Source organism: Sturnira hondurensis, unplaced genomic scaffold, assembly GCF_014824575.4.
Source record: "Sturnira hondurensis isolate 20B ecotype Veracruz unplaced genomic scaffold, ASM1482457v3 Scaffold0004136, whole genome shotgun sequence".
Classification (NCBI taxonomy): domain Eukaryota; kingdom Metazoa; phylum Chordata; class Mammalia; order Chiroptera; family Phyllostomidae; genus Sturnira; species Sturnira hondurensis.
Window position 1 is genome coordinate 45,682,023 of NW_028076767.1, and position 120,916 is coordinate 45,802,938.

General features: G+C 39.1%; 2 protein-coding genes and 1 pseudogene across 4 annotated transcripts; 2 read left to right on the forward strand and 1 right to left on the reverse strand.

The window, feature by feature from the left end:
* The first annotated feature begins 1,628 nt into the window (after positions 1–1,628).
* ABCB11 (ATP binding cassette subfamily B member 11) lies at positions 1,629–98,629 on the forward strand. 3 transcript variants are annotated; one of them, XM_037044529.1, is made up of 28 exons: positions 1,631–1,809; positions 15,205–15,300; positions 17,011–17,032; positions 20,379–20,430; positions 21,206–21,444; positions 31,618–31,705; positions 32,801–32,934; positions 34,568–34,739; positions 38,437–38,561; positions 41,003–41,177; positions 47,967–48,080; positions 50,178–50,288; positions 52,215–52,340; positions 54,324–54,527; positions 56,418–56,588; positions 57,041–57,242; positions 58,148–58,223; positions 62,583–62,685; positions 72,486–72,650; positions 77,780–77,884; positions 77,972–78,133; positions 85,759–85,962; positions 87,307–87,548; positions 89,902–90,058; positions 91,225–91,422; positions 94,559–94,765; positions 96,964–97,110; positions 97,930–98,629. In XM_037044529.1, exons 2-28 carry the CDS (start codon positions 15,225–15,227, stop codon positions 98,128–98,130), a joined length of 3,978 nt encoding a protein of 1,325 aa, XP_036900424.1. In that variant the 5' UTR covers positions 1,631–1,809; positions 15,205–15,224; the 3' UTR covers positions 98,131–98,629. The 3 variants fall into 3 exon arrangements, with proteins under 3 accessions (XP_036900425.1, XP_036900426.1, XP_036900424.1); XM_037044530.1 differs by lacking the exons at positions 89,902–90,058; positions 91,225–91,422; positions 94,559–94,765; positions 96,964–97,110; positions 97,930–98,629 and adding an exon at positions 89,725–89,895 and having other exon boundaries at positions 1,629–1,809; XM_037044531.1 differs by lacking the exons at positions 89,902–90,058; positions 91,225–91,422; positions 94,559–94,765; positions 96,964–97,110; positions 97,930–98,629 and having other exon boundaries at positions 1,629–1,809; positions 85,892–85,962; positions 87,307–87,393.
* A 48-nt stretch (positions 98,630–98,677) lies between these two features.
* LOC118986087 (uncharacterized) lies at positions 98,678–98,775 on the forward strand (annotated as a pseudogene).
* An 8,788-nt stretch (positions 98,776–107,563) lies between these two features.
* Positions 107,564–114,756, reverse strand: G6PC2 (glucose-6-phosphatase catalytic subunit 2). Its single transcript, XM_037044532.1, has 5 exons — positions 114,463–114,756; positions 113,751–113,860; positions 111,993–112,104; positions 109,649–109,764; positions 107,564–108,922 (listed from the first exon to the last, which is right to left on the reverse strand). The coding sequence occupies exons 1-5, from the start codon at positions 114,678–114,680 to the stop codon at positions 108,411–108,413; spliced, it is 1,068 nt and encodes a 355-aa protein (XP_036900427.1). The 5' UTR covers positions 114,681–114,756; the 3' UTR covers positions 107,564–108,410.
* Between the last annotated feature and the right edge of the window lie 6,160 nt (positions 114,757–120,916).

Here is a 120,916-nt window from a genome sequence, read left to right on the forward strand (position 1 = left end):
GACCTACTGTATCTGCAGTGTTTGCAGCTCTGAAACTCTGCGTTTTTGCTCCCCCCAGGTTGACACAACACACAGAGGGAAATCTCAGGCCACGGGGGCCAGTGAGCAACTCTGCTCTGGTCCCGAGGTGACAGTTTTCTCCTTGGCATTTTCGCCCTTTGGGTGTTGTCAAGAATTTTGACAACTGGAGGTAGCAAAATTCTATAGCGAATTTTCTCCCAACCAAAGCTACAACCCCATAGCTGTGCCGCCTTTGTGGTTTTGTGTAAAGTAGAGTTCTTGCTTCTGGGTTCTAGCTGGTGTCAAACAGAGTATTGTTACATTTGTGTCATGTCACATGTCATCCTGTCCTGGGACTTTCAGGTAGGGGGACAGCTAGACATGTTTCTTTTCTTTGCTGACCTTGATGTTTTGAGATTTTAAAATATAAATATAATAATAATGATGTGAAGAATTTAGTGCTAAATCATAAACCACCATATATCTAGCTTCTAGTAGAGACAAACAGTAGTGGATGCCAGATTAAAAAAAAAAGAATGAGAACCTGCATGCTTTTTTAAATTTTTTTATTTATTTATTTTTAGAGGGGAAAGGAAGTAGAGAAGGAGAGAAATATCAATGTATGGTTGCTTCTCGTGAGTTTCCTGCTGGGAACTGGCCCACAACCCAGGCATGCACCCTGACTGGGAATCAAACCACGATTGTGTGGTTTGCAGGCCCATGCTCAATCCACTGAGTTACACCAGCCAGGGCTGAGAACCTGCATTCTTACTGTTTAATTCAACCTTATTCTGCAAACTGAGAAACACTGGCCCCCTGCCTGTGAGAGGGGGTTGGCAGGAAGCGGGCATTCAGTTTCCTCAGTGAAGGCGATAGTGCCCACCTTCTAGGGTTATCGAGAAGCCAAATAAGGTAGTGCAGATGAAACTCTTCAGCTGAGCCAGGCACCCAACAAGGGCTTGACCAACGTTGGCTGTTACTCCGCACAAGGCCACAGTAAGTAAGGCATGCTTAGGTAAGGGTTAGCCCAGACAGGGAGAGAAACAACAACAACAAAAAGAACATTTTGAGAAAGTGAAAGGATTAACAAAGAGGAAGAGGAATAGATATGGACAACACAAAAACCACCGGAGAAGCTATATGTGTTTGGCTAAGATTTCTGTTAATTTGAACCTTAAAAAAAATCATTACTCTGCCAGTACACAGGGCTGCATCTGGTAAGTAGAGCTCGAGGTTGTTGACTCTTCAGGCCAGGGTGCAAGAGCCTTCGGAGCAGAAGGCCGTTTCAGGTGTTCTTTTAGGCTATCTGTCTCCAGGGAACTCTGGGGACCCGTGACCTAAGGATTTTCCAGGACTTATCTTTCAAACCGAGGGGGGGAACTTAAAGGGTTTTTGTTTGCTTGCTTTGTTCTGCTTTGTTATATTTTTAAGTAACTCTTCAAAAATAAGGGCCTATAAAAAGAAGAGTCGGACACTGCCAGAATCACAGTTCCCTTGCCCCAGTCCCTCTTGCCTGTGACTCACCCCTCTTTCCACGACAGATCAGCACTTTCTACAGCCTGGTGACCCCTCAGAGGGTTTCCGCAGCACACTGTGTTTGGGGTCATTACTTCGAGCATGTTCAATCTTTTCTCAGGTGTCACTGAACTGTGCTTGGGCTGGCCTTTAGGACATTGACCCTTAAACAAATAGAGAATGTTCTCAAAAAAGCTTGAATTTCATTCAGTGCTTTATAATGGTGAACACTGAAGTCAGAAAAGGCAGTGGAGTTCCTTGTTTCTCCTGGCTTCCTCAAGTTCACTGTCACAGGTAAGTGAGTTATACTGTCTACAGCATTTGAGGGCTATGTTCTGCCACTCTGTTTCCTCTAAAGGTCACATTGTGGGCCACTGTGTTTCTGACTTAGACGGGTGGCCTCTTGTCATGTAATAAGTAATACAACAGTGCTTGGATAGAAACTTGCAGAACACATGAGCGATTTCATAATATTATATACAATGCGGATGCTCTCAGTTGCTGTCTTACTCACAGTGGTGCTATTTTCTGCACCGGTGCCTTTGAGAGTCTGTGGTACTCGGAAATGTGTTGTGCAAATGTGTGAACAGATTGAATAACCTGCCAAAAGTAAAAATGCCAGTGAAGTTTCTTAACTCGGCTTTATGAAAGCTTAATTCTGTTTGCACTGGTAACCGCAAATCCTTCCCCAGAAAACTGCTGCTGCTTTCATAAACTATACCGACTTACTTTTCTTCAGACGCATGCTCGTTTCTTCATTCTCCCAGTTTTTGATTATCTAGACACTAAGAAATATGAGCTCTGGATGCCTGGCTAGAGGGGGGAAAGTTGGCTTCTGCAATCCAGTTTCAGTTTTTAGGTTTCCCTAGCTGGCAGAAATCACATGTTGCTGATGAATTGAATGCACAGATCAGATATCTCACGCCTTCAAGACTGGGAATGCAGTGCCGTATTTCTAAATGTTCCGAGGGGGAACAACTTCTTAGGCATTTTAGAAACACAGCGTAACGATTGTACCTACTACTCAATACTGGGATCTAAGAGTGGTTCTTATTAAGCTTTTAAAGTGTTGACTTATTTTTAGGCTCTTGTTTAATAGAGGTTCTTTCTGTGCTGCGTCCACCCCCAGGTTCTCCCCACTGCTCCGGACTTAGTTAAGTCCAGAGAACCTGGTGCTCTGCTCTGAGGCCCCCATTTCCCTGCTGAGAGAAACTGTTCACACGCCCCTCCCACGCTTGACGATAAGCCCCTTGAGTCATTTGTGTGTCCTACTACTATGAGTAATGGCGACAAATATTTGCTGATGAATGCTGGAAGTGAATTAGGAGTAATTTAGGGGGAAAATTTGCCCACTCTGGTTTTAAAAAACACTGAAATTGCTTTAAAGAAAAAACCTGAGTTCCAGCTCAGGAATCAAGTGTTAGAATTATGTGTTGCTTTGTGAAGATGAAAGAGCTATGCATGGAGAGAGAAAGAAGGGCTGGGAGTAAATTTAGTTTAAATTCTGTTTTCTTCAAGAAGCTGTTCCTTAGTCCTCCACCTCAACTCTGGCTCTGTGAAGAAAATAATTGTTATGTTCCATGAGGATTCCTGTGTATTTCTTTTCCCTTGGGGCTAAAAGGGCCCCATTTTCAATCCTTTCTCTGGACAATGAAGTTAATATTTCTTCTTTCCTCTAATGATCCGTGGGAGAAAGAAATTATTCGCTAGCTTTGATGATAACAAAGGGACCTTACAACCATTCCCAAATGTCAGCAGTGTAAGACATTTTAGAAGTTTTTAGAAAAACTGGTGGCTTGGAAAATGACTTCCAAATTCAAGAGGAGCAAGAGCAGTACTGCTTCTCTCTCTCAGCAGCTCAGGGAAGGGGAGTGTGTGGAGCCGGCAGCCTCAGAAGGTTTTACAGAGGAGATGGCTGCATAAGAGTGAAGTGAAGGAGAGGTTCACAGTGTGAGGTGGGGTGCAGGTAAGGGCCACTCCACTCGTGAGCCTGGCTCCTCAGTGGGCTCCTGCAAGGGGCTCCTCCTGACCATTTTGGTCTGAATGTGCAGAAACCTCAGCCTCTTCCTCCTGAATTCAGTCTAGGCAAGACCACCATGTTTAAAAATAGTATTTGGGAGAAAATAAAATGGCAAGCTGAATAAATCTCTCCCTGCCCACAAAATTCACAACTGTGAGTAGTCAAGGAGCCAACTCCTAAAGTAACAAGAGCCAGGTTGCCGCTGGCTTGGCTGTGTCATGTCACACAGTTTCCTTTGGCGACCTAGGGTGTATCTGCCTGGAGTGATTTGAACTACATATGCTCCTGACCTTGGTAAACAAGGGTGAGCTGCTGCTTGATCTGGGAGGATTTCTGAATTTCCCAACATAATTTCCTAGTCTCTCTCTTTATCTCTAGATGTGGGCTGCCAAGTCTTAAGCCTTATCAGAGTATTGCTTTTTTAGAAAATATATGAATGTGATCATATTCTTCTTTTGCCTTTATTCGTTCCCATTGCCTTTGGAATAGGGCCCAAGTCCTCAACATTAAGAATTACCTCATCCCAAGGAATCAATCAGCCTCAGCCTCCAAGGTGGCCTCACCCACATCCCCAGACTCACTGGATCTTTTTCAGTCCTTAAACCAACTGTCTCTTGGGTCTGGGCCTTTGCATGTGCTCTCCCCTGCCTGGAATTCTTTCTCCTCTTCCCTTGGCTAACTTCCTTTCCTCTTCAAGGTCTCACCTAAAAGCAATGGTTCCAGAGCCTTCCTTAACTCCCTAGACAAAGGCAGGGCTTCTACTTGGGGGTCTAGGAGATGCATGTACTTCCCCTTTATTCTTAGTCATTTGGTTTGTAATTTCTTATTTGTTGTCTGTATTCCTTGCCATACTATAAGCTCTATAAGGATAAAGCTGGTTGGGGGTGACTGAGCATTACACAATTTTTCGTTGAGTAAATCAGGTCCTTGAAGATTTCTCCCTAGGCTTCCGGCTATCCTGAGCCGATCTCAAGATGCAGAGGTCAGCAAGCATTTTCTGCAAAGGGCTAAAAAGTGTATTTTTAGCCCTGGTTGGCATAGCTCAGTGGATTGAGCGTGGGCCTGCAAACCAAAGAGTTGCTGGTTTGATTCCCAGTCAGGGCACATGCCTGGGTTGCGGGCCTGGTTCCCAGGAGGGAGTGAGTGAGAGGCAACCACACATTGATGTTTCTCTCCCTGTCTTTCTCCTTCCCTTCCCTTCTCTCTAAAAATAAATAAGTAAAATCTTTTTAAAAAGTGTATTTTTAAGCACTGGGAGCTGGGTTGGGGAATGTGGGTATAGTCTCTGTCACAGCCACTCAACTCTTCCATTGTAGCCAAAGACAAAATGAAAACAAGTGGGCACAAATGGGTTCCAATAAAACTTTACTTACAAAAACAAGTTGTGGGCTAAATGCTCCTCACGTAGTTGTCTCCCTTGGCATGAAGGTATTACAGCTCCTGGGAAATACCGAGCAGTCTCACATTCATGTGCAGATAAACTAGGTGAAACTGGGGAACGAGACAGACCGGGCAACCCAGGGTCCCAGCGCCAGGAAATAAAACCTCAAAATACCGATTGAAAACACCTGTGGGAGTTGAGGTGCCTAGAGAAACTCCCAGCCTTACAGGAGAGTTCACTGGGGAGACCCACAGGGTCCTAGAATGTACACGAACCCATCCACATGGGAATCAGCACCAGAAGGGCCCAATTTGCTTGTGGGAAGTGGCAGAGGGGACCGAAATCTGGCAGAGAGTGGAGCAAGTGCCATTGTTCCCTGTCTGACCCCTTCCCCACATACAGCATCACAACCCAGCAACTGCATTGTCCTGCCCTACTGAACACCTAAGGCTCTGCCCCTCATACATAACAGGCACACCAAGACAAAAAAAAATGGCCCAATTGAAAGAACAGATGAAAGTTCCAGAAAAAAATACAACTAAGTAACGAAGAGACAGCCAAGCTATCAGATGCACAGTTCAAAGCACTGGTAATCAGGATGTTCATAGAACTGGTTGAATTTGGTCACAAATTATATGGAAAAATGAAGGCTACACTAAGTGAAATAAAGGAAAATATACAGGGAACCAATAGTGATGAGAAGAAAACTGGAACTCAAATCAATGGAGTAGACCAGAAGGAAGAAAGAAACATCCAATCAGAAAAGAATGAAGAAACAAGAATTCAAAAAAAAATGAGGAGAGGCTTACAAACCTTCAGGACATCTTTAAATGTTTCAACATCCGAATTATAGGGGTGCCAGAAGGGGAAGAGGAAGAGCAACAAATGGAAAATTTATTTGAACAAATAATAAAGGAGAACTTCCCCATTCTGGCAAAGGATATAGACTTCCAGGAAGTCTAGGAAGCTCAGAGAGTCCCAAAGAAGGTGGACCCAAGGAGGAACACACCAAGGCACATCATAATCACATTACCCAAGATTAAAGAGGAGAGAATCTTAAAAGCTGCACAAGAAAAGGAGATAGTTACCTACAAAGGAGTTCCCATCAGACTGTCAGCTGATTTCTCAAAAGAGACCTTACAGGCAAGACGGGACTGGAAAGAAGTATTCCAAGTCATGAAATGCAAGGAACTACATCCAATATTGTTCTACCCAGCAAAGCTTTCATTTAGAATGGAAGGTCAGATAAAGTTCTTCTCAGATAAGGTCAAGTTCAAGGAGTTCATCATCATCAAGCCGTTATCATATGAAATGTTAAAGGGACCTATCGAAGAAAAAGAAGATAAAAAGCATATACAGTAAAATTATGGCAAGCTCACAATTATTAACAACGACACCTAAAACAAAAACAAAAACAAACTAAACAACTAGAACAGGAACAGAACCACAGAAATTGAGATCACATGGAGGGATAGAAACAGGGGAGTGGGAGGAGGAGAGAGGGAGGAAAAGGTACAGAGAATAAGTAGCATAGATGGTAGGTAGAAAATAGACAGGGGGAGGGTAAGAATAGTAGGGGGAATGTAGAAACTAAAGAACTTATGACACATGGACATGAACCAAAGGAGGGGAATGTGGGTGGGAGGGGAGTGAAGGGGGGAAAATGGGACAACTGTAATAGCATAATCAATATAATATATTTTTAAATAAAAATAATTCTCGGGGGGTTCCATGATTAAGTAGCCAAAGGCTGCCAGTTAGTGCTTAGAAATCTTGATACCCTAGTTTTAACTCTTAGGTTCTCAAGTTTATTAAAAGATAAGTCTTTCTGAAAGACTGGGAATTTGTTTGCAGAGATTTTTTTGGAGATTAAAATAATTTACTACATCAAAATTCAGAGTGAAAAGAAAATAGCATGGTACCTTAATTTTAATTCTGAGTTTTTTTGTGTTGGTTAAAGTAAAGTTTTGTTATCATAAATTGTTAAGAAATCTTAATTAAAGCTTCTTGCAATGTCTGATACTCAAGGACCTCTGACATGCTTCAGGAAACTCAGAACAAATTGTTAGCTTAGGTGCTGAAAGAGTAGGATTTGGTGATATTACATCTGCTTGATTTAATGGGAAAGACTAAGGTGACAAAATACAGCACTCTTAAATCAGAGTGCACAAGTGAGGAGGAGACACTCTCATCCCTCTGTGAAACAAATCTGTTTACCCCTGAAAGCCAGACCTCCACTGTGTTTTCAGGGTTTTACAGATTAGCAGAGATATTTTCCGGCATCTCTAAATGACCTTCCCAGAAACTTGTCTTATAAAAAGGGAGTTAACCAGTGAGAGGAAACATGGTCTAATGATATATCAGAGCTTCACTGCACACTTATAACAATATGAAGCAATTCATGTGACATCTAGTTCTGGGAACATTGCCTTTTCTGGGAAATAGCACAAGCAAGGCCTTGTCTATTCTTTCTAGGAATTTTGGTATCTCATTGCACTTTTCCAAATTTAGTGCCATAAAATCGCTGCTGTCTCTGTGCATGCACACAAGCAATTAATGTTTTCAACACAATGGCCTTCAAAAGTCATCACTGCCATTTCTAGAGTGGCCAGAGATATGGCAACTAGCCTCCATTTCTGACTGAGCAACAGCCAGATGCTACACAATGCATGCCTTGTAGCACTGAGAGTACCTCTAATGGAAAGACTATACATCTTTTGAAGTATAGCTCCTTGGTATGTCAGAAGAGAACAATAGGTTTCCAAATTTTAGAGGTATGCATTGCTTAGAGAGAAAACAAATGAAAGAATTAGCCCCAGGTATTCAGTAGCTGGCCTGGAATTCACACCTAAACCATGTTATGCTCTTTTAGAAATAAACAATCTCACAGAATGTCAATTGTATTATTCAAGGTTCTCCAGAGAAACAGAACCAATAAGATATATAGAAAAAGATTTATTATAAGGGATTGATTCATGTGATTATGGAGGCTGACAAGTCCCCCAGTCTGTAAGCTGGAGGCTCAGGGACACTGGGGAACCAAAGGCCTGGGCACCAGGGGAGCCAGTGGTGTGTGTAAGTCCCAGTCTGAGGCTGGAGGCCTGAGAACCAGGAGCTCTGATGTCTGAGAGCAGGAAAAGATGGATGTCCTAGCTAAAGCAAAAGAGCAAACACACCCTCCTTCAGCTTAAAATAATTACTTAAGTTTTTATTGAGATATAATTGACATACAACATTGTGTAAATTTAATACAACGTATTGAATTGATATATTGCAATGTGACTACCACCATAGCTTTAGCTAACACCTCTTTCAAGTCCCAAAATTATCACTTCATTTTTTGTGGTGAGAACATTTAATATCTAGTCTCAGCAGTTTTGAAGTATACAACATAGTATTCTTGACTATAATCACTATGCTGTGTATTAGATCTCCAAAATTTACTCACCTTCTAGTTGCAAGTCTCTACCTTTAACATCTCCCCAACTCCATAGCCCACCAGCCTCAGCTAATGCCCATTCTGTTCTCTGTTTCTATGAGCTCACATTTTAAAAAAAATTATATTTTATTGATAATACTATTACAGTTTTCCTGATTTAGCCCCCTTTGTTCCTCTCCACCCAGCACCCCTCATACCCCCAGACCATCCCCGAATCTTGTTCATGCCCATAGGTCATGTGTATAAGTTCTTTGACTACTCTTTTTCCTATATTGTACATTACGTCCCCATGGCTAATCTACAACTACCAATTTGTATTTCTTAATCCCCTCACATCTCACCTGTTCTCCCACAACCCTCCGCTCCTGCATCTCTTGATCTTTAACCTTTGGCATTTTAATTATGATGTGTCTTAAAGTGGGCCTCTTTGCAACCATCTTGTTTGGGACTCTCTGTGCTTTCTAGACTTACATGCCTATTTTCTAGGGAAGTTTTCTCTTGTTATATTTTTCAAATGGATTTTCAGCTTCTTCCTCTTTCTCTTCTCCATCTGGCATCCCTATGAAGTGAATGTTGGATTGCTTAAAGTTGTCCTACAGGCTGCCTACACTATCCTTGATTTTTGGAGTCTCTTTTCTTCTTCTTGTTCTGATTGGTTGTTTTTCTCTTCCTTATGTTCCATATAATTGAATTGAGTCCTAGCGTCATCTAGTCTATTGTTCTTTCCCTATAAATTGTCCTTTATTCAATTAGTGTATTCTTCATTTCTGACTGAATCTTTTTTATGCTATTGCAGTTCTCATTAAGTTCCTTGAGCATTCTTGTAACCAGTGTTTTGAACTCTGCACCTGATAGCTTGCTTCTCTCCATTATGTTTAGCTCTTTTTCTGGAGTTTTGATCTGTTCTTTCATTTAGGCCATGTTTTTTCATTTAGGCCATTTTGTGTATTGGGTAGAGCTACTTTGACTCTATGTCTTGGTAGTGTGGCCTATTGTAGTAGGTGTCTTGTAGGGTCCAGGGGCACAGCCTCCCCTATCATCTAAGCTGGGTATTTGAAGCATACCCTTTGTGTGGGCTTAGTATACCCTCCTCTTGTAGTTGAGCCTTGGTTGCTTTGGCAGACCAAAGGAGCACATTTACCCAGGCCAGTCAGCTGCAAGGACTGACTATGACCACTGATCACCAACCTCCACCTTCTGTGGAGGATCAGCTCTGCAGGGGCAAGGTAGTGGTGCTCCAATATGGTCTATAGCTGTCCACTTTGTGCACTGGCCCTGGGGTTTCCTAGGTGGTGCAGGCCAAGGTCAGCCCCCAACTCTGTTTTGCCCAGGACCACCCTGACTGAGTTATAAAGCAATCTGAGATGGCTGCTGCTTACGCTGGGCTTGGGGATTCCCAGGCAAAGCCAATCTGTGAATCTAGGCGGCTAGTTCTGAGTCTGGAGCTCACTGAGGCCAGCTGCTGCTTGTTTGTTCATGTGGAAAAGCAGCTTGGGTGGGCTTATAAGTTGAGTCGGGAAGAGTGTCTGGGGGTCTTCAAGGTGGGTCAAACAGTGTTAGCCAGGTAGACAGAATCTTAGATATGACACCAGTCTGCCAACTCTGTGAGGGGAAGGTCCAAAAATGGGACAATGGCCTCTGCTCACTTTGATGTCTAACACGTCAACCTCCCCCTGCATACCACTGGTGCATCTCAAGCCACCTCCCTGGTGCCGGAGCCCAGAGGGAGTGAGTCTGTGTAGGTGAGTCCATGTGTGGGTTCTTTAAGAGGTACTGCTTGGGGCTCCAGAAGTTCCTTCCACTGACTCAATTCCCACTGGTGTTTGCAGCCAGAACTTTTGAGGACTTATCTTCTTGGCACTGGAACCCTGGACTGGGGGCCCGATGTGGGAACTTCTTGCCCCAAGATATCCCTTCCAAATTTTCATCCATCACATGTGGACCTGGGACAAGCCCATTCCACACCTGTGTTTCTCCTAGCAGTCTGGATGGATGTGGTTACTTTAATTCTATTGCTGTCAGACTTCCATTCAACTCAATGTCTGTCAGTTCTGAATGATGGGTGTTCTATATTTTAGTTATAATTGTGTTGTGGTTGTGCAAAGAAGCAAGCTGTGTCTGCCTATGTGGCCTTCTTGACTGGAAATCAGTGAGTTCACCTTTTTTAGATTCCACATATAAGTGATATAACACAATATTTGTCCTTCTTTGTCTGGCTTATCTCGCTAAGCATTAGGCCTTCAAGATTCACCCATACTATCATAAATGGCAGTATTTTACTCTTTCTCACGGCTGAATGTATTCCATGGTTTATATACATATTCACCACATCTTCTTTAACCATTTATCCATTGACAGACACTTAGGTGATTTCTATATCTTGACTATTATTAATAATTAGGAGTATATTGTTAATATACTTCTAATACTTGGGAGCATAGGTATCTTTTTGATATCCTGTTTTAATTTCCTTTGGCTATATACACAGAAAATAGATTTCTGGATCATATGGTATTTGTATTTTTAGTTTTTTGAGGGACCTCCATACTGTTTATCATACTGTTTATCATACTGTTTATTCGCACGCTGTAACCTAACCCAACCCCCAGTGTGGTGGTGTTAAGAGGTGGGGCTTTGGGGGGTGACTGTACCAATTCACATGCCCAACTCACAACAGTGTACAGGAGTGCCCTTTCTCTACATCCTTACCAATACTTATCTTGCCTTCTTGATGGTAGCCATTCTAACAGATGTGAGGTGATGTCTCATTATGGTTTTGATTTGCCTTTCCTTAGTGATGAATGTTGAGTATTTTTCCATTTACCTGTTGGCCACTTGGATGTCTTCTTTGGAAAAATACCTATTTGGTTTCTCCACCCTCAATTTCTCTGCCTTTTTGTTCTGTTCAATCCTTCAGAGGATTGAATGAATGATGCCCATCTACACCAGTGAGGGAGATGTCCTACTGATTCAAATGATAATATCTCTTGGAAACATCCTCACAGACACACCCAGCAATAATGTTTCACCAGTTATCTGGTAGTGGCTTAGCCCACTTGAATTGACATGTGAAACAAACCATCCCACCAACCTCAGACAAGATCACTCTGAGACCAGGATAAAATGAGAAAAAGCAGCCCATTTCATCATGTTGAAAGGACAAAATAAGATCACCGTGCAACCCACAAACAACCAAACATCTCTCTCTCCTGTTAAATGAATGACTACTATTTCTTTACCCAATCATAAAACTACTCTGATTTTCTGATAGCATCGAATCTGGAGCAACCTCTACTTCATTGGACCTTCTCCCAAATCACCTAACTAAAGCCCATGTCCTATAATTGGTTCTTCCTAATAATGTTGTAGACAGCTCTGTCTGGTTTTAGGAATTGTATCTGTACTCCTTGTGGCTAAGGGCGAGGGACAACCTTTGGAATGTGAGCTGCAGGAGACAAAGCTTGTCTCTGGTAGCAAATGCTGCCTCAGTTTCCTCTCTCTGCCCCTAAAGCTTGGTTGGAAGTCTCACAGTGGGGGGGGGGGGGCAACCTAAGCCAGACTGGATCACTTGGGAGGCCTTCATGGAAGGACTTGGGGGACTGCAACAAAGAGCAAGACTGTCGCCCCCCAGCTTTGAGATAGCCCCAGTCCCCATGTTCTCTGGGAGAAGCGCTTCCTGGCTCTAATCCCCTTAATCCTGAAAACCTGTCGGGAGAGGTACAGCTCCTTGTCTAGCCTAGAGTGTGTCCTGGGGAAAAATCTGGCATCACAAAGACTTGCTGATAAACCTGTGAAATCTGCTCTGCTAAGAGTGCTTTTGTTCGTATGATAAGAGTCTGAGAGGAAATGAGTGTGTCTCCCAAAGTTTCTGCAACTCTCTTCCTGACAGACATTGACTAAGCCCTCAGGTTTCTTTGAAATGTTATCTAGTGTTTGATCCTTGCCGCCCTGTATGCCTGTGTATTACAACCCAAGGAAAGACTATGGAGGTGGGGGCTTGAGGCCTTTTTCTCCTTGGAGAAACTGGCCGCTGCTGGCCTTTGTCTCCCCAGAGAAACTGGCCATGGCTCACTTTTCCTCCCCAAACAGATCTCATAATGTCTCAGCCGTATTTATTCATTTTCATTCATGGCCCCCGGGGGCGCTCGTGAGAGAGGTCGCCCCCACATAATACCCTTTTGCTGAGCTACCTATAGCTCCCCGCAGTGTGTTCTCCCTCACTGTAATAAGAAATCCAGATCGTTCAACCACGGATGTATTCCTGGTGGTCCCCAGCTGAAGGGCATGATGATGTTCATGTGGATAAAAATCCACCCTGGGCATAAATTTTTGTGTGAGAATATTACTTTTTAATAGTAAAATAGAGATCACAAAAATCACTGCACTAAGAAAGAAAGAAAATGTAAGGAAACCTAATGCAAAACCGAATGTACAGAATTTCTGAAGGCACAAAAGAGGGAAAGTGAGGAGAGTAGGTTGGTAGATCAGCATTCTCTTCCTTAAAAAAGACTGCAGTTACTACTAATGACATCAGAAGGGAGGGGCAGGAGGTATGCATTGGGGGTACAGGGGAACCCAGTCACTGAGCTTGGAGGGCAAAGGGAACATTAGCTGCATTCTCCATTTGTGCTAGCTGATGTGCGAACACAGATTCGTTTCATTTTCACATCAGTCCTGCCAGGCAGATTTTACCATTACCACCACTCCCTGACTTGAAAGATGAAGAAATCTAGGCCTGAAGAGAAGTTGAAAAGACATAACAGAATGAGAGAAATAGAACAACTGTAATGGCATAATCAATAAAATAAATATTTTTTAAAAAATAATAAATTAATAAATGCAACTCTAGAAAAGACAAAAAAAAACAAAACAAAACAGAGTGAAGCCACAGTCAGTACCAAGATCTGTGAGACTCTGATGTTCATAGGCAAGACAGTACACCAATGGCCTCTAAAAACTACCAAATATTTACACACCAGTAGAAAGAAACCTTTTTAAATGAAGAGCTAGGCCAGGAAAAATATAATTGGAGACTAAATTTTTTTTAATTTCTTATTTTGAAGTCAGGTGATGCAATATTACAACTATCATTAAAGTTGTTTTATAATTTTCTCATTGTCAAATAGTTTTTATTTTTGCTTTTTGAAAAATTTCTTTTGGGTTAAAATTTCAAAATCAATAGAACCAGCAAACATAGCAGTCTCTGAATGTAATACTGTTATACTGAACAAATTTTGTTGTTGAATAAAATAATTTTGAATCTTGTTCATTTAGTATTTTTTTTAGATTTGTACTGACCTCATAAGCTACTTAATTAAGTAATGTTGGTAGTACCTTTGATACGATGCATTGAGAAGGGTATTTTACCTCTCTGGTCTTCCTCTGCAAAATATACAACTTCTGTCTAATCACGAGATAAATAAATATCACATAAATACTATTTTAAGGGACATTCCACAAAATAACTTCTCAATATTACTCAAAACTGTCGAAGTCATCAAAACAAGAAAAATATGAAACATTGTCACAGCCAAGAGGAGTGTAAGGAAATATGGCAACTTAATGTAATGTCATTCTTTTACATCTTCATAACACTTTGCACTACTAGATATTTACTCTTTGCCACTATTTCATTTAACGGTTTTAATACTCATTGCTGATCATTTTTCAAAAATTACTCATTGGGGTGCAAAATAATAATTTTTCTAATTTTGTAAGGTTTTAAAAATCACACAGGCTGGCGTGGCTCAGTGGATTGAGTGTCTGCCTGGGAACGGCCACTGGTTCAATTCCCAGTCAGAGCACATGCCTGGGTTGCGGACCAGGTCCCCATTTGGGAGCACAGGAGAGGCAACCAATTGATGTATCTCTCACACATCAATGTTTCCCTCCCTCTCTTTCTCCCTCTCTTCCCCTTTCTCTAAAAATAAATAAATTAAAAAAAAATCAAGAATGGAGTTTTATTTTTATTGAATACTTTTCTGCTTATATCAAAATGATCAAAATAATTTTACATTGAACAATCACTGCTTTTTGGGGATTAACATTGCTCATTATATGTTTTCATATAATGAAAATTTTGGAATGATACTCAGCGTATCTTATTTAATGATTTTAAACCTATTTTGAAAGTATTTATGATTTTTATAACACTTTTGTCTGTTTTGATGTCAAGATTATATTTGTTTTCTAAAACAAGTTGGATAGCAGTTCTGGTACACACTGGCCTTGCTGCATCCCAGAACTAGGCACTTTATTTACAAAAGAGCTCTGAAGGCTGCCCGCTGGTATTTGAGTGTCATTGGTCAGATGTTGACCCCCAAATTTTGCCAATTGGTTGTGCACTTCTAGTGTATTTTTAAATTTTTTTCTGTTATTGATTCCAGAGAGGGAAAGGAGGAGATGGAGAGAAATACTGATCAGTTGCCTGTTGCATGTGTCCTAACTGGGGACTGAACCCACAACTCAGGCATGTGTCCTGACTGGGAATTGAACTGGTGACCTTTTGGCTTACAGGGTAATGCCCAAGCAACCAAGCCACACTGGTCAGGGCATAGTTATTTTTCTTTTTACTTATAGAAAGAAAGGAAGGAAGGAAAAAAAGGCAGATAAGCTGAAAGAACGGATAACTAAAAAAGCATCCATTCATCAGCCTGAGAAATCTATAATCAGTGGTTTGGGTTTATCTTTCCTAATCATTATTCTCTTTCATGGGGTTATTAATCACTTAAACAATCTTTTTATGAGATTGTTAGTAAAGGTGTTTTTCTTGAACCAAATCGTTCTTAAGTTTTGCTGCTTTGGTTAAAGAAGGGATAATTGTAATCATTCTTTTATTTTATCTTATAGGGTTACTGGCTGCAATCACCATGTCCAACTCGGTAATTCTTCGCAGCGTGAGGAAATTAGGAGAGGAGAATCATGGTTTTGAGTCAGATGGGTCATGTAAGTGCCCTTTTCCCCTCACTTTTGGTTGTAAAAAAACAGCTTAGAACAAAAGTGGAACAAGCCAGTAAGGTTTCAAGGGGCAGAGAAAATCGTCAACAGTATTTAGAACTATTACCAAACATATTTCTCACACATGAATGGGTGCTGCTCCCCAGAATCTATGTAATGGAATGTCTAAAAATATTATGGTAAAAATGCACAAAATATGAGAGAGCAAATTATCTAATCTATAAATAATCTCTTTCCTAGGCAGTGCAAAGTTTTTCCAACATAGGCTACTATTACTACCTTTACTCATACATTGTAATAATTAATTAGAGTAGTCATTGGTCAGCAAGCACTGCTCCCTGAGAGGAACTGTACCAGGACCATGCTGGCAGAACGGAAGGGGGCTAGGACCTAGCATGTAGTCAGCACAGATGATTCTAGGCTAATCTTATTTTTTAAACAAATCTTATGATTTTATGAAACTGAGACTTGGATAAATTTTTTCAAAATTTGGCAAAGATCACATGACTAGTAATGGAGCCACAATCCTAATCCAGTTTTCTCTGATTCCCAAACCTACATTAATCTCTATCTATACGATGATGGTTCTTTATTCTTACTTACTTAAATTAAAATGCCGGGAGTATTAGGACGTGCTATTCTATGGTAACGGTTGACATTGGCAACTTGGGCTCCTTTCCCTGTAGCTTCTCTACCCCAGGCCCTTTTACTTCCCACACTCCACCTGCTCTGACTTATGCTGGGGAAAATCATATGCAGCTCAATCCTATGGCTTCTACTAGTATGTAAATATCAATGGCATCACACTGCATAGTTATTTTGTGCTCTAAATTTTAAATAGATAAATTCTGATGTTTCTAAAGAAACAAATAACAAACAAATATTCATTTTACTTGGGATTAGGGTGGTTGGGGATGCAGGCAGTGTGAGAATTCACAAAGACAAAAAAATTCAGAGAGCAAAGTTTTTACTCACTTGCCAAGAGTGGAAGGGGACAGGGTATGAAAAGATATACCAGCTCTGGTGTATCTCTTTAGAGATAGTAAATCTCTTTAGATTTACTATTGAGGGGTGGGAGCTTTGAGCTTTTATTGGGTTATAATTGTGCTATAAAAGTATGGGGGATTGCTGCCGTGTGGACCACAGGCTGTTGGGAGCATTGCAACAAAGGAGGTTTTGGGTGGTTTTGCATAAGCTGCAGTTTGCTCCAACGTTGTCTTCTGCCTGTAGCTGTGGGGAGTGGTTAGTGATGTCCTGTTCTTGCTTTACAGTAATTTCCAGTCTTGGAGACACAAGCACAGAAGAGTAAAATGGCAGCCATGTTTAATAAGGTCATAGGCCTGCTCAGCAAATGGTGCCATAATAGCAAATGGAGCTGGTTTTGATGCGGCAGCTCAAAAAATTATATCTTCTTCAGATCATTTAGAAATGTTGGTCTCCAGCTGATATTCAGAAGATATACTTCATATCCTAGAGAAAAGTCCAGAAATGTACTCAAGCTAGCAGTCTTAATTCTGAAAGAATACCTCCTTAATATATATGTAAAGAGAGAATAAGAGAAAGGAGAAAAAGCAAATAACCATTTTGCTATGTTTCATGAACAAAAATAATTTATATAATTTTTTCCCAGAGCAAAATTGTTAGCGATTATGCATTTTGTCATTATTAATGCCTTATGCATTGTTTTTTTCCTGACAGATAACAATGATAAGAATTCACGGTAAGTGACTATTTCAACAATGTATCTTTTCTAGAATTAACTCTACAATTTTCCTATAAAAGGCACAAAATAAAATATAGATATTTTTAAAGATTTTATTCATTTATTTTTGGACAGAGGGGAAGGGAGGGAGAGAGAGTGGAGAGAAACATCAATGTGTAGTTGCCTCTTGTGCCCCCCTACTGGGGACCTGGACCACAACCCAGGCATGTGCTCTGATTGGGAATTGAACTGGTGACCCTTTGGCTCACAGGCCCACACTCAATTCACTGAGCCACACCAGCCAGGGCAGAAAAAATTTTTACGTATGTTGTACTTCCTATAAAGTGGTATAGATAATCCATTATTTTTCTCTTTAGATTTACTATAATATAATTTGATTTCAAAAATCTTTTGGAATACTCCTTCTAGTCTAGGTCCAAATCTCCCCTGTGTACCCAGGAACAGTCCAGGATTCTGACCTAAACAGTAGAAGAAATGTTGGACAATTATGATTTCATGGTACAGGGGAGGTACCTAAGGCCCAGATTCTTCCCACAAGCGAATAGGAGAAAACTAAAATGAAATTAATTAATATTCCTCTTTAGTTTAAGAGTTTAAGTTCTCATATAAAATAAATATCAGTTAGTTATACTCTGACAAGAGAGCAAGAATACATGGGGTCTAATTTAGAAGACAGAAGGGAGGAGCCAAGCAAGTTGCTATAATAGAAGTGGTGGAAAGGAAGAAGTTGAAGGTATTTAAGCAATTCTAAGTAACTCACAGCAGAGGGAGGGGTTGGGTGTGGCAACATTAGTTTGGACTAGGAGTGGTAGGACCAGCTAGGCCTAGAAGAATTATACTGGGTGGGAAAGATATGAAAATATGTGTCAGTGTAGATGAAAGGTGATGAGACTCTGAGCAGGACATTTAAGTAAGTTCTTTGGTTTTTAGAGGAGAGATGAATCTATCTCCTAAAAGGTGTGATAATATAGAAAGAAAAGACAAGAGTGAAAGTTTGATAAAGTTGCTGAGGGGAAGGGAACCATCTCTAGAAGGAAGAAGCCCAGAGTTTGGATTGAGCTAAGGCTGGAGACCATACTCGTTCATTCATTTATTCATTCATTATTTCACAATCAGTATTTCACAAATATTAATTGAGTGGTGCACTAGGTGTCGGATACCAAAATTAGTGATGAGGTACAGAAAAGAACAAATTAGGCAAAACTCTCTCTCCTTGCATTATATTAAGAGCTTGCATTATACTGAGGAAGACATAATAATCACCATAAATAAATAAAACATATAGCATGGTAAATAGTGATAATTGATCAATTTTTTTCTACAAAGGGAAAAGTAAATATGGAATGGAGTTATGAAATGATGTGGGGGAAAATTGACATTTTAATGACTTTGATTAGGGAAGGCCTCATTGAGAAGGTGACTTTTGAGGGGGAAGGTCTGAAGAAGGTGAGGGAATTGGCCATATACACATCTGGAGAGAGAGCATTGTGGCAAGAGGAAATGGCAAGTGCAAATGCCAAGGGGTGGAAATAAATTTGGCATGGACAAAGTCAGCAAAGAGGCCTGGTGGCTCAGATGGTGAGAACTGGAATGCAGTAAGAGGAGACAAGGTGAGAGATCCAGTTGACCAGACCATGGAGGACCTTGAATGTTTCTCCAGGACTTAGGTTTCTATAACACAAACTCAGGGCAAGTGAATGTGAAAGACGGCATGTGTTTAGCATTTGACTGGAGAGGTTGTCTGTAGTTGGCCTAGTAGCCTGTTTCAGGAGAAGGGGGCAAACATGCTGCATGAATGCAAAGATGGAGTTTCCACGGAAGAGTTTGGGGAAAACGATTGAGGGTGATATTGAGAGTGTGGTTCACTTGGCAGACAGTGGGATCTGGAATTCATTGGGAAGGAAGCAAAATTTTGATGAGACTTAGCAATTATAAGGAAGTGAAGGGCTTAAAGGACTGCATGTCTCAAGTGAGATGACAAATAGCTGTGGAAGGGGGAAGGAAGCAAGAAAACAAAATGCCTGAACTGTCCCTGCATGCGATGGAGCAGAGTAGTTCCTGGTGAAATCAAGGTCCAGGGTGTATCCATGAATGGATGACTCAGCTGAAGTAGAGATTCCTGGAGTTGAGAAGGTCAAAGATGGGTTAAGTATAACTTTATGAGAAAAAAAAATAAGAGATACTAAGAAAATATAATTTTATGGAAAGTTTGGAAGTTTAAGGGAAACTTTTTATCATATCAATATTACTTAATGTAGTTGTAAAATTTTTTAAACACTAGAAGGAAGTTTTAAATCAGCTAATCCAACCACTTCAATTTATCCCCAAGGAAATGTGTGTAGAAATAGGTGAAGTCGAGACTGAACTCCAATAGTTATTTTTTTATTGATTATGCTATCATAATCCCCCCAATTTTTACTCCTTTGCCTCATCCACCCAGTACCTCCACACCTTCTGGTGATTCTCCCCTCTTTAGTTCACGTCCATGGGTCATGCATATAGGTTCTTTAGCTACCCAATTTCCCATACTTGCTCTTAACATCCCCCTTTCTATTATGTACCTACCAATTTGTACTTCTTAATCCCTTCACTTTGCCCTCCATTCCACCACACCCCACCTCCCCACTGGCCACCTTCCCAATGTTCTCCAAATTAATAATTCTGTTTCTTTTCTGCTTGTTTGCTTAGTTCATGCTAAAGTATTTCATCATCACCAAACCATTATTATGTGAAATGTTAAAGAGACTTATTTAAGAAAAAGATCAAAACTATGAACCTTAATATGGCAATAAATACATAACTATCAACAATTGAATCCAATGGTTATTTATTAGTATAATTGAGCATACAGACTACTTTTTATTTTCTTTCAGTTCCTTTAGAAAAACCTCAGTGAACTTCCACTGAACATGACACATAGTTATACTGAATTCTCTTTACATATAGTATACAGAAGAGATAAATCCGAAGAATAAAATCTTGTTTTTAAGGTACCATGTTTGGCAAGAATTTCTCAGCCAGAAGGGGGCTTTTGTTTCTTACTGAGGATGACTCTTAGCTCTGGACCGCAGCTCAGTTGGTTAGAGCACTGTCCTGATACACCGAGGTTGCAGGTTTGATGCCCTGTCATGGCACATCCAAGAATCAAGCAATGAATGCATCAATAAGTGGAATGATAGATTGATGTTTCTCTCTCTCCTTTCCTCGCTCGCTAAAATCAATAAACATATCCTCAGGTGAAGAGTGAAGAAAAGAGAAGGAATGGCTCATAAAATCACCACCTAAGGAGAATTTCTCATTGTTTGGAAATGGTAGTCTGTAAATTCCTGTTTTTTCTCCTCAGGTTACAAAATGAGAAGAAAGGTCACAGCAGTCAAGTTGGCTTCTTTCAATTGGTAATAAAACTGTGCCAATATAGGATGTAGTTTTGCAACTTTGAATTGCTCAGAGTATGGAGGAAATGCTAAACCACTAGTCATATTGGCAGGTTTTTAAATATAGTGATCGCTTTTTTGGTCATAAGCTTTGTCTATGTGATAACATAGCTGACTAACAACTAGAAATATAGAGCTGATTAAACACATCAGATAGATCAGAAAAGTGTCCTGGAAAATAATTAACTAAGTTTATAATTATTTTTGTAAGGAGAATCATCACAGTAATCACATCACGTATATGTATTCTTATGACAAGGCTTTAGAAATTCCATAGTACAAGTATTTCCTCCAAAGCTGTTTCAAGTGGAGCCACTTTTAGACACAAGTGGGCACTGTTCATTGTCAGTATCAGTTCTGGGAGACAATTCATGCTCTTGCTGAACGCCCCACACAGCAGATACACGTGGCAAGGGCGTCCGTGCTGGAGACTGTTTCTCCCTTAAGTTGTGGACAAATAACTAAGAGCTAACGTCAGCTCTTGAGATTAAAAAGAAAAAAAGTAAATTCAGAAACCAGGAAAGAAGTAACATGGGCAGACAATGTAGGAGTCTAGTGTTCTAGACAATGGCTCCACCATTTATTTTGATAAATTAGGGAGAATTCTGTTCATTACGAGGATCCCACACAGTTTAGTGTTGAATACTACTTATCAGAATGGAGTAACTAACATGAAGTAGCCCTGCCTCTCCTGCTTTGCACTCATAGATGGTCTCTGAATCCTTTGTCTTTCAAGTTTCGATTTGCTTCAGCGACGGACATTTGGCTGATGTGTGTAGGAGGTATATGTGCTTTTCTCCATGGACTAGCTCAACCAGGCGTGCTACTCATTTTTGGCACCATGACAGATGTTTTTATTGACTATGAAAATGAACTACAAGAGCTCCAGATTCCTGGAAAAGCATGTGTCAATAACACCATAGTGTGGACCAACAGCTCCCTTAACCAGAATGTGACAAATGGAACGCGTTGTGGGTAGGCTGTGATTTTGTATTTTCTACTTCTTTTGTTCACATTCTAAGTTGTAATTCAAAAATGTGTAAAGGGGACTTATTGATTAAGCTGGAATGCTATCTAAGATAGAGCTAACATTACCCATGTTTCTACAAATTACTCTGCCCTGTGGTTCTCCTATCCTTCCACATTTTTAAATCCTAACAAAAAACGTAACTGGAAATTGTCCATTAAATACAACACCCAAATTAAACCACTTTTTAGACTATAGACTTGAGGATGGACTACCAATACTTAATGCCAAAGAAGATGACCCGTGAATTTTACTTGAGTCCTATGTCATGTCCCGTATCCTAGACTTTTTTTGGGGGTGGGTGGGTAACTCTCTTCTGTTCCCTATCTTCTGTGGCCATGACTAGTGATCCGCTAGACCCCAAGCCTTTTCTCTACAATGGGAATTTCATTTGTACGCCTCAGGACTTGGAATAGGGGCTACTGGTCTCAGTTAGTAGCTGAGTTTCTTTCAAGAGTGCTGTGGGGTAGGGAACAGGAAGAAGCCATGGAGAATTAGCCAAAGCTCAGTGTGCTCTTAGTGATAAGCCCAACGGGCTAACTTGTAGTCAGTGAGTTCATAGAGTACACAGGTTGACTCACTGTTATGGCATGGACTTTTCAGCCTGCCTCATGCTACCTCAGGGTCATAACAAGCTCATTTGCATGTGTGAATGCATACACTCAGGTTTGAGAACCAAGGGCAGGGCACATCCTGGCTAGAAAGGCACTCTGAATGACTTCCCAAATGAATTTATATTTTTTACCTTCATTTAAAAATTTTCTACAGGCTTAATTCCAAGTTATGTAAAATCCTTCTAAAGCACTGACTCTTTTCCATAATATTGTCTAATATTCAGGGTATTCTATTTATTTACTCATTCAACCAAAACTTTAAAACACCAACTATGTATCAGAAAGTTGTGTGTCAAGGATACAGTGGTTATCTTAAGAGTCATAGTTCTCATCTCTGACACCATCATTAAATCAATGACTGTTCAAATAACTATATAGTTGCAATTCTGGTTACTGCTACATAGAAAAGCATAGGACAACATAAAATACGCAGAATTGCCCTTTGAAAACTGCTAAGCCTACTCATTAGAAATACATTTTCTAATACCTATATATGTATGTTTTTTCTAAATTTAGAAGTAAGATTCAGAACAGTTTGTGTAAAAGAGAGACTATCTCCTGTGACAGTTTTTTAAGTCATATATGGTGGAGAACAGAGATGAACTGCTTTTTACAGAATGAAATGACTACAAAATGCAAAGTTAATCACTTCCCCCTTTGAAAAAAGTGCATTCAGACTTCTATGCAATGTAAATAGACCCAAATTTTTAAAATGGTCATGAAGATAAATTTTTTCAAGGAAAAATTCCTGAAAGTCTATCCTGCTATGTTTTAAAATTTGGAAATAACTGTTAGGGAGGCCAAAATTGGAGACCAAGGGCTTATAACTATCTATTAGATAAATTAAAGAATAAATCTACCTTTAATTCTGCATCATCAGCATCCATTAGGAAGGAATTCACTGTGGCTACTCATTACTCACACTTTACTCGCCCTTAGTGGGTCGTATACTCTAAGGGGAGCAAATAGTGCAAAGTAAATAGGGGCTTTTAGCCCCTAAATTCACTGGCTTTAGCTGAATCCGCATGATACCAAACATGTAGATGAATATTTATCCTTAAAAATATTCTATATGATAAATGAAATTGTGTAGACCATATCTTTGTTAGGTCATTCCTTAACCAGGAACTCCTTTGAGGAGTTAAATACTTTAATTGTGAGTTATTATGGCCACAGCTCTGAATTAATGCATTTGTTTAGCTTTTATGTAGTGTGATTACTGCAAAAATGGAGTTGGGTGGAACAGAGGAGAAGGGAGGACATTTTCCTATCTATAAGTAGTTAATATGCCTCCCAAATCACCCAACTCTTTGCAACTTGTTTTCTTGAGAAACAAAGCATATAATTAAAAGTATAATTTCTCCACCTGTTATAATGGGTGTATTACTCTTGTTATGCACAAGCCAACTCATTATTTTATCACTTCAGCATGCATGTGTAATGGTAGGAGCTAGTTTTCCTCTTTCATTATATTGGTTTCCAAATATCAATTGTAATCTATCGGATGGAATTAATAGGCTAAAGCCTTTTAAATGGCTTTTAGTGAGTAGTGCTGAAAAGAATTACGGAACATTAGGGTCCTGATTAGTTTATCAGAATTTAGTTGCTCAGAATAGTCCAACAATGAGGTTAAAGAATGAAAAAGATGAGGACTTCCAGCCAAGATGGAGGAGTAAATAGATACACTTTGCCTCCTTGCATAACCAAAAGAAGGACAACAAATTTAAAAACAAAAAAACAACCAGAACTGCCAGAAAATTGAACTGTATAGAAGTCTTACAACCAAGAAAATAAAGAAGAAACATTCATCCAGACTAGTAGGAGGGATAGAGATGGGCATGTGGAGAGGACGTGCGGCAAGGCTGTGGCTGGCAGTCCCACAATTGAGTGCATTTAAGTGGGGAGAAACAACTGGGGAGTGAGACAGACCATGCAACTCAGAGTTCCAGCATGGGGAAATAAAGCCACAAAATATCTGGCTGTAGAAACCAGTGGGAATTGAGGCAGCAGAAAAAACTCCCGGCCTCACAGGAGAGCTTGTTTGAGAGACCCACAGGGTCCTAGAACTCACTTACCTGGGAATCAGCCCCAGAAGGGCCCAATTTGCTTGTGGGTGGCAGAGGAAGTGAATGAAAGCTGGCTGAGAGCCAAGCAAGTGGTATTGTTCTCTCCTGGAGTCCTGCCCCACATATAGCACCACAACACAGCCACGTGAGTTGCTTCATCCTGGTGAGTACCTTCATCCTGGTGAGTACCTAAGGTTCTACCCCTTACAATGTAACAGATACACCAAGACAAAGAAATATGGCTCAAATGAAAGGACAGATCAAAACTCCAAAAATAGAAGTAAGCAATGAAGAGCTAGCTAACTTAGGAGATTCAGAATTCAAAACACTTGTAATCAGGATGCTCACAGAAATGGTTGAGTATGGCCACAAAATAGAGAAAAAAATGAAGGCTATGAAAAGTGAAATAAAAAAAAATATACAGGGAACCAACTATGAAGGGAAAGAAATCGGGACTCAAGTCAATGCTTTGGACCAGAAAGAAGAAATAAACATTTAACTAGAACAGAATGAAGAAACAAGAATTCAAAAAAATGAGGACCAGTTTAGGAACCTCTGAGACAACTTTAAATGTTTCAACATTCAAATCATAGGGGTGCCAGAAGGAGAAGAGTAAGGCAAAGAAATTGAAATCTTATTTGAACAAATAATAAAGGAACCCCCTCTCCCCCATCCAATCTGGCAAAGGAAATAGACTTCCAGAAAGTCCAGGAGGCTCTGAGAGCCCCAAAGAAATTGGACCCAAGGAAGCACACACCAAGTCACATCTGTGCTGTCTTTGTCTGCTTTTGGTATCAGGTAGTACTGACCTCGGAGAATGAATTTGGAAAAGTTTGTGAAGAGATGGTATTAATTCTTTAAATATTTGGTAGAATTTATCATGAAACCTAATCTTGGGTTTTTCTTTTTTGAACAGTTTTTAAAGTATTGATTCAATCTCTTTACCTGTTATAGATCTAGTCTGATGTCTTATTTCTTTTTGTATCAGTTTCCATAACTTTGTGCTTTCTAAGAATTTTTGTTTTTCATCCAAACTATGTAACTTGTTGACATATAGTTGTTTCAACTATTTGCTTATAATTCTTTTAATACTGTAATGTCAATAGTAATGTCCTTATTTCATTTCTGATTTTAATTATTAGAATCTTCTCTATTTTTTCTTGGTCCATCTATCTAAAGGTTTATTAATTTGGTTTATCTTTGTGAAGGTAACAGCTGGAAGATGAGAAAATATAAGAGAGATAAAAAACAAAAAAACAATATAGGAAATCAATATATCAAAGAGCTGATCCTTTAAAAAGACCAATGAAATTGACAGACCTTTAGCAAGGCTGGCAAAGAAAAAAGGGAGAAGACACAATTACCAATATTAGGGATGAAAGATGAGATCACAGCTAAAGAATAATAAGGGGCTACTATAAACAAATACATACACTTAAATTTGACAACTTGAAGAAATGAAGTCATTGCTTGAAAACACAAACTACCACAGTTCATCCAATATGGTAAAAGTAGCTCAAACAGTCCTAACTATTGAGGAATTTAAACCCACCCCCCAAAGGAATCTCCAGGCCTTTTCACTGTAGAATTCTATCTATATTTAAAGAATAACACAATTTTATACATCATTTTCTAGATAATGGGAGGGAACACATTCCAATTCATTTTATGAAGCTAATATTACCCTGATACCAAAATCAGACAAAGATGTTACAAAAAAGAAAATACAGATTACTATGCCCTCAAGAATGTAGATGCAAAATCTTAACAAAATAATACCAAATAGAATTCAGCAATATATAAAAAGAATTATATGCCATAACCAAGTGAGCTACATTCTAGAGAAATGAAGCAGGTTCAGTATTTGAAAAAAGTCAATGGTATCTACTATGTTAACAAGCTAATAAAGAAAACCACATGGTTATCTCCATAAATAGAGAAAAAACATTTGAAAATTCAATATCTCTTCATGATAAAAATCTTCAGTTTAAAAAGGAGCATCTACAAAAATCCAGTATCTAACATAATACTAAAAGATTGAATGCCCTCCCCTTAAAATTGGAAACAAGGTAAGGATGTATGGTCTCGCTTCTGTTATTTAACATGGTGCTCAAAGTTCTAGCCTGTGCAATAAGGAAGAAAACAGGTAAAAAAATACTGACATAATACTTAACACTACCGAACTGTATGCTTAACAATGGTTAAGGTAGAAAAAATTGTTACGTGTTTTTTTTTATACAATTAAAAAATTCAAAGATGTAAAGGAAGAAATACAACCATTTTTTATTGGTAGATGACATGATTTTCAACACAGAAAATCCCAAAGAATCTACAAAAATCTCCTAGAACCAATAAGTGAGTTCAGCAAAGTCATAGAATATCAGATAAACACACAAAATCCAATAATATTTTTATATACTACAACAAACAAATGGGCACCAAAATTCAAAACACAATGCCATTTACAGCTGCTTAAAATTTTTTACTTTGGTATAATTCTAGCAAGATGTGTACAGGATTTGTGTGCTGAAAATAGCAAAACACTGATGAGGGAATTCAAAGAAGACCGAAATAAATGAGAAACATACTATGTTAGTCAACTGGACGGTTCAATACAGTAGAGATGTCAGTTCCCCAAACTGATGTACAGGTTTAATACAATGTTTTTCAAAATCTCAAGATTTTTTATAGACATAGACAGGATCACTCTAAAATTTACATGAGTGTGAAAAGAACTAGAATATCTAAAAAGACTTTTCAAAAGGAAGAATCGGTGTGAGGAAACTATACACCCAGTTTTAAGAATATTCCATGGCCATAGCAACCAGGGCAGCGTGGGATGGACAAAGGAGCAGAGCAGAGGCCTCAGACCCACGCAGAGGCAGCTCTTTGTGGACAGAAGTGAACACAAAGCAGTTCAATGAGGAAAGGATAAAGTTTTCGTCAAATGGTGCAGAAGTAAGTACAACCAAAACGGGCCTATACAGCAATTAGCTCAAGGTGGATTATAAACTTAAATGCAAAAAAAACCCCCCCCACAAAAAACCACTGTGAAATTTTAGAAAAACATAGGAGATCATTTTTAGGTCTATGGCTAGAGAAGGAGTTCTTAAACTTGAAACCAAAAATAATACTTAAAAGGAAAAGTTGATACTTTGGACTTCATCAAAATTAAAAGCCTTGGCCTGCAAAAGGCCTTGTTCAGAGGATAAAAAGACAAACTACAGATTGGGAGAACATATTTGCAAATTATATATCTAACAAAGGGTTAGGGTCTAGAAGAGCTAAACAATTCTCAAAACAATTGTTAAAATAAATCCAGAATATAAGGAAAGACGTGAACAGACATTTCACTAAGGATATAAAGATGGCAAATAAGAACATGAAAAGACATTCAGCAACATTAGTAGGGGGTTAGGAAATGCAAATTAAAAGAAAAATGAGATATTAGTATACAAGATCTGTCCAGAAAGTATCCATTCACATACTGTGAAAATGGAGACATTTACTGAATGAAGAAGATACAAGATACAAGAAACACTGTACACAGGACAATGATGCCTCAGTCCCCTTCAAAGTAGGTACCTTGGGACTTAACACAGGTCTCCCAATTGCCATCAGCTGCCCTGTCATATTTTCCCAAATTTCATCAATGGTCTGCAATCTCTTCCCTTTTAAAGGTGACTTTAGTTTTGGGAAAACCAGAAGTCACAGGGCACCAAAGCAGGGCTGCAGTGGGGCTAAGTCACCTGGGTGATTTAATGTTTCATCAAAAAGCTGTACATTGAGTGGGCGTGTTGTTGTGATGAAGCTGCCAATCACCAGTTGCCCACAGCTGCAGCCTTCTGAATCATCCAAATAGTTTCTGCAGAGGAATGTTCAAGCTTAATGCAAAATTTTATGCATATTTATTGCTCAACTCACTCAGTCATTTTCAATGTGACAGCCACACAGTACACACGCTCACTCAATGGCGTCTACCACCCTTACTGACTAGTACAGTGAAGTTGTTATTATTCACACATGTGCATTCCCGTTTACTCGCCTTGGCTTCCAGGTTACACCTATGTTGCCAAAACTGTTCTCATTATACTAACGATGGTTGTCTTTTTCTGGACCAACCTTGTACATCTATCAGAATGACTAAAAAAATAGTCCTCAACTGCTGGTGAGGACGCAGAGGAACTGTATCACTGATACCTTGGTGGGGGTGGAAAATGCAGTTTTCCAAAGTGCAGCCACTTTGGAAAATAGTTTGGCAATGTTTTAGGAGCTAGACTTGCAACTATTATATGACCCAGCAATTCTACTCTTGGGAATTTATTCCAGAAAAATGAACTTACATGTAAAAAATAGAAGCTTTATAAACTATTTCTAATAGACAGAAAATGGAAACACCCCAGACATCTTTCAGTAGGTGAATTAATTAACTCATCTACAGATGTATAAACTGATACATCTATACCATGGAATACTACTTAATGATAAAAAGGAATGAGATATTTATGACACTTGAAAGCATTATGTTGACTGAAAAAAAGCCAATCCCCAAAGGTTACATTCTGTGTAATTCTATTCAACATTTTTCAAATGACCAAACTACAGTGAGAACAGATTAATGGTAGCCAGTGGGTGAGGGGGGGTGGGGCCAGATAAAAGCATGTGTGGAAATAAAAGGGCAACATGAGAAATCCTTGTGCTGATGAGAATATTCTGATCTTGATTAGCAAGTCTCCACATCCTGCCTGTGACATTGTCCTATAGTTTCCCAAGATGTTACCACTGGGAGAAAACTGGGAAAAGGGCATATGTAATCTCTCTATATTAGTTATAATTGCTTGTGAATCTATCCTTATCTCAAAGTAAAACATTTGATTAAAAATAAACAAAACTAGCTCCTTAGGTAAAAACAATTATTGTGGATTCTCTGAAATTAACATCTAGCTATTCTAGAAATATGCTACCCTACTGTATGGGTGTTCTGGCAACTTCAGCCCGTGACAAGCCACTTATCCATAGGTCAGTGTCCCTTGCATTAAAGCGATGTAGAGCCTCCCGCACCCTGAAACTAGGACATGAACACACTTCTGCCAGCTTGTGATGCTCAGCTTAGAGCTGACACTGATGTTCACTCTAATGTGTCAGTGCTGTGCCTACAGCGCATGGAACTGCCCAAACAAAAACTCCTTATCAAGCAATGCAACTTGTTGTGATGACCTCCTAGGAATTTTAAATGAAAAACCTATGGTTTTAGTAAATCTGAAACCTTGGGGTGTAAGTTGAGTGATTCAATCTTATAATGCATTTATTTTGTTAGGAAAAGCAAGGTAAGAATTCTTACCTATTAATAATTTGTAAAATATCTCTTTCCTTTCCTTCTAATTGTCATCTCTCTCCCCTGTCTCTCTTCAACAAATGAGTCAGAAGAATCTTAATTTATTCAAGTAGATGCAAGTTAATTTTGCTGTTAAAAAAGTGCCTATTCTGGGGTCCAAATCACCTGCACAATTATATAATCCTTTCCAGGATTTCATCATCACAAGAGCTTCCCACCAGGCAGATGTTGAAGAGTTTGATGTGTAGTCAAAGGAACAAAGCCAGCCCACTCTTTTCCTTCTTGTTAGTTTTTCCAATACGTTTGTCCTGTTGTTCCAGAAATATTCTCAAGTAGTCTCTAAAACAGATAACTTTTTCTTCCCAAGTATAAAACAGAGATGAGTTAACCATTTATCACTGGGGTGTCTCAGGAGTGAAAAGAATCATGAACTACACATGTCCTTATTCACACCACTTGGCAGTGACATGATTCCCCTGAACTTCGCCCCAGTAATTCCTGGGGCTGGCTCAGGGCTCAGTTCCCTAAGTCCGCATAGGTTTGTTTAGATCTGGCAGCGGTGTTTTTCCTGGCAGGCACTTTATCACCTCTGCTTGGAGTGTCTATAGAATGAAGGCACTGCAGGAAGTCTAAGTAAACCTTTTTGACAAATGCTCATAGGTTTCTGTTTTGGGAAAGCCAAACTTCATTTCACAAACCGAAAACTAAAGTGTGGACTCCTTTATACATTAGAAGGTTTTACTCATGATATTACATGATAGCTCTATACAGAGATAGTTAAGCCTCTGACTGTGGACACTTATGTACAAGTTTATGTTTTTCTAGATCTTGTTCATTTGGGGGGTTCACCTAAATCATCATGAAAAACTGGGAGTGTGGTGAACACAGACATATTAGCAGGTTTGGAGATTGTCAGAGGTTGACCAGGAGAATTATTCCCTTCCTCATTAATATTTCAAAAGTCAAAGCAAAGTCAAGAGACATTTATTGTCTACCTACAATGTGGAAGATATTGTACCAGGCTTCAGGCAGTAGGAGCAAGCAGCTTAAACCCGTATTTTAAAATGTATTTAATAAAGATATTGAATACTAGTGCAAAGTGGCATAAAATCCATCATGAATAATAGTTTGCTGTGAATAAAATGAAATTTACTTCGATACTTGGTTTGAGTTGAGTAGAGGGAGAGAACATTCAAGCTTGGTCACAGAAGGAAGTCCTGAGAGAATGCAGAGCATGTAGTGTGAGAGCATCTATGACGAAGACGCTGTCATCTAATTTTCTCAAGAAATGGACTCTGTATCATTTAGCCTGTCACTGAAGATCAGGATTGTCAACCAATATGTTAATTTTTCTAATTATAAAATCCCTTATTTCCTGAAAGCAGTCACAGAATAATCATTTCCTCCCGTCCCCGCTCCTTCCCTTGCCAATCCCAAACCCTGTGCCGCAGCATGACAGTTGTGCTGGAAAATGCTGCAGAGCTTTCTTGCTATTTCCCACAAGTTCTTTGGCTTCCACCTTGGAAATTGCCCTGGAGAGTGAAGCTTGCTGGGCTGTGGTTGGCAGAAGCACTGTGTTAGTGGGGTGTTTTTCTGTCTCTGTGGCAAGATGACACACACTTTCCTCACAGTGTCACTCTGAGATGGTGGACCTGAAAAGCTGGCTTTGATTCCTAAGACAGGAAGAGTAAGCCTCCTGATTTACAGCACACAGCTCTCTGCTGGGGTCCTTTCGGATACTTGCCTAGCATTTGAAAAAGGTTCTGCAGCTATGATTTCTCTATTGCTGCACAAGGAGCCTGAGTGAACGGGGCCTCAGTGGACAGAGCACTGGGCTGCCATGTGGGGTCCCCGGGCTCCTAACAACTGCACATTGATTACTTCACACCCCCAGTATCTCTGCCTATAAAAACAAAGGGGGTAGGCATCTTGGCTATGATTGGTACCATGAGATCTATTCAGGGATTTTGTTGGATTCATCCTAATTGTACCTAGATAAAATGCAGATATTTAATGGAGGATATTAAATTCCTCTGCACCCACAAGTGTAATCTTTGGTAGCTTGATCCTGCTTGTGAGTCTTAACATTTTCTCTCTTTTTTGGAGGTTGCTGGACATTGAAAGTGAAATGATCAAATTTTCCATTTACTATGCTGGAATTGCTGTCGCGGTACTTATCACAGGATATATTCAAGTGAGTGGAGCCTCTATTTTACTTCTTGATCAACATCTGGGTCCAAAGACATTACAATGAAATATACAGTATAGTCTTCAACTTTTAAGTTATTCAGAAGCCCTAAGGACTACAGTTTTATTTCCAGGGGACAACTGCAGGATTCTTCCCTCAGCTGGAGAGGAGGGTGTAAGCAGTTGTCTAGGGAGATGGAGAACGGGCCTGTGCTTTCAGTGTCCTGTCCTCCTTTGCCCCTCCTACCTCACCCTCTCTTCTAAACTCAGAAACAGACAGGATGGAGGTGTTTGTGGATGGAGAGTCAGTGGTCGAGAGAAAGCAGGGCCCAAGATTTGGAGGAAAGCAAACTTCACTTCCTTTTTCTCCTTCATTTGCTAAAGTCTCACCAGAACAGCATTTCAACTCAAATTCTATAAACTGAATTTAGAGCAAATTCTAGATTTAAGCCATGGAAAGGCCTGGACTTACTTAATCCTTATTAAAGAAAAAGGTATTTCATCTCTTGCTACCTTCTGTAAAAGAAAAATAAATGTCTCCAACCTCCATTCACTCAAGAATTCCAGGAAGTTAGTGTTAGTTGAAGAGAGAAATGCATAAGTTTTTCCATTGTGGCACCGGGCGTTTTAATGACAAGCTTATTTTGCTTGGTGTGGGGAAACTTAGCAGATTCCCTGCTATGCCCTAATGTTGTCTTACTTTCTCTGAAAATCATTGTCCTACAGCCTGAAAACTATGTACAAATGCCTCTCAGGGGAAAAGTTCATGAAGAAATGGCATGCAAGACTAATGAGTTAAAAGCAATAATTATTTTTGGCACTGTGAGTCAAAAAATAAGCTCAATAATTTTACATCTAAAAGTGGCAGAGCTGGATTCAAACCCGGAGCTCCTGGCTTTCCTGTTCACAGTTGCTCTGCTCACTTCCATTTCTAGGAGCAGATGCCAGCATTCACACTTTGATTCCCCAAATGAGGCATTTTGTGAAATACTTTCCTTCTTTTCTCACTTGTTATATTGGAAGTATTTTCTTTGGAAAAAAAGGAGGAATTAATGAATATTTTTAACATCACAATGCTAAATATTCCTTACTCCATTTCCAGATATGCTTTTGGGTAATTGCTTCAGCTCGTCAGATACAGAAAATGAGAAAATTTTACTTTAGGAAAATAATGAGAATGGAAATAGGATGGTTTGACTGCAATTCAGTGGGGGAGCTGAATACGAGATTTTCTGAGTAAGTAGCTGGTGGAACATTTTAATGTATCTATGACTTTTTGATAATAAAACTGTTATTTCTAAATGAGATAAAAATTGGAAACCTTCTCAGTTATTTTTGGTATGTTTTGTCTCTAAGTTGGACTTTCATAAGTAGCATGGCTTTTCATAGATAATGTCTTATCAAATATGGTCATTATAGCTTGAAAGCCCGGATGCTACAACATGGCTTATAGGCCCTTAAATAACTACTAGAAATGAAGTATTACAAGAGAGAGTTAGGAGAAGTAGGGTCATTTGGCCTCAAAGGAGAAATTGAGGGACTTCACAATCTAGGCATCTGTAAGGAAAAACACAATACATTTTTTTTTGCTTTGACTGTTAAAGTAATTTATAGAAACACACAAAAACAAACAAAAAAATCCATAGTAGTTTGAGAAAGATTCAAACTAAAAAACTGGTTGTAAATCTAGTTTACACTTGAATACTAGTTTGGGTCATTAATAGCCCTCTCAGTAATTCTGAGCGAGCCCTGAGTAATTAGAACCAGTTGAACACTGAGTAATTAGTACCTGTTCAAAGGAATTAAGCTTTGAAACCTCAAGAAAGATAGTGTGTAGTGCAGTGAAGATAAATGTAGACTGCATGTTGGATTCCAGCCTCACTCTGTCTCTCACTGTGACCTTGGGTAGATGTATAACCTTGTTATAATACAATTGCTTAATCTCTAGGTAATGTTGTAGGTCCTTTTCTGCTATCAAGTCCTAAACTTTGTTTGCTCTATCTAGACAGGGGATTATGGGAAAGTTCCCAGGAATATCAATTTAACATAACTATACTCAACTAACATTCTGGAGCACTCATTCTACGCAAGGCATAAAAATAACCACAGAACTCCTAATCTCAAGGAATTTATAGCCTACTGGGAGGACAAAATGTGCTAGGAAAGAATTATAGCAAACACATAGTGATTGCTTATTATATCCTAGGCACTGTGGTACATGATTTATTGCACATATGTTAGCTAACCCTCATTATTACACACTGAGGTAGGGTATGCCATTCTCCCCATTTTACAGATGAGAAAACTGAGGCACAGAAAGCTTAAGTAACTTGCCCAAGAAGAGCTTGTGTTTAAATTCAGTGTCTGGCTCTAGAGTCTCTCCTCTTAACCCCTATTCTATACTCTCTATAAGCAGAATGCAATAATTATATACATACACATACATGTATATAGGTTAGTTACACAACTATGTGAATGCAGGGAGGAAGATGTTACTTCTTTCTGGGGAATTATGGTGTATGAGAACCTTGAGACTAAAAGGACTTAGCAGATATAAAGGAGGGAAAAAGGGCTTTTCAGGGCAGACCAAACATATTAGCTATAAAAAAGAGACAAATAAGATGGTTTCCAAAAGCCTTTGCCAATGTGTCATGGACACCAGTTGGGAAAACTGGGTTAAAGACCAATTTACTTGGCTGTGAGGGGAGAGGCTAGATGACCTTCCAAACTGCAGCAAATTTTCCAAGATGTGAGAGTCTGTTATGTTTCCCAAGGGCAATGGGGTATGGAGAAGAGGACTGTGATTTCTCACTAAGACGTTTGAATTGACCAAATCTATTTTAGTGATCAAAGCCTCTCTTGTTTCTAGTGATATTAATAAAATCAATGATGCCATTGCTGACCAAATGGCCATTTTCATTCAGCGCATGACCACGAGCATCTGTGGGTTCTTGCTTGGATTTTTGCAGGGCTGGAAGCTGACCTTGGTTATCATCTCTGTCAGCCCTCTCATTGGGATTGGAGCAGCCGTCATTGGTCTGGTGAGAATGTCTTCTCATTTCTCTCCATGGGAACGCACTGGCTCTGAGACCTAGCCAGAAATATAAGCTTGAGTCCCTTCTCCTGTGTATCATTGGTCACCATCTTTATCATTATTTTGATTGATTAATCCTCAGTATCAAATAACATTCCATAGATTAGGGATTAATAATATTTAAATTACAGAAACATCGATATGTTAATATCAATAATATTATTTATAATACATTTATCAAGCATTTACTATTGTGCCAGGCACTATGGGGAACTTTATATACATTACCTATAATCTGTATGACAATCTTATCAAGTATTAATGCCACTTTAAATATAAGGAGTGGAAACACAGAGAGGTAAAGGGACTTGTCTGGGACTGCACAGCTAGTGAGTGACAGAACAGAATTCAAATTCCAGGGAGACAGAGGCACATTTCCACCCACTCTCCAAAATGCCTATTGCTTCTCTGGTCTTTCAAGCTCAAATGAGCCCTGTCAAAAAGGCCCAATAAATATACCCATGTCTGTGACAAGCACCTAAGAGATTTCTGCAGTCATGACTGTGTTCTCCGTTCCATCTGATCGGTTTCAGAGAGATTATCTGGTTCATTCTGAGCAGTTCCCCAGCCACAGACTTCACTCCCTGGGTATGCAGACCAAAAAACGATGTAGAAATAAAAATTTGGGGTTATTTTAGTTAAAACACATTCCCAAAGATTGAGACACTATGAGAGCTTACTTTTAGAGCAGCCACAATTAGACATGTGCATGTTCCCAGCATGTCCTGGGAACAGGGACACTAATAATTTGCTATAAATGAGAGTAGAATTCAAGTGAAAAGCTCACATTATTGAGCAACAAGAACCAATCTCCATGATGATATTTTTCTAACAAAATATTGGGTTGGCCAAAAACCACATGGTTTTTTTTCCATAAAATTAAAGACACACTTTTCATTTTCACCAATAACTTTATTGATTTGGATATTCTGAACATGCCGGCTATCTCCCACCTGGTGTAATGTTGATTTTTCTCAATTAATGTTTTGATTTGATTTCTATCAACTTCAATTGGTCTACTGGACTGTGGAGTATTTTCCAGTGAGAAATCTCCAGCATGAAACTTAGCAAACCAATTTTGACACATTCACCAGTCACAGTACCTTCTTCAAACACTGCACAAATCTTTTGCCGTGTTTCAGTTGCATTTTATGTTTCATGAAATAATAAAGCATAATATGCCAAAATGTTGCATATTTTATTCTATCTTCAATATTAAAATGGCTAGGCAGAAATTCACCAATTTTGATAATTTTTTTAAATGCACACTGATGTGACAGCTGTCACAATATAATCTAACAAAATTGTTTTGAATGAAGTTGAAGATGACTATGCACTACTTATTGAGCCCTCTTATGGAAAAAAATGAACTTTTTGGCCAACCCAATATTCTCCACAATCCACTGGTGCTATTATCCAAATGTTTCCCAGATAATACAAAGTGACAACGGCAAAAACTCACTCCACTGAACTGGGTCACCACCTGGATCTTTCACCTGGCTTAAGAAACGTGTGTTTAACTCATCCAAACTTCAGTTTCCTCATCTTAAAAACAAGGATAATAACTCCCAAAGTCATTGTGATGATTTAAAACATAATCCATGTTGTACATTTAGCCCAGCAGCAAGACAGAATTAATTGCTAAAAAAATAATAGCTTTAATGTATTTCTAATCCACCATATCAGGCAGGATTTATAAAATGCTTTTCTGCCTAATGCTTTCCAGATGTCCTCTTAAAAAGCCCCGGTTTCTGTGGAGGGTCTTCAGAGATTCTGTGAACATTTGATTCAGCTTTTTTCCCCACCAAATACATTTAATCTCTTTCTTTAACCCATGATAAATTAATATTCACACTTTAATGAATCACAGTAAGCCTGAATCATATGTTAAAATATTTTAATATGTCAGAGACCAACACGTGGCCTGGTTTCCATGGCTCAGGCTTAGAGCGCAGTTTCTCTTGTCTCAGGGCCCACACTTCAACTTCCTGCAAGTGCGTCACCGATCCGCAATGTGGTGGCTCTGCACTGGTTTCTTCTTGAATTCAAGTCTGTGCATGTTTGTGTAAAATGATACAAGCAACTTCACTGGGCTCAATTAAAAAGCAAAACCAGAAAAGAGGCGGAGGGGCAATGTAGGAGGTATTAGAGGTTCTGGGTTATGTTTGCTTAGACTTTTATACTTACAATAAATACCATATGATCTCACCTTTAACAGGAACTTAAACAACAAAACAAGGAAGCAAAATATGACCAAAGACACCGAAATAGAGAACAGGCTGACAGGGACCAGAGGGGAGAGGGGAGAGAATTTCAGGGGAAAAGGGGAAGGATTCACAGAAACTAGTACAAAGGACACATGGAGAACAACTAAGGGGGGTGGAAATGGGAGGGAGGTGGGGAGCACTGGGGGGGTGGGCTGAGATGGGAGTGGAAGACAGAAAACTGTACTTGAACAATAATTAAATTAAAAAACATTTAAAAAAAGAAGCATGAGCCCTTGTTAGATACTTCCCAATCTACATTTTTGAAGCTCCTGTATCCATTGAATTGAAATATCCCGAGAATATTTAATGTGCCATTACAACAAAAACTGATAACAGCCATAGATACTTAATTACATACTGATGAAATAAATTAGACAAGGGCTGGTGAAAACTGCATGTCATCCGTAACACCCACATTTTAGTGTTGGTGAAAATAGCCTCACTTTTTACTTTTCTCCTTGTTGCCTTTTCAATTCACTAAAGTTTTATAAAACGTGCATTTGTGAAATAAATATATTATAATAAAATACTTTTACTTATTGTATATCAGAATTGGGATTAAGATTTTGTTCGCTAAGGGTTTTGCTGCTGAAAGTTTGGAAAAACTTGGAAGATAAACCCTCTTAGTGTGGGTACAATATATTTTTTTAGATTTCTGAATAAGTTGATTTTTTACAATATTTGCATTTTTCCCCTTGTTTCTTCATCTGTGCCAGAAATTTCTTTGGTGGTTAATTCTAACGAGGACTCAATCTAAGTCCTGTTGTAGAGAAAGTAACTTGTTTAATATTAAGTGCAATGTCTTTTTTTTTTTGTAAACGGCAAAGGTGGTTGAGCCCCTATAGCTGAGTGAAAATAGCGTGATACTCACCCAAAGTGTTCTCCTATGGAGTTCCCTCTGCCTCATTGCACCTTTGCATGCTCGCTACCTCTCTTGTCATTCCATATTCTGTCCAGTAGGATTCCTGCACTGACCTCTGGCCTCTGCCCCTGCTGTTTGCCTGGGAATTGTGCAATGGTCTCTGGCCCAGTGGCAGCGAAATATGACATGATTTGACTTGAAAACTTCATTACTCCAATGACTGAGTGTGAGACACTGCAGTCTCACAGAATGCCCTACGGGGGGCTTAACTCTGTATGACAATTTTTGAGACCGGCTTTTAATGCAGTCATTTTGATAGGTCAACAACTGAACACCTGTGGATGAGGCTTAGCATGGATCATGGACCAACGTCTTCCTCAGTGAATGCTATTACAGTGAGAATCTAGTCTTGTATTAACCCATGACACCGGTTTGCTCACCTAAATGAATCATTGAGTGACGGACTGACCTGATTACCTGGCCTTTACATTTTATTTTCTTCTTTTGGATTTTAGAGTGTGTCCAAGTTTACTGACCATGAATTGAAGGCCTATGCCAAAGCAGGGTCAGTGGCGGACGAAGTCATTTCATCCATTCGAACAGTGGCTGCTTTTGGTGGTGAGAAAAGAGAGGTTGAAAGGTTGGTTAATTGAAATGTCGGCCAGAGGTGGGCTGGAGGTGAAAGAGGGATAAATGGTAATGAAAAAAATACAATGAAAGAAAAATTTTAAAAATGTCTGCCACTTTTCTGAATTTTTTTTTTATCCCTGAGCTTCCTTTTTTTTTTTTTTTGTACAAAGTGGCAGTTTCACCTTGGGCTATGCTACCCCAAGGGAGCTTTCATTCAAAAGGGAGTTTTTGTTCAAGTGGCAGAATAATGAGATTGATCAAAGCACCAGAAGGGCTCCTAAGTTAGGTATGTGTTCTGAAGAAGTGAAGGTTGGTAATTTTTAGGAAGCTGTCTTAGGTTCGATATTCACTTCAATCTCTGGTGGGGCGTGTGCACATACTGTGCCGCATACCAGTCCGCCACACTGTCTGCTGCTGTTAAGGAAAAGCCTCCATGGTCTAAAGTGCAATTTCACACATTTTTACTGAACATAATGTGTTTTACTCAGCTGCTCTACTACACGCTCCTTGTAAAGTCTCAGATTTCAATTTAATCAAACATAACTTAGCACTGGTGTATTATAGACCATAATTCTAGGAGATTAATTCTTTTTTTTTTTTTTAAGATTTTATTTATTTATTTTTAGAGGGGAAGGAGAGAGGGAGAGAAACATCAATGTATGGTTGCCTTTTGTGCATCCCCTGCTGGTAGTTAGCCTGCAAGGAACCAGTTTGCAACCCAGGCATGTGCCCTGACTGGGAATCGAACCTCGATCCTCTGGTTCGCAGGCCCACGCTCAATCCACTGAGCTACGCCAGCCAGGGTTTGGAGATTAATTCTTAATGAAAATAAAAACCTGATTGACCAACACAACATAGTTGCCAAACAGTTGTTTTTACTTATTCTTCCATTTATTTGGTATTTTTCGAGTGCTTACATGTGCCAGGTGCTGATTTTATAAAATAACTGGCAACTTAATTAAACTCTTATTTCATCTGTCATAGATTTAGTATGATGGTGTCATTCTCAATTGCTAGCAACTTTACCAAATAAAAAAGAGAACAGGATTTATTATCTTTAATTATCCTTTCTTTTTATTTGCTTCATTTTGTCTTTATTTTTATTGGTGACACTATTATAGATGCCCCCATTTTCTCTCTTTTTGCTCCCTGCCTCCCAGCCCCCACTCCACCTTTCTCTGGCCATCCCCACACTCTTGTCTGTGTCCATGGATCATTTGCTTCTTTTGGCTTGTGGAATGAAGTTATCTTATTTCCTCATAAAATTCTCAGTAGCATATTTCCTCCACTATGAAATGTATTATCTTCTTTTTTAAAAAAAGCTTTTATTTATTTGTTTTAGACAGAGGGGAAGGGAGAAAGAAAGGGAGAGAAACATCAATGTATGGTTGCCTCTCATGTGCTCCCTACTGGGGACCTGACCTGGACCTCAACCCAGGCATGTGCCCTGACTGGGAATCAAACCAGCAACCCTTTGGTTCACAGGTGGGCACTCAATCCACTGAGCCATACCAGCCAAAAGAAAGGTATTACCTTCTACTGCTAATAAAATAAGCATGTAAATGTTTTAAAAATGTAACAAAAATAGGCTTCCCTTTTGTCCCATGAATTGTTCAAAATTTTCCATTAATTTATTTTCTTAGAGGTAGGAAGGCAGCTACAGAATGCCTGAGCTTTAAGACAATGCCCATTATTGATGACCAGATGATAGAATTACTGAAGCTAGGTACCTGGACTGAAATTCCACACAGTTAGCCATGTCCCACGGTGTGAATCTGACCTGCCGTGTCACAACAAAGCATTCTTGGTCACAGGGCAGATGGGCGAGTGCATGTGATGCAAACAGTAGTTTCAAATCTGGGAGGGAAACAGTTGCATCATTTTCTGATAGGAAGCATGTCATGTGATTTAATAAAACAATTTAGCCCTGACTGGTGTAGCTCAGTGGATTGAGCGCGGGCTGCGAACCAAAGGGTTGCAGGTTTGATTCCCAGTCAGGGCACATGCCTGGGTTGCGGGCCAAGTCCCCAGTGGAGGCTATGTGAGAGGCAACCACACACTGATGTTTCTATCTCTTTCTCCTTCCCTTCCCATCTCTAAAAATAAATAAATAAAATAAAATAAACAATTTAAGCGCAAATAGTACTAGATTTCTTATATCCAAACATTTGTGCTGAAAAATTCTTTTCTCTTGAGGGTGAAGCTTACCCCACTGCACTCATCCAGGAAGTAATCCACTATGAGGCTATGTTAGGCATCATCCCTTGAACTTATTTCATTGCCAGGTTTAAACAAACTACAGAAGTTGCTGTTTTCTTTTCTTACAGCAGCTCTGTGTTTGGCGCTTTTGTAATCATTGAAGAAAGCCACTGCATTGTGGTCTGTTTGAAACACTCTAACTTGAGCTGCTACTTCTGCTGATGAAATAGACTCACATGTTTCTCTTCACAGGTATGAGAAAAATCTCGTGTTTGCCCAGCGTTGGGGAATTAGAAAAGGGATAGTGATGGGATTCTTTACTGGATTCATGTGGTGTCTCATCTTCCTGTGTTATGCACTGGCCTTCTGGTACGGCTCCAAACTTGTCCTGGACGATAGAGAATATACAGCAGGAACCCTTGTCCAGGTACCTTGGTTTTGATGACCCTCATGTAGCATTTCCTGCTGGCATCTCAGAAAAGCCCTCAGTTAAGACATTTCATTTATTCCTTTAGTGTCTGAAGAAGGAAAGTGTCAGTGATTTGATGGAGCCCCTCTGCAGAAACAAGCAGCACATACGCATTTTAATAGTAAAGGGATGCTGAGCATTTGAACTGATGAGCCAGCGGTTTAATGATTTCCAATTAAATGAAGGTTTTATAGCTGTAAAACAATGATTTTTCTGACTGAGTTTAAAAGATAATGTGCCAAGAAAACTGAAAGTCAGTGATCTCTCAGTTAAAAATTAACTGCTCATATAGTTGAACCTAATAATAGCACAAGATATGTGCTAATGGACATATTTGTGGAAACATAATGAGTTACTAAAATGTCAAGCTAATAAAATCCACAACTGAACAGATCATACAAACATATTGTATTGGTCACTTGTGCTATAGCCATACTACAACTAATACCATAAATACTTTAATTGTCCGTGTCCTTTCAGTTGCTCTTTCAAGAATTACTGAAGGCCTACTATATGCCAACCCCCACCCCCCCCAAAAGTGCAGGAGGTTCAATAGTGAGCAAAAGAAATGTGATCTTTGCCCTGGTGGAATGCAGAGCTTAACAGGGAAGATAAGCAATACATAAATAATTACATAAACCACATAATGGCAAATGCTAACATGCGTCATAAAGTAGGGGACGGGGAACCTTTAGAGTTCCTCGCAGGATACCCAGGCGTGGTGGGTCAGGGAAGACTGTGCCTCCCACTCACTTTCCCAGGGCTGTTCCTCCTTAGCTCAGGTCCCCTCTTGTTGCAGCTGAACTATTGTCACTGCTGGTATTCTCGCCCCAATGGCGGTATTCCAGCCAGGCTTCCATGCTCATCCACTCTGTGTGTGTGTGTGTGTGTGTGTGTGTGCACGTGTGTGTTTACTGTTTTTTTTTATTTTTTAAATTTTTATTTATTTTTAATTGTTGTTCAAATACAGTTTTCTGACTTTGCCCCCCAGACCTTCCCACCTCCCTCCCGTTTCCATGCCGCCATGTTATTGTCCATGGGTCCTTTTTAATTTTTCCTGCAAACCCTTCACCCTTTTCCCCTGAAATTCCCTCCTTTCTCATCTACTCTTTTATTCTCGTGTATGGCTTGCTGAACTTTTCCTTCAGAGCACTTGAATGATACTGAATATTCGAATTTATTTCTATTTGCTCCCATGCCTTCCCACCCTCACACAATAAATATATGTTTAATTTGGCCTATTAATCATTTAATTAGGTGTGTTAACTTAAGCATTTAATTCTTCTCTAAAATATTTTTGTTCCAGGTTCTAGGTAGAGAGAGCACCAATTAAACAATAAACACACACACACACACAAAATCTTGTATATCAGAAATTTGCTAACTAAGAGCCTGATATCTGAGATTTACTGCTTTAATAGAAATACATTTCTAGAGAAAGTTAAATGGAGATTTTATTTGCAAATAGAAAAGGTTACCAGTGGTCAAAACATAGCCATCCTATTCCATGGACTTTATTTCATTAGAGCATAATATACTAAGAACGAGTTTTAAAATTCAGCTGTTCTTTGCAAGATGAACAGCTGGCATCACTTGAATGTTGTTTAAAAAATTAAATATGATAATACATGTTAAGCTGTTTTGTAAACTTTAAAGAGATGGTATAGATGGAAAGTGTTATCATTATCATAATTTAACCACATTCTCAACCTTGATATAGCTTTGCACATTTGAAAAGCCAGTGGAAACATTGCAGGTCTGAAATCTGAGTGTAAAGTCTTTTTTCTTTATTGATCTAATGAATCTTCAGAACTTTCAGCATTTACCAAACTAGAAATACCAGTAGTTGATTTTAGTCCCAGCTGCTTGTACCTGCTCATTCTGCAGAAGTACGTACACGGAGAAAAGACATCCTTCCTTTTGTTCCATGCCTGCAAGAAGAGGACAGATTTTGGAAAATTCTTATTTTCCAAATAAGAATTGAGGGGGAAAACAAATTGGCAAATTGGTAATTAAACAATATACAATTCTATTTGGAAACACTGAATTCAAAAAAATCCTCAAAAATTCTCTCTAGCAAGAATCCACCTTTGTGGTTCTGTTAAAAGAAAAATGGAGGCACATTCAAACTTTTAGGAGTTTATTTGAGCAAAAATAATACTGTTGTGGGAGAAACTCAGTTCTTCTTGCCAAAACAGTAAATAATTACAGATCAGCAAGCCTATTAGTATGCAAGCAAAGTGTATGAGTGCTAACTTCTAATGGAAGAGCAAAAGCTAGGATGGCAAGAGCACAGTTGCCAAAGGCTGGGTGGCCACAGCACCTGGGTGGCCAAAAAAAAAGAGATGGTCAGAGGTCAGGTGGCCAGGGCTCCCCAACCCTCCACATGTGGCAAGAGAGCCAAGAGAATGAGTCCCTTGTCCTGAGTACTTATATAATTGGTGGGATGGGGGTGAGGGAGTTACATTTTGATTGACGGGTAAGGGTGGTACCTGATTTCCCCTGAGAAGACGTAACTACTCAGATCTATGTATGTGTGGGGGTCTGTTAGTCTGAATCCTTATCTTGCTCCAGACTCTATTTGTTCATTTTTTAAAGATTTTATTTATTTATCTTTAGAGGGGAAGGGAAGGAGAGAAGGAGAGAAATATCAATGTATGGTTGCCTCTCATGAGTCCCCTACTGGGCACTGGCCTGCAACCCAGGCATGTGCCCTGGCTGGAAATTGAACTGCGATCATGTGGTTTGTAGGCCAATCCACTGAGCTACACCAGCCAGGGCTATTTGTTCATTTTGTATGTGTGATAGGAGGCAAGCAATCAACCAAAGTTTTTCCATGGGCTTTTTTCAGGCACTGTGGACCCCCTCCCCTTCCCTTTCTAGGCTTTGGGATAAATACACAGTCTCAAGCTTTTCCTTTTTCCAGGTAGTGGGAGGGAAATTTTCAAGGCCCTCCTCTTCTATACTATCATAGTTTTGTTTGTGTTGTTCAGAATGCCTGGCAGTCTTATCAGATCAGGCTCAGGACTATTGGGTCAATGGCTGAGATGTGTCTTCCTTTGCTTCTAGCCTCCTGTAGTAAGTTCTTTGTTAGATTGTAATGGTGAGGACCCTGCCTTTATTTCCCCTCTGGCCCCTCATTCCTGGCTGCTATCTAACAACACCAATCAGGCAGTGCCAAAACAGAAGTCTTTGGAAGGACTTCACTGATGGAGGTGAGGGGAAAGACTTACAGAGAAGAGGCTGAAGCAAAGCGAGGAAATTATTTGTTTGTAACTTAAATAGTTGCCATATTTGAAGACGCCTAATTGGCTATTTCTGATTGGTGTCCTTAGGCTTTGATTCCTCAACCTTGAGGAATTTCAGGCTTAGGGTTTTTTTGCTTATATAGGCTACTAAGGCATTAAAGCCAACTCAGTCTAATTACTTCCTTGTTTGATTAACAGTTCTCACCTTCAAGTTTCTTGCCAGTTGGATTGTGAGCTATGCTATAACTTCTGTAAATAATTCATTCTCTCAATTGATATTTTTGAGTATTCACTATTTGCAGACATGGGATACTACATGCCTCTAACATTTTAGTCATCAATTTTTCCTCAGTTTTTTTAAATTTTATTTTTCAGCCCTAGCTGGTGTAGCTCAGTGGATTGAGCACCAGCCTGTGAACCAAACAACTGTAGTTCGATTCCCAACCCAGGGCACATGCCTGGGTTGCAGGCCAGTTCCCAGCGGGGGACACACGAGAGGCAACCATACATTGATATTTCTCTCCCTTTCTCCTTCCCTTCCCCTCTAAAGATAGAGAAATAAAATCTAAAAAAAATGTATTTTTCAATTATAATGGACATTCAACATTATTTTGTATTGGTGTATAGGTGTACAGCACAATGGTCAATCATAAACTTTACAAAGTGCTTCTTTCAATATTTCCAGTGTCCACCTGGCACCATATGTAGTCATTATAATGTTATCGACTATATTTCCTATATTAGTCATCAATTATTAACTCACATTTTACTTCTAACCTCTTCCTGCAAGCCTCCTCTTATACTTCAAAAAATTTTTCTTTGGGAAGGCGAGAGACATCCTCTGACAGTAAAAGCATTGACCGTTCTCCCTCCCCTCACCCCTCTTCGTCCTCTTCCCCCTTTCCTCTCTGCCTTTCACTCATGCATGCACGCATGCTTTTGGCTGTCCTTCTGAGCCACAAACTATGAAGACTGAGTATGCATGAGTTGAGTGTTTCAGCCACTAACCTAATTAACAATTAGGTTAATCTGATGCATTTTGTGATGTACAAAGCCATTATTGGCTGCTTGGTAATTGGGCATAAATGCTAAGTAGTTCACATAAATGGCTGTAATTAGTACCACTTGTACTGCACAAAAGTCATGCTCTGTGATTTATCAGAAAAAAAAATGAAAGGGAACTGAATGATGCAGAGACTGCTCTTTCACCCCCCTCTTAATTTTCAGGGCTCAACCATAAAAAATAATAGCAGTAATAGAGGGCAACATTATTCAGTGTATACAAGGTGTGAAGCACTGAATGACATACTTAATAAAATTACTATACGTAATACAACTTCATTGTGTAATTGATGTCATTATACGACCATTTAAAAATGAAATGAAGCAATGAAGATGAGAAATATGTGCTGAGTATTATGGAGTAGAATTTGAACTCAGGTCTCTGTGATTCCAGGGCCTGACCCACTAACCGATGTTTTCCTGCCTCTGGATCTGTCTTCCAAGGGGCCACAGGTCCCCCTACTTCAGCACAACACCCCCATGGGTAGGCTGTCTGCCAGTGGTCCTTCCTGCCTTCCCTTTTCTTACGTGTCCGCAGGGCTAATGAGTGGTATCTGGAGTGAGAAATGATGGTCTGTTGGGATGTGTGCTCACTATTATCAGGTACTAGGTACTTGCCCCAGACCTGTTTCACTCACTTTTCTCCTAAGAACCCTGAGAGGGACCTCTGCTTGAGGTAATGCAAAGCCTGGCTGAGCAAGGACTTGACCCCAAACCTCAGTTTAGGGCCCTTGTGAGTCAGTCTTGAATCTAGTCTGACTCACGTGTCAGCAAACTATGGTCAGCAAGCTAAAGTCAGTCTGGTTTCTGTCTTTATAAATAAAGTTTTATTGGAACACAGCCACAGCCATTTGCTTAATATTGTCTATGGCTATTTTTGTACTAGATGGCACAGTTGAGCAATTGCTTCAGAGCCCATGTGGCCTGAAAAACCTAAAATGTCTATGCTCTGGCTGTTCACAGAAAATGTTTACTGGCCCCTGGTCATTATGGAAGTGTTCCATAACACATATGAAAGGCTTCCTTTGCTCAGGTGGGAAGATGTTGGATGAAGTGGTTTTAATCCAAATTACACCACTATTACCATTCTGTCTGTTCATCTTAACACTTCCTGAGTATGGAATCTTGCTTACTTCATCATCACCACCATCACTATTATTTCTGTGGCTGAACTGGATCACTCCTCTTTACATGCATTATCTCGTTTAATGTTCATAACAATCCCATGAGATATATACTCTCATTATCCCTATGATACAGGTAAAGAAACTGGGGCTGGAAAGATAATGTAATCTATCCATGGAAGGAACTGCCTGCCAAAGACAAGGAAAAGAAACAAGAAGGAGAGATGAGGAGAAAGTCTGTCCCCAAGCATTGAGTGGGGAATTCAGGGAGAAGTCAGAAGGAGGCTGGCCTACGTAATCCTGATGGGTGGAATGGAGAGGTTGCTGAAGAGGGAGGGAGATGGTGGCGGGAGGCTCTGAGAAGTCCCGTGATCCAGCCATAAGGAAGAGAGAGGGTGGAGAGGGACTTTGGGAAGAATCCAGCTCATAGAAACCACCACAGACTAGGATCAGTTGATTACCCGAAAAAGACAGCATTCATGCAGAAGGCAACCTTTAGCTCAGCAGATAACTGTAGTTCCTGATAGATGGTGGCCATTGAAACAACCTGCATGTGATTCATGAGACTAGCAAGCATCTGTGGTTGAAAAGGTGGAGAGAACGGGTCCTGTGCTCTTCCTAGAGGCTAATGCGAGGAGTTACCACGTTGCCTCTTTCTTTATACACAGTACTGATAAAAAACAGAGTGCTGCTTGGTAGGAACATCTAGCCATCACCAGGTAACCTTTACCTAACCTAGTGAGATGGCTGGGCTGGTGAGTCAAGGACAGCTCCCCCAGCTCTGCACAGGAACCTCTCCACTCCACCTGCATGCAATCTCCAGCACATGAGCCTGGAAGGTAAACTGAATGTCAGTCATGAGTCTGGGTTTAGATATTGCTCTGCCACCCAATATATGTTGTAACCTCCACACTCAGCTCTTTCCATACACATCTTTTACAAGGACTAAATGAAGTAGTACAGGTGACGCACTCAGAAACATGCCTTATTATTGTTGTTATTATTTTTGGTAGTAGTAGGATAGTACTAGTAGTAGTGGCAGTAGTTATCCTAGTAACTAGTGTACTAGGCAGTAGTGTAGCAACAGCAGTAGTAGCAAATCTATATGGCACATACCAGTCTCTAGGACAACCAAGGTAATCACAGTGTCTTTATTGTTTCAAGGACCCTTTAACCAGAGAAACCATTATAAGGCTACTTATATAATAAATTATTGTATCACTATTCTAACCCACTTTGTGTTGATTGAAATTTCCAAGTTCACATGGATAGCCCCCAAACACGTGAAAACTATGTTTATCTCTTCTCATCAGATTTTCCTCAGTGTTATAGTGGGAGCTTTAAATTTTGGCAATGTATCTTCTTGTTTGGAAGCCTTTGCAACTGGCCGTGCAGCAGCCACCGACATTTTTGAGACAATAGACCAGGTATGTCAAAGCTAAAAGTAAAGGCCATTCACAGGTTGGTGTGGGAAGAGAAATGAACTCTCCAGGAATTTACCCTCAGTGTGAAAGGCTATGAGGAACTATCACGATGCCCTTCATTCAGGGGTACTTAATAAATGGGGTACTTAATAAATGTTGTCATGAGTCAGACCCTATTGTGAATTGGGCATGCAAGAGTGAAACAGAACCAATAAAGATCTTGCTGTCACATCATCATATTGTAACTGGGAAGCAGGCAATAAAGAAGTAAGCACATTCAAAGCTAAGATAACATTGAACAGGACACTGAAAGAAATAAAATAGGGCACTGTGAGTGCAATTAGGGGTGGGAAGGAGTCTTTAAGTTGAGTAGTGGTGATTGCCTCCTCTCTGAGGAGGAAGTATTTGAGCTGAGCACCAAAGGAGTAGAGTTGACCACGCAAAGGGAGACTGCGGGTGGGGTGGGGTGGTGCATGGGAGGTAAGAGGGGGAAGAGTATTTGTGGAAGAAAGGCTTCCAGTTGGAAAAGGGCTTGGTGAAAGTGAGGGACTAAAACAAGGTCAGTGTAATGGAGCAGAGTAAGCAAAGGACAGAGGCTGGAGGAGTGGGAAGAGACTAGATCATGTAGGACTTGAAGGCCAAGTTCATGAGACTGGATTATCTTCTAAATGTGACAGAAAGTCTATACAAGCTTGAAAAGGACTCTGGTAGTATGGCTAGGATTTTTCTGGTTAATCTCTTGAATCAAGCTAGAGAGTAAAAAGTCCAAGAACAGAAAGGGAAAATGATGGCAATGCGTTTTTCTTCCTCTCTGAAAAAATGCCCTGGGCTAAGAGAAGCCCTGTAAATCCAGAGGTGCTTTGTGGGTTCTCTAAGTCATCACTGTGTATGAGGCATGTAACCTGCCAGAGAAAATTTCTCATCACTTTATCTGTTTTATATCTTGGGGTTTTATGGATCTGAGATACGGAGAGATTGTTGAAAAATCACATAGCCCTGTTGAACAATCCAAATTCCACCTCAGTCTTGGGTTGTTATATGCTCAACTAAGATGATGAGTCTAAAAGGCCCCTGAAATTCTTTCCAAAAAATGAAGGCATTTAAAAATTATTTTATTATTTTTACTAAAGACCCAAGAAGAAAGCAGGCTATACTATAGCTTCAAATAGAGGTATGATCATGGATTTCTCTCACTGGTGTGGAAGAGAAAAGAAGCTGACCTGGGAGTGTCTGGCAGCAGGACCGGACCCTCGCTCTCACCTGGTTAAGTTCTAGGTTAGACTCACTACTAACACCAGCAGAGGCGAAACTCAGCACATCAGTTGAAAGTCTGTAGGGTTTGAGGACCCCACCTGAGCACATTCAGTTGGTTTTCATCACCCTTTGCAATAGATACTCAAATGTTAGACCCCAGTTTGGTTGGCGAGTTGTGTGGTCTTAGGCAAGATGCTTGACCTCTCTGAGATTCCTCCATTTCCTAAAGTGAAAAAAATGGACATATCATCCATCTTGTTAGGTTACAGTGGTAATTATTTACATGAAAAAAGGATACGAAAACACCTTGTACATTGTCTGCTATGGTATCTTAATAATATAATAATACTTGATAATCTTAATATATACTAATATATTAATTATACATCAGTATATAATAATATATCATAGTAGTTTATCAATAATTAAATTAACTAATGTGATATTATATATAATTTTAATTAATTGACAACATTTTATATTTCCTATAGTCATTTATATAATATATAATATATAATATATAGTCATTTATATTATATTATATATAAATGACTATATATTATAGATAATATATTTACATATAATACATAAGCATATATGTATTAATATATGTGCAATATAACATAATACTATTAATATGTAGTAGAGTAATATTCCATTAATATTTCAATAAATGGTACTGAGTATTATTACTATGATTAATAGTTATTTAATGTGGAAACAACTTATCTTTAGTGTATCTCTGCAATATTTTACCTGGCTATTATTACTCCTTTATGAGTAAGTTTGATTGAAATGGACAGTAAATGCGTGTTGTTGCTGTATCCCTTTTATATTCCACTCCAGAAACCTGTTATTGACTGCATGTCAGAAGATGGTTACAAGTTAGACCGAATCAAAGGTGAAGTTGAATTCCGTAATGTGACCTTCCACTACCCTTCCAGGCCAGAGGTGAAGGTAAGCGCCGACCTCTTCCCCAGGAACAACAGCATTTTCTTTGTTGATGATTCATTTTCAGAGCCACACATTGCTTGTTTCTCTGAAGCATGACTCAGTTTCCAGCAACATGGGGAAGGAGCACATTTCTCTGGAAGTGCCCTTGGGTGTCGTGTCATGTCTCAGGCACCAAACCACATTCCTTTGTGACACAATGATGTGCAAGTTCCTCTGGTGGGGACAGTCTGGCAGCACATTCCAGTGCAGTGCACTTTGTGACACTCTGCAGAAATGAGTGTGCTGGGTCCTGTCGTCACAACCACAGGCTCCGTAAACTGCAAGGCAGTCGGAGCAATGAAGGAGTGCAGCTGTGCCCGGCCACCTCCTTAGCGACAGCAGAAGGCAGCACGCTCTGGGTGGACAGGGGACCAAGTGGCAGAGGAGAGCTGCTGTCTCTGCAGTTGTTTACTTCTTATCTGTGATTTCACAGGGCGGCTGGATCAGTCCTCTGTGCAAAGGTGATCTTGCAATGTGCTCACATGTGGCCCATGGTGAAGAAAATTCAGTTTTCCTGTACCTACTGAGCAAATGTCTTTAAAGGAAATTTACTCTATAGGAAAATTGAGATCTACTTCCCCTGAATGAACTGGCTTTGAAATGACACCTATTCCTCATTTTGAACAGAGTATCTCTAGCCAACCTTTCTTAATATTTCTGTTATCCCCACAGAACTAGATTTCATGCAACTTAATTTTGATACCGTATACCTGTAATGCACACACATGCATCCATCCATCATATGTATGTGTAAAGCATAAGTACATATGTTATTATTATATTTATGAAGTAAATTAATGTTATGTATTACATATATATATGTATATATACACATTAGCTGTCATAACATACGTGAAAGTACTTTGTGAAATACAAACCACGAAGTTGTATTCACTCAGTAAAGATCTTTGAAGGGATGGCTAAAAAGTTCCTTTATAATGTTTGTTCAGAAGCAGCTCAGAATAGCTATTCAAGAAATACTAGTTAAACTGAAACACAGTTATTTCATTTCTGCTTTACCTTCTAGTCCCAATGTCAAGAGTTTGTTTTAATACATATCTTCTTACTTAGATCTTTAAATATTCTTCACTCACACCCGCGTATGCATTTAGCCTTGCTGGGCACCACAGTGTCCTGAGACTGCAGTGACTAAAAACTAAGAAGCAGAGCAGCACTCTCAACGCCTGCCTGCAGGGGGCGGGGGCAGGTTCCAGTCCCGTAAAGGAAACTTTGTAAGCCTCAGCCTCCGGTCACACAGAGGACTCCAAACCAGCTCTACATAATAAGTACAAAAAATCACCACTGAACTGGTGAAAATATCCGACAGATGGTTTTGAATTCCTTTTTGTGCTTCCCTTTCTAGACTTCGCAGCATTCAGTCTCTACCTGGAACAGAGCTTTGCACCTAGCAAACCGCAGCCACTCAAATAATATGCCACACACAATGCAAGCGTATGACAACTTAACCTTGCACACTGGTCTATTATTAATATGTGCTCAGTAAATTAGTATTATATTTCTAACTTGCTTAAAGTTAGAAATGTCCCTTAACTAATTGGGACAGTTTTCTTGGGGTATCCAAGTATGTCAGAAATGTTTCAAATTAAATCCTGGAACATTTAAAAGTTAGGCCTGGTTGATTTACTCGAACTTCGAGGGTTACTACATACCATTTTATTTGTTGGCCACAGCTATCGACCAGATCATCAGTAACATGCTAAACGCTAAAACCTCATCCTAGGCACTGTTCACCAGTTTGCTGCTTATCCATGGTGCCCGTGCACACTGCTGACAGCGCACAACTAAACAAACACAGTGTCCTCACAAAGCATCCTAACTTGTAGCCTTAACTGCTGACAATTTGAACATTGTTCTTTTCTTTTCCCTCAGATTTTGAATAGCCTCAGCATGGTCATCAAGTCAGGGGAGGTGACGGCTATGGTAGGACCCAGTGGGTCTGGGAAGAGCACCGCCCTGCAGCTCATTCAGCGGTTCTACGACCCCACTGAAGGCATGGTGTGTGTCTTCCAGAAACTTCTCAATACAGGGGATGGGAGAGTGCACACGGTGATAACGTAGACAAACACAAAGGCCTAGCACACACCGAGGCCATCCTGACACACGCATAGTTGACTCAATGTTTTCACTCGCTGCACTAATTCCCAGCATGACCGCGTTCACTGAAGAACCAGTCCACTTGCTCAGTGATGGGACTGACTGTGCAGGTGCATTCAAAGCAGTACTGCTGCCTCTTCAGTGAGCCAAGGTTTTCCTTTATTTCTTTGTATTATTATTGTTCTCCTGAAGTTCTTCAAATGCTAAGGCTAAGAAAGCTTGTACAGCCAGAATTAACAGAGAACAACTCTTCTTTTTTAGCATATTTTATTGATTGTGCCATTACAGTTGTCCCAGATTTTCTCCCCTCTGTTCCCCCTTCACCCAGCACCCTGCTTCTCCAGCATCCCCTCCTCCCTCGCCCCCTTAGTTCATGTCCATGAGTTGCACATATAAGCTCTTTGGCTTCTCCATTTCCTATACTATTCTTAACCTCCCCCTGTCTATTTTGTATCTACCAACTATGCTACTTATTCCCTGTACCTTCTCCCACATCTCCGCCCCCCTCCCTATTGATAACCCTCCATGTGATCTCCATTTCTGTGATTCTGTTCCTGTTCTAGTTGTTTGCTTAGTTTTTGGTTTTGGTTTTTAGGTTCAGTTGTTGATACTTGTGAATTTGTTGTCATTTTACTGTTCATAGTTTCTGATCCTCTATTTCTTAGATAAGTCCCTTTGACATTTCATATAATAAGAGCTTGGAAGGGAATAAAAGGCAGAAAAACTGTACTTGAACAATAATTAAGAAAAATAACCCTTTACCTTATTGATTACTGCTTTGAGAAGTTAGGTTTAAAAAAACATACAATTTCAGAAGCTACTTAGTCTTTTTTTCTGTATGTTTGTTTGATTATAAGCATAGAATGAAACTAAGAAAATAAACATTAATAATTTCTATTTATCACACATTATAATTTAAGTACCTAATAAAATGATCACTTACTTTCACAACAATTGCAAAAGGTAAATATCATTTTACAAATGTGGAAAAAGAGTCAAAGGAGATTGAGACTTGCCCCTGATTTGAATCCAGGTTTGCCAGATGCCAAAGGCTTTCGCTCTCTAAATCACTCTTGTCAACGTGTCCTTAATACTTTGGCATGGAGTCATTGGGGTACGTAGTAAAGACTTGAGTGTAACGCATTCTCTATAGTGCATGTGCCACTACACTAGCGTTGTAAAGAAATCAGAATTTTCCTTTGTCACAGATATTTTATTCTCTGATTGGATTTTTTTGCCACATATCTGCATAACTATACTCTCAATATATACACATCATGGCTTCTTGATGTAAGATTTTTATATTTTTGCTAATAATTTAAATTTAATATTCTCATCCCACTTGACAGGTTCAATTGCTGTTGAACAACAAAGTGGTAATTGGTGAATCTGACCAGAAAATAAGATTTACTGTAAAATATATATACAAACAATATCAATATATTTGAACAAAAATAAAATAAAATATATATACAAGATAGGGATCATAGGGATATACAGGGATAGGGATCATCGCTTATTTTCATTGTGTCTTTTGAAGTCCATTTTAGGTCATGAGTCAAACCATGGTAAAAATATTAAAAGTACAGCGAGTAGTTGATTCTATTCTTTCCTGAAAAGCTAAAACCCTTCACCAGTCTTATTAAATTAAGTGACCTTTCACATTATTTGTGTGTCTGCAATGAACTGTCGTACAACTCTATTTGATTTCAGTTATATACTGTCAATCATTCTTATATAAGCAACCGCATTCTAAGAGGAACTGTCTCTGTTACAGTCCTGTTGGTCTCTCTCTTTTCTCCCCACGGGCTAAGTAGACGTAGCCTCATGTTTCAGAACCCCAAGGGAACCCGAGACAGGTGATGTTGTGCTCGCGCTCTCTAGGTGACTTTGGACGGCCATGACATCCGCTCCCTTAACATTCAGTGGCTCAGAGCTCAGATTGGAGTCGTGGAGCAGGAGCCCGTGCTCTTCTCCACCACCATCGCGGAGAACATCCGCTACGGCCGAGAAGACGCCACGATGGAAGACATAGTCCGAGCAGCTAAGGCGGCTAATGCCTACAACTTCATCATGGCGCTGCCGCAGGTAACCCTCATGTCCATTCTCGGGGGGAAATGCACGGCAGGGAAAAATACTTTTCTTTTCATTTGAATCCTAAATTATCAAGGACATATTGCAGTTTAGTGCCTGGAAATGTACCATGAGTTTTTCCCTTTGTTTGAAACTGGATTGTTTATTAAAAGTCTACGAAATTGGGAAACTTTTTTTTTTTTTAAAGTTCACTTTAACATAGATACAATTTCCTTATTCTTTCCATTAAGCCCTGTCTAAGCAGATGATAAATTTATGTGGCAATAACTTGCACAATCTTCTTTTGATATCTCCCATTGTCATTTAATTTTCCCGTGCATAGGCAGCTAATAGATGTCCTCAGTAATGTACCAACATATTCAAAAATTCCTCCTTTATCTTCATGTTAAGCAACAATGCCAACAGAACCAATCCTGTATTATTATATGGATTTTCCACCTAAGGGCTAGCTAAATCAAAGAAGGGTTATTACTAGTTAAAACATATACAGTGCTTACTACAAACTAGGCATTGTTCTAAGCACTTTGCATCTATTTAGCCCTCACAACCCTCCTTGCAGGCAGCTACTATCATTCTCCTAAACACAGATGGAGAACTGAGGTTCTGAGAGCTCAAATAACCTGCTCAGGGCAGGAGAGATCAGGTTCACACCAGGGATCTGGCTCCAGAGTCTGTGCTCTAGAGCCCTTTCTTTTTTTGTTATTGTTTCCTTCCTCCCTCCCTCCCTCCCTCCCTTTATTTTCTTTTTTCTAAGCCAGCACTATTTTATTTACTTTTGTTGTTGTTGTTGAAACTATTATAGATGTCCCCCATTCCCACCCCTGCTCTGCCCCCCTCTAAAACACTTTCTAGTCAACCTTCTAAATTTCCTGTGTGGATAAGACCCCAGCTATAAGTATAACATAGTGTAGTGGTTAAAGTGTATAAAGCTTTACCATCAGAATGCTTGCATACAAATGCTAGCTTCTCCACCTACAAGCTTTATAAACTTGGGGAAGTTACTTGACCCCCTTATACCCTAACGTTTCCTTATCCATCAACTGAGGAGAATAGCAGTACTTATCTCATGGGACATCTGTGAAGACTAAATAAGAAAATGTGTAAAGCTCAGCTCTCTGCTTTCTTTTTAAGATTTTTATTTATTTATTTATTTTTAGAGAGGGGAAGGAAGGGAGAAAGAAAGAAAGAAATATCAATGTGTGGTTGCCTCTCACATGGCCCCCACTGAGGACCTGGCCCACAACTCAGGCATGTGCCCTGACTGGGAATCGAACCAGGAACCCTTTGGTTTGCAGTTTGCGCTCAATCCACTGAGCTACACTAGTCAGGCTCTGATTTCTTTACATGTGGTGGGTGCTCATCTCATGTTGACTACTAATATGCAAGAGAAGAGTCTGACATCAATGCTTTGTTGTTCCAATATAATGCTACATGTGCAAGATATTCAGTAACCCTTTGCTGTCAATGGTAATGATTATAAACATAGTTTGGTCGTTTATTCACAATATAAAAACAGATTTAGCATTGTGTTTTCTCTGTTGTTTAGCTAGAGAAAAGAGACAAGATTCGATACGTGCTTTAATCCTCTAATGGATTTTCAAGACACTAATCAACTTTTACTTTGGTGGAAACATCTTATTTGAGGTTGAGCTAAACAGAAATATTTATATAGACAGTGAATCTTGAAATGAAAGGATAAATCAATTTGTATATCTTACCCACAAATATTGATGCGACAACCTGTTTCAGGAAAGGACATTTCAGTAAAAGCTGGATCTATGTGGATTCATGCTTGGGGAGGAAGCCAGAGAGGACCTCATGATGGAATACTGTCAGGAATTATCGAATTCTTCCTTGTTGTTACTAGTATCACTTTCTTCCCAGAAATTTGACACTCTTGTTGGAGAAGGAGGAAGCCAGATGAGTGGTGGCCAGAAACAAAGAGTAGCCATTGCCAGAGCCCTTGTCCGAAACCCTAAGATTCTGCTTTTTGACATGGCTACCTCGGCACTGGACAACGAGAGTGAAGCTATGGTGCAAGAGGCACTGAGTGAGGTTTGTTGAAAGTCTGAGTTTATTTTACACGTGGACGTGTTTGTGCTGCTTTAGAAGAGGCTGCTATTTGAGAGGAGAGAGAGATGTGGCGTGGGTCAGTGTATCCAGTCTGACAGTTTAGAAAACATTGGCTGACTACAATGTTGCTCACAGTTGAACAGAAGACACAGGATTTGCTTCCAAAAGTCACATATATCAAATTTAAAATCTGGTTAAGTCTAACTTAAAACATGTGACTTTTAAATTTCTTTTTTTGTTGTTTTTAGCAGTCGATTAATAGCAGCAAGGGAACAGCAATGTGAGAAAGTGTACCGGCCATTTCTAAAGCTTATTTAACAGATTTTTCCCAGGGACCGATGTTCTGACTTACTTGTGGATTCGGAGATGATCCAGAGGTCAATGTCAGCTCTGTCTTACAGTCTCCTTTGTCGGTGCACTGTCCATTGTTACAGATTCAGCAAGGGCGTACGATCATTTCAGTCACGCATCGCCTATCCACGGTTAGAGCTGCAGATGTCATTATTGGTTTTGAACATGGCACAGCAGTAGAAAGAGGCACCCATGAAGAACTGTTGGACAGAAAAGGGGTTTACTTCACCCTAGTGACTCTGCAAAGTCAAGGAGATCAAACCCTTAATGGAGAGGGCGTAAAGGGCAAGTGCCTTTTTCATTGTGCATATACGTTATGTTAAATAGTTAATGTGTGTAGTGCTTTATGTGTTTCCATGTACTTTAACATAGACTGTCTTATTTGTTCTTCCCAAAGCCCTTGGATGCATTATATAAATGATAAAGGAAAGAACAGGAGCTCAGTAGGTTCAGTTAGTTCATGAAACAGAGCTAGAACCCAGGTCTTCTGTGGAAAAATGTTCAACTCCATCCTCCTTCCTTTCCCCCAAACTTTGCCAATAAGAGAGGTTTCCTATAGTGTCCTGCACACAGTAGGAGTGTTATTCTCATTGGCTGAGTTAATTAATCAATGACTAAAATAGTTTGTGCTTATTTTTACTAATGTAAATACATACTTCAGGCACCAGTGCACCTTCTGAATTTCTCAACCTAAATTTTTAGATTTGGTAGTTTATCCCAACCTGTATCAGTCAACCATTCCATACTTCCTATACCATACCACATTTCAATTTTTGAACTCTACTGGGTATCACTGTATAGTTTAACTGTATATAACAGTGTGCATTTAACACGTGTTATTTATTCTAAATGAGTTTTTTTTAAATTTGGTGAGTCTATTATTTTTTCCGTACTTCTAGTGATCTTCCTTTAAGTTTTTTATGATTGATGCTATAATGTGTCTATTTCTGTGGTGATAACACATTGGCTATTTTATATAGATGCAGTTCAAAAGAGTCAATGTTGCTGAGTATTTTGAAATGTTTTTTGTTAGAGGGTGCCAGACAAGTGCTGCTTATTGCAGTAGAGTTAACAGAATGTTTTAGCATTAGACAAAGTAATCATACGTGAGACAGGCAGAGTAAATAATTTTATTTTCATATAGTTTGGTTATGGCACGCACTAAGGAATCCCTCACGCTGTGTTAACAGGAAAAGATGACGCCAAAGGTGCTTTACTTGAGAGCAAACAGAGCTTTAGTAGAGGGAGCTACCGGGACAGTTTAAGGTAAGTTCAAACCATGGGGCAGATTTTAAGGTTTTCAAATATTCTTAGGAGCCTTCCGCAGCAATGATCCTCAGGCAGTGTCTCAGGTGCTCCCAGCAGAGCCCTGAGCACAGCCCCCGGGGCAATAGCAACGACCCTTGGTGGCTGTACTGACACTCCTGTTTCTAATTCGTGCAGATTTTTGTGTTTAACTTTATCTTCTCATTGTATTAAGGGTAGGGTCATGGTAGAGATGCTCTATAGTTAAAATGTTGTTTATTGACATTAGAAAGGGGATTTTTTAAAAAATCTGTGTTTAGTCTTTTCCCCCCAAGCTAACTGTGAGATGAATTACCATCTTACATGGAGGTCAAATTCATTTCTTTAGCTCTACTCTTTAACCTACTGAACTGCAACTGAATTCAAATATTTCTTCTTCCAGAGTAACCCATCCAAAACCATGTTATGCTTTAATTAGATGAAGTAAAAAATGTATTTTCTAATGTTTAGAGAGAATTTTCCTGAACACCAGCTGTTTCTTTTTTTTTTATTAATTTAACTATTTTTCTATGGATGACTATATGTGTATTCACTCTCAAAATATTTTTTGGAGTATGATTATTAGCAAGACTGTAAATTTTAGTCTTTCATCCTGGTTTAAAAGTTTTAATAAAATTGGTATTTTAATATTAAAAGACTTTGAATTAAGAATTCTGCTCAGGAATATGTCTATATTCATGAAAATGTCATTGAAGTTTTTTTCTTAAGTTAGAACACTGTAGTAGTCAACGAGCTGACAGCATATTTCTCTACCATTTTCTTAGCATTGCTATATTATTTAATTCAGGCAATGCTCTGAGCAAAAGCTGTTACAGGACTTGTTCAATTCAAGATAGCGAGGTAATCATTTATTGCAAAAAAATGGTTAAAGAGGTTAAAACAAAATATTCAGGTAACAACTTCAAGTAGTTCAAATACAAATTTATTTATTCTTAATATTCAAAGGAGAGTCCACTAAGTTTATGCTTAGAATTTTGTATTTTTCCTTTTGAGAACAAAACTATACAGAAAAATTTTATAAAATGCTATTTTTATTGAATTTATTGAATTCAGAAAATAATAAAATGATAACTTCAAGGTACTCTAGAAAGCAAAAACTGTAAAATTGCCAAAGTCATCTGTTAGTTTTTATAGACATCTGGCGTTATGTCTATTCATGCTTTTCTGAAACCAGGTAAGAGCAGGCGCACGTGTCCAGTTTGGCCGTATACTAGTCATGCTTTTCTGATTAGAAGAAAAAATTAAATTATAAGGATTATTAGAATCATGACCTGAATATAAACTAACTTCTTAAACACAGAAAATGACTAGGCATCTCTTTTGATCATTAGGTGAAAGGTTGCAAAGAATTGTATGTCATGTCGACAAGAAAATGGATATTTTCTTAACTTTCCAAATGAACCAAATCTGTTCTAAGTAGTTTATTTACAGTTTATTATTAGGACCAAATAAACATTTTAATACATGCAAATATTTTCTATCTGACAATTTGTTCTCACAAGTTACACATTTTGCTGACGAGGATGAGAAATCCAGACATACAGTCCATACATAGAAAATAACAATTAACCTTCTGTAGAGAAAAATTTGTAAGTTTGAGAGAGAAGGTTGGTTAAAAATACCTCACTGTGTATGCTGCCAGATTTTATTTTGCTAAAAGATGACTAAGTGGACTGTTCATTTGTATCATATTTCCTTGCCTACAGTCTTTCTGAAGGCTATCTCTCTTTAGTCATATATTTTAGGTTCAAGAACAATTTAATGGATAATAGCAATTAATTTCCTAACTAATAATGTTGAGAGAGAACAAGCATCTATTCCCCAAATTTGCTGTTTTTCTTTGCAGTAGGAAGTGGTGATGCAGCTTCTGAGAAAGGGAGTGGTGGATGTAGGTTTCTGGCAAGAGGTGAGAGAGAATTATAACTCTGGCCTTTATGGTAGATTGGGAGGGGAACTGGATGACAGATGGAGTGCCTGGTGAGCTGTCTCATTGGGATGGACAGCCTATGACAGACATGTGGAATGATATGGGGGATGGGAAGAGAGACTTAAGACATGTAAGATTAAAGAGTAGAAGTCTGAGGGGACAAGGATAGAGATCTTCCCATGCTCAGAACTGGGAGGCAGTCAACTGGATTTTTATACCTTCCTCTCTCCAAATACTCCTCCCATTGGGTTCTGATGCTTTCAGTTTTATTTTAGCCCCATGACCTCAAGTCTCAGCCTTATCATGCACTCATCCTTCTCCAGGTGACACCTGTCTGTTCCTTACACCTTCTGGAGAAGACAGCTCCACCTTAGTTACCTAACTCAAAGGAATGACTCTGTTGCTATAGAGCTTCAGGTCAGGTGGGAGGGAAATGCGATGTCCCAGAAGAAGCCAGTTTGGTAGCAGGCAGTAGGGCTGAGGAGAAGTTTCATGCTTGTTCATAATGAGGTTTGGAAGGCTTTGAATATGCAAGAGTGAGGAAGAGGGAGGACTTGAGATAAATGAATGCACCTTGGTTGTTGAACCTGGATGACTAAGAATGGAGGCACCATTAGCGAACGTGGTAACAACTTAGAGTAATTAGGTTGATGAGGAACTGCCCTTCTCAAAAAGGCTAGATGGCACATATAATAGGCACCGCCCTGATTTTTGTTTTAGTCTAATTTCCCCTGGATAGAAATGATAAAGACTCGTGATTGAAATAGAGACTTGTAAATGGTTCTATCTGGATTGCATTAAGCAGTTGAGGTAGTTCTCTTCATCTCTGACTTCTCTCTCTTGACACCATATTAGTTCCAATTAAATGCTTTGATAAGGAAGCTTCCCTCCTCTCAAGTCTTCAGGATTGCCTTATCATTGAAAACTGCAAAAGAGCCCTGGCTGGCGTAGCTCAGTGGATTGAGCGCGGGCCTGCGAACCAGATGATCTCGGTTCGATTCCCAGTCAGGGCACATGCCTGGGTTGCAGGCCAGTTCCTTGCAGGCTAACTACCAGCAGGGGATGCACAAAAGGCAACCATACATTGATGTTTCTCTCCCTCTCTCCTTCCCCTCTAAAGGTAAATTAAAGAAATAAAATCTTAAAAAAAAAACTGCAAAAGAATGAAAACCTAACCCAACCTGGTTTAACCTCCAAAGAGAGAGAATCGGTTGACAGAACTAAGTAGTCCTTGAAGGATGCTTTGGATCCAGGCAAGGCTGAGGCTTCAAAGAGTTGTCTAAATCTCTCTCCACTTCTCAGTTCTACTATTTTTTTCACTATTGGTTTTATTTGTCAGGAGCCTTCTTTCCTTAAGAGTTTTGACATAATTACCAGCAGCTCTCAATGCTACGTATTTTCAAGTTCAACCTAGAGGAGAGTAGGAGTCTCCTTCCCAGAAATTTCAGGAAAACAAAACAAAACAACCTGAACTAATTATTGCCTACATCTCTCCTGTACCAAGAATACATAATGAATATTCCTGTTCTCTCCTCTCTTCATGCTTCCATTTACATTACTCTCTCATTCAGAAATGCTTTTCCTTCTAGCCTACAAAACCCCAAATCCTTCATTAGTCATCTCTTCCAAGAAACCTTTCATGGTAATACTGGCCATACATTTCTTTTTCCTTTAAATTTCCATATTCTTCATTCAAATGTTCTTTACAGCACTTAGCACATTCTTCCTAAGATTTAAGCTCCTTGAGGGAGAAGTCTGTGATTGACCAGATCCCACGACACCTGAAACTGGTTTGCACATTGCAGTTGCCCAATAAACATCTGTTGAATGAATGAACGAAGACATCAAGCTAAATTAGACTTTGTTAAGATATTTGTTGATAAAATGCATCCTTAAGAGGTGAGATATAGCATGGAGAAAATCTCACCAGGGGTTCTTTTCCCTTCCACAAGCTCATTTGTATCCAGCTGGCATTACTTTAAAGTAAACACATGGTGGGGGCAGGGTGGGGAGAGAGAGGCCAAAACTATAACTCAAAACCAGAAGGGAAGTAAAGGCAACAGACCATTGCCATTAATGTGATTAGCAGAACCATGTGGGTTTGGAACAGGTTTGAGTCTTACACAGTTTTCTGGTAAACTAGTAGGTCAACTTTACACCCTTCTCTTTCTCCGCGCTGGATTAAGGTCTAGCTTGGGGCTCAGAGAAACCCCACCGATTAATTCTACCCTAAGAATAGTTCTATCAGGTCTAACCAGAAAGCTCTCTTATCTGGTTAGAGCGTGACCTGGCAAACATTTCTGCATTTGACATGTGTTGTAAACTTGGATACTAGTTGAGTCCTGTTCCAACCTGCCTACAATCTACAGAGTCTTTCATCTTTTTATTTACAGAGCTTCCATCCGGCAACGCTCCAAATCTCAGCTTTCTTACTTGGCACACGAACCTCCGTTAGCTGTTGTAGGTCACAAATCTCCTTATGAAGAAGACAGAAAGGTCAGTAACCGCACACTCATGAGGGAATGATCTCCCCTGGGGACTGCTGTGTGCCCTTAAGACCTAGAATGTGAGTTTTCAAGGACTATGTCTAGTAATATTTCATGAAGTCAAACTAACTGGAAGAACACATTAGGACCTGACGGAAACTCTAAATCTTATACAATCTTTTTAAAGAAACAAAGATTAATTAATTACTTTTATGTGATAACTAAAACTGGACTATTAAGGGTTAGTTAATAGTCCTTAACTATACCATTCTAATAAACATAGGCAAATTGCATGTACTTAGCAGATACTTGATTATACCGATATCCTTTAAGAGTTTTTAAGATTATCTGAAACCCTTTTCCCAAAATTTTAAAATCTGTTTCTTGAATTGCAATAACCTTGGCAAAAGTGTTTGATCAACAAAGATATTTGATAAGGCTAGCCTTAACAAGTAACCACAATTTTTTAAATTAACAAATAATTGACATACAACATGCTATTTGTTTCAGATGTACATCATATAGTGATTTGATAGTCATACATCTTACAAAATGACCCCCTGCAATAAGTCTGGTTACCATCTGAGGTAACTAATCCATACTACTAATTTTAACATAATTCAAAACAACACAAACATGAAAGAGATAGGAGAGGAATAACACATATAGCAATATAGAGCCTTCTTCATCAGGACACACATATCCAAAGTTGTTGTGGGCACTGACTTTCACACAAAGTGACCATCCTCCTCCCTAAAGCCTTTCTTAATTATCACACTTTATTCTTCAGCCCTGACACTCTTACTTTTGATCCCCCATCACTCTTCATTTGACTCTTCATGGCAATGTTATTATTGAACTTTATGTGAGGTCACGTTATCTTATCTCCTTAATAATAAGCTTCTTTTAAAAAACATATGCTTTTTCTATATATTTTTTAAAGATTTTATTTATTTGTTTGTTTTAAGAGAGAGGGGAAGGGAGGGAAAAAGAGAGGAAGAGAAACATCAATGTGTGAATACTGAATATAGTCCCTACCCCCTACTGGGGACCTGGCCTGCAACCCAGGCATGTGCCCTAGACTGGGAATCAACCAGTGACCCTTTGGTTCACAGACCAGCAGTCAATCCACTAAGCCACACTAGCCAGGGCCAAATTATAAGCTTCTTAAAGTTAGGGACTATATATTATTTTTGTTTGTATCAATTTGGGCACCTCACCCAGTGCCCTGAACCTAGTAGGACATTGGAAGATTTTAAAACTAGTATAAAAAATTGAATTTCTACAATAAAATAAAGACTAAAATACAATATTTATCAAAGGAAATAAGTCAGAGAATATTTTAATTACAAGCACATTTATTACACATGATATAATTTCAAATTGTCTTTAAAGATTGCAATGTGAGAATTTATTTTGGAAGTAATCGCAAGCCTTCATTCACAGTGACGAATTTGGAAGAAAGTGTAGTACTATTTATGATCTTATGACTAAGATGGATTCTTGCGGTTCTCTGTTTCAGTGCATTAATAGTGAGTAATAAAGGTCCCACTACCTAATAGAGTTGTTTTAAGTAAATTTCATAGGTGAATACTTTTTCTTGGAAGCAGCAGGGTGAATCACAGTGAGAGAAAACATTTAACAAGCATGATTGTTTACTGCATTTTGCCAGTAAGGATTTGAGTCTTCTTCAAGTTCTACAGTAGAAACTGGTATTTCATTGACGTTCATAGTGCTGCGACAAATAACTACGAGGAATGTTACGTAAGGCGTTTAATAGAGCTTTGAGGGAGAAAGAACCAAACACAACACTGAAATTTCAAACATAGCAGCAGCAATCATATTCAATTTGTGCATTTTTATGTTTTTTTCCCTCTGGGCAAATATTTGACAGTAACAGCAAGAGCGTTAGGAAGAAGAAAGAATCTGATTTGTTGTTGCTATTGTTGAAACTGGTAGATGGCCTGGCACAGTTGCAGAGAACAATCCAATTCCCTGCAGTTCGGGTTGCTGTGGCGTCCTTATGACGCAGGGAAAACTCGAAGAGCGTCATTTCAGCAAAAGGAAACAAATCAAAAACAGAGTTTCGTTTTAGAGATGTAAAAATGTTCCATGTAATAGTCTACTAATTAGCAATGTAAATTAGAATGGAACAATTAAACTCAATTAAATGTTAACCAGTGTAATTTTTAAAAGAGCCACTTTATATTCTCTGTCTAGTTAAGGGAGAAAAAAGGAGGAGGAAGAAAATGACAGGGGAGCCAATGTGATTTTGCTAAAGCTTCAAAAAGAAAAGATCTTATGTTTCTATTAAGATCTTATGCTTCTATCTTCTGCTTCTTATGCTTCTTATACTACTTGCTTGTATGATAACTATATGAAAATCTTTAAGATTTAAAAATATCAAGTATTTTTATGAAGGATACAGTAGAATTAGGGTTAATAAATGTTAACGTATAGAATTTCTAACCCCAGTAAAGTTTAAAGTATTTTAAATATTTGAGTTCTTCTAATCTCAAGTAAATTTCAAAGTATATTCATAGTTTACTAAACTCTCCAAGCTCAAGCGCTGACGAGATTCTTCCTTTTTAGAAGCTCTAACCTTCCCTTCTGTTAATGGGGAAAATGTTCTATCCTATGTTGCAGTGCAAAAGGTTTAATTACATAAAGAACTTACTCCATCTTGCGGCCTCTTAGAGTTTTGACTCTGTAAACTTAGGTGGTATGGTTCGATGAGTCACACACAGCGCAGAAACTACAGCCCGCTGCTCTTCGCCCTCCAAGCTGCACTATTGGCTCCCAGCAGTGGGGTCGGATCTTTGTGATAATGCTCATAAAACTCAGTTTCGGATTAGGGGAAATGGGTGGGCGAGAGCTTTGATATGTAGGCATCTCCTTCAGTGCCACCAGAGCACAAGGTAGACTAGAGGGGTGGGCAAAAGCAGGTTATAATGATAGTAAACAATACAATAACAAATAAGTGAATATCAATACAATAATAAACTCTTTGTTTCACATACTCACAAAACTGTAAATCTACTTCCGCCCATCCCCGTATATGTGAGATCAAGTCAACATTATTGGGGAGGAAAAATTTATCCCTATCGCTGTTGGTTCTTTGGGCTTTGTTGGAGAGTTAAATTGACATATGGGGTCTCCATAAGAATATGAGACCCAAAGACAAATAGGCAATTGAAGCTTATATGTCTTCCAGAGCTAGGGAAGTGGATAGACATCTAGGACTTCAAACTGCGAGAGAACAATTCACAGGAAGATAGGAAAAGCAAATGTTGGCCAGGCAGCGCACAGACCAAGGGGCACAGGGAGAATTTTGAATAGGCAGGTTTTGCTAAATTGCCCTCCGTCTACCACACCTAGTTCATATTCTTTGCAGTGATCTCTGGTGATAGCTCTCTTCCTAGAGCAGGCCCTCTATCTAAATTCTTTTTTTTTTATTTCAGTAGTTTATTTTTATTTTATTTTTCCATTACTATTTATTCATTCATATGCTCTTCCACCTCTGCCTACCCTCTCCCTGCTGTAATCACCACCCTCTTGTCCGTGCCTGTGAGTTATTTTTATTTTTTGCTCAATCCTGCCCCCACAATTCCCCCATGCCCAGAGCTGTCAGCCTGCTCTTTATTTATGAACCTGTCTCTATTTTGCTTTTTAGTTTAGTTTGTTCATTGGGTTCCACATATGAGTGAAATCATATGGTATTTGTCTTTCCCTGACTGGCCTACTGCGCTTAGCATAATGTTCTCCAGGTCCATCCATGCTGTCACATAGGGTAAAAGCTTCTTCTTTGTTATGGCTGAGTAGTATTCCATTGGGTGAATGTCCCATAGTTGTTTTATCCACTCACCTATTGATGGATAATGGGGCTGCTAATCATCAGAGAAATGCAAATTAAAGCCACAGTGAGATATCATCTCATACTTCCCAGAATGTCTATCATCAATAAATCAACAAACAATAAGTGCTGGTGAGAATGTGGAGAAAGGGGAACCTTTTTGCACTGTTGGTGGGAATGCTGATTGGTGTAGCCATTGTGAACAGCAGTATGAAGTTACCTCAAGGAATTAAAAATGGGAACTTCTGGCCAAGATGGAGGCACAGATAGATACACTTTACCTCCTCCCCTAATCAAAAGAAGAAAAACAAAAAATTAAAAATAAAAAATAACCGGAACTGCCAGAAAATTGAACTATATGGAAGTCTGACAACCAAGGAGTTAAAGAAGAAATATTCATCCAGACCAGTAGGAGGCATGGAAGCAGGTAGCAGAGGCAGAGAGGACTCATGGCAACGCAGTGGCTGGCTGACTAGGTGGTCTCACATTTGTGTGCGGACAAACTGGGAGGAACAACTGGGGAGAGAGACAGACTGTGCAACTCATGGGGAATAAAGCCTCAAAACCTCTGACTGAAAAAACCCATGAGGTTTGTGGCAGCAGGAGAAGCTCCCAGCCTCATGGGAGAGTTCATTAGAGAGACCCACAGGGTTCTAGAAGGTACAAAAACCCACCCAACCTGGAATCAGCACGAGAAGGGCCCCATTTGCTTGTGGGTAGCTAGGGAAGTGACTGAAAGCCTGCCGAGAGCCAATCAAGTGGCATTGTTCCCTCTCAGACCCCCCCGCCCCCCACATCTCCACAACGCAGCAGTGTGGGTTGCCCTGCCCTGGCTAATACCTAAGTCTCTACTTCTTACTACATAACAGGTGCACTGAGATAAAAAATATGTCCCAACTGAAAGAACAGATCAAGGCTCCAAAAATAAAACTAAGCAATAAAGAGATAGCCAACCTATCAGATGCACTGTTCAAAACACTGGTAATCAGGATGCTTACAGAAATGGTTGAGTATGGTCACAAAATAGAAGAAAAAGTGAAGGCTATGCAAAGTGAAATAAAGAAAAATATACAGGGAACCAACAGTGATGGGCAGGAAACTGGGACTCAAATCAATGATTTGGACTGGAAGGAAGACACAAACATTCAACCAAAACAGAATGAAGAAACAAGATTTCAAAAAAGTGAGGAGAGGCTTAGGAACCTCTGGGACAACTTTAAACATTCCAACATACAAATCATAGGGTTCAGAAGGAGAAGAGGGAGACCAAGAAATAAAAAACTTATTTGAACAAATAATGAAGGATAACTTCCCCAATCTGGCCAAGGAAATAGACTTTTGGGAAGTCCAGGAAGCTCAGAGAGTCCCAAAGAAGTTGGACCCAAGAAAGCATGCACCAAGGCACATCATAATTACATTACCTAAGATTAAATATAAGGAGAGACTCTTAAAAGCAGCGAGAGAAAAGGAGACAGTTACCTACAAAGGAGTTCCCATAAGACTATCAGCTGATTTCTCAAAGGAAACCTTGCAGGCACAAAAGGGCTAGGAAGAAGTATTTCAAGTCATGAAAGGCATGAAAGACCTACATCCAAGATTACTCTATCCAGCAAAGCTATCATTTAGAATGGAAGGAAAGATAAAGTGCTTCCCAGATAAGGTCAAGTTAAAGGAGTTCATGACTACCAAGCCTTTATTATACGAAATGTTAAAGAGACTCATCTAAGAAAAAGATTATCTAAAATGTGCACAGTAAAATGGCAACAAACTTACACTATAAACAATTGAACCTAAAACAAAAAGAAAAACAAACTAAGCAAACAACTAGAACCGGAACAGAACCACAGAAATGGAGATCACATAGAGAGTTATCAGCAGGGAGTGGGTGTGGAGAGAATGAGGGAAAAAATAAAGAGAATAAGGAGCATATATGGTAGGTAGAAGATAGACAGGGGGAGGTTAAGAATAGTATAGGAAGTGTAGAAACCAAGGAATTTATACGTACAACCCATGGACATGAATGAAGGTTAGGGAATGCTGGTGGGAGGGGGGGATGTAAGGTGGAGGGGAATAAAGGGGAGAAAGATAATGGGACAGCTGTAATAGCATAATCAATAAAATATACTTAAAAATAAAATAAAAAATTAAAAATGATACTGCTTTATGACCCAATGATTTCACTTCTGGGAATTTATCTGAAGAAACTCAAAACACTACATTGAAAGAATATATGCATCCCTATGTTCACTGCAGTGTCATTTAAATTCTTTTAGGCAGTTAAGGAGGAGGTAGAAAGTGTTCCTGAATCTTTTGTTTCTTAAAAATAATCAGGCTAAAATAATCCTCGTGCCAAAGAGATATATTCCGGGGTTGTGAAATCCTTTTCCCCTAAAGTTTTAAGTATTAGAAACGCATCACTGCATCATAGTTAGCTTAGAGGATGCGGTTCAAGCATTTGGTTAAAAGGTACGACAGAGACAGGACCCACGAAACTGACTATCCGTATTTATTCATTTGAAGAATATCGGCTTGTCATAGTTACCATTTATTATCATCAAATCTTAAAGTCATTATTAAGGCAGGAGGCCCTATAAGTTGGCATGCAGAAATCACTGTAACAAAGTATAGAGAGAAGGACATAAGAGTTAAGTAGGAAGTTAAATGTTCACCTAACCTACAGAAAGAGATGGAAGGAAGGAAACTGGGAAACACCCAGTGTCTAGCATTTAAGCATCAACATAGTAGGTGAGCAATCAGTATTTTTTAAAATAAACGTTTTGTTGCATAAATGTACCACGGGCATAAAAGCTCCCTTCGCTCTTTCATCTAACAGACATCAACCGTACATCGCTGTGTGCCCGGTATTGTGTAAGGAAGCAAGGCTAAGTGAGGGCCACTGTCCTCCTCCTCGCACTGGAGCTGCAGGCAGGACACTTCTTTGCCTGCGATGAACAGATGAGCCCTGTGCAGCTCACAGAGCTGCGGCAGAGACCAACTCTGAAGGGAGGAGACACCTCCATTTTTGTAACTTGATCTTTCTCTTTGAGTTACTGGTTTGCCATTAATTTATTTGCCTTTCCATGCTTCATCTTAGTTCCTTTTTTAGCTTTTTAAATTTTTTTGATGAGTAAATTTGTCATTAGCTTTCCAAAGCCAGAGACAAAAATCTTTCTGTACAAAATGACCTTAATTATATATTTTTTCTTTTACTGTTCTACTATGCTTTTAGCTATATCGAATGGAAGTCAATGAAAAGTTAATTGTTCAGGGACAGAGTTCTTGGTTTTTGCATCATTTAGTCTTTATAAAGACTAAAGTCTTTATATCTTTGGGGCGGTTAGGGAAGAGTTTCTTTTAAGGTTAAATGTTTAGTAAATTTGGACAAAAAAACCCCCTATTCAAATTAATTAAATCTTGCTTCCTGTTAGTTTATCTTGGGATGAGAGCCACTAGGCAAAAGTTAATTCATATTGCTTTCAAATGTCTTAGCTATTGTGGTTTAGGGTTAGAAATACCTCCAGGTATCAAAAAGCCAGAGAAATTCCTGTCGTGTCAGGTCACGTGTGGACCACCCAATGTGAAGGTAGTGCCAGGAAATGTTGGGGTTTAATGTTCTGGCCAACACTTTGAAAATGTATCATCATGGAATCCCAGATACTTAGCACTGACCAGGGTCTTCAAGCTGGTAAACAGTACTGCTGAGGGTCTCAGAAAACGGGCTATGTCACCAAATTACCTAAAGAGCATTGTATTTACTCCTTACTGAGGGAATGATTATTTATTGATTTGAGTGAGAGAGAGAGAGAGATCAACATTGATGTGAGAAACATTGATCTATTGCCTCCTATATGTACCCTGACAGGGGGGCGAACCCACAACCTAGGTATGTGCCCTGACCAGGAATCAAAACCACAAACTTTGGGTGCATGGGGACATGCTCCAACCAGCCGAACCCCCTGGCCAGGGCTTGAGGAGTATTTTTTAAATCCCAGATTCATACTTAAGCTTACTAAATTAGCATTTGTGGTGACAGGACACAGGAATCTGTGTATTTAGTCATAGATCCACGTGACTCTAGTGTGCATGCAAATCTGGACACCACTCACTATTGAGAACTGTAAAGGGTCTAATATTTTCTTCTACTGCAAGTTACCAAGTTAACCTGACACAATTTCATGGATGCTGGCAGAAAACACGAGCCCTGAGTCAGAGACAAAAGCTTTTGTTGAAGCAATATCAGTAGCCAGAGTATAGCATTTACACTGGTTCCCCAGCCCAGCCCCCAGTTTTCATAAACTGATTTAAAGAGGGCCGGATGATACCAGTAAATGAAGGGAGGTACTTTACGGGAGAGGGATCCCAGCTTTGAGGAGCCTCTTAAAACAGGGAATAAGCACATCTGACCTTTTCTTGGGATGGAGACACCATCTGTGTCTTTCAAGGCTATTTGCTATACAAATATCCTTGAAAAATTAGTATGAACAAAGACAGTCAGTACTTCTATTCACAGTATGTGCAGAAACATGAGAAACCCATAGAGAATTGTTGCCTTGGTCAAACTCTCATTTTGAGGATCAGGTAACTGAGACCCTAAGAGCTAAAGTGCTTGGTGATATATTCCGTTGTTGGCTGTGTGAGGCTCCACCAAGAATCCCATTCTTTCTACGCCTATTCCACTCAGCTTTCCTAGACTCCTTTCTTCCTCTCCGGCATTGATTCCTAGATTTACTAAGCTGTTAGAAGTAAAATAATTGAACAGAAGGATTTGCTGCATGAGCAAGTAGTAATGACAAGTGCAAATGTTGAGGGCAGGCCAAGAGAAAGCTTAAAACGAAGGCAGGAGCACATCCATCTCTAGCTAGGCTGCCTTCTCCATCCTATTTGGCTTGCAACTCTAATGGCTCAGACATGATGCAGGCTTTTATTTAAACTGAATTGGTAATACGAGCTTTGATTTATAAGCAAAAGAAAAGCCTTTGAAATTCCTTACTGTTGTATGTTCCAGACATTCAGCTACCAAAAGGGTAAATGACTATGTGTTCATGAAAGAGAACACTAATAAATAGTTTCGTGGTCAATTTCCTATAGATATTTTAGTATACTTGAATGGAAAAATATAAAAATTATTACAGATCTATATAAGCCACCTAAAATCCCTTCTCAAATAAAGCATGTAATAAATTTAAAAATTATTGAATAAATGGACTAAAGACAAAGCACTGAGTAATATCTATAGCAAGGAAAAATGATGATAAAAAGGAGGTTTTGAATATAACATTTGCCTTCAAGAAGATAAACATTTGCTGGCTCTAACACTTTACTGGCAAATAAAGAAATCAGAACAGGGAAATATTGAAATTATTTTCACTCCCTGTGAAGAAAATGTGAAATCGAGCAATCTAAATAGATTAAAATTTACTCTCGGGTACTAATGAAGAGACAGACACGTTACAGGACACATGTAAATGATAACTGTTGACACCATTTCATACATTTTTAAAATTATTTTGCCTCATTTCAGATACTCTGGCTTGCATTAAGAAATTTGACATACCTTGAAAATTATGCATGTCCTCAAATGTGTAAATACTACTATAACACAATTATTTTTTAAAATCAGAGGTTTATTTTTCTTACAAATCCAACATATCTATTATTCACTGAGAGTCAACACATCCGCTACCGTGAAAAGAAAACCAGAAGCTCACTTTCAGGTGATTCGCCTCCTTGGGCTCCTCTCTGCTGGTGGCAGCATGGTCACAAGACATTCAGAGTCATTCCTCACAAAACAACAACTCCCTACATCTTATAGGTCTTTCAGGCCACTCATGACCAATCATGCCACGACACCTACATTCATCTGTGAATGCCAAAAGGCCTGCTGCATAAAGAACAGTATATGAGAAACTGTCTGTGTGTACATTGGGATGATCAATCTAACCCTCTCTCCCCTCAAGGACGACAACCTTCCTGTGGAAGAAGAAATTGAGCCTGCTCCGGTTAGGAGGATTTTGAAACTCAATGCCCCGGAATGGCCCTATATGCTGGTAGGGTCTGTGGGTGCGGCTGCCAATGGAGCGGTCACACCCCTTTACGCCTTTTTATTCAGCCAGATTCTTGGGGTAAGCAAACAGCTCAACTCACTTCGTTCTCCTCACCTTTTGTTCTTCTCTCGCTGGATGCTGTCATTTTTGATAGATTGGCTGTTTAACCTATTTAGGGTTTTTTCCTCAACTCTAAAGAATTAAAAATGCCCCCACTACCCCATCACACTGAAGGTGAGAAGGCAAAGCTAAGCACTGTCATTGGGGCTGGACACCCATAGAGCCATCTTGTCTGTAAAAACTGCACTACGGCTGCAAATTCAGTGCAGAAAGGGCCAATTTACCTGTATGTGAACCAAGTCAGAGTGCACACAGGTTTGCTGAATAATACAAAAGGGTTTGAGGGCTATTTTGATCTTGCTGAATGGCTGAGGTACCAAGTTTTACTTATAATAGCAGGTTTTAGTGCATGTTGTGTAAGTCTCTGCTTTCCTGCTGATTGCATCATTGAGATTTCGAGGTAGAGAGAAAACGGCAAAAGGAGAGAAGTAAAATAAGGCATGGGAAAAGATTAAATTTATTTCTTTTTCACTTCCTAGAAGTTTTGATATTCTCTATTTGACTTCATTGCTATAATAAAAAATAACTACAAACATTAATTAGACACTGTCTAAGCCCTTGATATACAACAGTGCACTAAATTCTCCTAATAAGCATCTGTAGTAGGTGTTCATATTTTTCCCATTTTACAAAGGAGCAAACCAAGGCATAGAGAACTTAGAACAGCAAGTAGGGAATCTAAGATTCAAATTCAGGCAATGTGACTATAGAGTCAAGTACTAATGCAACCTTATCATTGCTAAATTATTCATCAAAATGCTATCAAGTTTTCTTAGTTGAAATTTACACACACATGCACATCTTGTGAGGTCAACAGGAAAAACGTAGAGAAGTTTATTCACTTTTTCAAGGTAACACAGGCATTAGGTGATGGGGCCAGGACTAGAACTGAGCCTTTTGGAGTCTAAAGGATTTGACAGCACACCACACTGTCAGAGGTTAGTTAAGAGTCCTACATTTTAACTACCCACACCCTCTCTCCTCTCTCTCTCTCTCCCTCTCTCTCACTCCCTGCCCCTCTTTCTCTCCAATCCCCCCTCTCCCTTCCCCTTCTCCCCTACCCCTTCCTTCTCTCTCTTCCCTCCCCTCTCCCTCTTCCCCTCCCTCTCACTCTCTCAGAACTCCTAACCAGAAATAAAAGTTCCTACAGGCATGAGCTGTACAGAAAGTCCTGGTTAGTCAACAAAATCAAGTCAATTGGGTAGTGAGGGCTCTGGCTTCAATTTCCACACTGCCCCCTTGTGGTAAGTGAGGAAATAATGTTCATTTCAGAGGAAATTGGAAACAGGGACATTCAACCTCTGGTAAATGGAATTCCTGGTTATGTAAAACCTTTATGCTGAAAATCTTTTAAATAATTAATTTATATTCCTTAATGTCTAGTAAGTACAATATCCTAAAATAATAGAACTATCTGTTTGATCAGTCAACAGATATTAGTTTTCTCCCCGGTGCTGGGTGCTTACCTAGCACCTAGACACGGTGCTAGAACCTTAGAAATGCAGTGTCAGTCATGGTGTCTTCCTCTGATGGAGTTTAAACTCTATGAATTAGAAAGGCATTAAACAAAAAAATCCATTCATCTTTTCACCACATAACAAACATTTGTTGATTACTTGCTGTTTACCAGATCCTGTTGCTGGTGTTGGGAACAGAAAGATTAAGAAGAAAATCACAGCCCCTCTCTGCTCTTATAAATCTGACATTCTAGGAGCGAGAAGCCCTGGAAATGCATTGCACTTAGCAGTCATGTAGATGTAGAAGGCATAAGGGATGGGGTTGCATCTGTAAAGACCCCAGACTATACCAAAGATACTTGTTTTTTTTTAAAATTAATTAATTAATTTATCTTTAGAGGGGAAGGAGAGAGGGAGAGAGACATTAATGTATGGTTGCCTTTCATGCATCCCCTGCTGGGAGTTGGCCTGCAGGGAACTGGCCTGCAACCCAGGCATGTGCCCTGACTGGGAATCGAACCTCGAAAAGATACTTGCTTTTAAAATAAACCCAGGAGATCAGCAGCCTTTGCTGATCATCTCTTTCTGTTTTATAAAAGCAGAGTGAGGAATATACTTGCCCATCTTCACCTTTTATATGAGCTGCTGTGGAAGGAGTCCTGGTTTCCTTGTCAGGAGACCTTTCTTCTGAAACTGGCTCTGAAGGTTATTTACCAAGTACTGCATTTATTTTGTTATGATGAGTTGTATTTTGCTTTTGGTGCAGAATTCAGCAGTTTCTATTAAAATCTAACCAGTGCCCTTCACTGCTGTGATAATTGGGCTTCATTCACCTGTCATATGCCCTGGGTTCACGTCATGCCATTTCTCTGGGCCTCTGTTTCCTGAACTATAAAGTGAAGAAGCAACAAAGATAATTTCTGAGACACTTTCCGGCTCTAGTGGTCTATGAAATGACCAAGATAGGAACAATTTGATGATTCAGCTACAACCCCTGCCCCCACAGAGCATCTACCGGCTACTGGTGGTGAGAGTATTCTCTGTCATTCTCCTGGTCACAACCAGAAATCCTAACAAACAGCCTGGACAACTGAGCTTTCCACCTGAGGACTGCAGGACCAGGGCAGCAGGGTCTAGCTGGCGGAATCCAAAGTCTCCTCATGGATTATGTTTGCTAAGGGAATGATCCTAACCAACTACTGTGTTTCCTCTCTGGTAAAGAAGATTATTTCTGATTGCTCTTGGAATAATTATCACATTTCATCAGTAGGTTCATGATGTTTGTATCCCATGAGGTATAATCATGAGTCAGATAATAGTCTGTTTTTAATTGTGCTATTTTCACCCTGACATCTCTAAGGGGCACAATATTCACTTTGGTGTGTTGAGATCACAGTTCAGAATGTGGACTCAGCAAATGACTGGACATTATTAGGAGCCTGACTGCTAGTCTGGTGAAGCCTCAGTATATATGGAAGGCATAATTTATCTGATCCACATTCCCTGGGTCTTTCTCACTTGGAAAACGTGCCCAGTGTTCCAAGCACAGCAATTGGGATGGGAAAAAGCCTGAACTGTGGAGGCCGCCAGCCCTGGCTTTGTATGTAGTTGGCCTTTGCTCTGCACTCTGTGTGCATCTGGGCAAGTGGCTTCTCATTGGTGTGCCTTGGTGTCCTCGTCTGTAATAAGGAACAGGAAAATCAACTCACCAAGCTATCTTAAGAAGCCCAGTTTAAGGAAACCCTCACTTAAGTTAAATTAGGTTAATTAACACTTCTGGTATCTGGTGAATAGCAAGAGTTTTTCTCTTTAAACAAACTTACTGTTACAAGAATGGCCCTGATATACGCTCACACTACACCTCGTCTAAGAACAGAGGAGCCCATTGAGGGATAGCCCTTTGGGTTGCAGGTGCAAAGAAAGAACACACGGGGCAGAATTTTGCAAAAAAAAAAAAAAAGATTATGGATAGAGAGATGCCCAATCTCACACTGAACAGTTATGTGGATTTAACCTTAAATTCATGTAATAAATTTAGCATTTAACATTAGTCAAATATTCTTTTTTAACATTGAGAAGATGAGTCATACCAGGAGCTGAAGAACATGCTCAGAAGAAAACTGTTGCAGTGAAATCTGAGAGACAGGCATTTCCTTACCAATAATGACCACCCCCTACAGGAATGTGCACAAAAGACCTGATGTTTTGGGCTGTAGTTTTCCAGCTATAAAATAAGAATTAAACTGACTAATGTATAGTTCTTTAGTCTGTGATTATAACAAGTGACCTTAGGGAGGAACAGGAACTGTGCCGTCATAGTTCGGGTTTGCAGGGGATTTGTAGAGTGCTTTAAAAAGTAAAATTAAATATACCTTTAAATTCCTGAGTTTTAAATCACCTAAAGTGAAAATGTGAGCTGCTTTGTTAGGGGAAGGAGGACGGTGGGGACCTCTGAGCTCACTTTACCTGTTTTAAGGACCAGGAAGGCTCTAGAAGGGTTTTGTCCTAGAAATAGTAAATCTCATTAAGCTGGAACCTTCCCCCAACTTTGGAATTTATTATACATTGTTTTCAGAAGATTTATTTGGCATATAGCAGACATTCAATAAATATTTACTGATTAATGGTTTCCTTTGAGCAATAAACAAGGACTTGTTATACAGCTCTATAATGTATACTTCTTTTTTCTGAACTCTCGGTTTCCTCATTCAGTCTGAATTAGAAAGATTTTGTTATACCTAAACCCCCTTTCATTGTGAGTATGAGTATGTGGTTATTCTCTCCACTTTCTTATTGCAGCAGCTTGGTCCCCAACCCACTACTTGAGCATATCTGTAAATTCAGAAAATAGGTGCTTATGAATATAGTTTACTACTTATTATAGGCTAAGACAACCCACTCAGAATTTTCATAGTTTTTGAAGGGAATGTTTTCAGCTTCTGGTGAATTAGAGGCAACAACCTCAGCTTCAGATGGATGGAAACATTTTTCTTTCCTAAGCCAGTTGCCAATTCCAGTTAGTGCCTTGATAGCTAGTTGCTTTTATAATGATGCTATTGTGTGTATGTGTGTGTGTATTCTATAAAACCAATGAAAGGCAATGCACCTGAGTGGGAATATGTTCCTGAGTAAAGGAAGGTCATCCTTTACTGCATCTATTATGGAGGAAAGACCAAGGTTATAATATTTGAGTTTTGTCCCAAATAACATCTTTGGATTCTCAAGTATCTCCCTTCCTCCCTCCCTCCCTCCCTCCCTCCCTCCCTCCCTTCCTTCCTTCCTTCCTTTTCTTTACATTATTACATAAAGGATTTGAGACATTTCATCACATTTTCCATCTGTATTAAGGAAAGCCAACACAAGTGTCTACATCAGGGAAAGGGAGGGAGGGAGGAAGGAAAATTCAAGAAAATTCTGTGAATCATAACCATTGGTTTTCATTCTCTAGGATTCCTTCCCTTTGGGGAATTAAAGTACATGTATTCCAAGTTAACTTTGGTTTAGTGACTAGTATGTTTAAAGTGAAATCATTTTTAACTCTATGTTTAAGAGAAATTTCTAAAAGAACTTTGATGTCTTTTGCTATTGTTTGTAATAATAAAGTTTCTTCCTTGCTTACTGCTTGCAAAGACTTTTTCCCTTCCTGACAAAGAAGAGCAAAGGTCGCAGATCTATGGTGTGTGCCTGCTTTTTGTAGCAATGGGCTGTGTGTCCCTTTGCACTCAATTTCTCCAGGTAAGGAATTTTATTTCTAAGTAAGCAATTTAGCCATTTCCATCTTTTTAATATTAACATATCACTAAAGATTCTTTTGTGGTCTAGGGATATGCTTTTGCTAAATCTGGAGAACTCCTCACAAAAAGGCTACGTAAATTTGGTTTCAGAGCAATCTTAGGGCAAAACATTGGCTGGTTTGATGACCTCAGAAATAGCCCTGGAGCACTGACAACAAGGCTTGCTACAGATGCTTCCCAAGTTCAAGGGGTAAGCTGGGGGCAGCGGGGGGGGGGGTGATGAGAGGTGTGTACTAGGGCTGGAGCAACTCTAGTAGACTTTCTTTCTTTCAAGCCATTGGAAAATCACCTATGTATTTCCTATGAAATAGGACTTCACAGGATTCGGATTCCCCAGAGCCACCTATTCTATTTCCAATGCTGAGAAACAGTAGCTGAAAAGCACAGGGTCTGCTAGGCAGTGCCCAGAATTGGTGTTATGACGTGAATCAATATACCAGGGTTTGGAGTGTCCTCTGAGTCTAGCAATAAAGGAGGACTTTCCTGAGACACCTGTCCTTGATCATTTTGGCTCCGAGGCTCAGATCTCAGACTCCACAAGACTTACTAGCGCTCCCCAGAGGGTGGAAGCAAAGAGTGTGGGGGAAAAGCCTCCTTACGTAGCTTGACACATCCTTCACTATTTTTCATTCTCAAAGTGTATTCATTGGATTATACTGAAAGTCTAATCATTTTGAAGGGTTTAATATGTATTATCTTACTGCTTATAGAAAAGTCTGTACCAATTCACTCTCATCATCTGAGTATTCCAGTGTCCAGCTCACCTTACTCTTGAGCTTAGGTTAAATAAATAAACCATAATCTTTTCTATTTTTCTGTTCTTCAGTCTGCAAGTGGCTTTTAAATGTTATTCACTCTCACTAGAATTTGGAGAGTAGCATCTATCTAATCATCTCACAAAGATTTTACTTATCCTTTTAAAAAAAGATTTCTAAGAGTTTTCTAATATTTTTAAAATGAGATTACTAACCCAGGTCAAATTTATATTAATATTGGTGTAAGGTAGAAATTTGTTATTTTTTCCTTCAAGATTAATAAAAAAATTTCAAAAAATATTTAATATAGATTTCATTTTCCATTGATTTGAAATCTTCCTGCCCTTTGTGAATATCAACTTCCCATGTACATGTACAACTACTGTATGGGGGTCCTCTATTCTCTTTCCTTGATCAGCTTCATTTATAATAAAGTTATAATAATTAAAACGTGTAAGTTCTTATTGTCTGGTAAGACACAATGATTTCCTCCTTCAAAATTTTCACCTGTCTATTCCTGGACATTGATCATTCTAAATGAACTTTAAAATCATCTTGACATCTTAAAAAACTTCATATTGATTCTGATTGAACACACTCACACTAACACTCACACTCCCAGATTGCTTTGTGGAGATACCCAAAGTTCTCAAGAGAGACATAACAAACAAGACCCTTTGGTTTTTAGCAAGGTTTGTAGCTATATTCATATATCCCTGTATCTTGTTCCTTTTTCTTATCTATTTTTCACTATTTGAATAGATATTTTTTCTCAATTCTATTTTTAAATGAATGTTGTAGGTTGAAACTAAGACTTCTATTTTTTGTATATTTATCTTATAGCCACCCATTTTTTCAAATTCTCTTATTAATTGTAATTTTTAAATATAATCTGGATTTTCTAGGTATATAATCAAATTATATGCAAAAATATAATTTTATCTCTTGTTTTAATATTTGTACCAATGGTTTTTTTTTGTTTTACATTATTATTAGAACTTTCAAACATTGTTGAATAAGAGTAATACTAGGGGGAGTATAGGAGATTGTCTTAGGCTAAATAGTGTAGGAACCACACAGTAGACTTGTTGGCCTACATACAAATTTCAGTTTTTTATATCAACTGTATAATCATAAACTAGGAAAACATCTATAACAAGGATTAGTGTGCTTAATATTTTCAATATGTGTAGTACTTCTAAAATTGAGAAAAGAACAAAAATGAATTAATAAAAATGTTAAAGATAGATAAATGGACAGACAATTTCTCCCCTCTAGAAAAGAAATGTAAGAGGGAAATTAGTAAATGAAGATCTGTTCAGCTTCACTAACAGAGCCCCACTAGAAAAACAACGAGATACCATTTGTACCTATCAACTCAGTAAAACTACCAGGAGTGATGACTTCCTATATTTGCAAAGATGGGGAAAAACTGACACTTATATAATATTGGTCACAGTATAAATTCTTTCAACCTTTTCAAGAGAGTAATCAGGTAGGTGAACCTTTTGACCAAAATTTATGTATAGAAAATTCTCTTATTGTGTGACAGTATGCCTTCCAGCATATTTTTTGTACTGACAAAAAAAATTAATAAGTCCCATGGAAACTACCTGAATATCTGCCAACAGAAAATAGTTGAACAAATTACAATACAGCCATATAAAAGAATACTAAGCAACTACTTTTCAAAGTGCCATATATATTGATCTGGAAGGATGGGCATGTTACATTAAGTGAGAAAAAATCAAAGTACAAAGTAATATTTAGAATGTGATCCTTTTTTATGAAAACATATACATATGTATATGTATACAGCCTAACACACTATATATGTACAGATATATTTATAGTAATACAGCCTAAGACACTATATATCAACTGAAGAAAATGTAAAAGGAAACAAAATAATATTCCAAAAAAACCCTGCACAGTTATTTTTCAAAGACTCCTTTCCAACCAGAAATTCTTGTTTATAAAATTGTGGTGAAATATACATAACACAAAATTTACCATTTTAATCATTTTAAGTGTACGATTTTATGGTATTAAGCACATTCACACTGTTGTGCGACTCTCACCACTATCCATATTCAGAAAGTTTTCATCAGCCCAAACAGAAACTCGGCAGCCTTAACCAATGACTGGCCATTGCTCCCTCCCCCCTCGCCTGATAACCGCCATTCAACTCTGACTCTATAAATTCCAGGAACCTCATATAAGTGGAATTATGCAACATTTGTTGTGACTGGCTTGTTTCATTAATGTCTTCAAGTTTTGTCCATATCGTGAAATATGTCAGAATTTCATCTCTTTTTTAAGGGTGAATAACATATCATTGCATGTATAGACTGCGTTTTGTTTGACCATTCCTCCATAGATGGGCACTTGAGTTGCTTCTACCTTGTGGCTATTGTGGATAATGATGGTATGAGCATAGGTATCAAAATAAGAAATTCTTAATTTAGATTTTACTTTTGCCTTTAAGGGAGTTAGTGCCAGTACATGGGAATTCTTTAGACCACAGGGTTCCTATTCCATTTGAGTGTTCAGCACAGCAGGAAGATGCAAGTTATAAATACTGCCTTAGCACCTGTAGTTACCTAATACCTTACTTTTGGTTGTTTTACATTCTTTGTCTTAAATAATGCTAATGTCTCTTCAATTTTGATTGGCAGTCCTGTAGTTGTGTGCACCCATGCATTTTCTACACTGGAGGCACCAACCTTTGGTCATGTTTGCATAGCTGCAAGTGAAACAAAGACTTGGAACTATGAAATACTTTTGATTAGCATAAATACTGATTACCACAGTGGTCCCGTCTCCATCTATATTGAGACTGAGTCCATTTCATCTATCTGTGTTGACTAAACAGCTATATATTAAATCAGCATGTAACTTTGTACCAGTGAACAGGCTAACTTCAGTGAGAATCAAAGTAGTGTCTTATAACAGGCTTGTGTGAATTTTAAAACTGTAATTATAGCACGAGCATCAATCTTCACTGAAAAACAAGTAATACCATCATAAGCCCAATGTCTGGGTATTTTCAAGCAAGCCGAATGCGTGATGCCTGACAGCCATGCAGTCCGTGCTTAGGGCTGAATTAATCTCACACTCACTACTCAAGTGCTGACACCCACGAAATGAGATCAGTTAATAGATGAGCTTCCAAGAAGCTGCGAATAAAATGGACTTTTACTAATCTAGCCTTCCAATGCATTAGGAGAGCCCATTATTTAAAATAACCTACCTTTTTAAATATAGAACTACGGTATGACCCAGTAATTTCACTCTTAGGTGTATATCCCAAAGAATTGAAATCAGGGATACACAAAAAATCTTTGGACACCCATGTTCGTAGCAGAATTATTTATTATGACCAAAAGGTAGAAACACCCAGGTGTTTATCAACACATGAATGGATAAATAAAATGTGGTCTATAGATATAATGGAATATTATTCAGCCTTTAAAAGGAATGATCCAATATCCACTTCTGGGTGTTTATCTGAAGTAAAGGAAAACACTAATTTGAAAAGATATATGCACTCCTTCACTGTGGCATTATTTACAGTAGCCAAGACATGGAAGTAACCTAAGTTCCACCAACAGATAACTAGATAAAGAAGATGTAATATTTATAAATGAAGAATAAAATACTGCCTTTGGCAACAACATGGATGGATGAAGAGCGTATTATGCTAAGTGAAATCAGTTAGAGAAAAACACATACCGTATGATTTATCTTGTATGTGAAATCTAAAAGACAGAACAAATGAACAAACAAATAAAAATGTAAACAGTTCACAGATACAGAAAACAAACTGATGATTGCCAGAGGGAAAGGAGGTGGGGAGATGGCCAAAACAGGTGAGGGGAATTAAGAGAGGTACAAACTTCCAGTTGTGAAGTGAGTAAGTCATGGGGATGTAATGTGCAGCATAGGAAATAGAGTCAATAATATTGCAATAAATTTGTATGGTGACAGGTGGTCACCAGACTTATCATGATGATTATTTCTTAAGATACTTAAATGTGAAATCGCGATGTTGTACACTGAAACCAATATAATATTGTATGTTAACTGTACTTCAATTTTAAAAAAAGAAAATTCTGATACATGCTACAACACAAATAGTCTTTAAAAGCATTATGCTTAGTAATATAAACTAGACACAGAAACATATTGTATCATTTCACTTACATGTGGTACCTAGGAAAGGCAAATTCATAGACAGAAACTAGAATAGAGATGGCCAGGGCCTTGGGAGAGGGAGGAATGGAGATCACTGTTTAATAGGTACAGGGTTCTTGTTGGGGATGATGAAAAGTTTATGGGTGTGGGTTGTGGTGATGGTTACACTACACTGTGAATGTACTTAGTGTCATTATATACTACAGTTACGAATGGCTAAAATAATAAACAGTATGCTATATATATTTTAACATAGTAATTTTAAATTCTATTTTACTGATCATGCTATTACAGTTGTCCTGATTTTTCCCCTTTGCCTCCCTCCACCCAGCACCCCCACTCCCTCAGGCAAACTCCACACCCCTGTTCATATCCATGGGTCATGTGTATAAGTTCTGTGGCTACTCTATCTCCTGTACTGTACTTTACATCCCCATGGCTATTCTGCAACTACCTATTTGTACTTCTTAATCCTCTCACCTGTTCGCCCATTCCCCCCCCACCCCATCCCCATTGGCAACCATTAAAATGCTCTCTGTATCCATGATTCAGTCTGTTTTTCTTGTTTGTTTAGTTTGTTTTTTAGGTTCGATTGTTGATAGACAGGTATTTTTTTGCCATTTTATTGTTCATAGTTTTGATCTTCTTTTTCTTAAATAAGTTCCTTCAACATTTCATATGATAATGGTTTGCTGATGATGAACTCCTTTAGTTTTTTTCTTGTCTGGAAAGCTCTTTATCTGCCCTTTGATTCTGAACAATAGCTTTGCTGGGTAGAGCAATCTTAGCTATAGGTCCCTGCTTTTCATGACTTTGAATATTTCTTGTCAATCCCTCTAGCCTCCAAAGTTTCTTTTGAGAAATCCACTGATAGTGTTATGGGAACTCCCCTGTGGTTAACTAACTTCTCTTGCTGCTTTGTAGATTTTCTCTTTATCTTTAACATTCAGCATTTTAATTATAATGTGTCTTGGGGTAGGCCTCTTTCCATCCATCTTGTTTGGGACTGTATGTGCTTCCTGGCTTTGCATGTCTATTTCCTTCACCAAATCAGGGAAGTTTTCTTTCATTATTTTTTCAAATAGATTTCCAATTTCTTGCTCTTCCTCTTCTCCTTCCAGCACCCCTATAATGCGAATATTGGACCTCTTGAAGTTTTCCCATAGGCTGCTTATATTATCCTCATTTTGGGGGGGATTTTTTCTTCTTGTTGTTCTGATTAGTTGTTTTTTGCTTCCTTATGTTCCAAATCATCAATCTGATTCTCAGCTATTTCCACTCTACTATTGTTTCCCTGTAAATTATTCTTCACTTCAATGAAGAATAATCCTTTGTTTATCCTTTGTTTCTGACTGGATTTTTTTTATACTATTGAGGTTCTCACTAAGTTCCTTGGACATCCTTATAAATAGTGTTTGAACTCTACATCTGATAGATTGCTTATCTCCATTTCATTTAGCTCTTTTTCTGGAGTTTTGATCTGTTCTTCCATTTGGGCCATGTTTGTCTCCTTGTTTTGGTAGCCTCCTTGTGTTTGTTTCCACGTACTACGTAGATCTGCTTTGACTCCATGTCTTGGTAGTGTGGACTCATGTAGTAGGTGTCCTGTAGGGTCCAGTGGCGTTATCACCCTGTCACCCAAGCTGAGTACTCAAAGTGCACCCTTTGTGTGGGCTGAGTACACTCTTCTTTTATAGTTCAGCCTTGGTTGCTGTTGGAAGATCAATGGGAGGGATTTACCCAGGGCAGTCAGCTGCAAGGACTGGCTGTGACTACTTAGTACCAACCTCTGCCCTCTGTGGAGGATCAGCTGTGCAGGGGCAGGATGGTGTTGCTCAGATGTGGTCTGTAGCTGTCTACTAGGTGCACTGGCCCTGCGGTTTCCTGGGTGGTGGAAGCCAAAGCCCACCCCTACCTGTGTTTTGCCTAGGACCATCCTTCCCGAGCTGTAAAGCAATCTGAGGTGGCTGCTAGTTGTGCTTGGCTTGGAGATTCCCTGGCAAAGCCAAGCTGTGACTCTGAGCTGGCTGCCAGTAGGGCTCACTGAAGCCAGCTATTGCTTGTTTGATAGGATTTTGGAGCCAAGACCAGCCATTCACATGGAAAAGCAGCTAGGGTGGGCCTGTAAATTGTGTGGGGAAGAGCTTCTGGGGATCTCCAAGGCAGGTCACACAGACAGGTTGATGGAGCCTCAGCTATGGCACCAGCTTGCCTGCAATGTGGGTGTGGGTTTAGCAAAGGGACAAAGGTTCACTTTGATGCCAGACATTTCAGTTCCTTTTTTTATGCTACTGGTGCCTTTCAAGCTGCTACCCTGGTGCTGGAGCTCAGAGGGAGGAGTCTGAGTAGGTGAGTGCATGTGTGGGTTCTTTAAGAGGAACTGCTTGGGGCTCCAGAAGTTCCTTCCACTGACACAATCCCCACTGGCTTTTGCAGCCAAAAGTTGTGGGGACTTATCTTCCTGTCATTGGAACCTGGGCTGGGGGGCCTAGTTTGGGTCTGGGACTCCTTGCTCCTGAGATATCCCTCCATATGTGGGTAAGGGACCAACCCATTCTGTGTCTGCACCCTTTTTACCAGTCTGGATGGATGTGTTTTTTTAATTCCATATTTGTCAGACTTCCATTCAACTCACTTTCTGATGGTTCTGAGTGCTGGTTGTTCTATATTTTAGTTGTAATTTTGATGTGGTTTTACAAAGAGGTAAGCCGTGTCTACATGAACTGCTATCTTGACTAGCAGTCAATACTATCATAATAACTAAAAAAAACTATTTTCTTGGTATAAAATAGCCTTTTCACATAATGGTTTGTGGTAAAAGAGACAGTATGTCTGAGGTTACTTGATTGTTTTTGATTTTCAGGCTACCGGCTCTCAAATTGGGATGATGGTCAATTCCTTCACCAACATCGCGGTGGCCATGATTATCGCCTTCCTCTTTAGCTGGAAGCTAAGCCTGGTTGTAGTGTGTTTCCTCCCTTTCTTGGCTTTATCGGGAGCTGTACAGACCAGAATGTTGACAGGATTTGCCTCTCAAGACAAGCAGGCTCTGGAGATTGCGGGACAGGTAATCTTATAGACCCAATTTCTAGACTGATTACGGCTCAGTGGCTGCCATGCCAACAGTTAAGAATAGGTGTGTAGCACAAAGAGACTTAGGAAGCTGTGAGCTCACTAACTTTCATGCCTGGCAGCCTCCCACCAGGCCTTTTCATATGTGCCTCCACCCAAAGGCTGTGACGATAAAGTTCTGTTACGGAATTTGAGTAAGTTTGGACAGATAGTGGGGCATGTTCAGTTTGGTTCCATGTTCAATCTCCTCTCAAACTGTTGTTTTTTTCCATACCTCAATTTAGTGTATTTTCATTTGCAAAGCCAATAGTTCAGTTTTCCATCTGTTCAGTTTTTGTCAGCTGAATGGTTTCCCCAGGTCATGCTGCCCACAGAGAGCAGAGTTATCTTTTTAATCGCACACACTTTTCTTCTCACACTTTAGTGTCTTGTGAACTTGTGGCAAATGTCATTCCTAAACAGAACTATGAAGCATAGCTTAGATTCAAATTCACTGAGGTTTTAGTTATGCACTTGAAAAAGTGTGTTCTAAGTAACATCAGGTTGTCGGGGGTAAATGAGGGAATGGCAGCACGGACATTCCTTAGGTGTGAGAAATCATGCGCACACACACACACACACACACACACACACACACAGACACACCCTCATTCTTTTAGCCACTTCACTTTAATCTAGGTTTTGTCTCTTTCAAGAGAGAGAATGTGAACACTGCTCAGGCAGGCAGAAGCCAAAAGGATTTCACACGCCAGTGGTTGGAAGCAGCCCACCTTTGTGTCTTATTTAGGACTGGACCCTGACTTAGAAATGGTGATCATTTACCCTGGAGCATGGATTGAAACAAAGCTGTAGTATAGGCTAAAAGATAAGCTTTATGATTAATTTAAATTTATTTAAATAATATTGGGTCAGATTAATTTTTTAAGAAAATAGAAGCTCGTATTTTTAATTTGTATTATTAAACTTTTGTCTAAGAAGACATTTAAGATACCATGTTAGACATTTTAAATTAATTAATGGAGAAGCTGAAAAGCTTTCAAGGATAACCATGCATATATATCTGCCCCCTCCCACCCGACCACCGCTGCTCCACAGTCAGTGGAGGTGACAAAGCCATGGTAGTTTTAAGTAGAACTTGAGCTGAACTTGCAGAGTGTCTCATGGTCCAACTCAGTTGATCTCCATCAACTTCTTTGTGTTCCAAGATTATGCCTTTGTCTCTGATTTGTACCACATTCTGCCATTTGCACTACATCGAATCCACAGAGCAACTGAAATGCTTGCTATGAAAGTAATTATTTAAATTCTTTTATTCCTAAGACTCTTTTTCATTCTTCAGATCACAAGTGAAGCCCTCAGTAACATCCGCACTATTGCTGGAATTGGAAAGGAGAGGCACTTTATAGAAGCATTTGAGAGAGAGCTGGTGAAGCCATTTAAGACAGCCATTCGAAAAGCAAATGTTTATGGATTCTGCTTTGGTTTTTCCCAGTGTATTGTGTTTGTTGCTAATTCTGCTTCCTACAGATATGGAGGTTACTTAATCTACAATGAAGGGCTCCATTTCAGCTATGTGTTCAGGTGAGGACTATAGGCTGAAGTCACTGAAGATCACTACCTGGGAGGAATAGCTTGGATATATAAGTTAGCTTTTGATGCTTAACAAACCATCCCAAACTTGGTGTCTTAGAAAGCTGGGATTTATTATTTCTCAAGATTCTGTGGATTCTCGGGGTGGTCCTTCTGGACTGGGCCAAGTCAGTCAGGCTTCTGTTACCACGGGGCTGCTCTGGTAAGTGAGCTTGTTTTGTTCACATTATGGTCTCAGAGTTCCAAGTGCAACAAAAGAGAGCAAGCCCCAAGGTGCAAGCACTTCTCTGCAGGCATCATATTTTCTCTTATCTCTTTGAGCAAAGAAAGTCGTATAGCCAAGCCAAGACTTAAAGGATAGAGAGGTAGGATCCACTTTTTGATGAGAGGATCTGATGTTTCTCTTCTATTCTCACATTGCTATCACTCACAACACTTCTGATACCTGATGGATGTCCTTCAGTTCAAGTTCATTCTGGCCATGGGCCTGGCGATAGCTCAGAGGCCCCAGGTTAAAGACACAGTCTTACAAGACTGCCAACCCCACCACCCTCAGATCCCTCAGCTCCTGGACCCTTCCCTGGAAGTTAAAAATGTGGGGGAAGAGACTGCAAGTTCCACACCTTAATCAAATGGTTGCTTTCCCAGGCACCTGGCCCCATCCTTAGGTTACCTAGGGGCTCTCTGAAAGGTACTTCATTAACATAGCAAAAGACACCTTGATTGCTCTGCAGATACAGAGCAATTCCAAGAGTTTAGTGCTCTGCCGTCAAGAGCTAAGCAAGCCAAATGTGTTTTTTACAAGTCAAAGTATCACAGAGGAGTAAAAAGTCCTATTGCAAAGGGGTGCATGTGGAATAATAGGACGAATTAAGCATTTTCATAATCTATCATACTGGGTAATGCTAAGACAATCTAGAGACCTCAAACAGGATGGTTCGGAAAACTACCTTATCTGAACACTCATGCTTATTATAAAAAGGGCATGTTTCCAGCTCACTCCTTCTAGGTGGAGGCAGAAAAGGGCAGCCCAGGCAAATCACGTTTCTTTCTTAAAGCTGGAGACTGCTCTTCTAATAAGCTTAGCTTTGAGTCCAGTTTCTCACATTTCCAGAGGTGAGAGAGAGCTAAGTGTGTCAGGGCCCCCAGGGACATGTATGTATGTGGGTGTGGGGTAGTGGTAGGGGGCATTAGCAGAGGGAGGCTTACAGGGGTAGGAGGAAATGTTCCGAGGAAGCCTTGGAGGGCATTAGGAAAAGTGGTCCCAACAGAAATCTGGCCTTTCGGGTTACTTCTCAAGTCATGAGTCTGTCTTCTTGCCTTTAAGATGCAATATAGAAGTATCTCCTGCCCTATTACACTGACCCCAACCAGGGAAATCTCTTCTGTGTACACATTTAGTGCTATTAACTTAAATCTGAAATCACAAACTATTGCTTTTTAGTTTATATAAGATTTCTGAAGAATTATTTTGCCAACAGGCAAAAACTTGGAGATTACAGAAGGCTCCTCATTTCTGGCTTCTCTTTAAAAACTGAAAGACCACCTTCCACCATTTCCCCACTTTATTCGATATTTTTCATTGCTTTAAACTTTGGCCTGGGCTCCTGGAGATGTTTGGATTTGCAAGTCTGGCCTAAAACAATTCCTGTCTAGAAACTGGGCAATATAACACACAAGGACAGTGCCTGCTACCACTGTCGGGGCCAATCCTCTGTGCTTGGCAGTGCAGGTGGGCAGTTCCGCAGGGCACCCCTTACAACATAGTGTGTATGTATAGCAGCAGAGCTGTGTCTCACCGGGTTTATCTTTCATTTACTCATTTGTTCATTAATTATACACATATTGAGTGTAGTTAGGGGCTGGACCATGTAGAAAAATACAGGCAATTACATCTTTCTTATGCTATCTGAAACATGAATACATGCGTGCTTGTTACAAGTTGCTGCTTTTATCACCAATCATTGTCTTTTACGCACTTATGATAGGTTCCAAAAATGTTAGCATTGTAAAAATGTCAACACAGCACAGTGATTTTTTTCATGCCCCTCTTTTTTTAAAAGAAGTCTTTTCTCAAACACATTTCTTAGAAAGAGACTTGTAGTTGAGCAGGGTTATGAGGTCTGAGCCTCCCTTGTTTAATCGTTCCCTTGCCCTTTTTTCATAGGACACAATTCGAAAACCGCTAATGTCTCCAACTCTGCCTTCCCAGACAAGTCTCAAGTTAGCTGCCCATGGCTGCTCAGGTCTTTGCTCGAAGACCGAGAGCTAGACCCCCAAACTGCTGTTTCTCAGGCCACCACACCACAGCCCTCTCTCTACATGGGTGTCTGTCCAATTGCAGGGTGATCTCTTCAATTGTAGTGAGTGCAACAGCTCTCGGAAGAGCCTACTCTTATACTCCGAGTTATGCCAAAGCTAAAATATCAGCTGCACGGTTTTTTCAGCTGCTGGACCGACGACCTCCCATCAGTGTATACAGTGCTGCAGGTGAAAAATGGGTAAGTCCTGAGGTGAGGGTATGGGGCCAGTGGGGTGGAGTATGCTGATGTGTGTGTGTATGTGTAGAACAGCCATTGTGGCTGATCATACAACATTGTCACTTAGCTTCTAAATTCTTACAGTGTTATAGGTTCATTCACATGCACTTAGAATGGACAGACAGATTTACAGGTGTAAAAAAATGAAGTAAATTAGCATTAAAAATTATAAAGCAGTAGTATCTATATAAATTATATTTATATTCATGTAGTATAAATTAAATTCATATTCATAAAAATTCATAGTATAAAACACAGTTAGTTGCAGAATAATGAAGCTACCCAGCCACCATGTTTTCTACCCATATTCTGGTATGGAATGTAGAAAAACCAGTTCTTCTTGTCCAATAATATTGATGTAATTCATGTTTATCTGGGTTCAAGTTTGAGCTTATTCATATGGACTATCAGAAAATTAGTTTGATTTTAACAAAACACCATTTCTTCTAATTGATAGTCTCCACAGGCATTTTTAATTTTCCCTGCCTATTTTTTAATATCCAAACATGTTCAGGTGAGTAAAACTAATCTAAACCCTAGCAAAGCTCACCTAAATTCAGAAATCTTTTTAAATTGCTCAAATGAGCTGTTTTTTCTTTAGTTCAATAAACGTAAAGTCTTTGTATGGTCTATTAAATGTCTGTCTATTTCTAGAATTCATAATTCAGATAGTACAACTGAAGGTATTCACCTCTGCAGTACAGGAGTTATGTAACTTTCTAAGTCATTTCAAGTATACTGCTATCATTTTAACTCTTTGGAGGGAGAGAACTATAGGGGTTTGGACAATTCCTGGCTTCTGCGATGTAATCATGTATTCTAGTTATTGTCTTCCATTTGACATTCTCCCAGAATGTCAAGTAATGGATGACAAGGAAATTGCCTTAGGTTAGAATAGGTATAAGAGCTCAAATATCTTTAATTTCACTGCTCAAGGCTCCCTTTATTTATTACACCTGCTAGAATGGGGAATAGAATTTCATTAAGTTGCTGTCTTTATACTTTGCACTTTGGCAGCATGGTGTTGAAGGAATCTGAAGAAGGGACTTTAAACTCAGATTCGTGTGCATTTTCAATATTCTAGATTCTTACAGGAGTATATATAACTCTAATCTTCCCACCCACAGGACAATTTCCAGGGGCAGGTTGATTTTGTTGACTGTAAGTTTACATATCCTTCTCGACCTGATGTGCAAGTTCTGAATGGTCTCTCGGTGTCGGTTAGTCCAGGGCAAACACTGGCATTTGTTGGAAGCAGTGGATGTGGCAAAAGCACCAGTATTCAGCTGTTGGAACGTTTCTATGATCCTGACCAAGGGAAGGTGGTAAGCAATGCAAATGCTTGAGAACCTGGCTTCTTGCAGAGTATCTCCTATGCCTGAATGTGGTCTTCAAAATCATGCTTTGCCAAACTCACTCTAAAGCACTTGCCTTGGACACTCTCCCCTCTGGATAGTTTCTAGTACCAGTCATTTGCAGGTTGACCTGATTCTACCTTGCAATCTCTAATATCATATTCTTCCCCATTCCAGATGGCCTGCTGATCAGTTAGACAAAGAAAACTGGGCACACTGCAGAGCTGGAGATGAGTGTATTTAACAGAAGCATTCACTTAACCGTAAATGGAGCAGAAAGTGCAGACTAATCAGGAGACTAATGACTGGGAACGGAAAAAGCGGGGGTGATAAGGGAGGGACACAGTGATAAATGAGTAAAAAGGGAGATTTAGTACAAAAAAAATCAGAGACAATCTTGGTTCAAGAAGCTTAAATCTAAATAGTATAAGGAGCTCAAAAGGTACTCATGCTCCATAAAGTCTTGATGAGAATGTTTGAAAAATGTGTGGATTACTTGGTTGCTATTTTTACAGCATTTATTTCTATTTTTTCTCTTTTGTTTCTTTTCTTTCTTTCCAGATAATGTATGTAGAGAAGTTCAGAGTAAATAAAGTAAGAAAGATTGGGAATGAAAAGCAAGTTTTTACTCCACCCTTTCTCCTGCTTCCCCACTACTTTGCTCAAAGGCAACTCTTTTTAACCGCTGGTGTTTTTAGATCTCCCAGTGATTACCTCAGTGTCTCTAAATAATGTGCTTATGCTGCAGTTTCATAATTTAACAGATTTAGATTCCATTGATTTATTTTCAAGAGATGGAAATTTAGCTTACACTCACTGCTCTTCTTCCTTTTCCCCACCTCCTCCCAAAATAAATGTATCAAAGTCCCTCTATTTGTAAGTTTAACCAATATATTTCTGTTTCTTTTCCACCACCTCCATATAGATACCATCTCTGGAATTCTTCCTAAGATGAAACTATTAGCAATTCTACCTTTATTTTCACCCCTTCCTCCTTTTACTTGTCAAGTCCTAATGTTACACGTTTGTATGATCAAGAATACAACATGCTTACACTCTGTGTCTAACATTTATTATCCTTCATGCTTTCACTCTAGGCTGATTCTAAATGTTGAAGATCAGTTAACAACTTGTGTTACGATTATGTAAATAAATAATGTTCATCCCATAGCCAAGTAGTGAGGGACACTAACATTACACTTTTTTGTGTTTCAGAAAGGCTTTCTTTCTTCTTGCCGTCCCTTCCTTTATGAAATCTTTGTGTTTTCCAGTGGTTCTATCCTGCTACCTATTTTGAAGGACCTGCTTCTTTCCCTCATTTCTGCATTGCCTGGACGAATGACAACCTGTACCTGTTGAATAACTGTCACCCTGTGGGTTTCCTGCAATGTTTTCTTAGATTAGATTCATTATTTCCATAGTCCCCATAGCTTCCTCTTTCTTGCTTTTCATTCTCACTTTGTTGGAGTGTATCCACAGTCATTTTCTAAGATAGGATTTAGTGGTGTGGGTCTGAAAATTCTTTGTTCTGTTCTACTCTTGACTGTTTCATTTAATATTTTGAAAAATTCATTTTAAAAATTTCCCTGAATAAATTAGTTCTCCTTGTGATAAGAAAATATAACATTATGAAGAGAAATGCTGAGAAAAGTATGTATATTAAGTATATTTCTCTAAATGTGCTCAGTGAGTGCTCTGGTCACAGGTAGAAAGCAATGCCCACGGAGAAATCAGTACGACTCTGTGGACACATTACTTTTTGTTATCATTGTAAAACATTTCCACTGATGTTTTTAAGTAGGTGAAACACTACATTTTATGCAATTCTGAAGCATACTCTATACTCTTAAGGAAGCTACCAAATGCAGGTGTTCAACCTTTCCGCACAATCGGATGCCTAGGGTGTGTGCACTGCAGTAGCCCCTGCGGGCGATCCTAAGGAGCATGAAGCAAGTCTCTGTCTGCTAGGAGCTTACAATACTAACACATGTACAACAATTAGCACACAGCTCTAACATTTAATTGCGTATTAAACTGTGCCTTGCACAATGAATATAAGTATTATGGAAAATGAGAGAAGGCTAATTGTTGAGGAATGCCTTATGGTTTTTTCTGATAGTGTTTTCTTTTTCCACTGCTGAAACATTATCTCCAATATAATATGCTTGCACCATTTAATGTAGTCTTTTTCTGAAATCATAGGGCCAAGTACTTTACAGCGGTATGTTAGACACACTGTATCTTAACTAGGCTTTTAAGTGAACCAGCTCAAACGGCAGGCATTTGAGTTCTTAAACTTAACTGCCTAACTAGAGGGTAAGTTCCTAGAAAAAAGAGATTATGTTTTCTTCTTAGAGCAGACAAAAGCCTGCCTGGCACGGTGCCTTTGAGACAGGGAATTCCATATATGTTTGTTGATTGAGTAAGTGAATAAATATACTACTTTCTTTGTAGGGCCCACTCTCTCAGTGATACAGAGGCTCGTGCCAGTAAGACCATTGAAACAGGTTTGATTCACATGTTGTCCAATTTTATAGCTCGTGGAGTCTCAAAATTGAGGGTTCTGCAAACTTGTAGAGAATGTCTTGCACCAAAATATAAAGGGAATTTTTTAAAAAATCTAAACACGCCCTGGCTGGTGTAGCTCAGTGGATTGAGCACAGGCCTGCGAACCACACGATCGTGGTTCAATTCCCAGTCAGGGCACATGCCTGGGTTGCAGGCCAGTTCCCAGCAGGGGACTCACGAGAGGCAACCATACATTGATATTTCTCTCCTTCTCTCCTTCCCTTCCCTTGTAAAGATAAAGGAATAAAATCTAAAAAAAAAAAATCTAAACACTGAGCTGAGTACCTTCCTCATTTGTACCATCTAGGGAGTGACAGTTTGGGAAACAAATAAATAAAACCACAGTCTGATATAACTTTAAATCATTCTGACAGACCACCTGCAGGGGTTGAAGGCAACATAATTTATTTCCAAGAGTCCTGGGATTGTTGCCTCTTAGGCAAAGCAAATGTCCAACATAACACTAACTCTGGAATAGGAACTTTCTTCACGTGAGAATTCTAAAACATAATTGCCTGGTTGTCACCTCTGATGGCAGATGATAGATGGGCACGACAGCAAAAAGGTCAACGTCCAGTTCCTCCGCTCGAACATTGGAATCGTTTCCCAGGAACCAGTGCTGTTTGCCTGCAGCATCATGGACAATATCAAGTATGGAGACAACACCAGAGAAATTCCCGTGGAAAAAGTCATAGAAGCCGCAAAGCAGGCTCAGCTGCATGACTTTGTCATGTCTCTCCCAGAGGTAAGTACCAAGTTGGAGTTATTCCCTGGGGGAGACACCAATGGAGATAGGTAGAATAACTAAAGAGTATTATGATTTAGGCTGTAGGAGGTCAAAGGCAACAGTTTATTTCCCAGTGTGCCTGAGGTTCATTTCAGTCTTTAAGTAAAATACATGTTCTTCATCAACATACTCTTTAGGTTTGGAAAGTAGTATATTATCCCATGCAAAGGATGCTATAGAGCTTGGTGTAAATAAGGCTGTAGCACATTAAGCATCAGCTTAGCATAGCAAAAAAAAAAAAAGGCCCTAAGACTTAAAGCAGGCATCAGTTTGAATCCAAGCTCTGCCACTTATTAGCTGCGTAACTTTGGGGCAATTACCTATCTTTCCTGAGACTCAGTCATCTGCAAAATGCAGAAAATAACATTAAAATGAAAGAATATACATAATAGCCACACAATGAAAGCTACTGCTGTTATTATTGTCATCATCAAAATCATAATTCATTATTTGGCAGCATTAACTGCAGCCGGTGGGGTAGGTGGCATCTGCCTTAGTGTATCACACTTTTCCAGGGCCAAGTTCAAATCAGCACAATATCAACTCTAAATTTTTCTGTCTACCACGAGTGCTCCTTGATGATTGATCACAAAGAAAATTAAGACATGGAAACAATTTTAAGAGCCAAATATTACATTTAACTTTTTCCACTTCTTTCTCTCTCTTTTTAAAAGATTTTATTTATTTATATTTTTAGAGAGGGGAAAGGAGGGAGAAAGAGAGAGATAGAAAAATCAGTGTGTGGTTGCCTCTCACGTGGCCCCCCTACAGGGGACCTGGCCTGCAACCCAGGTATGTGACCTAACTGGGAACTGAACTGGCGACCCTTTGGTTTGCAGCCTGTGCTGAATCCACTGAGCTCAGCCAGCCAGACAGCTTCTTTCTCTTAAATGCCACGGGGAAATTGGTTTTCTTTATAAGTGGTTATGTTTATAAATGTTGTGGTGTTTATGCTGGGATTTTTTTCTTTGTTCTTTTCACAAAGGCTTCTAAGTCTTGGGCTCTTGCCTCATTCTAACTTGAGTAGCTTAATGTAGCTTTATTTGCTGTATCCTAAATGAAAAGCAAAGCTTGTGTGTCCACTAGAAGACTCATTATTTCACAAATCTTTGTTGAGGACCTACTTATTTTGTGAGAGACACTGGCTTGGAATTAATTTATTGCCTCTTTCTGGTACAGACTTACCCATAATACCTTTCACTGAGCGTTTCTTCTCAGTGGTTAAGGAAGGACAAAGTCGGTCATTACGAGTCTCACTTGGCTTGGTTGTGCGTCTGTCAGGAGGCAGTGAAGGCAGAGGCAGACCTTGTTGTGAAAGGCAGGTAGAGTTCAAGGACACGGGCTCAGAAGCTAGACACACCTGGGTTTAGGTTTTTCTGTCGCTGCTTTTTTATTTGTTTGTCCTTTACACACCTTTCTTTCCTGTGTGTGCCTCAGTTTTGTAACCTGCGAAATAGGAAGAAAATGATCTTTGTGACTATTAAATGATAATCTGGCTAGAATAGTTAGCATAGTACCATATGCATAGTAAATATTCTATGAATGTTAATATAGTCATGCCCAGTCTCTAGCAAGAAATTTTCCCTCATAATTTCATCTAAAACTCACAACAAATATGTGAACTAGTTATTAATAGCTACATTTTCAGACTAGTTTGTACCTCAAAGAAATTTAAATGATTTTTTCATGATCACAGAGCTAGCAAGAAGCAGAAGGGAGATTCACACCTAGGCTTCTGTTGTAGAACGACGCCTCCTCAGCAGGGGACTGGACACGCAGATCTCTCACAAGGCCCTTCCACTGCTTGGATTATTCTGTTTTAGAAAGGTCCTCCACAGAGGAGTTTGGGAATCAGGGAATCTTGAAGCAGGGAAGAATCTCAAGCACAGGGAGAAAGAGATAAAAAATACAAAGCTAAAAGAAATGCAGAGGAGGGGATAAAAGTCTTCTTGTATACCCCCAAAAAAGTCACTAACTTCATGTTTGTCTTAGATTTCTAAGTAGATTTGACAACCTACGTAGAAGAACTCATGCACTAGTCCCTGTTTGAAAAACAACAACAAATTGTTTAAATTCCCACATGGGTCATTGATGTGGGCTCCACACAGCATAAAAGCAATGGCTGCTACTAGTTTTCAAACTCATACTTTTTCCAGAAATATGAAACTAATGTTGGGTCCCAGGGGTCTCATCTCTCTCGTGGAGAGAAACAACGCATTGCTATTGCTCGGGCCATCGTGCGAGATCCTAAAATCTTACTGCTTGATGAAGCTACTTCTGCCTTAGACACAGAAAGTGAGAAGGTACGTATTGATTTTCTAAAGTCTTAGATCATTGTAGATGAATCTTTCCCTGTAATATTTGTCTTTCTAAAATAGCACTTACAATTTTCTGATTCATTAACAATAGAAATTGCCAATACTTTGTGGAGCTAAGGACCATAGTCTAGAGAAAGTAATTTAAAATAGGATTGCTTCAAATAAAAAAATATTTGAACCTTAATATAAATTTTTAAAATGATTTTCTGGGCCTGGTGATATTTTCTCAAGGAAGATAATTAGCTTTCTTAAATGAAGTAAAATAATCCAGGTTATGTGTTGGGCATTTCCATTTTTGTAGTTCTAAAATTATGTGGCATAGCAGGTGGGCAGCATATAACACAAAGTAAGAGGCAGTATAGCACGTGAAGTTTGTATGGCAGGAAATGCAATTGAGCAAAAAACAACTATGGAATTTACTATTTATTAACTCCTTCCAAACCAGGATTCCATTTTGGAGACAGCTAAAATGTCCTCAATGAAAAAATCAGGAATGATCAATGATTCCTATCTTAACCTTGTTTCTTTTGTTTCATTTTAGCAAGCTAGACCATCAAGTCTTTTAAAATTACATAATGACCTCATAGTTCGGTTCTCTCTTGCTTCGCTGAAATTTCTCAGCCTATGGACTGCAATTCAAACCACTGATGCATTGTACTCAGCAAATACTTATTTCTTTCATGTCAGGTCTTTGGGTTGAACTCCTGACAAAAGCAATGTTACTTGGGTGGTCTTAAATTCTTGCAGTGGTGGGCCAGGGAACAGCAGGCATCTTTGCATTATCTTTGCATCTTTTCTTTGCAGACGGTGCAGGTTGCCCTGGACAAAGCCAGAGAAGGCCGGACCTGCATTGTCATTGCCCACCGTTTGTCCACCATCCAGAACTCAGATATCATTGCTGTCGTATCACAGGGGACAGTGGTTGAAAAGGGGACCCATAAGGAACTGATGGCCCAGAAAGGAGCCTACTACAAGCTGGTCACCACAGGAGCCCCCATCAGTTGACTCAAGAACTTCATTCACTGATGGTGCGCCAATTACAGAGTGCCATGGGTTATTTTTTTTTTCCTTTCAGAAGAAATGATGATTGTTTTACCTTTACACACATTGCCATACACTGGGATCCAAACTAATGACCTTCAGCAATAATTTAGTTTTAAGTGTCTGTATGCAGAAAACAAAAGAAACTAGGTCCAGTGTGTGTGAAAGGCCAGTGTCTTGCAGCTTCCCAGGCGTCACCCAGTGCTTTCCCTGAGCAGGAGCCAGTGCCCATTACCACCTGGGAATTAGGGAGAGGTCTTGGAGTAATGAGACTTTGAGCTCCTCGCGGCAAAGGAGCTTTTTTCCCCCATTTTTGAGTCCATAATTTTCCAGTCCCAAGATGATAAAAGTGGAAAATGCTCATCCTGCCTGTTAGGATAGAGCAGTGCCTTCCAGTCAAAGGATAGTATGAGCCACTAATGAGAGCTACATATGGAATTTAAAATTTTCTACTTATGTTAAAGAAAGGAAAACAAAAAATGATATTCATGTGAATAATATATTTTATTTAATTGCTTCTTGGCCTTTTGGCTAAAATTATGTGTAGTATCTGTTCTCATCTGTTTAATAATATATTTTATTTAGCTCAATATATGCAAAATACTCTATCACGTGTAATTAGGATAAAAATTATTAATATTGTATCATATTAAATATCCAAACATCAAAGTGTATTTACACCTACTGCGTATCTCAGTTCAGACAAGCCACATGTCAAGTTCCCAGTTGAAATATGTGACTAGAAGCTACTCTATCAGACAGAGTTAGAGAATCCAAGCTCTGAGCCTCAGTTGTTCCTTTACGATTTGAGTCTTATAAAAACATGACCCCAGCTTCTCTTTTGAAGCATGTCCTTATACTGTACTGAGAAACTTTGGAAGACTTGTTTAGACAAAGATCATGGTGCCCATTTGGATTAAAGAGAGAGGTTGTTAGAATCAGACATCATGATTTCAGAAATTACAAATAAAATATTAATTCTTCTCAGAGGGATTAAAAGTCTTTACTTCATTTTATTTGATTTACCTATTTGAGTTGAGTTGGCAAAGGCAGAGAAGTAAGATTGCTTAGCTTTAGTGTAACACAGTGAAACTTTAAAAACCTCCGTGTTATCTAATTCCCCTGAGGTGGATTTTCCTCTTTCTATTTTCCTCTTTCCAAAATAAGTTTAGTTCCAATTAATTTATTAGAGTTGTTTATAATTTTTTTCCTATGAGGAATTCTTATGAATAGTTGGAACAGCAGATCTTCCAACTTATTTTAGGAAGACACCCTCAGTCATTTGACCCTCAGTCATTTTGCTTGTCAAAATTACATGGAAGCAGATGCCCATAATCCAGAAATGTTACTATTTGAGAAAAAAGTAAGAGTTGGCCTCTACTGTCTTTTGTCTAGAAACTCTTTTTTTTAGTATAGTTACTGTATGTCTATTTAACATGTGCTTTTAGAAAATTATTTCAATGAAAAGACACTGTGAACTTAATGGTACATTCATACATGCAATTTTTGGCAATTAAGCATTCACTAAAAAAGGTAGATTCTGAAATATGTTGATACCATGTTCTGAAAGAGAAAAATACATAGGATCATAATTAAGTATGATATGTCATTTATTCATGATTTAATGTAAATTTTCTATTCTAACAAAATGTCAAAACATTCTCATCAGGTTGGTTTAAAATCACATCTCATATTTCCAATGAGGGGTTGGATTTATTAATATCTCATGCATTCAGACTCTCTCTGTGAACAGGTCACAGAAGGATGTTAGTGGATATTAAAAATTTTCAAATTTTATTGCTGTTTTCAAACACATTTTTAGATAAATTTACATATGTGTATGTGCCATTATACAATAATGTCTATTTACATTTGCTTTAAACTTTCAGATCAAGTAAATAATCTCACCTGCCCATAAGGGATGGGAGAAGAAAGTAACTTAACTTAGAAACTGAATTCCAATTTCTTTCACACTGTGTTCAATTAAATGCCCAATTAATTTAAATGAGTGGACTGTAAATAAAGCAGTGCACACGATTATTATCTAATTGGCACTGGCCAGTATTATAATGTGTTCATTAGTGAGTTGTATGGCATCCTAAGGTTCATAATGAGTAATTAGGGTACACATGATTGGCATATAGCTGTCTGGTGACAACTACTCAATGAGATAAATCAGCACTTGGACAAAATGTGCAGTAGATTAAGGAAGAAGAATACATAGCCAGCTGGTGAATTGGCAATTCCCCCCTGTTTGTAATTCAGGTACAGCTTCTACTCTCAGCTATAAATAGATAAATCTGAGCACAAAATAGCTGGAGATAAAAAGGGAAATGTTCACCCAAGGTGACCCAGAACAGTGCCTACAAGTATTAAGAATGATTACTGAAAAAAGAGAAAATAATGCCATCATATTGATTGAGAATATATATTTTTGATATATTAAGTATAGAATCAAAGTTGGAGATAAGCAATGTTTTCATAAAATTTCTTCAAAGTTGAAGATTTAATTAACCATTTAAATATACCTCAAGATAACATTTACAAAGTATTTTATAATTTTGTAAGCATTTTGCCTTTATATTCTTTGTATGTTACTGTGAAACCATTCTAGTAGGCTGCAAGGGAGGAATGCAGCTATAAGTTGCATTTGTTGTTATATATATTAACATATAAGTCACTATCACAGACATTATAGATTAGCTCATCTGACACTTAATTCTACACCCCTTTTCCTTGCTTGCCTCTATTACAGAGGCTAGAAAGGAAAGTAGTTCCCTTCCCAGACTCCCTTGCAGCTACAGGAGGCTATGTGACACTGTTTTGGTCTGTGAAATATAAGCACAAGTGTCTATGGAGGCTGTTCCTTCTGCAATAAAGTCTGGGTCAAAGGAAGGTGGTTATCCTTCTTTCTTCTTTCCTCAATGCATAGCAGCCATTCTGTGGCCATTTGGGTATGACCATGAATGGCAGAGCAGGAAGACAAATTGAGCTTGATTCCTAGACATTCTTAAGAAGCTGCTCCAGTCTGGGCTGTCTACCTCCAGAAAAAGACACCTCTCACTTGTTTAAGCCCCAGAGTCATTTTTTATAGCTGTTGTTAATTTTAGGTGAACACAATCTTAATAGATAGTTAGATTTTTATTAAGAAAAATACTAAAACATAAGTATAAAGAAAATAATGTAATGTTGAAATATTGATGGCTGTTTAAATGACCTTAAAATATGACTTTACATCTAGAGATCTTCTAAAAACATTGTTTAAAAGAAGAAATATTAATTTTCTCAAATGTCACTGCTATGAAAAGAATATTTAACTGGATGGAAGTCTTCACAACTCACTCTAGTGATTTCCCAGAAACATGTCACATACCCTGCTTTGTTATGCTTTAAGTGAGGGATGCTTTTACTTAGGGACTTGGTGTTTTCTGACTGTGCTTTCTCATCCTGTCATTTGATAAAATTGATGTTAGACAAGGAATGATCCCAACCCCATTGGCAGGATACAGCCAGAGTTGAAAGGAAAGTGATTCAAGAAGAGAATGAATTTGAAAAAGGGCAGGTTAAAAGCAATGGAGAATAATGTTACCAGCTCACTTGTACTGGGGATAGCCTCAGTTCAGTTCTTCCAAGCCCACAGGCCAGAGACAGCCTAGGGTGCAGCCACAGTGGCAGAAGGCACACCTGGAACCTCTGGGGATCTCCCCAAGGGAAAGAAAGTCCTATATTGAAGTCATCCCTTGCATATCTAACACTTAAATGAGTTTAATAAGTGTTTGTCCAGTGGGTGGGTAGGGGGGGATTAGAGAGAAAAGAAAAACATGGGCAAAAGGGACCCTTTTTGAGCCTGAGAAGATCTTAAATGTTATTTGGAACTGGATCTCTAATTTTCATTTAGCACAATCATCTTCAAAAATCTTGGCAACATGTAATATGGTGTTAGAGTTATGCTGCATTCAAGAAGCACATAACATCCATGAAGGATTAAAAAGTAAATTTTATCCTTATGTCTTTAAGAGATCCATAATTCGTTCATAACAAACTTACAAAAATGATATTTTAAATTTCTAGTCATTTTCCTCCCATAGAGCAAACTTTTTCTTCTCTTCTTCTCACTCAACAAGTTATTATATATAGCACCTTAGTATCTCTCCCAGCAAGAGGATTCTTCTTTTGGATGTCAAAAAGGGGAAATGGAGCTGGTAATTTAATTGTGAGATCTCTTTTGTAAGATGTTTCCATGCATCTCTTTCTATAGCTATAAAATTCAGACTCGTATAGGAATAGAATGTTTTGAAGACTGAAATGTATTATATAAATCCAAAATTGTTTATTAAAAAGCAAATTACAAAATGGGGTAGTCTTTAGAATTAATAGACTTATTTATTGTGTGTAAGTAAAAGTTACTATGCTCTGGCTTTTCTTCCAGTGTCATTAAATGAGATCCTTAGAGTTGTAGAATGTTGTAGAATAAATCTTCCATTCTGAGCCCCTGACTTGAGAAATTGGCCAACTGAACCCACCGGTGTTAAATGGCCTCCAAGCACCCCAGTGCTTAGATGCAGAGAGAGACTAGAATGATGACTCCAGTCCAGAATGGTTGCTGCCAAACTTCATGAAGTCTTTTGTGCATCTATCTGTCTTTGAATTTGCTTGCACCTGCACCCTTGTGTTCTGACGCCCTTTGGGATCCATTTAGGGACTGGTGGCACCACCTCTTGATTGGTCAACATGAGCAGGACATCAACATCCCAATGCTAAAAGAATAAGATGCACAATAAAATCTCACAAACTCAGGCAGAGACATTTGCTTTTCCTTTGTTAAGTCAATGCAATCTTCACAGAGAAAGAGCAGGGACTCTACTATCCCTAAGGACTCTAGCAGAGAATTTCTTCCATTCAAAAAATTGTTCCAAGGCAGAATTTGGGATGATTCAGCAGAAAAAGAGTTCTCCAGGGTTGGATGCTTTTAATGCAGAATTGTGAAGTTTGAGGGCCAGGGTGCTGCAAGACAGTGATGGGTGAATGCAATGTCCACCTTTAGAAAACTCCTTCCATTAACGGCAAGATGTGAGTAAGGATGACAATCTGGCCGATACTGTTCATAATATACAGGTTGATTCCAGGAAAAAGTCAATTCTTTGAGCAGAAAGAACGTAAAGTGTGATTGGCCCGATTGATGTGCAAGGGTTAGAAAGAAGCTCTTACTTAGTTCTGGATTTCTTTCCCAGACATGCCCATGGCCTGCTCCTGCTGCAGAGTGTGCAGATTATCCCAGGGAAGCGGTTTCTGCTTCTCCCTTGGGCCAGCACTGGAAATGGGTGAGGTGCTGCCAGAGCAAATTCTCCCCTGGGCAGCCCCCAAACTGTGCCACAAAGCTCACTTGGCAGGACTTTAGCAACCGCCCTTCACTCATTACCTTCCCTGGTCCTAGCTGCTCCTTCAGAAGATACTGCTCTTTGGGGAACTATCACAGTTTTTTGAACCAAAAGACAGATTCTTTTGAGAAATGACATGGCAAAAATGTTAGGGAAAAAAAGATTCTAAGAAATTTTAAAATTCAAAACAGGAAATAATTAATTGGCTTTACCCTAACCTCTATAACCTCAATCACTGAATTTTCTTTCTCTTTGAGAACGAGCGCTTCTGTGCTGCCAACAGAAATGAGATGGGAGTTCTTCTAAGTCATTACTGTGATCTCCGTCACAAAAGAGCAAAGGCAGTAATTAGTACACCACATCAAACCAGCCTCAGACTTGACAAAAACTGTGTTTGTCCTTTGCAGGGCTAAAATGAAGCACTTCTAATTCTTAGAATGTTCCCACAAGTGGCTGCCATTTGGCAGAAGTTTCTAGAGTTGTTGCTTCTGATCTTTCTTGCTGTTAATATTTTTAAAACAAAACCCAACATACATTCTTTAAAAAAAATTAACAAGTAGCACTACATGACCTTCAATGTGAGATCACGACTGGAAAGCATTGAAGGTAAGGGGACAGGGCAAAAAATAGAAATATCTCGTTCGTCTCTTGGCCACACTGAGGTCCAGGTATTCTCCAGAAAGATGCTGGGAATTTCCAGAGTGACTAGGACAGTCGGTCAATGAGGGCAAAATCCTCAGGTGAAGCTGGACACTAGTAACTCTTTTTTGAACAGTTTCCCAGTAGCCACGGAAGTACTGGTGTCCATCCATGATGCAGGTGTGGTAGACCCCCACAAGCAGACAACTGTGTTAGAAAGTCACCCAGCCATCTAGAATGTGGTCATAAATGTTGGGTCAAACTTCACCTAGTTTTGTGGCCCTGGGAGAGTTTCCGGGACATGGTGCAAGGAGGGGTACCCAGATTTCCTGACTGGCGACAACAGAGCTGGGAGTCCCCGGAGACCAAGTCTGCTAGAGCCCACAGGACAGAGGAAGAGAGAAGGAACTGCACAAAGAGAGACCCACAACCTATAGAGGGTCTCCCTAAACACACAGCTGAGTTCACTATTAACTCCCTACAGTCACTTTAATCCTTCAAGCCCCAGAAATGTTGAGTGTCAGTTACCACACAAGTTAAATTTTTCTTGTGAATGTATAGCTATCACAACGGAATTTACCCATCACCACCATTGTTTCATCCGGAAAATAGTATCTGTGTACTAATCAAAAGATCCCTGGGCCAGGGTAAGATATTTTGTCTTGTCCATGTTCTGCCAACAAATTGATTTCTTCATATAAAAATACAGCAGATAATACTGACCCATGTTGTCTCACATGAATGCAGTGTAGGTGACAATGTTTTTTAAAATATGTTTGTTTTTCTCCTCAGAGAAAAGCACTGTGTGACTTAATCTGTGCTATCACCACCCAGTTCAGTAGCCACTAAATACACATGGCTATTTAAATTTACATTAATTAAAAGTAAATAAGATTTTGTTTTTCATTGAGTTTATTGGGGTGACATTGGTTAATAAAACTATGCAGGTTTCAAGCGTATGGCTCAACAAACCACCGGTGTAAAATTTTAAAAGGCGATTCCTCAGTTGCATTTGCTGCCTTTCAGGAGCCCAGTAAGTACCTGTGGCCATCAATTCCCGTTTTGGTCAGCACGGATATAAAACGCTTCCATCAGTATAAAAAGTCTAATTAAAAAGTGCTGGAATATATAGTTTTAACATACTGAAGAGACAAATCACATTTTAAAACCATGTTTTGGTATTTTTTTTACCTTCTCTTATACCAAGGTTTTTATGTGTATCTATCAATTTGCTCTTGAATTTATTTGCAGACTTTGAATAAAAATAAAACAATTAGAGATGTAACTTTCAGCTTCAAGGGCATTTTACAATAATTTTTAAAAGATTTATTTATTTACTTTTAGAGAGAGTGGAAGTGAGGGAGAGAAACATTGATGTGAGAGAGAAACATCAACTGGTTGCCTCTCTCACACCCCCAAATGGGTACGTGGCCCACAACCCAGGCATGTGCTGGGACAGGGAGTTGAACCAGCAACCTTCCAGTTTGTGGGACAGTGCTCAACCCACTGAGCCACACCAGTCAGGGCAGTATCTCGTCATAATTTTTAATCACCCATCTGATATACTGGGTTCAAAGAAGGTATCAATTTAACCTTCTAAAATAGATGTCCACTCACTAGGTTGTCGAAAGAGATTTGTCACTCTTCTTGATAGCTAGTTTCAGCAATAATAAATTCTTTTGCATGTCTTTTCAAATATATGATTGCCGTTTCTCGAGTCACTTGTCTAGATGTTTTTAATCCTGAAAGCTCAAAATGTTAATATTTTTCTTCGGCAAAATGTAGACATTTTAAATATACTGGTATGTACGTGTAACAGCAAGTCAAATGAGCTAAACGCCACTTACTTTTGGCAAATAAATTGGCAGCTGAAGAGTCTTTCCCACCGTTAGTAAAAGCAGACGTTTTCTCCGAGGCTGAGAGGGGCTGTTCCCCTCGCTGCCCAAGCGGTTCCCACGGCAGAAGCCCTTTCAGCCACGTGGAGTGAAAATGGAAACCTCACCACGTGGGACTCCAGGGCTGAATGGCAGATAGGAGTAGCGTGGTTGGGGGTGAACTATAGAAAATGAACCCACACCTTATCGTGTTCCCCTCCTGAGGATCACGTTGTCATCCGACAGACAGCGCCCGCTGTGGGGGCCTGAAGACAACTGAGAGGGGGTGTATGATGGTGCCACTCAGTACAGCGGGGCTCCGTGGCCCCGAGTGCCCCAGCTTCCTCAGGCCTCGGCAGGAGCAGGCCGAGACTGTACTGGGATAGAAGGTTTTTCAGTGTTACCATTGTTAAAGTCAACTGAAACTTTGAGAAAGAGCTCTTGGACGGGAACGAGATTTCTGACGAATGCAGGAGGATGAGTGAGGAGGCAAACTCATCTCCAAGTGTGAAAGGATTGAAGTGAGGACCTGAGGTCACTCCGACTGGAAGGCGTGAACCAGGGAACAACGGTCACACATTAAGAATCCTTCTTCTCTCTTTCATCCCAAACGTCTCATCGACATAAGACAAATTTCATTTTTAAGGTAATGTTTCTTTAGTACAGCATAGGAGTTGTAGTCGATAATATTGAAATAACTATATGCCAGGTGAGGACTGGAAATATTGGGGGGAACACTTTATAAAGTATATGATTGTCTAACCAGTATGCTGTACTCCTGAAACTAATACAAAGCAATAATGAATGTAAAGTGTAATTGAAAAAAGTGTAAAACTAGAATATTTCTTCATACCTCAGCTTTTTGCTTAGGAATCAGCCAATCACTAAAATCAAGTTCAGTTACTTTTAAAAAAGAAATCTATTAAGTATGTTTTGTAAAAGCGACAGAATGTAGAAGTGGACCAAGAATTACTTTGAGTTTTAGAGTTTTCGTTATCTTCAACTAATGCCTTGTCAAATAGCACTCACTTGAACTGTTATGTTTTTATAAACATCTGAGTTATTTAATATCATCATCTAAAATAAATTATGTTAATATCCTTGAAAAGAGTTACATGAAGCATTATGGTAAATCACAGGTCACTAAGATATATAGCGAAATCTGACTCAAAATGTACCTAATTGAAATAACAGAGTTATCAACTTAAAGTCCAGAATTACTAGGAGAAATGAGGAAAAAAAACTTACTAAGAAATTCTTAGTATAATGCTAATATTCCATTAATAATTTTCTAGAGTAAGCCTATAGATTTTAATCACAGTTCAGTACACATAGAGGTTAACCCAGCTAACAGATATAAGCATTTAATAGTTTTTATGGTTGGAGCATGACCTTGAGGAAGGTGCTCAATTTCTCTAGTTTTGAAAAACTGGCTCCTAAAAATAAAATATAAGATGTCATAGTAAAGATATAAGCATCTGAAGGCTAAATAATGTTCTAAGCAGAGTATCTCCAGCAGCATTTATTGAAGTACTAGAAATCACTACTGTAAAACAGAAGCCAGGAGTTGTGCAGAGGTTCAAGTCCACAGTAGCCTGGCCTGTTTCCTTTCCCCTGGCTGTGTCCATATCTAGAGCCATCACGGGGCCTCTTGAGGCCCTGCATGCACAGTGTAACTCCAACAGCATGTGACATTTTTACGTCAATGTTGCAAAAAACAGCTGATTTACATAGTCATTGTCATAGACTCTACATAAAACCTTACAAATCATTAGCTCTTGAAAATGAAGAAACAAAACATAGCTTAATGGGAATACATGTCAGAAGGCTTGATTCTAATCCCCATGCTGGCGGTAGTGTGACAATGGCCAGATCTTTTATCTGAATGAGCAGTTTCCTTATCTGAAAAGGGAGGCAGTTAGATCTGGCTGCCGCTAAAATGCCCACAAGAGTCAGAAGCATATGAAGACGATATAAGCATCTGATGTTGAGCTTCCTGTTGGGATGCTGAAGACTGTGATAAATGGGTGGTCTGCCTCCAGTTGGGGAAATTCGGTGACAGTTGATTGTCTCCAGGTGGGAATGCAGGGCCCTCTAATTGCCATATCATTGGATTTTTCAAGAAAATGTAGAAATTTCGATTTTTGTTTTTAAATGTTGACAGCTAACTTGAGAGAGAGAGACCACTGTGAGGACTAAACTAAATGCATGTGGGGGTGGGATGGGGCCTGTGGCTGCCATTTCGCGCCCTCGGACTGGAATGCCCCAGTCTCTCCCTGCTCTGTGGCTCTCCCGGAGGATGATGGGAGTGGAGGGTGGTCCTGGCGCCACAGAGCACTCATTCTGCACAATTCTAATTAACCTTCTTTTCACTTGGTTTCATTAGCGTATGAATACAGTAGGGAATCAGAGCAACCACAGTCAGTGGGATGGATGCACTTTTACAAAAAGACAGCACATAAAATAAATGCTCTTCATGAGTGGGGATCTTGATGAAATGGTAGAGCTGTAGTGTGGTCAATGAGGCCATGACACAGAGCAGCCGGAAGCTCAGCTTGTAGCCATTCTCCCCTCGGCAGCTACTGAGGAACATGTCTGAGTTGATTGCAAAGCCCAGTCCAAAGAGGACCCCGAGGTTCCTCACAAGTCCAGCAAAAGGTGTAGTGTCAATGTGGATCCATTCGGGGTTGGCACACCACTTCTTGGCTATGGGCACGGACCAGAGCAGGTCAATGTCAAGCAGTCTGAGAAGCAGGTAAAAACCAAGCGCAAACAGGAAGAGGAAGAGGTTGGTCTTCAAGTATGTGCTCAGGCTAGCCGTTTGGATGCCAGGAGTATGTTCAAAGGCCTCTGCCACAAGCATGCCTGGAGATTAGAAAAAGACACTGAAGGTGACTAAGTACCCTTGAGCCCCAGGGAATCACTACTCCCTGCACTAAAGAATTTAGCCATTTTTTTCAGTGATAAAGGGCTTTAGACACTTAGGCTGTATCTATTTTCCAAATCTTTCTTAAAACAGTAACTAAACACACACACACACATGCCCAATGGTCTTCCCACCGTCCATGTTTGGACATGGGGATCTTTCAGGAACCCATGGCACTGAGTCAACCCACTTAGACTTTGAAAACCTTTTTGGGCTGAATGGCAGAAACTCAATCATGGTGAATGCCACTTCAGGAATACAGAGCAGCTGCTAAGTGAAGTTCCCAGTCATGTAATAATCACTTCAGGTGTTTCAGAGAGTGGCGTGCTGTGTGGGTTTGAAGGCCAGTAAGTTCCCCAAATCAAGACACAAGCAGGCTGCCTGAAAGGTGGTTTGGGAGTTGAACTTAGCTCTAGTCACACTTCAGAGAAGCCCATCTCACTGAGAGGTCAAGGTTTATATGGTGAAGTGAGACTGTGCCACTGTGCACAGGGAGGATTTCAGAAGTGTTGAACCATTTAAGCTCCCAGGGTAGCATTAAATATCAGTGGTGTAACAGAATTACCTAGAATGGAGAACTGATTACCAGGAAGAATCCGAGAACATAAAACAAATGACTCTACAACTTTCAAATGACATGACCCAAGGCAAGTGATCATATTTACCACCAATCACTCCGAGAATAACTTGATGAGGAAAATGTGTTGCTATGAATACTCTGGAGATGCAGACACTGATTTGAATCAACCAAAAAAGACTCCAAAGAAATGACCAGGTCAGTCTACAATGGAAGAATAGATATGAGTGTAAAAAGCAAATAAATTGTATCACTCATAAAATTGTAGGGGGTATGGTGACACCAGATGACCTTTGTCAGAGGAATCATCTCACATAACATCATGATTCTAGGGTCTTTTTCTTTTTTCTTTTCCCCAAATGTTGTTCCCACGTGCTCCATAGGATTTGAACGGCTTTAGCAGAGGTTTCTTCATTTACCAATGCATTATAAGTGCTATATCCTGATATCTTTTTAAAAATATTTTATTTACTTATTTTTAGAGAGAGAGGAAGGAGAAAGAGTGGGAAAGAAACATTAATGCGTGGTTGCCTCTCACGCGTCCCCTACTGGGGACCTGGCCTGCAACCCAGGCATGTGCCCTGACTGGGAATCGAACAAGCAACCCTTTGCTTCACAGGCCCATGCTCAATCCACTGAGCTACACCAGCCAGGACTATATCCTGATATCTTAATAAATACTATAAAGGGAAGCAAATTTGACATTCTAATAATTATTTTAATGGAGTAGGGGGAATTCAAGTTTGGTGAATTACTAATATCAGAATGATCAAGAGTGAATTATACGTTTTTACTCCGTGTTACATGTGCTTCCTCTTACTCTCTCTCAACCTCTCTATCCTCGAGGAAAGCTCCCTGGAGAGGCAGCTGTCACTTGGATGACAAGTATGTCAGCATTTTATCAAGGCTGTAAAATTTTCATTGGGTTTAATTTCAGACTCTCAAAGAAGTCTTGACTACTTGGTTCTTGAGATAGAGAAAATAAGGAAAAAGGGAATTGGCCTCTAGGTTATATACTTTGGATTAGAAACAAGGTACAAAAACTTATAAAAATATTAAAATCCAAATGATGCTCATTATTTTAATTAAAAAGAGAATAAGCAATATTGAATTTTAACAATTTGGGGGGTTCCTGACAATCACACAAACTTTGCTTATTGAAAGACTAAGGAACTAAGAGACTAAGAGAGAAATGAGACTTCCAAAGAGGAAGTAAGCAGGGGTTAACTGTATGGAAGAAGAAGAAATAATAATTTGGTATTATTAAGGTAAGGAGTAGGCACTAAATAAATTTTGATGGATGAAGAAATAAAAATTTTTGCAGTTATAAAAATTGAAAAAGAGGATCATTTTTTAGAAGAAACACATATTTTCCACATTTGGATATTGGAAGAAGAAATAAAGTACAACAAGGTGACCCTTATCTAGATTCCTACATTGAGAAATAGTCTATAGATAGAAAATGCTAATTTTTTAAAATTACAACTTTCCACTGTTGTTGTTTTGAATGATGACTACATTAAGGCACATGGTCACAGTCTCATTAGAGTAAACTTTAAATATGTCCAGATTATTTTGGTCATTTCTTTTTTATATTATCCAATACTATTCTAAAAAGTGGATTATATGATGAATCTTGGAACTTTTTTATTCAAAAGAACTTTTATATAATGGCATATGTTGTCATATTTTTAAAAACAAATTAACAGACATATCTTATCCTAGGTATCCTAATAATTTATGATTAAAGTGGTTGGTGTTCAGAGCTGTTTTAATGATAAATTATTTCAGGAAAGAAGAGAAGGAAACAGCTTAATTCCTACAAAAATTTTAAGTAATCTTACATTAAAATTCTAGGCCTTTCTAAATACTAAAAATCTACTAACATGAAATGTATTAACTTTCAAATTTAAGTTTGCCTCTAGAATGTTTTTGATTAAAATGTTTGCAACATCCTTAAAGCTAAAATATATGTTACTGATGTCAAAAACATTGGCTAGTCAAAAAGATAAGCAAACTGATATTGAATTAATGGATTCATTCAAGGGGAATGATGATTTTCAAAGTTTCTAGTTAATCTTAAAGCAAGAGAATGTGCATGCAAAATTATTTTCTTATATAATTTTAGATGACGTATTTATGAGATACTAAAGTGGTTAGTTATTATATTATAGAAACCCAAAGGCATATTTAGCAAATCGTTAACCAATCAAACATTTCCAATTCTATAATGAGGCAATAGCTGTGAGTTAATTAGGATATTATCTTAAAGCAAGATATCAATTTTCTATTCATTTGCTATTTTGGTTGTGATAGAATAGAATGAGCATATTTTAACAACTACAAAGTATACTAAAATGAATTTTTTAAAAAACACCTTATATATTCAAACTGTTATATTCCAGTGCTACAGAAACTGGAGGAAAGCTGACCTGTGCAGAGTGGCAGATGACTTATCTATGTGACTGACACTGTGGCTCAGGGCAGCCGTCACCATGACATACCAGACGCATGATGAGCCCATTGCATGACCAGAAGGACTTCCTGCAAAAGCAAAGTTGTCAATCCATTTGAAAGGTAGTTAACAGAGCATCACCTTCAGAAATGGACAGTATAATAGCATCTTAGCCATGAAAATTACAAACAACTCAGATAAATAAAACAGGGCACAAGCTATATGTAATGTTTAGGCATAGGTAAACATAAAGAAAATTGAGCCAAACTGAGCCTCAAAACACTACTTCACAATTTTTCCCCAGATTTTTCAAGTTTATCAAATTCCAGAAATTAAAATGTTCAAGGCTAATTAAGAACTCAAGGTATTGTGTCCAACTCTGCCATATCTCTACTCGTTGTGAACACGTGATTGTTTTGAATTGATGATAAAAATAAAGTATTCATATTGGATCTTAAGCCGGTTTATTTTCCTTGGGCTGTCAGGTCAGATATCTATGGGATATCACTCTTGTGTGTGATTTACCAATTGACTGCTACCACCATGCCTATCTTGTGATGGCTGCTATATGGAAGTTTTTGTTAGGTAATGGAAGAGAATCTATAAAGGGGGCATCAATATTGGCAGAAGAAGCCTGCAGACAGGTAATCTTTCTACTCCTAGAATGTCTTTCCCATGAAGCTTGATTTTTTAAAAATCACTTTACTTTGATAGAACACATGCTGGAAAGCACGGGGATAAAACAAAGTAGCATTGCAACTGTCTAAAAAATTATCCTTTCATTCACCTGTCCATCTGTCCATCTGTCCATCCATCCATCCGTCCATCCATTCATCCATCCATCCATCCACATTACATTTATTTCGCAAAGATAAAATACACACAATCCCCAACCTGATGGAACACAGTCTACTATAGAAGCCAGATATATAAAGAATTAATTATGGTAAACCACCAGAACTTACATATACACTATATTCAGGGTTAGTTTTAATGGAGGTCAAATATGAATTTTCTGCTATGTAATGAACTATGGTGAGTTATAACACAGTCCTGTAAGTTAAACCAATGATATGTAATTTTCTTGATATATATTTCAAAAAAACTTTTTATAGTCTTAATGTCAACGTCCGTGGTAAAGATTTTACACTCGTGTAGATTCTTACTTATAATAAAAAGGAAGTGGCCCAAGAAGTCTCCTTACATACTAGACATACAAGAGAAAAATAAATTTTAGAGAAATCACTCTAAGATCAGAGGTATCTTTACTGGCAAAAGTACTACTGAGAATTCCTTACCTTTCTTACAGGGAATGTGTCTACTTTTTGCTCATTTATGAGATTTTTTTAGAAGACCCATAATAACTTTGAAAGTTGCTTGGCTGTAGATAAATCAGCATTTTACGATTTTAAAATAGTTCTTGGCAGTTTGTTTTAGCTAACGTTCTTGTTTGTTTTATTATCAAACCATTTCATTCTTCAAAAAAATAAATGCCAAATATAAAATTATGTAAGGACTACTTTAACGTATCCTTTTACAAATAATGCAGTGAAATCTGATTGCTCATAAAACTCCCTTCTGCTTAGCAGTTTTTATGCTTATGAACTTTTAGCATCCTCATTCATGACACTTTCTTTAAAACCATAGGGTACCATACACTCACTAGATAATAATCGTACACAGTGGCTCTCTGTTGGAACATCTTTAGTGATTGGAGGTTGCTGCAATTGCTTACCTGGGCCTGTTTCGCATGTTGTGGGAAACTGTTCAAGGCATGGACTTGAGTGATTTGGATAGATCTGAGTTTCTTGGACCCACCAGTAAGGCCGGTCACCAAATAATATCCTGTATTTGAAGAAATATAAGTATGCATATATATTTAAACACACAACTGCTACTTAATTGGAGACTAGCTGCTTTTTCTTGCAAAAGTGATTTGAAGGGTTGAGGGGGAAAACTCATAAGTAAGAAACTCTGAAAGAACTTGGGTTCTAGTCTATCTCTCATTATAGAGGATGACACAGTCATTTGGGTTTCGGCATCCTAGTTTTCAATAAAAACAGGGATGTATTTTCCTGGCAGAGGAAGTCCTGTGGGTGCTTTGGGTGCTTAGACTGGGAATGTCAAAGTGGCCCCTGGGATCATCAGTCTGTTCAGTATGGTGCGGCTCATTTACCTAACTTCTTGGCTAATCACAGTATATGTGTTACAGGGTTTTGGAATTTACTTATAAATGAGTGTACATTTGTATATAAATGTACACTTGTATGTAAGCATACATTTCTATGGTTTTTGTAACTTCTATTTATGAATCTGTTTCAAGTTAACTGGTTATGTTTGAAAGATTTTCCAAGTTAAACTACACACATCTAAAATGCGACCATTAAGCCAAAACTACAAATTTAAGAATAAGCTTTAGGAAAAATGAAACAAAACAGAAGTCTTACCATTTAAAAATAAGATTGAACCAATCCCCAACGACTGCCACCCATATCATCTTGGTTCCAACTGTCTGATTAAGTTGAAACCAAAGTGGAAAATAAATAGAAAAGATATTCCGAGGGTCTCCAACATTGGACATAAAACTTAGAAAATGGTAGTAAGCCCGGTAGTCCTTCTGCAGATGCTGAATAATGAGCACTCCATTCCTGTGAAGGAAGTCCATCTTGAAAGAGAGGAGGCTCTAAACACAGAGCAGTGGGAGCTGAAGTGCTCTGAGTGCCCCCATTTTTATACGGCACCTGTGTGGCCTGTCCAGCCATTACTGCAGCATGTGATGCTGACCATCTGTGGAAAGGGCACAGCGGCCCTGGTCTGCTGAAGAGCTCATTTGTGTGTGATTTTAATTGGAGCTGAAGAGGTGGAGCACACACTGCTCTGGAACAAGTCAAGGGGAAATTTGCGTAGCGATAGAATGAATTTCTTATGCAACTTCCCTTTTGTGTGAACAGTTGGATGGTGTTTGCCTGAAATTTTTTGCACAGTTCATTTCCTTCAAGGGCAGAGACATTAGCAATTTTTATGCTTGGCTAGAAGACTAGGCAAATAATTACTGTATGTCAAATAGCCCTTAAAGCCATGCATTTTAATTTAAAATAGACTCTGGCTCTTTGATGATTTTATTGGGTCTTTGAGGAAAACAGATGAATAAACATCTGGGCATGAAAAATTTATGTGATACGACAGATTCTTTTCTGATTGCAGACCTTTAAATTAAAATAGTTTGATTTTTATTAGCAAAGAGAATGATATATATGTCACAGAGAAGGAAATAAATGCAACAAATAAAATCTAGAAGGAAATGTGTTGTTGCCTTTTAATTACGAGGCAGGAAAGTAGAGATGGAAGTCACTTTGCTAATAGAAGTATGTTAGGACTGAGTCATATTATTATGGACTACAGAATACAACTGAAAGCATTGGGGAGTGCTTGTGTGAAAGACAGGAATAGACTTCTAAAAACTTTGGACAAATCAGGAAATGGTTTGTTGGCAATAGAGTTTTCAGTAGAATTCTGTGGGACACACCAAAGCCAACAGGCAGATTGGGAATAAACAGAAGGGCAACTCAAAGAGAACCGTGGATCCAAGTCAGAAGTGAGATGCTGGACGTAGAGAGCCCAGTTACTCCTGTGATGGTTCCTGTGAAAGCAGTTTAGCCCCACCAGGTGGCAGAGGGTGGAGGTAGGTAACTGTACTTGTTATCTTCCCATTCGAATTGTTGTTTTTGCTAATCACAGCCTCTTTGACTAGGAACCACCTTCACAGACTGTAAATATCACCTTGAACTTCTCCTGCAGTCCTGCCCCACCGGTGAGCAGCACCATCATACATTCCTGCGCTCTGTTGATTCTCCTGGGGGAAACATTTTGATTAACCACGAAATTCTTTAGTGTGATTTTTTAAGAAGACTTTATTTATTTAGTTTTAGAGAGAGGGGAAGGGAGGGATAAAAAGAGGGAGAGAAACATCAATGTATGAAAGATACAGTGATCAGTTGCCTCTCACATGCCCCCAACTGGGGACCTAGCCCTCAACCCAGGCATGTGTCCTCACTGGGAATTGAACCAGCGACATTTCAGTTCTCAGGCCAGTGCTCAATCCACTAAGGCACACCTGCCAGGGGTTTAGGGTGATTTTTTTAAAATGCCAGACCTTTGTCCTATTGTAGTCAAACTAAATTTCTGGTGACGGGACTCAGGCATTGGTATTTCAAAATTACATTCCAAGTGATTTCAATATACAGTCAAGCTTGAAAATCAGTGTGATAAAGAAATTCATACTTGCCCTGTCCGGTGTGGCTCAGGTGGTTGGAGTGTCATCCTGTGGGCCAAGGGTCTCGGGTTTGATTCCTAGTCAAGGCACATGCCTGGGTCTCAGGTTTGGTCTCTGGTTGGGGCATGAATGATGGCAACTGGTAGATATTTGTCTCCCACATCAATGTTTCTCTCCCTCTCTCTCTCCCTCCCTTCCCTTCTCTCTGTAATCAATGAGCATTTCCTTGGGTGAGGATTAAAAATAAATAAATGCATAAATAAATACATAAATAAATAAAATCTACTTTCTTGGAAAAAAAGAAATTCATATTCTACCTGTTTTCCTTTCAGCTTAAGCCCCGCCCTCTACCAAAAGTCAACCTAAAAAAAGCGTCAGTGACATTTAATATGTAAATTATTTGATGTAATTGGATCTTCCTGTTACATTTGACTTTTGCTGTAGTTGATTTATCTTGTCAAGACCTCAGAGAATCTACCGCTAGAAAAAAAGGAAAACCTAATCTAATGAGAAATTATGTAGCTGGTGATGGTTTGGATAAAAATTTGGTATTGTGGGCCGGAAGAGGTATAGCAATGGTGACGACTGAAAAGCACTCCTTCTAAAACACAGCACGGTGATGACAACTTTCCTCGCTGAGTTTTCTGTGTTGCTCACCTGGAAGAAGCTTAAAATGCAGTCTGGTTTCTGTGGGTGAGAACCCTGACCTGACAGTCACAAAGAGGAAGATTGCAAGCAGCACCAGGTCATTTTTCAGAAAGTGACTTTAAATGGCTGCCAGGAAATGAATACTAATCTCTATCCATAATGGGAGCCTTACCAGTCTCCTTTATCATTCTTATTGTTTCCGTAGGAGCGTAACCAGGAAATAGCCAGCACTGGCCTTCCCACATTTCGCTCTTCTCCCTGGCAGCCCATGAATTATACCCACTCTCAGTTCTCCCACTAGTAACTAATCTCATTTGAATGCTGTATGCATTGGTGTAAAATTAATCATGCTGAAAACTCGGTTGTGCATTAGAAAGTCTTGTGTTTATGCTCTTCCAACTATTTAAAATACTCTATTGTTTGTCCTTTAAAAATACTCTATCTTGTTATCTAATTTTAATTCCACGGTGGTCAGTAATCCTCATTTTTGGATAAGGAAATTGATGAGTAATCTACCCCAGGTCATTTCGTTAGTGCAGCACACTTGTTTGAAAACTAAATTGTATTTCCAGAGCAATGGATTCTTCCTTGTCTAGGCTGTATTCAAGTTGCTTAAGGCCAATGATGGTGAAATTTAAACCAGCTGCAAAATGAATAACAGCTGATGCTATAACCAGCTTTCTTTGAATGCTTTCAACTATCCAAACTGTCAATTCAGTTATATCATCATTCCAACTATAAGGCTTTTCTGTGTAGTCCTGTGAGTTAGTTGATACGTAGGCACATCTGGCCAGCTACCAGATCACTACAACTTCGTAGACATAATCACCACTTTGAATTTTTCTGTTAGATGGCTTATCCCATCATTTGACAGCAGGGATACAGTTGTTACGAGGTTTCAGTGGCTGCTGTTAACCTTCCCAGTCTCTGACATCTTCCCTGGAGGAAATATCAAGTGGCACTAAGATGAGCATCTTGGAACTTGAAGCTCACTCTCACTCTCATCCTCTTCTGATGATCCAGTAGACATTTTCTTTTTTGCAAACAGTCAAGAATGGGAGTAAGTGAAGGACACTCAATGAGAACAAACAGGCTATTTATTCTGAGCTTGCTATAGCAAGAGTTAGCCACTATCACTTGCATTTGACAGACTCAGAAGCAGGCAGGGGAGTAGGAAAGCTCTGTAAGGAAAATAAGGAAGGGCCCTGGTACACTCTGGTTAGAGGTTGTTGGCATGGGCAAGCAGGAGCTGAGTTAATTATATAGAAGCAGAGCATCTTATGTGATTGGCCAAGATGCAATAGTTGATTTTCTCTGGTCGATCCTGAGTCAGAAGCAGGGGCAAAGCGATAGTGAAGCTGGCAGTCTTGACAAGCCCTTGACCATTCTGGGCAGGTTGCTTCAGAGGCGTGGATCAGAGTTCTATTGCTGTGTTTGGTCTAGCCATTGTCCATTTGTATATCCAATGTCTCACAAGACAGATTGAACAATCGTATGTCAGAAATGGTTAGTGTGGCATCCCACCAAGAAATAATCGGATCCCTTGTCTAGCCAATGATTCTGTAATTCTTATTATTCGTGGAGTTAAAATGAGGGCATACAGTTGCTTACCAAAGAACAATCAATTTATTCAGGTGTATCACTATTCTATTTGAGGTTTTAACCTTGACGAATCAGTCTTTGCTATTGACTTTTTTGTTTTGCCTATTCAGGTTCTATAATTTCTATAACCTCTTTGATGAGTCATAAGAAAGAACATTCCCTCCCTTCATTCTTTTTTCTAAGAAGTGTTTGAGCTACATATTTTATAATATTTGTTTCCTTCAGAAATGTCCCTAAATCAGTGTGTGAATACTATCAAATACATTTTGTCTTACAATACAAATTTTAACTTTATGCTCATTCAATACTTCAGAGTCTGTGGACTGTGATGAAATTGGCTGTACATGTGAGCTTTCGTCTTATGTAGTTAATTCAGGAAGACTGTTTCCCAGGGACCATTTGGCCCTGTCGGTGGCAAGATAATTCAGCAGAGCAAAGTACCTTCATTTCTTTTGCCTTCTGAAAGGGCCTGCTGCTATCTGTTTTTCCTGTAGTTCGTTATTTCTAGGCTTTTTATTTCTTGGCTTATATGTACTGCCTCAGAGATGCCTTCTCTGATTAGCGTCCTTACCATTCTTTTAATGGTGCTTTCTCTGAAACACCTTTTATTTTAGGGATGTGTGTTAGTCTGCTAGGGCTGATGTATGAAGTACCTAACTGGGTGGTTTAAACAGCAGAAAAATATTTTCTCACAGTCTGGAGGCTACAAGTCTTAGATAAAGGTGTTGGCAGAGTTGGCTTCTTCTGAGGCGTCTCCCCTTGGCTGATGGATGGCCGTCTTCTCCCTTCGTCCTCCCACGGTCTTCCCATGTATGGATGTCCCCTAATCTCTTCCTATAACAACACCAGTCACAGTGGATTAGGGTCCACCCTGATGACTTCACTTTAACTTAGTTACCTCTTTAAAGGCCCTGTGTCCAGTCACATCCTGAGATACTGAGGTTAGGATTCCAACATATGAATGTGGGGGCAGGGGAAGTAATTCAGCCCATAATAAGAATTGAATTATAATTTGCAATTTATATATATGTATGTATACACACACACACACACACACACACACACACATATATATATAACCTTTGTGTTTAATCTCTCTTTCTTGTACCACAGTACAAGCTCCATAAAATTAGGGATCCTATTTACTTTATATACCAGCTCTAGAACAATCCCTAACACAGGCCCATGTGAGGGCTGATTTTCCATGAGGCCAGTGAAGTTTGAATGGGCCCCTGGCATGGCGGGTCATTCTGGGAGCTTCTGGGAGTTGCAGAAAATATTAGTAACTTGTCATTCTTTTCATTAAAGAGAGGCCCTGATAATAAAAGAGCTTTAATGTTCATAAAACCTGGAGCTTCCCCTGGGTCCATTGTGGTTATCCACTAAATGTTTCTTGATTGAATGAATTATAGAACAGAATGATGTGAATGCTGTGTTATAAAGAGTCTTTGTTTTAAAAAACATGCTTGTTATTCAGTGATTCTAAACTCAAATGCATTTCCCCACAGAGATAATGTTGTAAAGTGCTTAGGTCAAAAAAGATTCTTTAAGGTAGAGAAAATTATATACAATGTTTATCTAAGAAAAGAATAATATATATATATATTTATATATACATATATCTGCTTATATTTAAGGAGAATAGAAGAATAAACAATAAACTGATGTTTTAAGGTTACCTATGAAGGAAAGAAGGAAACAGAGTGAAGGGAACAGGAAAAGCTAGTCTTCTTTAAATATATTTATTTTCTAGATTTGACTTTGAAATCATGAAAATATTTTTACATAGTTATGAATTAAATTAAATTTAAAAACCAATTTAAAATAAAAAAATTTAAAATGAGACAAATGATGAAAATGAAAATAATGCTTACTTGACCCATCACACTTGTGAACCATTCGCTTCCAGCTTTTCAGCACTTACATGTGTTTTATGGTTTTGTTCCTGTGGGAAACCTTTGTCTATGTATCTCCTTGTTCCTCCTCAGTTTGCAGTCTGTCTCCAGAGTCGCTGGGGGTGTGGATGCTCACCATTACTTTTTCCATGTGGGTCACAGCAGGAAGGAGATGCAGGAGGTTAGTTCATTTGGTACTAAAATAATCTTTGAGTGAAGCTTTTTCCTCCAATAACAGAGCCTGCTTGAGATACTGAATCGTTTCAAAGTCAAGGTTGTTAGAGCTCATATTCTCTTGTGAATCCGTTCACCAGATGTTGGAGCAAAGCTATGTCTAAGCTACAAAAATCAAGATCCCCAAATGGCTAGGTCTACCTCTACCCTCCTCCTCCTTTTGAGTTCCTCTTTCTCAGTGTGTGGACTGTGGACCACCTGCATGCAGATCCCCAGACCCACTCCAGATTGCAGAATCAGAGTCTTTGG

Excerpts from the sequence above, each read along its gene's own strand:
- ABCB11 (XM_037044529.1), top strand. The coding sequence starts at position 15,225 with ATGTCCAACTCGGTAATTCTTCGCAGCGTGAGGAAATTAGGAGAGGAG. Across the intron at positions 78,134-85,758 it reads ATGCTTCCCAAGTTCAAGGG|GCTACCGGCTCTCAAATTGG; the intron begins GTAAGCTGGGGG and ends TTTGATTTTCAG. Across the intron at positions 97,111-97,929 it reads TAGACACAGAAAGTGAGAAG|ACGGTGCAGGTTGCCCTGGA; the intron begins GTACGTATTGAT and ends TTTTCTTTGCAG.
- G6PC2 (XM_037044532.1), bottom strand. The coding sequence starts at position 114,680 with ATGGACTTCCTTCACAGGAATGGAGTGCTCATTATTCAGCATCTGCAG. Across the intron at positions 109,765-111,992 it reads TCATCTGCCACTCTGCACAG|ACTGACCTGGTCATTTCTTT; the intron begins GTCAGCTTTCCT and ends CTTCCATTGTAG. Across the intron at positions 108,923-109,648 it reads TATTCTCGGAGTGATTGGTG|GCATGCTTGTGGCAGAGGCC; the intron begins GTAAATATGATC and ends TCTAATCTCCAG.